Here is a 121896-nt window from a genome sequence, read left to right as displayed (position 1 = left end):
AAGCGATGAATGTCTAAAAATGATAGAAAAAAAAGTGGACAAAATTGTCCAGAAGCAATGAATGTCCAAAAATGATAGAAAAAAAAGTGGACAAAATTGTCCAGAAATATTACGAGTAAAAAGTGGATAAAATTGAATCAAAGAAGTCTTGGTATAACATGATATCATCATCAGACGATGTTGATTGTGATGAATAAATAGTATGTTTAATTCAGTATAATAACTTTGACAAAAAAAAAATTATAAAGATAACAGTTCTAATTTCAACAATTTTTAATATGTCGGGATGATGAATTCTTTATTTTGACTTGATGGTTTTTTACTTGATATTATTTTAAACATTGCGGATTTGTGATACAGTGCTTGGTTACGGATTTATTGCGGACTTGCGGATTCATTGCGGATTTGTGATACAGTATTGATTTGCGGATTCATTACAGATTTGTGATACAGTATTCATTTGCGGATTCGTTGCGGATTTGCAGATTTATTGTGGACTTGCGGATTCATTGCGGATTTGCGATACAGTATTGATTTGTGGATTCGTTGCGGACTTGCGGATTCATTGTGGACTTGCGGATTCATTGCGGATTTGTGGATTCGTTGCGGATTTGCGGACTCATATGCACAATTAAATTCTTAAATCCGCAATATTGCAGATTTGAAAAAGCAATTTCGGCGCCATCCTTATTGGTGCTATCCAGCAAGAATTACCAAACACCCATCATATACATTGTATATTTCATATTCATCAAAATTTACCTCGTAAATTAAAAGATATATTGGGAAAGGATTATTTAAAGTTTGTTAGTGAATTTTATAAAATACGAAATTCTTTATCTGAAGAAATATTTGAAGTTAATTGGAATAATTTAAAGAATACTTACTGTCAAGCTGAAAACTATCTTCAAAATACTCTTTATAAATGTAAAGAATCTTGGACATCTTGTTACACTCTTAGTAAATTTTTTACAGCAGGTATGCAATCCACCCAGCGTATAGAAGGTCTTAATGGAATATTACACAGAGAAATAGAAGTTAGCATGTCTCTTACAAATACATTTCATAAAATAATTGAAAGGCTTGAGACCAAAAATATGAATAAAAGGTAGTTAAAAGTGTATAGTTAGTTTGGTATATATTGTTTAATTTTAGTATAATAATTCTAATATTGCTTATTTAGATTTTTGATGTTTAAGCATTCAAAAACACATTATTTTCAACCTCTAATGGTTACAAGTGTATTTTGGAAAGTTAATATACTATTAAACGAATGGTTATTCTCTTCCTTATGTGCAGAACATCAAAAACAAATTTGTGAAGCTTCAACTTATCATGCAAAACTAATTGGAGACAATGATATTTTTGAATTATTACATTATCAAGAAGAATTAGATTTAGAGAATCAAATTAATCCAGAATTAATTAACAATAAAGATGAATCAACAATTGCCATATTTATTGAAGATAAGTATGAAGATAAAAAAAACTTCTTTTACAAGAATTTAATATTGATGATATACGTGAAATTTTGAAAGTTGAATCATTATTGGCTCGTTTACCAACTTCTTGTCAATATGTAGTAATCTTAAAAAATGGCTGGCATGCATGTACCTGTTTATTATTAGCTAATAGTGGAGTAATTTGCCGCCATTATTTTAAAGTAATGATGGAATCTAATTTTGCGAAATTTCATATTAATATGATTCCAAAAAGATGGTATAAGGAATATTTACAATCAAATTTGATGAAAATTAATAATTTACCAGTTGTTACACTTGGTAATGAATGTAATAATGTGCATAATATTAATAAATCAGATAGAGATCAGCTAATTGATATTGACTTTACATAAACAAATATTTTTAATCAATGCTATCAATCACCTACTATTCAAAAACAAGCTTTTAAAAAAATGAGTATGCTATTTTAACAGGACTTTCAAGAAAGGCTTCTCAATTAGCAATAGAAGATGTGAATGATGAATTAAAAGATTTTTTAAATAAATTTATTGGAAAAAAAAAAACTTCGTGAGATGCAAGAATCAAATAGGAGATTGAGAACAATTGATAATGTAGTAAATAAAAATGTAAGAAGTGCAGAAATTAATAGTAAAATTGTTTTTAAAGCTAATGGAAGAGTATATGCAACGGATGAGATTAATGAACCATTAAAACTTATTGCAAAAGGTCGTCCTGCTAACAAAAGATTAAAATCTAGTATAGAAATTTCTGGGAAAAGCAGTGGTAATATTTTAGGTAAAGAAAATGCCAATAAAAAGGAATATATATATAGTAAATGTAAAGAAATAGGACATAATGCAAGAACATGTAAAAAGTAAATAGAAGATTTATATATTCTTACATGCTAAAATTTAAAGTTACTTAATAGTTGTGTTAAATAATAATTGCGTTGAATGCAAGACTTAGGGTTAGTTTAGGGTTAGGTGGTTAAGATCTATAGTAATTTAATATATAATTTGCGTTAAGTATGAGACTTAAGGTTAGTTTAAAGTTAGGAGGTTAGGATTTATGTAGTAATTTAATATATATTTGCAATAAAAAAACAATAAAGCAATAAAAAACCTATTAAAATTTTAAAGTTGTTTGATAATTGACATTTAGTACAAGACTTAGGGTTAGTTTAGGGTTAGACGGTTATGATTTTATATACATTACAGACATAAAATTAAAATATATTTTATCACATAATTATCATGTAATATAAACGAGGGCTGTAAAATAACGGGAGGGGTAATTAGAGCTTCACAACCTGACCTGACAGATTGGGTGACCCAACGGGTTGACCTGAAATATTCAGGTCAGGTCATCAAATTTATGACCTGATACGAGTTGGGTTAGTGCTGATCGGTACCTGATCTGACCGGCTGACCCGTTGATCTGACATATATTTTGGTCAAATAAATTAAATAACACTGAAACTTATAATGATTCTAGCGTTTTTGGTACAGTAACAAATCTAGCGAAAAATGATGAAAGAACAAGAGAAGTATAAAAAGAGATTTACGAATAGCCTCAAAAATCATAAGAATAAATGGAATTACACTAATAATAGATTTGAGTCAAAGCCAGTAGTTTCCAAACATCAATTGAAACGAAGATGTGATATTCTTAAGAAACATTATATATCAAACAAGGAATTGGAGTTTCTGTTAGACCAAGTTACAAGTAGATTAGAATACAACATGTTGAAAGAAGATATTTTTATTAACCATTCCTTCAACAGTGAATATTTTCTTGAATTAAGAAAGAAAAAAGAAGCTGCTTTTGAACGTGAAGATATTAAGGTAGCAGAATAGTCGTCTAGTGCTGGTAAGAATACTATGGTCGACAATATTACTACAAATTTTCAAGAGCTAGAAATTAGAGAACAAGATAATGTATGTGCTTCCCTGGTAAGAAATACTACTTTACTAAAAATGGCCAATTTTTTGAAATATTTTTATAGACCTAGATACAATGGCTTTCAAAACAATTGTGCAATTATTTTGTAAAATTTTTAAAATATATCAAAATATATTTAAGGTATTTTTGAGATTAAAATATTAAAATAATATCAAAGTTAATTATATTATAATAATAAAATAATAACAAAAACATTAAAAAATTATTGTGATATTATTTTGAGTTATTTTTATAGACCTAAATACAATACAATTACAAAATAATAGCAAAAATATAATAAAAACATTTTGATGTATTAAATGTATTTTTGTAGTATTTTAAAATTATTACAAAATCATTTCAAAAAATTGGTCATTTTTAGTAAAGTACGTAGAGAAATACCGATTACAAGGCCTGAATTTCATAGGAAGTTGAATAGTGTCAGAGATCTTAAAACTCTGACGACATATTGTAATGGAGTTAGAAACAAAAGACTTGCTTATAAATTGTCTTATAATTATGTTATTGGTTAATGTGAAATAAGGGCTCGTAAGATAAAGAACATTTCGTGGTGTTAAGTAGGTATAAATAAGTAATTAGTTATTCTTGTTTTGTTTTTCTATTTTCTTTTGTGGGATGGCTAATTATTAAGAAACAAATTATCAAAAGGGAAAAAATGAATAATTATTTTAGGATTTTAAATCATTCCTTATCTGATAATATTTACATAAGGCTATTTGGTTAGAAAGAAAAATATATAGACAGATTGTCTATTGAATTTATTTTTTAGTTTCACATCATTTCATATTTGATTATATTTACATATGGCAAATTTTATTTGAAAGAAAAATATATAGACTTCTTTTAGTAGTTTTAAAGAATTAATTATAAATCGTTTCATCATTCTATATTCGATAGTATGTACATACAGCTTTTTTAATAAAGAAAGAATCATACATGCACGTTATTTATGATGTGTAGCGATTAAAAATTTTTTTAGCTAAAATTATACAGGAGTATTCAAGAGATGATATAGATACACAAGAATTAAAAGGTAAAATTAATGAGCTTGGTATGTGGGATATTGGATGTTTATATGATTTTACATTTTTAATGAAGAATCAAGTTAGTTGTCAGTTAATAGAATTATTAAGGTGCTATAAAATAACTGAAGAAAAATTGTTGTATAAGGTACTGAAACAAATAACTGGGAGAGTTTTATTAGAATTCAAAGTGCTTATTTGGGAACTAAGGAACAAGTTACAAATAAAGGAAGAAAAGCGGTGCGGTATTAGCGGTAAAAATAAAAAAGCTAAGTCACATAGTAAACGCACTGAAGTGGGTGTTAAAGATGTTGGCTGTAAGATATTAGAAAGTAATTGAATAAATGGAATGATTTGGCATTCCATCGAGACGGTCATTGAGCAAATTTTTAGGTAGATCATGACAGTCACCTTTGAATTTGAGGTCGCATCATGGTTTTTAACAATGATGTGATCGTTTAGGTGACAGGTCGACTTGTTCTTTATGAAAAGTAGTCTTGTTTTATAATGCTTAATTCTTATATGTATTTATTTATCTTATATTTTGTAAGTTTATATATGTAAGTAAGCGTGATTATAATAGGACATGATCGCATCTATAATAAAGTATTAAAAAAAAAAAAATGATTCTGGCGTTTTTTCATGTACAATCAAAAAAAAATTGCTGAAACTGATAGTTTGGCGTTTTTTCATGTAAAATCAAAAAAAAATGGCAGAACTAATTATTTCAGCATTTTTATATATAAAATCAAAAGAAAAATGCTGGAACTATTTATTCCAGCGTTTTTACATGTAAAATCAAAAAAAATGCCAAAACTATCTGTTTCAGTATTTTTAAATACCAGAACTAATGATTCTGGCATTTTTACATGTAAAATCAAAAAAAAAATGTTGAAACTATCAGTTTCAGCGTTTTTACATGTAAAATCAAAAGGAAAAACGCTGAAACAAATAGTTTCAGCGTTTTATATATAAAAACAAAAAGTAAAAAATGTTGCAAAACGTTTTTTTACAATATTTAATAATAAAACTTTAGGTAACCCGAGTTACCTGAAGTAACCCAAATACTTTTAGGTCAAATGGGTCAGGTCAGGTCAGAATGGTTTATCTGACCTGACTTAATTTGAAAAAAATTTTGGTTCAGGTTAACCAGGTAATCTGAACTGACCTGACCCATGCGGAGCTTTAGGGGTGATAAATAAATTTTTCCTTAATTAAAAAAATATTATAAACATTTTTCAAAGTAATTTTAATTAAAAATGTTTTTGCAATGTTATTTAAATTAACTTAATAAAAAAATATTGCAAACCATTTTTTCTAATTAAAAAATATTTTTGCAATATTTTTTATTATAGAATTGGGCCACACAAGTCAAAAAGTAAAAAATTAGGCATCAATCAGTCACCAATCGGTTATTAATCAGATAGCTAATTGGTGACCGATTGGTGACTAATTGGCATTTTCGTTAAATATCGTCACCAATTAGGCAGTTTGCTAACTTTTGATTTAATAATCAGAAAAGGATAAAATATAGCTCATTGGAATCGTCTCAATAAGACAAATCTAATGGTAGTAAAATCATATTTCTAGGATTAATAGTTAATAAGAAATTAAATAAAATATAAATGATATATTTTTATTTTTATATTTTACTTAATTTCTCATCAAGTATTAATCGTAGAAATGCAATTTTACTACCATTAGATTCATCTTGTTAAGACGATTCCAATAAACTATATTTCATCCTTTTCTGATCACTGGATCAAAAGTTAGTAAACTGCCTGATTGGTGATAATATTTAATGAAAATGCAAATCAGTCACCAATCAGTCACCAATCATTTACCAATCAGTTACCTAATTGGTGACTGATTAATGCTTGATTTTTCACTTTTCAACCTATGTCAAACTAGACCAAAATTACTGGTCTAGTCTGGTCTAGTTCTGGATTATCTTTTTAATATAAATTGGACTGAACTGAAATGAACTAATTTTTCAGTTTAGTTTTAGGTTACTCCACAACCTGAACCAATCTGGACCATTTAAAATTTTAATTATTATTTAAGAAAAAATGGTTAAAAATTACTACATTTGAAAAAAAAATCTATATAAAATTAATGACAAATTGTTTTTTATGATAAAATTTTATTTTACAAAATTCTTTATTATATAATAAAAAAAATTCACTGTAAAAAACTTTATTATAAAAAGATTCATTTTATATACATATTATTTTATTAAATAATATACAATATTTAATTAGTAAAATTCAGTATAAGGCAATTTTTTAATATATTAAAATTGGGGTAATAGTGAAGATTTATTATATTAAAAAATTTGTTAAATCAAACTTCATTATAAAGTGAATAAATTGTAATTAAATTATTTGTTGCTTTATAGGAAAAATTATAAAAGTATAGTATAATGAATTCCAGAATTACCTTATATAGTAAAAAATAGAGCTATTTAGCTAAAATAGCTCATTTTATATATGATTTATTTATTAAGCAAAAATAATTCTTTAATAGTATACATGTAAAATATTTTTATAATAGTTTATAAATTAATACTATTAAAGTTTTTTAAAATAATTTATATTTGTATAATTATTTATAATAAATTTATAAATATGTTGCAATTAAAAAAAAAATTGTTTATAATCTATATCTATATCTATATCTATATCTATATCTACAGTATATCTATATCTATATCTATATCTATATCTATATCTATATCTATATCTATATCTATATCTATACTATATAATAATTGTTTTTGTGTGTAACTATAACGTTTAGACTACCCTGTATAAATAAATTTGAATTGCGTAACATCGCTCCTATTGGGCACTTTATCACGTGACGTTACACCAACTTCCAAAAAAGGAAATTTTGCTTTCCACAAAAATAGGGAATTTTGGTTTCACAAATACTCCATAAAAGGATATTTCTGCGCTGATCACATAATTCCGGCCAGAATTAATTGTTACATGCAAGTCACGCTTTTTTTATATGTATGTATACCGTTGCAAAGCAACGGGTTAACGGCTAGTAGTTATTTAAGTTATTTTAATATTATTTAAAATTTTTATATAAAAATAAATTATTTATCGCTTATGTAATATATCATCACTTTCCTTTTTTATAAATTATTTATGTTTATTTAATAACTTGCTTATATATTACTATTATTTAAAAATAGCAATAATAAATATAAAAATTTGCATTATTAATATGATAAATAAATTATTTTTTTATATAATATTTAAAGTTTTATAAATTAGTAAGTCTTATAATTTATTAGATGTAGATAGTAAAGTAATTTTTCTAAAATTGCTTATTATAAATGTAACATACTTATTAAAAAGATCCATCTAAAATCCTAAAACTTAAAATCCTGAAGGTACATAATCCTGACATTCTAAATCCCAAAATGTCAAAATTCTGAATTGTCTAAATTTCAAATTGTCAAAATCCCAAATTGTCATAATTTCAAATTTTATAATTTTAACACTTTTATAAAATTGATTTCTTTTTTTTATTAATAAATTTCAAGATTTTTCTTTTTAGTATTTTTCTTTTTAGGATATTAGATAATTCAGATTATAGAAATAAATAAAAATAAAAATGCTTATTTATGTTTTATTATTATTTAATAATTTTTAATAAAATTGTTATTTTTTTTCAAATATATAGATTTTAATAAATATTTTTTTTAAAAAAAAAAACTAATTAATTGTAGTTTTTAAAAATGCAATTAAAAATGTTCTTTATTTGAAATTTTAAAAGTTATTTACATGCAAGTAAATATATAAAATAATTCTAAAAAGTTTAATTTACAATCAAATAAATTTTTTTTTATACTTTAAAGATATTTAAAATTTAAAAATAAAAAAAAATTGAATGATTTCATTAGACCAAGCAAATATCTTTAAAAAATCTGGCAATTTACTATATACAATAGTAAATTACAAATTTTGGGAGTACTTTTATAATCAAACAAAGCCATTTAAGATTTTTAAATGAAATGATTCTTAACTGAAATCAAGGATATTTTATTTTTTCAATTTAAGATATTAAGTTTAATATATAATCACCCAAAATGGGAAGCGATTTAAATTATTTAATAGCCTTAAATGATATAATTGCCTGGTTAAAGATAAATAGTGCTAAATAATATGAAATGTTTTTAAAGCAAATTAGCATTCTGAAAAAAAAATGGATGTTCTTTATTACCATATAGAGAAGAATAAAGGTATGGTACAAAGATGTTATTTAAAACTCAGCTTAAGCAAAAATGCAAAACTTGATTATTATTAAATAAATGTTATGATATTATCTTGATACATAATGGTTGTATAATTTTAAAAATCATGTTAAAGACTAAAGAGAAACAAATAAATTAATTATACAAGAACTAAATACATTGATATCCAAAAATTTTTAGCAGAAATAGCAAAAGTTTGTAAGTTAGATAAAATGAGATCTAATGCTAACTATGACAAATTAGGAGAAATAAGTTTATTTACAAGGGCTAACTCCAGAAAATTTATTACAATCTACTTCATCAAGATACCAAGTAGCTTCAGAACCACTCATCTCATAACAGACATCTTTTTCACCGTACATTTCCTTAGAAATCTTATACTCATGTATTTGAACTTCAAACCCCCCATCTGGTGGTGGGCTGTTATAATCAATTAATTGACAAGTGCCGGTGCAATCTTTATGACCAGTGTCATAATACACTTTATGTGAATTGGGGTCAATTATAAACCCCCAACAGTCGATACTACTAATCAAGGTAGAAAATACCTGTATATGATATGCTATGTGTGACCAAATAGATGAAATTGATTAGAACAGGGAAAGATAAGTACTTTGCTATAAATATTCAAGAGCTCTACCTTCAGCTATGTGAGTTGCTAAGAAAAAGATGATGGAGATGGTAAGGTTGAAAAAAAATTTGGAATACTTCATGGTGAGCGTGGCAAAGTGATTTACGAGTTTAAATCAATGAATGTAGCTTTTTGTTCTTTATTTCAATCACATAGGGTATATATAAGTGTTTTTTACATAGTTATCTGAATCTTATGTGAAATATGTGAAACATGTTCGCCATTTAGTTCTTTTTAAAAAGACACTGCTGATCCAGTGACCCTGAGACAATAACCGAAATAAAAAATAAAGTGTAATTCATGACGTTTCAAAAGGGGAAAGCAATCATGTCATTCTAAAACGTAAATAGATTTAGAAATGATCTTAGTTGTAATACAAGTAAAATGGTCTCTATGATATTAATATAAGAATATAAATATCAAATAAAAAAAATCAATTATCAAGATTTGCATTTTTTTTCCTTAATAATAACTAAAAAAAGTATATTTTGTTAGTAATACGAACGATTTCATGTGGATTCTTGTATTCTAGGAGGAACATTGCACTTAATTCGAAACAAGGACACTTGCCTGTGTCAACTGATTTTTTTGACAAAAACTTGTGCAATTGTTGAGGAGGAAAGATTTGGAAATAATGGAGTAAAATAAAAAATTTTTTTACTCTCATATCAACAAATTTATGTATTAACGCACTTAGAACATCTTCTAAGAGACTAGAAGACACATATATCATCTTGCGCATCAGCTACTGCTTTTGCACCTGCTTGTGTTTTTGCTCTGTCATCAATGCCGAGTTTTTCCTGAATTGCTATTATATCCTCCTCCAGACTTAAAAACAACTCATATAATTGAGCAAGTGTCTATTTCATTATTATCAGAAGTAGCCATCATAATTGTTATAATAGAGCATTATATTTAATACAGAAAAAAATATCGACCGGAGCAGTGATCATCAGCTCGGACTATCAAAAGATGACTGAGTACGTGATCATCGATCGGTGTCTCTTTTTTTAATTAGCAAAAATGTCAGATAACGAGATAGATGAAGGCTATAATAAATGTATTAAAGAATATAAATCGAGATTTGAATGGGATAACGAAGAAAATCTTAAATTTACACCGGTTTGCCTAATGTAAAAAATTCATCACCATTGTTTCATGCATTCATAGAATCAGATGTTTTTTATCTGCCACAAATTTTGAGCCAGATTGAATGAATTCTGGGAGAACTTCGGTGGAAAATATGGCCGGATGGTATTGATACGGATGAGATTAAGATAGTTACCTATGGTAACAATGCAGATGTGATAGAAAAGTTTCGATGTTGAACATTGCTTCAAGGCGATGATTCAATAACGAAATATTATTCAAAGCTAGGCATCTCAAAAGAGTATTCATTAGAGGATTGACACCAGAGGGTATTTTGTTTTAAACTTACGATATACCCCTCTCAATGAATTGGTAGAAATATCTATTCAGGAGGACTATATCAGAAACTATATCAATCAGAGTATCAGACAACCTGGTAACGTTATTAATTCGTTTGGATTCTCTTCCGAATTTAGATAGTTCAGTCTAAGTGATCGTCAATCAGCAAATTTCTGCGCAATTTGATCATGCGTCAAGGTCTGTGTGACACATTAATTTTCCCTGTGAGAAAAATGTGAATGTCTACAAAGTAAATACGACGAGGACTTTGCAATTTCGAGATCTTCAGGTGGTGTTATTCAACTTTGTTTTGCAAGGAAGATCTCCATGTGAAAAGGTATGAAAGTTTCATTTGTGCTTTCAAGCCTTCTTGACATCATACGACAATGTTAATAACGCTCCATGTCCCTTTTCCTCCTTCTCTCAACAAGATATAAAGTATGTAGGGGTGCATGGAAGTTCGATCAACTTTCTCGCAAAATTTTAAGGTATATATGCCAGAAATTATGCTTATGCGATTGAAGCAATTTAGTTTACGCTCTCACTATGGCCCTGTATTTAGGAAAATGAAAAATGTCCAATACCAATCCTAACAGGATAAAAAAATTTTCGTGGTCGCACCTTGTAAAGAAGCTATCTACTGTACAAGTAAAACTGAGTATCGTATCTCACTTACTGGAGATGCACTCGATGATCCAACCAAGTTGCGCAAGAATGTAAAAAGATTTTAGAGGTGATAGTGAGTTTAACTGTTGGCGATGAACCATCTTCTAAGAGGCGTCGTGTGCAAGAAAAAATAAAGAATAAATAGGCGGTATAATTCCGCAGACATTAGCATAGAAACCTTAAAGACTTAGTCATGTATCACGGCCCCGCACTTCGCTGTATTAATAAAAAATTTTTCTTGACAAAAGTGATCTGGTTACTGATCAATCGAAGGCACACGTGATTTTATTATTTATTTCGAATATTTAGTGTATAAACAGTTGCCGAACTTAGGAAGAAGTTTGCTGAGATTGAGAGCGAGAATGCTGAGATGAGAATGCAAATTGAGACAAATTATTGAGGAGAATGCCAAATGTGACGCTAGAGTTGAGGAACTAGAGCAAAAAGTACAGAACTTGAAGCCAGACTCGCAACATTGGCTGTTAATGATCCGATTCCGTAGTAGACCATTTCAATAATGAAGTTCAACGGTCAACCGTACGACCAAATAATTGCGTAACAGAATTCATAATTACTCATGATATAATGATATAAATACTTTCATACAAACAATATTAATCATTTCTTCGCACAAATTTTTTACTTTATCCTTTATATTATAATATTGTGTAGTTAAATCGGGTGTCCTTGTTATTAATGGTTATATGATACAATTTTCAGCACCGATTGTGATGCGGTCATTTATCTATCAAAATTATGGGAATGAAACAATTGCTGAAAACAACCCTACTTCATTATATGAATTTATTGTTAAAGTTTTTACGGCGATGTGTTTAGAAAGTAAAGAATTATTGCAAAAATCACTTGGATTTGGGTTTGAAGAGTGAAAAGAAAACATCCTTCTGGAGCAAATGTGGCAAAAGAGTTTTACAGAATTGGAAAACGGCAGCTGAATGGATACTTTATGTCTTGTGATGTGGGTGCAACTTTTGCGTCTAATGGATATGTAAACTTTTACATGGATGAACCATTGAACTGGGCCATTGAAATTTAAGAGAAGGGAGGGATATGGCTAAGCACGCAAAAAGTCTGATTAATCCACAGGAATATATAAAGAAATTACTTTGAACGCTAAGAGTATAGTTTCATTGATATTCATAATGAATCACTTAAAGTTTGAAAATTAAAGGAGACATTTGTTCATGTTTCTTAAAATAGTGTTTGGGATGAACATTAATTTTCAAGATTAGTTTTTAATATAAACTTTTCAATCAGATCATTATTTTTATTTTAGTTAATGTAACCCTTTTTTTTTATTCCAATTTGACAAATAAAATTTTGAATTTATAAATAATAAGTATGATTAATCATAAAAAGGATTTTAAAAAAGAATAATACATTTTTCCAAATATATAAAGTCTGTCAATTTTCAACAAATTGTAATAAATTTTTTTTATTTAAAAGCTAATCAATTGTAGTTTTTAAAAATGCAATTAAGAATGTTCTATATTTGAAATACTAAAGTTATTTATATGCAAGTAGATATATAAAATAATCTCAAAAAAATTGTCATAATTTATGATCTGACAATTTTATTTTATACTCAAAAATATTTTCCGTTTGTTTTAAATTTAAATCTATAATGAATTAGCTTTTAAATAAAATAATATTTGGGTAATTTTGTTGGAAATTTATAAACTTTTGTATATTGTAAAAAATTACAAACATTTTAAGAAATTTATTGTAAGACAGTGTATCTTGCCATGACAAGTAACCATTGGAATAAGAAATTTGGTAGCCAAAAAAATGGACAATCTCCGCCAAATGACTAACTGCCTTATATTTTTACATTAATAGCTTGATTTTATTTAAATATTTAATATATATTACATATGGTTAAATAATATAATAATAACATTATTCTATATTAATATCTTCAACAATAACTTTTCCTTTTTCATTTTCTTGTTCAATCTGTTTCTCCGCTTCATCCTTTTCGTTATCAATTGCACTTTGTTTAGCTTGTTCAACAAAATCAATATCTTTATATTCTCTACTAAATAAGGTTAACACAACTAATAAAAATATAACAATAAGAGTTAATACAGCAATAACTAATCCATAATCAGGTTTTCCATTTTTCGTAAATCTTTCTCCTAATTTTGCTTCAATTTGTGCTGATGATGATGATATTAAATTACCCAATTGATAAGTTAATCCTGGAAATGTACCTCGAAATTCTGATGGTGAAAGTTCATTCAAATGTGCTGGAACTACTCCCCATGCTCCCTAAAAAATTAAAATGATCATTGAGATAATTGACAATTTATACAGTAAATATAAAAAAAAAATAGCAGTTTCATCACCTGAACACCAAAGTATAAAGCAAAAGCTCCAAGAATCAATAATCCAAAATTCCTTGGTAATAAATATAGTGGTACAAAACATGCTGCTAAAATGGCCGAAACAATAATGATAAGTTTACGGCCATATAATTGTGACAAATATCCACAAAGCGAGCCTCCGATTATAGCACCTATATTTGCTACTACCGTAAGAATTGTAACTTGGGCTGGTGTATATCCAAGTTGTGCTTTTAAGAAAGTTGGATATAAATCCTGTGTACCTAGTTTTTTTTAAATATATTATCATTATCTTTTTTTAAAAAAATTTTAAAAAGATTATTATTTATTACTCACCATGACTCAAAAAGTTAAAACAAGCCATTAAAAGAACGCAGTAGACAAATCTTCTCCAATGATGTTTTAATACTAATTTAGTATTAAGTAACCAAGTTTTGCCAGTGGATTCTGAAACATTTTTTTGAGCTTTCCACGCAGGTGATTCAGGTACAAAGAAACGAAGTAATATAACCAATAAAGCGGGAAATGAGCCTATCCAAAACATTGCCCTCCATCCAATATTCTCTATTACAACATAATGTAAGATCGCTGCTAACAGATATCCTACTGCATAACCTTGTTGCAAAATACCAGAAAATAATCCGCGACTTTCGGGGGGTAAAATTTCCATAGCTAATGCTGCGCCTAACCCCCATTCACCTCCCATAGCAATTCCAAAAATTGCTCTTAAAATAATGAAAACTGTGAAATTTGGAGCAAACCCTGAAGCCAATTCCATACTACTATAAAGTATAATATCTATCATTAAAGGATATCTTCTCCCATAACGATCTGCTAACAGACCAAATATTGCTGCGCCCAATGGACGGAAACATAACGTGACCGTAATACTACAATATATAGAAAAAATCAGATAAATGTAGAGATAAAAAACTTTTTTTGTTTATTTATACCTTCCAGTGATTACAGATGGTTCCATTTGAAAATCGTTTGCTATATAAGGTATGGCGAATACCACAATAAAATAATCAAAAGCATCCAATGTCCATCCTAAAAATGCCGCAACAAAAGTAATTCTTTGTTGTCCATTAAGCGATGTTAATAATTTCCATGGATTTTGGGCTTTATTTTTTTCATTATCATCATTTTTTGTGTTTGATTCAGGATCAGTTAAAATATTTTGTGGAGGAGGTTGATTTGTTTCTTCCATAATCGATAGAATTCAAGTTTTTTAGAGAAAGAAATAAATAAAAACTATATAAATATAATATTTAAAAAAAAAGAGAGAGGGGGAGAATTTTTTAAACTTTATATATAAAAAAAAAGTAATAATGCAGATTCATTATAGTCAATATGAACAATATGAAGATTCAATTGGTAAATGATCATCATTGAATGCATTGAATGACAAACGGAAATTTTACGCGTATCTAAATTACAATTGCCAATACAATAAATAAATATGTATATCCCAGAAAAAGATATTTAATATTTTTTTAGCCTTGGGCGTTAAATTTTATTTATTTACAAAAAGAAATTTCTTTTATTTTTAAAAATTCGTGAGAATTAATATTATGCAATAACTGAAACCTTTTTCAAACGGGGAAATTTTTTTACCATCGAAACCGCGTAATATGAATGGTTTAATGGTCCTTCATTTATCCCATTTGTCCTTGGAAATTTTCTTATCATGTGATGATGACCTAGATTTTACGCGATTTTTATCTATCTTGATTATAAGTATTATTAACCTTAAGTAGAATGAACAACCTTTATTTATTCTTGATTTTCAAGGGTTTAAAGTATGATTTTACTATAAATAGAGACTCGAAGTGAATCGAATTGGTAATCATACTTCTAATCTTTCTAATCTTTTAAATCTTTCCCCTTTGAAAAGAAAATACAAGTAAATTTCCGGGACGATCAGACGATCAGAATTACAAGAAATTCTTGTAATACCTTACATAAATAATTCGAATCTTACAAACAAGAATTTAAAAAGTTTTTTTAAAAAATAATATCTGATATTTTAACCAGTTTATAACATTTATTAAATATCTTTTATGGTAACCGCTACTTTTTCATCCTGTTCAGTTTCCTTTTCTTTGCTCTTATCATTAACCGTAATTTGTTCGACGATTTCAACTTGTTCGATGAAATTTGCATCTTTATTTTCTTTTCCCAGTATAGTTAACAGTGCTAACAACGTCATAACAATAAGAGATAACATAACAATAACAAATCCATAATTATATGTTCCATTTTTTTTAAATATTTCTCCTAATTTTGCTTCAACTTGTGCTGATGATGACGCTACTAAAGTACCCAATTGATAAGTTAATCCTGGGAACGTGCCACGAAATTCTGGTGGTGAAAGTTCGTTTAAGTGCGCTGGAACGATTCCCAATGCCCCCTAATATTATAAGGTGGATATTTTAACTACTAAAATATATTTATTGAAAAAAGAAATAGATTAAATACCTGAACACAAAAGTACTCAGCAAAAGCTCCAACAATCAATAATCCAAAATTCTTTGGTAATATATATAATGGCATAAAACATGCTGCTAAAACAACCGAAGTGAAAATAGTTTTCCTACGACCAAATAATTGTGACAAATATCCACAAATAGAGCCTCCAATTATAGCTCCTATATTTGCTACTACTGTAAGAATTGTAACTTGAGCTGTTGTAAATCCAAGTTGTGTTTTTAAGAAAGTTGGATATAAATCCTGTGTACCTAATGAAAAAAAAAATAAATAAAATAAAAAATAAAAATAAATAAATCCAAAATACGATACCTTAAATTGGTATGAAAATTTTTTATTTACCATGACTCATAAAACTAAAACAAGACATTAATAGAACACAATATATGAACTTTTTCCAATGATGTTTTAACGCTAATTTAGTGCTAGACAGAAAAGTTTTGCCACCTGATTTTCTAGCATTACGATGAGCTTTCCAAACGGGTGATTCGGGTACAAAGAAACGAATTAAAACAACCAAAAGAGCCGGAAATGAACCTATCCAAAACATTGCCCTCCATCCAATATTTTCTATCACAGCATAATATAAAATTGATGCTAAAAGAAATCCTACAGCATAACCTTGTTGTAAAATACCGGAAAATAATCCGCGAGTTTCTGGTGGTAAGACTTCCATCGCCAATGCCGTGCCTAATCCCCATTCACCTCCCATAGCGATTCCAAAAATTGCTCTTAAGATAAAGAAGACCAAAAAATTTGGAGCAAACCCTGAAGCTAATTCCATAACACTATAAAGAATAATATCTGCCATTAAAGGGTATCTTCTACCATAACGATCTGCTAACAGACCAAATATTGCTGCTCCCAATGGACGTAAACACAACGTAATCGTTATACTACAATATAGTAAAGAACCATCAGATAAATTTAGGCATCAAAAATGGTTAAAAAAAAAATCATTACCTTCCAGTAATTACAGATGGTTCCGTTCGAAATTCTTTTGCAATATAAGGTACAGATAATACCACAGTAAAAAAATCAAAAGCATCTAATGTCCATCCTAAAAATGCTGCAGCAAAAGTAAGTCCTTGTTGTTTATTAATCGAAGTTAATAATTTCCACGGATTTTGAGCATTAACTACATTGTTTTTATTTCTTGAATTTGATTCCAGGTCAGCTGTTGCGGTACTTTTTGAAGCATTTTGCGAGGGAGGTTGATTAAGCTCCTCCATAATAAATAATTTAAATTTTGAGAGTACCTTTAGAACTAGATAATTTATTTTTTTAATTCATTTTTTTAAAGAAAGAAAAGTCTAAATTTATATAAAAAAAATAAGAGAAATAATAATAATGAATAATAATGGGAATATTTCCATTAAAAGCGAATTAATCGACATATGATCTGTTAAAAATCGATAAAAAGAAATATGAAGTTTCGATCATAAAAATGATTTTCTTGGGAGACTTAAAAGTTTTACGCGTTGCATGATTATCGAACACAGTACCAGCGCACTATAATGTTAAAAGTTCATTCATTCGGTCTTATCCCTTAAAAAGGGTAAGCAAATTTTAATTTTTCTTGTTCATCTATTTTAAGTTATATTAAATCGGAAATCCCCGTCGATGACCTCATTGAGGTAATCTTTTTATTATTTTAGCTTTGAAGTTCAACTTCTATTCTTAATTTTTCTTGGGGACAGTCTTATTGCAGTCTAGTCTCCAGGACTTAGATCGATCTGAGAATGATAGGCATTGGGAATTGCAGATTAATTAATATGTTTAAAAGCAGTAAAAGGCCAGCTTGTAAATTTTTAATACATAATTTTATAAGTGGTCTTAATCCCGATATGATCATTTCCTGAAAAAATTTGGCCCGAATAAATTTCCGGTATTATCTTTGAATAATTATCAAAAACGAAAAACGATTTTAACATTTTGAGGTTATAAATTCCGTAAATATGTATAATTACGAAATTTAAAATGTGGATTAACTTTTTTTATATAATTAAATGCAAATTATAGATAAATAATTTTGGTCTATCTGGTTCTCGCCTTTTTTTAATAAAAAATGTGTCTAGCTTTGGGAATTTTTGTTCATGGTTAATTCACTAATAACTCCTTTTACCTTTAGGAGTAGTATTAGATGAATTTTGAGACGTAATCGATATATTTACCTTAAGTTGGCCGAAAGATTTAAAGACATTGGGCCAATAGAACCACAAATTCCATATTAAGTTAGTGGGATACCACATGCGATATAATTATATCGCATGTGGTATCCCACTTGGCCTAGATTATAGTATCACATATAATCTGAAATCACATATGATCTAAATATCACATATAATCTGAATATCACATATGATCTAAATATCGCATATAATTTGAATACTATGGTGGCCGTAACAGGGCGGACATACCCTATATCACATGTTGATCATTTGCCGATCATAATAAATGTGTTATTGTGATATCACATTAACTTTGAAGCTTTATCTTAAGCTATAAGCCTATAAATGTTCTAAAAATTATATTTAACTGTCTTGTTTAATAATTAGGTTATTAATAATTAAATATAACAGTATTGTGGCAAAATAAAATGTGGTTCCAAATTTAGCCTTAGGCTGAAATTTTCAATAATTCATATATATGCTAATTCATCTGCTAATTTGACTTTGAAGCTTTAGGCCAAGCCGCTAAGGTTGCTTGTCTAAACCTCTTCAAAATCCTACGATTAGTTTCGTCAAAATTTTACTATAGATTTATTATAGTTTTGGCAGAGTTTTGGCAGTTTTGGCATTTATAATAAGTTTCGGCAGTTTCGCCTTTCTCCAAAGTTTCGCCAGTTTTTTAATATAACTTTAATATAGTTTCAGCAGAATTTCGCTTTTCGGTGAAATGCCATCTTGCCTAAACCCTAGGTTTCGGCAAGCAACCTTACAAGCCGCAGAACTTCAGGCCAAACTTGAAACTTTCATAGTATGCTATTTAGGTATTCAAGAATTAGTGGCTAAAATAAACCTGAATAATTTTTGATAATCCGAAAGTTATCATTAAATAAATGTTTACAATTATTGTAAAATTAATATATGTCTGATATTTGACAAAATCTTTATAAATCATTTTAAGAACTAATTTATTAACAATAAATAAAATAAAGTAAATAAAATTAAAATTTTATACATTATTATGTAGAATTTGTGAAAAAATTAATTCAATGGTATTTTTTTATGTGATAATATTGGACAAGTGATCGGCAAAATGATCAGCAATATCGTGATAATATAGAGATGTCTGCCCTGTTGGTGGCCGTCACCTATAAACTACACTAATATCATGTGACTTCAAATTTTTATAAATTGTAAATTGAATAGTAAAAGAAAAAACTAAACCGACAAAATGATAGAATAACATATACTGAACATTTCTATCAGGTTATTTTATAGAATTTAATAAGAATTTTAATTAATATTATGGGTTAAAGTTAGATAATTTTAATAAGTAGCCATAATAAAAACATAAAATTTCGGACTAGTTTTTATGTAATTTTTATGGATTTTACAAAAATTCCATGGAAATCCACAAGAATTTCATGTAATATAGCAAAAAAAAATTTTGCCGCTCACACAGCAATTATTATATTTTAGCAAAGTACTTTAAAAATAAGTTACATAATATAAATAAATAAAATTTTAAAATTTGGATTATTATTAATATTGTTGTTTATAGGTGACGACCACCATATATATAATCTAAATGATGTGATCTAACTACCATATATAATCTAAATGATATGGTCTAAATACCTTATATACTAATCTAGCATTTTATTATTTCTTATATCACTTTTACATTCTAGTTATGATGTCTTTAAGTCTTTTTTGATATTCGTATTTTTTATGCTAATATACTTTTTATTACCACATTATAATCTAATTATCACACACATATAATCTAAATACCACGTTTTCTTCTTATTTTCAAGTCGTTTACATACTAAATTCTATAATGTGGTTGTTAACCTTCTGTAGTTGTTTAGATACCTGATTTTATGTTGAGGTGCTAACCTCTTACGCCTGATTGGATGCTGGATTATATATTAAAGTACTTACCTTTTGCGTCTATTTGATTGCCTTTTTAGATCCCAAAATGTGGTAAAAAAATATCATGTCAGGTGGTGCAGTAATTCAATATAAATCTGCATCTAAATTTGGTTGGCACTATAGCATAATTTCTGGCCGATCTTTAGGACATGACAACTTGATGGCACTATAATAGTGTCATAGAACTGTTATGGAACTAGAGTAATTCTTTCAGACCACCTATATGCCAGCAGTTTGAATGCTGAATTATTATGTTCAAGGATCTGACTGAATTTATGTGCTGGCCAAAATTGTGGAATAATACTGGCCAATTTTATACTGTGCCTTACTGCGCCAGTCACGTGATCCTGTTACAGTACTGAACACCCTTTCATAGTTACGGGATAGTGACAGGAATGTTCTGGGAATGTTTCTAGAATCCAATATATATGCATATTTTTTGTATCCATATATTTCCAAAATCTTCCTAGCACTCTCGAGTTCCACACATTATTAGCGATAATGAGGCTACCTGTTGTAAATATATTTCCCATATCATTTATGGTATAATATCAATATATAGAGGTGAAATAAAGGTTTATCCTCAATATGAAATCTCAGGAAGTCATAGCAAAGGTCTTATTGATTGGGCTATAAAGATAAGAAATATCATTATCACAATCACCAAGGCAAAAAAAGAGGACATCAATCAAGGAATTGCATAGAATGTGATTCAACTGCAGACATCTATCCAGCGTAACCTAAAAAACATAGCTATGAAACAGCAGATTTACAAGAAAATGTAATGTATGGGATTGTATCAACTGCTGTAGATTGGGTAATAATCAAACTAGTTTCGTCTAACTCTAAGAATAATAGCGAAGGGAAGATAGAAGTAGGGATTGGAATCGATTAATCGAAAATTGACAAAACATAGTAAAATTGATTCTCGAGAATCGATTCTCAGCAATTTTTTACATGTAAGTTAACCTGACTTCAAAGTAATTTTTCATGCCGGCCAAGTGCTGATTATTTTTGCTGAAATTAGAAATTGATTCAAAGTCAGGTTGGTCGTCTATAAGAAAAATCTTGAAAAGATTTGATTTTTGATTCCAATTCCTAGGTGGAAATGTTATTAAGTTTATTGTCACCCTTCTCATTACCAATCAACAAGGCTGTATTGACCTATAATGACTTGGTGGAGCTTATTAAAGACTTGTTTGAGCAAATCAAGTGGGTATTTGATAGTCAGATAGAATCGCAAAAATCATTGAAGCAAGTAAAAACAGAAAATAAATAGTCATATGTATAGACATTAGCATAGAAAAAAAATTGGCATGTATTACGGGTAAAGTCCTGAACATTTGTATTTATTTTCACATGTATTGATAAAAAATTTTCTTGGTAAATTTCTATAATAGGAAGTGAGTTTCTCATCACGCAAATTAAAAAATAGCATATATATATACTAACGGACTTTTGAATATTTTATATCTTTTATAAGAATATTATTGATCATGTCATCTGAACTTGAATTATTGAGACAGCGTATCACTGAAATTAAGACCAAAAATACGAAGTTGAGACAGATTATTGAATAGAATTGCAAACGTGAAGCTGAAAGTGCTAAACACAAGGTTAGAATTGAGAAATTGGAGAAAAATAGTGCAGATATTTCAGCTGAAAATGCTGAGCTTAAAGCTGAATTAGCCAAATTGAGACATAATTTCGATTTCTCTAACCTCACTAGACCTCAACAGTCCCAACATGTTATTAATATGCAGAACTCATGCTCTGTTAGAGAAGAAGATATATCTTTGGTAACAGCTGTATCACAGCCAGATGCTAAGCCTGAGAATCACTTAGCTTCGAATGATATATCTGATCCTGTAATAGACCAGTGTGTTAGTATAATTAAACAGCACATAACTGATAACTCAGACATCAAGTCAATGAACTGAAGAAAAGGAAGACAGATGCTTTCTTAGGTGAAGTGTATAAGAAAAGTGTTAGCAATGATATTAGGCAGAGGAATAGGAAAAAGAAATTATTGCATAAATGAGCTATTTAGGACTCATCTTTTGTAACGAAAGACAAAAAATCTTAATCACATAAGAAGAGAAAAGCGAAGAATATTGTACAAGATGCATTTGATTTTGGTACCTGAGAAAAATCATATGACTGAAATTTCCATGATGGAAAATTCACTTCCCATTACTAAAAATACCAATGAGAAAAATTCTGTAGTTATACTATCTGTAGTGAAAAGCAAATCATTACTAAATTTAGCCTATTTATATTAGGAAGCTTGCGATGCAGAAAAGCAAAGAATTAAAGTCAATTAAGATGAAATTTTATATTAGTATCATTATGTTATAGAATTCGATAATCAAATAAAAAATGTTATGAAAACTAATCGAATTGGTAAGAAAAAAGTGAAAGGATAAATCTATGATTTTATTATTGCACAACTCAGTACTAAACATAATATATTATTAAAACAAATTCAAAGATAAGATTGCCTGTCAAAACTCATTTGACTCAATGCCAAAAGTCAAAACTCCTTATATAGTATCGAAACTGCTGAAACGCTAAAACTGTCAAAACTGCCAAAACTGCCAAAACTATTTCGGCATTTTGGCATAGTTTTGGTATAACTAATACTAATATTTTATTAGAGTTTCGGCATAGTTTCAGCATATATAGTATTAACTTTCTATAAAAAATAAAAGAAAGAAACAGTACATATCCACCCAATTTAAATTATTTACTTGTTACTAAGCTAAAGGTTTTTATTAATTTGTTTTAAGTTACTACTAACATGACAAAAAAAAAACAAAATTAAAAAAATTATTTCGTTTATATTATAATTTAATATATTAGTTTATTGCAATTTTTTATTTATATTAAAACAGATTAATTAAAAAAGTATATTATTTAGTCTGAAACTTTGTTTTCAGTTCAGCGTGATGATAAAAAAATAATGAATATTAGTAAAACATTCTGAAGCACCTCTTCACCATCTCTTATCTCCCACTACCACATATAATACCCACCCAATTCCAAGATTCTAGTTTGAAAATCTAAGTAAAAAGAATTTAAACCAAAAAAAAACTTCCAGTCACTTTAATTCTAAGGCTCCAGTTTGGAATCTACAAAAAAGAAAAAAAAAAACATTATTAAACGTTTTTATATCAAGAATATCATTCTCTCACTTTGAATTGCTATTCCTTTAAGTTCAGGAAATACGTCAAAAAGTCCATTTTTACAAAAAGAAAAAGAAAAGAGCATTATTAAACGTTCTTATATTAAGAATACCTCCCCTTCGAAATACTATACCTCTAAGTCCAGAAAATATGCTGAAAAAACGTTCCTAAGAGAAAAAAGAAAGAACGTTATTAAATGTTTTAATATTAATATATTAAAAAAACCTCCCTTCTAACTAAGTCAGTAATGCCAAGCAACTAAAACCTAAAAAGTAAAAAAAATAAAATTAAGTTAATAAAAGAAAAATACATAAAATAAGAATAAAAGAAAAAAAATAGACTTACCGTTATCATCCAAGAATTAGAAAAAAAAATACTGTACTTATTTGTCAATTCACAAGACTAAAGGTATTGAAAAAAATATTTTTTTATAAAAAAAAGAGATTATTAGCTGATTAGATCAGTAAAATTGGATCGGCTACTGCAGGTTGGATAATATTACATCAGAAATGCTGAAACTATATGTATATCATATGATATATTGCACCGAAATGCTGAAACAGTTTTAGCAGTTTCAGCAGTTTTGGCATTTCAGCGTTTTTAATTGCTTGCCAAAACCTAGTTTTGGCAGTTTCAGCATGCCGAAACTTCCTAGTTTTGGCAACCTTACTCAGAGAACAAGAAGCATATACAAATTATTTGAGAAAATAGGGATTGATAAAATCAGGTATATTACAACATATAGTGCAAATTCTATTGCAGAATTATTCGATAGTTAAATTCAAACTATTATTGATTATTTCTCTGAAAATCTCAACACTGAATTACCCGATGATCAAGAAGGCTTTATTATTGATTTTGAAGAGGAGATTTCAGATGACCAAAATAATGCATCAGAGGTAGGACCCCGCTTACTTATAAGATAGGTCACCTCCAGGTCTAAGGTAAAAATGATATATAAAATTATTTGCAGATCCTACTATAAAAGGAAATTTTATATTACATTGTTATGATTTTTTCCTTTTTAGCTAATTAACCAATAGAATTTAAGAAAAAAGTAAGGTAAAAACTATTAGTAAAGGGCCAATTTTCTACAGTGACTTTTATTATAAGTAAGTGAAGTCCTATCAGAACTTCAGAGGTACAAGTGAATCTCTTGGATTTAGCTAAGGTAAGCACATTTATTTTATTAACCCATGTCTCTAATTCTTCAGGTGAATCCCAAATCGAAATATGGCATGATGAAGGGGATTATTATAAAGATGATGATAACATGTATGATGAAGAATATTATTATCATGATAGGAGATAGATACAAAAGAAAAGTCTCACCAATGATAAGTCCAATCATTTCTTTAGTATATGCTTAGGGAATTAATTCAGAAACGGATAATATGATCTAGTCATGTAAGATCAATCACCAGAAAAGATATCAGGCTGAAGAATAGGAATGCATATATTCTCTAACAAAAATTCTTTTTATCGAAGCCACTCAAATATAAATACAAACATGCTCGCCTTCTCGAAGTCAGAATTTTTTTAGTAAAAATTGTTTTTACAAATGATCGAAGATCTTGATATTTTTATCATTTTTTTCTAAGCAATGTGAGGAAAAAAGGTGGGTTATGAATGAAGGGCTGTGGGTAAAATAAAATTGAATAGACTTTAATAATATGAACTACAGGTAAAGTCTCGAGCTTTGTATTTATTTTATCTCTATATTAATAAAGTGAGTTTTTTTACATTTGTCAATAACATGAATAATTTCTGTTGCATATAAAATATTATCAATTATGACATTCAAGCTTGAGAGTAGAATTGAGGAGTTAGAGAAGGGTAGGAGAGATACTGATGCTGAAAATATTAAGCGTGATATTGAGATTTATGAGCTTAAAGCTAAAATAGCAAAATTAAGGTATAATATTAATGAACTTAAAAAAGAATCAGAATCTAAGAAAATTGCAAATTTCAGACTAGATGTATCCAAATAGCTAAGGAAATTCTTAATGAGAAACCTATTATTGAATATCATCCTTCTTTCTTAGATGGATTAGAGCTTGATGCCTTCTTCCAAAAATATTGAATTGCATTGGAGATGCAAGGGGCTCAGCATTGGCTTTATAGTACTAGATGGTATAAGGATGTTAAAAAACTCAAAAACATCACTAATTATGATCGGCAAAAATGATGTATATGTCAAGATAATGGAATTTTCCTTCTTGAAGTATGGTATGATGAAAAACTGGAAATCGTTATTCCTAAAAGGATACAAAAAATTAAGGAGTTTGTTGATCAAACATCCAAAAGGTTTGATCTCCTATAATCAAACTCCATTTAAATTAAATTGATATTTGTGCAACCTAGCTGGTCATGTAAGATCAATAGGGCTGTGTAATTTTTTTTTTCACCAATTTCATAAAAAAATTAGTGTACATTACTCATTACTTATATAAACTAAAGCTATATATAAGAAAAACTTGTAAATATGTCAGAATCTCAAATTCCTCAGTCTTTATTTCCTCAGTTTACGAAACAACAATTAGCAAGAGCAAGTAAAAGTATTAAGTCTTCCGTAAATTGGACAGAATACAACAAATGGGTTAAGGCTGGAAAACCATTCGTAGAACATGATGAATTAATGTTTATAGATCAGAAACGCAAAAATGGATCTTACAGAAAACCAACTGGTAAATTTATTGATTTGTATTTATTCTACTACTTCATTTTCATGTACAGTAAAGTCAAACTTATAAAATTTTTTTAAGAAATTGAACTATATAACGTTGAAAGAAAAGAAAAACAAGAAACTGGAAATAGTTTTCAAAAGAGTGCCAGAAAGAAAATTGGAAATGCCGGGAAAAAAAGCAATAAAAACTCTTTCATAGAAAGAACCCAAACCACCACTTGTGAAAACAGTGAATATCATAGTGAAGCATCTAAATCCAATCAAATTTCTGACACTATTAAACTATACAAATCAAATGCTTCAAAACCTGCAGAGAGACAAGATTTTTGATGATGTTATTAGTATTAATAGAAAGGAAAAAGTTAGAGCATTCGATCATGGAAAAATGAAAGTAGTTGGGAAAAAAATTAGATCTTATAATGTTATACCTAAAGAATCGTATATATACATATTAATATTATCAGATTATTATTTTTTAATGTTACGATATTTAGGAGGAAAGTAGTTTAGAGCTTTGGCCTATCTCTCTGATCATGAATTTTATTTGAAATTTCTCAACATATTCTTTACAAATAAGACAAAATTATAACTGATATTTATTATATTGTATAAATTGCAATATGTATTTTTTTTTATAAATAATAAATCAAAGACATGTTTTTACATAGCTTATATGTTTTCGTGTGATGTAGTAAGTGTCAGATTGTGAAAAGCGTATATTCTATTATTTCTAAATCATTGACAGAACTTGAAATATGCCACTACAAAACATATACAGTAAAAAGGCGAGATTCTGGTTAATGATCCTTTTATCTGCTTTGTGCAAAATTTAGCAAAATTAATAAATCTAAGCAATATTATCTCTATATCGCAAGCTTTCAATAGAATGAAAATGCCTAATGCTATAAGTTAGCCCTAATGACTTATCAAAAATTTGGCCTCATGAAAAATTTATAGGGATAGCAAAAAAACTTAACAAGGATGTTAAAAGTATCTTCTTTAACGATTTTAGAACTCTGGGAAGGCAATTTTACTACTTATTTCTATATCCTTATGAGTCCCTATAAATTTCCAAATTCTTTACCTTTTTTATTTTTTTATTTTATTTTATTTTTTTTTGCAAGGTAGTGCAATTTGTGAGTTTATTAATTATATAAATATAGAAAGTTCTGTTACATGTATAATTAATTAGTTTAAAACTCCAAACCGATTCCCCATCCATAAGATTACTCCTATGCCCTATCATTACCTTATAAAATTCACCTATATCCTCCCATAGTAGCTATCAGATTATATAGGATCATCATAATTACATGGTTTTAGTAAATGCTTTCACTACTCTCTAAACAAAAGGAAGTATTATATTTATATTTATACAATTTGATATTATTATATACCTTTCAAATTACCCTATTTCTTTCTTTGACAAATTAATTTATATATTGTCTTGTTTTTTTTCAAAGCAACTGATCACTGTTCATTATGCTTAAGAATTTTTCTTCCTTTCAGGTCATATACATTACCTTTTATTTGCTGGGTTAGAATTCTCTCATATACAATACGTTGTTGTACTGATATTTTTTTCCTTAAATCTTGTTTTTTGATTCTTTTTGTATGTTTTTATTCTGCAACTAGGTTGCAACGTCAGTGGTTGCTAAATGACCTTGTAAAATTCATTAATAAATATTTCTAAAAAAGAAGAAGTAATTGTTAGTGTAGCTTTTTTTGACTTAACAATAGACCTGAGTTCTCTGTATTTTCCTTTTGGAAAAAAAATTTTTTAACATTAAATGTACAAATGGAATAGGCAACTTTTGATTAAAACCTGTAATCTGAACAAAGAAATTTCTATTCTATAAATATAATTGTTGTGTGTCCTCTTGGTTTAGTTGAAGATATTTTTTTGAGAGAAAGTCTTTCAGCATCTGTTCATATTTGTATGTGGTATTGTTGGCCACTATTAACCATTTATCTCTGAGTTGCTGACAATAAATTACATGGTCCTCATCTTCATTTTCTACAAGACATAGCCTGCACTTTACATTTCTGTATAGATCATATATCCTTTCTTTCATAATTTCCAAAGTTGGTAGTATATTATTTATAAGTTTCAAATGTTTAATAAAATTGTTATTTACTGATGTTGTTATGCAGTTGAATCCTATGTTTTTTTTAAATAATGCCCAAGTTACTTTCTCTTCAATTATGTGTGTTGAATCTTGGAAAACTGTTCTGTGTGTGCGATTGAGAGTAAGGTTGCTTGCCGAAACCTAGGGGTTTAGGCAAGATGGCGTTTCGCCGAAAAGCGAAATTCTGCCGAAACTATATTAAAGCTATATTAAAAAACTGGCGAAACTTTGGAGAAAGGCGAAACTGCCGAAACTTATTATAAATGCCGAAACTGCCGAAACTCTGCCGAAACTATAATAAATCTATAGTAAAATTTTGATGAAACTAATCGTAGGATTTTGAAGAGGTTTAGACAAGCAACCTTAATTGAGAGACCAAGATGCTTCTATTGCAGACTTACATAAATTATCTATAAATTTTCTGATATATTTGTCTACTCTTTTACCATCCCAATATAAATCAAATTTTAAGTCCTTTTGTTGTGAATCATTAATTGTGATGTAAGTTAATTTTCCTGTGTCATTCTTAGCCACTCTGTCTGCTTCTTGCCTTCTTCATTGCCTATGACTCCTGAGTGGCCTTTAACTTTTATTAGCTTTACTTCTAAATGTTTGTTATCAATAAGATTGATTATATTACTAATTATACTATAATTATTGCTTTTACACCATATTTGTATTTTATCTTTTCCATTTATTAATTTTAATCTTATGTGATTAATGCTATCTATCGTGGCCTGGGAATCTATAAAAATATTTGCTCTCTGGCCTATTTGTAAAACTAGTATGGCTGATAGAATAGCTCCCAATTCTGCACATGTGGATGATGGCCATTCTGTAATTGAACTGCTGTATTCTTGTATTACCTCATTTTTTTCATTCATTATTATCCAACCTGTGTCTATGTGTTTTGTGAAGGTGTTTAATTTTGTATTAAAGTAGTTCGTTAATGAGTCATCTGTATATATATCAATCATGTTAGATGTATTGAATATCGATCTCAAGTGATGCAGTATTGCTATATGTTGTATCATAGCTTCCTCATTTGATAATGTGTTTCTGATGAGGGCTGTATCATAATCATATGTCTGTATAAGTACGGGTATTTGTTCTAAGATATAAGATATGTTATTTCCCTAAGTGATTTCTTATCTCTATAATATCTTTAATATTTTTTTTATCCAGGCTATTTTGGCAATTAAAAATCCTGTTTATACAAGTTAAGTCTGAATAGTCCTTGTTGAAGTGGCAATTATAGTTTTCTTTATTGACCTTTCTATCGTTTAATCTGCAGCCGCTGCAATATTGTATGATTTTATGTATACCGCTATCCTCACTCTGGTTATTACTATTCATAATCCAATGTTGTATTGTACACTTTTCTGTCTTGTTCTTTCTAATAATTTGTCTCAATACTAATATACAGTCCTGGTATGTATACACAAACTCCTTTTTCTGCTATTTGTAGACGGCATTTTCTTTGTCATCTTAAATGCTTGCATGTTAATTAGGGCTTCTCTGTCAATTTCTGTTTTAGTACTTTCCGAATTTGAGGACTCTATGTTTTTAATTTTTTTTTTATATCATATATCAATCATATATCAATTATATTAACTATATATATGACAGCATAGCGAACATCCCGATTTTATCACAATTTTGCCGATCATCTGTAGATCATTTGTCGATCATTTAATCAATTTTATCACTTCACAATAATTAAGTTAATTAACTTCGATTGAAAAATTCTACATAATAATATATACTCAAATTTTGCATACAGTTTAATATTGGTTTGAAATTATTGTATATGAAATTTTATTTGGATCGCATTACTATTGGATAACTTTTACTAGTAGAAACTTTTAAATTTTAAGCATTTTTATTAAAATTAAAAGTTTCTATTAGTAAAAGTTATCCAATAGTAATGCGATCCAAATAAAATTTTATATACAGTAATTTCAAACAAATATTAAACTGTATGCAAAATTTGAGTATATATTATTATGTTGAATTTTCCAATCGAAGTTAATTAACTTAATATAATAGCATATTTACTGTTATATTAAGTTAATTAACTTAAATTGGAAAATTCTACATAATAATATATGCTCAAAATTTCCAAACAACTTATTATTGATTTGAATTTACTGTGTATCAAATTTTATTTGGATCACATTATTATTGGATAACTTTTACTAGTAGAAACTTTAACTTTTAATAAAATGCTGTCATATTAAGCTAATAAACTTTAATTAAACAATTCTGCATAATAATATGGCTCAAATGTCAGTTACAAAATACTTAATATTGATCTAACTTTACTGATTTATGAAACCTCATCATCATTGAATAAGATTTATTAGTAGCAACTTTTTAAATTTTAATAAAAATGTATTTTTATTATAAATTAAATAATATTACATATAAAAATCTCTAAGTTAAATAAATTATAAGCTATCATAATTTGACCATTCTTGATATAAAATTTCAAATTGATTATCTATATTTTGCTCTAATCTTTCTAAAATACTTTGTATATTTTCATCATTATTTTCATTTGAATTGTTATTTATTTTCTCTTCAACTAAAGGTATTTCATTATTTTTTAGTGGAGTAGTTAATCTTGCTGTTAAGGTATTAATATTTTTTTGAGCTTCAAATGATAAATAATTAAAACAATGATTACATTTATCATTATATAAAGTTAAACATTCTTTATGAAAACCATGCCCACAAATTAAAACAATACCATTAGATGAATCTATATTATTAGGTAATAAACATTTTTCTGCATCACAAAAATTATCATTAGCAGGTTTATATGCTGTATTTCATGCTAATGGAAGAACTTTTATATCTACATTAATTTCAAAGCTTGGAAGCATAAAACTTGGATATTTACTATTATTAATTTTGGTTGTATTTCCAATATTATGATAAATTTTATCAAAAAGAGAAAACAAAAATAAAGAAACTTTTCTTTCTAAATAATTTAATTTATCTTGAGAAATAGTTGGATTTCTTGAATTAATAAAAGATTCTTTAAATGAATTATTATTTCTTTCAGCATCAATAATTTTTGCTTTTTGAATAATTTGCAGTGCATTATTTGATTCAGCAGTTTGACTTTTAATAGAACAGTGAAAATTTTCAACAAAATAATCATTAAAAATAGGTAAATTTTTTTTCAAAACATTTGCCATTGGATGATTATTAAGCTCCCAATAAAACACATCACTTAAAAATACAAGTGGTGCTTTATTATAATTATGTCTCCTTAATCTTTGAAATAATACCCAAACTCTTACAACACTTTCTAAATATCCCTCAAAGTATCCACTTCTAAAAAGTACTGCACATATATCTAAAGTAAGTGGTATAGAATTATCCAACAAATCAATCATCATTCTATATTCTGCATCTTTAGAATTTTTAAAACGATTCATAATGACTTTTCTAATCTTTTTCCAACCATTAAATGTTAAATCTAAAATAAGATTAATTACAGTTTGTTTTGGCTTTTAAGACAATACTTTTTTATCTCCAAATAAATCATGATACAACATTTCAAAAAAAAAATGGTAAGTTTGAAACAAGGTTTCTCTACTATTTAAAGAAATATGAAGTGGTCCAATCATAGGAATTAAACTTAATATTTGTTTTGAAATTCCAGATATAATTCCTCTATTAATTCTTAATGTTATAGCTCTTCTTATATTTACTTGTCCTGGCCAATCAGCAATTATAGGAATAATGTAATGATCTAAATAATCAGTATTTTTTAACCTTTTAAATACTTTAAATAAAAGATTTGAACATTCAATATAATCTTTAGTACTATGTAATAGGTGCAAAATAAAATCTACTAATTTGCTATTATTTAATGATCTTAATTCCTGATGTTTTTGAATGCGACCATCATAATTATGAACATTAAGATTTTCAATTCTATTTTCATAAGAATCTTCAATTAACAAATTTTTCCATAATTCATTTTGCTCATAATAACTTTTGCCTATTTGGTTCATAAAATAATTCTCAAACTTTTTAATAATTAATTTAGAGTCAATTCCTTTAGGATTATGTATTAAAATATTATTTGAAAAACATGGTATTCTTGAAATATTAGGATTAGAATTTAATAATATTGTAACAAATGAAAGATATTATGTGTTTCCAATAATGATGGCATAGTACGTCGATGAATATTATGGTAATCATCAATATTCAAAACAAACATTTTTTCTATATTTTGTAAACAATAATTATCAACAGATTGTTTATGTTCATCTGAAACAATTTTTTTTTGTTGATTTACTGTCATTCTTGATACTGATAATCCAAGATTTGCAAGTGTATCAATAGAAGTAGCTGATGCTCCAGAAGTTTGTAAATATGATCCAATATCAGCCTTAATTCCATTAATGTATTTATTATTAATACTAGCTAAAAAATAGCATAAAGAAACTAATTTTTTCTTATTACTATTATTTGTTTATCAGATTTAGTTTTAGGATTAGTTCCTTGATATAATTCATCAAAAAAACCAATTAAATCTGCATCTTCTGTTTCTAACATATTATTAAATTCATCAGGATCATAAATTGTTTTTTGTTCTAATATTCTTTGATTTTTATAAAGAATATTAAACATTTTTTTAATTTTGTTACTTAAACTAATTTCATCTGTAATTGTTAATTGTGATATAATTTCTTGATAATCTGATTCAAATTGTTTTAATTCTTCACCATTATATAAAAATCTTTTCTAAATGAATAAGTATGATTTCCCATTGTTAAAATATTATCATCATCCTTTTTTTTGGAAATTGGTGCAGTATATTCTTCTAACATATTATAATCAGGATCATTATCTGTTTTTTTTCTGCACAAACTACAAATTTTAGCAGTTTCATCTAAATTTAAAATTGGTATTAATCTTTTTGGTATCTTTTCAAGATTAAGGTTTTTTGATCTCTTATTTGCATTTTTTGATTGGCTTTTATATTCATCATGCTTTAGATGAGAGCAAGTTTCATTATATTTTAGGCTATAAGCCTCATTAATAATAAATTTATTATAGTGAGTTTGACATAATTTCATGCCAACTAAAATAGTTTCTTTTTGTGTTATTAGAATTTTTGTATTATTAATCATTGTCCTAATTACTCCTTTGCAATCAGTTGAGTTAAAACTGCAGGACATTTTTTTTGAATAAAATTTCAGAAATTTAAAGTTAAAAAAGTGTTATTTTGTATTAAGTTAAAAAAAATAATATTTTTTATATTAAATTGAATAATAATATTTTATATTGAAAATGATGTTAATTTTATAAATATTTCTTGTGAATTTTTTAAAGGACTATTTATAAAAAAGTGAACCATATAAATTTTAATCATTTTACTTTATTTATTTATTTTATATTGTTAATAATGAATTAATTCTTAAAATAGTTCATAAGATGTGCCAAAAATTAACTTTATTAACCTTATAACAATTGCAAGTCTTTATTTAATAATAACTTCTTGGTTATTAAAAATTATTCTTAGTTATTTAAGCCATTAATTCTTGAATACCTAATTAATATATTGTAAAAGTTTCAAATTTCGCCCGAACATCTGTGGCTTCGCCCGAAGCTCCAAAGTCCGATTAGAAAATGATCAGCATATATATCAAATATTGAAAATTTTGGCCTAAAGCTAATTTTGGCGCCACATTTTATTTTGCTACAAAATTTTTATACTAAATTATTAATATATTATACTATTAAAAAAACAATTTAAAATAATTTTTTAGAATATTTATGGCCTGGAATAAAGTCTCAAAATTAGTGTGATATCACATATAATATGATCGGTAAATGATCGGCAAGGTGATATAAGCATGTTCGCTATGCTATATATGACTATATTTGCCCGATATACCATAGAAAAATTTTGATTTTTTTCTAGAACTTTTATATTTTATAGGAACTCATAGGAACATAAGGTCAAATAATAAAGAATTTAATAAATCAAGCTAAGAAGCCTAAAAATGATATCAAGATTATTCCTATAAGCATCCTCATAAATTTTTCTTATAGAGATAGAGAATTTTTATAAGGACGCTTAAAAAAATAGCATACTCATTGCCTCAACCTAGATTAAACTATAATTGAGCTTCAAAAGTGCTTATAACATCCCGCTAATATATCAGCAATGAATAGGCAATAGTTGGGTTGCGAAATAGTGCACTTCTGATAATCATATGGATCAGGCCAAGATAATACATATTGCACCTCCAATTCTCTAACCAACTGACCACCAGACTGGAGCTTGAGAGTGTTAGGAAGATTTTGGAAATATATAAATACAAAAAATATATAGCACAAATGCATATATATTGGATTTTAGAAATATTCCAGAACATTCTTGTCACTATTCTGTAACTATGAAAGGGTGTTCAGTACTGTTATTACTGTAACAGGATCATGTGACTGGCACAGTAAGGTGCAGTATAAAATTGGCCAGTATTATTCCACAATTTCGGCCAGCACATAAATTTGGCCAGATCCTTGAATATAATAACTCAGCATCCAAGCTGGCATATAGGTGGTTTGAAAGAACACTCTAGTTCTATAACAGTTCCATGACACTATCATAGTGCCATCGAGTTGTCATGTCCTAAAGATCAGCCAGAAATTATGCTATAGTGCCAACCAAATTTAGACGCAGATTTACATTAAATTATTGCGCTACCTAACATGATATTTTTTTACCACATTTTGGAATCTAGAAAGGCAACCAAATAGGTGTAAATAAAAGGTAAGCATTTCAATATATAATCTAGCACCCAATCAGGCGCAGGAAGTCAACACCTCAACATAAAATCAGGTATCTAAATAATTACAGAAGGTCAACAATAAGGTTGCTTGTCTAAACCTCTTCAAAATCCTACGATTAGTTTCATCAAAATTTTACCATAGATTTATTATAGTTTCGGCAGAGTTTCAGCAGTTTCGGCATTTATAATAGTTTCAGCAGTTTCGCCTTTCTTCAAAGTTTCGCCAGTTTTTTAATATAACTTTAATATAGTTTCGGCAGAATTTCACTTTTCGGTAAAACTCCATCTTGCTTAAACTCCTAGGTTTCGGCAAGCAACCTTAGTCAACAATTCCATTATAGAATTTAGTATATAAATGACTCAGAAATAAGAAGAAAAACGTGGTATTTAGATTATATGTGTGTAGTAATTAGATTATAATGTGGTAATAAAAAGTATATTAGCATAAAAAATACAAATATTAAGAAAGACTTAAAGACATAACTAGAATGTAAAAGTGATATACTAAGAAATAATAAAATGCTAGATTATATGAGGTATTTAGACCATATTATTTAGATTATATGTGGTAGTTAGACTACATCATTTAGATCATATGTAGTATTCAGATTATATGCGATATTTAGATCATATGTGATATTCAGATTATATGTGATATTTAGATCATATGTGTAAGGTTGCTTGCCAAAACCTAGGGGTTTAGGCAAGATGGCGTTTCGCCGAAAAGCGAAATTCTGCCGAAACTATATTAAAGTTATATTAAAAAACTGGCGAAACTTTGGAGAAAGGCGAAACTGCTGAAACTTATTATAAATGCCGAAACTGCTGAAACTCTGCCGAAACTATAATAAATCTATAGTAAAATTTTGACGAAACTAATCGTAGGATTTTGAGGAGGTTTAGACAAGCAACCTTACATATGTGATATTCAGATTATATGAACAGGGCAGACATCCCTATATTATTATGATATTACTGATTATTTTGCCGATCACTTGTCCAATATTATCACATAAAAAAATACCATTGAATTAATTTTTTCACAAATTCTACATAATAATGTATAAAATTTCAATTTTATTTACTTTATTTTATTTATTGTTAATAAATTAGTTCTTAAAATGATTCATAAAGATTTTGTCAAATATCAGACATATATTAATTTTACAATAATTGTAAACATTTATTTAAGTATAACTTTCGGGTTATCAAAAATTATTCAGGTTTATTTTAGCCACTAATTCTTAAATACCTAAATAGCATACTGTGAAAGTTTCAAGTTTGGCCTGAAGTTCTGTGGCTTGGCCTGAAGCTTCAAAGTCAAATTAGCAGATGATCAGCATATATATGAATTATTGAAAATTTCAGCCTAAAGCTAAATTTGGAACCACATTTTATTTTGCCACAATACTTTTATATTTAATTATTAATAACCTAATTATTAAACAAAACAGTTAAATATAATTTTTAGAACATTTATAGCTTGAGATAAGGCTTCAAAGTTAATGTGATATCACATTTATTATGATTGGCAAATGATCAACATGTGATATAGGGTATGTCCACCCTGTTTGATTATATGTGGTATTTAGATTATATGTGATATTCAGATTATATGTGATACTATAATCTAGGCCAAGTGGGATACCACATGCGATATAATTTATATCGCATGTGGTATCTCACTAGTTTGTTTGAGAAATGATCCATAATAATAACTTTGATATTTCGTTTGTCTGATATATAGTAATTGATTTTAATACAATGATTTCAGTCACATGATATGTGGATAGCACTAACAAAGTTTGAGATATCTCTTGTACAAAATCTTATCATTTAAAAATATCTTTTTTATCTTTTTACGTATTATTTAAAGATGCACATACCGATTGATCCTGCAATGGGAAAAAATTGATTAGAAAAAATTGATTATTATATACTTTATATATACATACTACTGTACACGCACTTTAATAACATGATTTATTTGACACATCATATGAAATTAAGAATGTGTACGAGGGCAAATCTGTTGATATAAAAAATATAAAATAAAATAAACCATTCAGCTTATAGTTAAATAATGTTTCACCGAGTTTATCATCGATGTTAATTTATGAGACTAGAACTCGGTATAAGGTAACATTAACCTTTAGTAATATTTATGTTATTTGCCTTATATAGAAAAAATAGATTAATTTGTTCAGAATATTTGTCCCAGGACTCATAACACAAAATCAGAAGATATGAAAAAAAAATAAAAAGAGGGATTATTCTGTCACATAATTTATATTTGCTGGATTGAGTGTGTAAACCTCAATTTCCTCTTAATAATATTATCATGCTAAGAAGACTATTTAGAAAATAGGTAAAGATTGTATGTAAAGATATTATTAAAGAGGGTACTGATCAAAGTTTTATTATGGTAATTCTCTAGGTTGGCAGAGATTGAGTCGTAAAAATAACCAATCGTATTTTATTTAATAAAATCGACTAACTTACCATTATGTCAAAATTCGAACTGCTAACAAAAATACATTTGATAACTTCGATTTTGCAAAGAAATCTCATAAAATGCTTGAGTCATTGACGTAAATGCAACGTGTGATAACGATTTTTCCTAACATAAACACTTTTATTAGTATCATATTTTCTAATCTTAAATCCCAAGAATACTAATCGAGTTTTATCACTTCTTTGATAAAATAGGGTTGATTATTAATTATTAATCCTACTTTTTTTATTATCTGTTACGACAAGAATGAGAGTTTTCGATTTATTTTAAGTATAAAGAAGTTTTTCAATTAATCTTTGATTAAAATGAAATGGGGTATTTTCTAAGATCTAGGGTATACGTCACGTGTCACTAGGAGAACATTAACGGGAGTATAAGTTATTTAACTATTCAATATGTAATAAAATAATGATCATTACGTTATGCATCTGGTGCATCTCCGACGTGACCAAAATCTTAATAGCGCCAGCTTGTTTTTTTGTCCGTTTCTTAAAAATAGAACTAAACTCATCTGTTCCGACAAGTGACCGTAGAATCCATTTTTTAGTTTCTTCAAACAACCGAAAAGAATATTCGAGAATAATTATAATTATTTTGATCATCAAATGAATATTATGCATGTACAGATGAATTTATTATGAACTATTTGCTTCTACAAAAAAAATGAATAACAAAGAAATTCCATCTACCAAAATTGAACCTATAATAAAACCAAAATGTAATCTTTTTGAATTGGTACAATATCAATGTATTATTAAGGATGATCGAGTTATTTGTTCACCATTTGTTAGGATTTTTAAGAGGTATTAATTTTAAAAATTTTTAAATTTTTACATTTCTAAATATGATTTTCAATATATTGTATAAGGTGTGCCGGTAAACCAACTGTTGAAATAACGCCTTATTACAATGATGAAGGATCTCCTATTGAGCCAAAGTAAGGCATATCATTGTTTCTATAATGACTATTTATTAACACAATTTATATTACATACCAAATTTAAAATCATAATTTTCGATTAGGATTTTCATCTAATAAATTTTATGTTTTTCATGACAAAGTATTAAAGAAATTGATCATGCTCTAGATGTTGATATTTATCTAAAAAAAAAAATGATTTTCTAATAGACAATACTACAAACTATTTAATTATGTATCTTAAACGAGTTTAAGTTGAGCAAGAATACCTTAAAGTTAATAGAGAAAAAGAATATTAGTGTTATCAAGACATTCATAAATAAAATTAGAAATTATCCCAAAATAATAATTACATTGTAACAAGCCGCTAATAGCAAGAACAACAATAATTATAAGGTTAACAAAATTCCCATATTTTTGCATACAAAATTTCTTTGCGTGGTGAAAAGTATTAAACCAAGAATAAATCTGTAAATTCGTCACAATTACTCTTTTTTAACAAACTAAATCTGAAACTTTAATTAAATGAAAAATGTACATATTTAATAATAATAATCCAACCGTTATTCCCTGAAAAATAAAATAAAAATTAAATTAATAGAAATGAAGGATTTATAGAATTATTAAATAAATAGACCTACAATTCTATTGTAGCCGGAGGCTTACTGGATATATCGTACACGACTCTATTTACGCCTATTTAAAAGGATTTATTGTTACGAAAGAACCCAATTAATAGATCTAATAAACACTAATTAACTTACCTTTAACTTCGTTAATAATTCGATTGCTAATTTTCTTCAATACATCATAAGGAAATGAATACCTATGCAGCGCGAAAAGAAAATATCTTAAACCTAACAAAATCAAGATAAATCTCTGACGAAAAGTACATAAATTTACCAATCTGCCGTCATAAAATCTACAGTTTCAACAGCTCTTAAAGTAATAACTTGTTCATAAGTTCTTTTATCACCCATAACGCCAACAGCTTTAACGGGTAATAAAGCAGCATAAGCTTGAGATATTTTACGATAAAGTCCTGCTTTCTTTATTTCATCAATGTAAATATGATCAGCTGCTCGGACTATTGCAACTTGACTAGGTGTAACTTCACCTAATATACGAATTGCAATACCGGGTCCAGGGAACGGATGACGCCAAATTAATTCATCATCTAATTTCAATGTTTTACCAAGTTCGCGTACTTCGTCTAAATGAATTTAAATGAATTTTTTTGGAAACTATAAGAAAATGTGAGATTAAGCTAAAATCAACAAGTTAATAACTAATTACCTTTGAATAATTCTCTTAAGGGCTCAATAAGTTTTAATTTCATATCCTCTAATAATCCACCAACATTCTAATTCAAGAAAATTTTAGTTATTTTTAAATCAAATCCTCTTTTTCATAAAAACACCTACTATAGCTTACTATAGCTTACATGATGAGTTTTAATAGTGGCACTTGGTCCTTTAAATGAAACACTTTCAATGACATCAGGATATAAAGTTCCTTGAAGAAGATATTCAATTCGACAATGTCCAGTCTCCTTTGTTTCTTGATCAATCTTCAAAGCTTCTGATTCAAACACTTCAATAAACGTGTTTCCAATAATCTTTCGTTTTTTTTCAGGATCAGTGACGCCTTTAAGGCGATCGAGAAATATTTCGGAAGCATCTACAACTTTTAAATTTATTCCGAGATGATCACCGAGATTTTTCTTAACAGTCTCACATTCGTTCAACCTCATCAAGCCATTATCAACAAGAATTGCATGAAACCTAACGAATTCACAAAAAAATTAGGTCTGAAGAAAAGAAAAAAAAAATTCTTAGACAACCTACCTATCCCCGATCGCTTCTTTCATCAATCGGGCGGCAACTGTGCTATCCACTCCACCACTTACGGCTCCAACAACTTGTCCATTAGGTCCTATAATCTGCTGAATTCGTGCTATCTCATTATCAATAAATGATTTCTAAAAAACAAATAAAATAAAATAGTGAATATTAAAAACTTTAGGAGATAAACACAATATTAGCATACTAACCATTGTCCAGTTCGTCTTGCACTCACAAATGTTTATAACAAAGTTTTTTAGAATCTCTTTTCCTAGAGGTGTATGTGTTACCTCAGGATGAAATTGAATACCAAATAAATGTTTCTCTTCATGAGCAATTGCTGAAAATGGCGCAGTTAATGTGTGTCCGATCACCTTAAAACCCTCGGGAGCTTTATCTAATTGATCACCATGGCTCATCCAAACCTATAATAATATATTTAACCATTCGACGCGAAGAAAAAAAGTTGAAATTATAAAATCATAAATTCATACTTGTATGGAATCTTCTATACCATCAAATAATCTGTCAACGAATGGATGACCTTGATGCTTATCAACCTTCATTAATGCGTGGCCATATTCTCTATTATTACAAGGTGCTACTGAACCACCATGATTCCATGCAATTTCCTAAATTTTAGAGTTAATTAGATGAGAGAGAATGATATTAAAGGCATTCAACATTACCTGAAGGCCATAGCAAATTCCTAATATGGGTATTCCTAAATTAAATATTTCAGGATCTACACGCGGTGCATCTTTGTCATAAACTGAATAAGGACTTCCCGAGAGAATAACACCTAGAAACAAAAAAAAGCTGTTAAATAATTCACGCATCATTTGGATACTTTTTATTTAATGCAAAATGAACGACACCTCTAGGTTCGAATTGTAACCCTTTGATTTTTTGGGTGCATGGTAGCATTTCACAATATACACCAAATTCTCTGATACGTCTTGCAATTAAATGCGAGTATTGGGAACCAAAATCCAGGATTAGAATTGTGTCGTAAAGAGAATGAACCTGTGTAACCTGTTCTTGTATCGACATTGCTTTTTACAAAAACTTAGAATTTGAAGTAATGAGGGTTTATTTGGGTTTTTTTGACGCGAAAATTATTGTTTTTAGTTTAAAAAGGAGAAAAAAAATTTCGAGATTTGATCAACACAATCTTTAAATGTCGATCAAATAGGGTCCGGATTATTTACTCGGTAACTCGGATCGGATCGTTTCATTGTATTTTTACAAAATTATGAATTTAAAATGTTCTTATTTGTACAACTTCCAATATCGATATTGGGGCGTTGGCCTAATGGATAAGGCATCAGACTTCGGATCTGGGGATTGTGGGTTCGAGTCCCATGCGCCTCGTTTCTAAAAAACAATTTATTTTTTAAAAAAAATTCATTATTTTTCAGTAAAAAATTTGTTCGATTTAAAAAAAATTTCATCCAATTTCCGACAAAAGTCCTCATCTTTTATATAACTTGTTTTGTCGATCATTATAACATACATTTTACTATTATGCTTAAAAAAAAAAAATCACATGACTCTAATAGTAATACTACATGATAACTATTGTAATATTTACAAAAGTTTTTTCAAAAAATCCGTCGTATTTTGGCTTAAGTCCTTTAATATTAATTACATTTTGATTAATATACTACATTTATTCGACTACTTTTTGTTTAAAAAAAATAAATAAATAATACTAATTATTATATAATAAGAATATTTTAATAAAATTAATTATATATGTGTTGTGTATATATCGCCCAACCAATCTATAAATTATTATTACCATTACCATTACCGCTAAAAAATTAGATTAATTAAGAAAAAAATATTATACATTATTTTGCATTGAATCGTTATTTGACATTTCTTGTAAAACATCTAAAAATAGAATTGAATATATTTCATTAATATTAAAGATATATTTGGTAAAATACTTTTAAATAAAGGACTTACCATGCCAATAGTTATTTTGTAAATTATTTAACAGTTGATTAGCAGTTTGATCATCCATTTCAGTATTAGCATCAATTAAATTCCAACTTTCTTCAAACGAATTTTCTCCTTCATTACTTACACTTGAAATAAACAAAAAGATTATGATTAACAATTATAGTAGAAACAAATTAAATTTTCTAATAACTTACATATCACTTGATATTCTTGAAGAATATTCTCCAGAAGAACGTCTGAATGAAGATCTCGAACTGAAATAGTCCAAGTAATCAGAAATATGATGATCGGAATTAACGGAATTAGGTGAACCAGGAGAAACAGGAGAAACAGGTGTTTGAGATGATATTGGTGTACCAGTCGAAGAAACCGGGCTTGGAGTGCCCCTTATATTACGTGTTTGCGAACCTCTACTTAAATTTGTATCGATTCTCAGAGTTTGTGCATCGGAATCATTAACCATAATGCGTGGAACTAAATTAAAAAAAAAATAATTAGTTTAAATGTATATAAAAATCAATGAATAGTTAATAATTAAACTTACCGCCAATACCATTTGCTGTTGTTTCACTATGTCTTTCAACTCTTAATCGTCGTTCTCTAATCATTTTGAATTTCTTACGCCAATAAATTGTTCGTAATAAAGATTTGACGAGGTCTTTATTAACATTGTCATTAACTCTTTCTAACTTTTCTTTACGTTTTATGTATTCGTGAATTCTATATATAATATGATGAGTAAAAACAATTTAGTAAACTTCTATTTTCTAAAGTAAAATTCACTTATACTTTAACTTACTCTAAACATTGGTCGTCGTTAATCAGTCTATAATGCGCAAACATTATGAGCATATTAGTAAACGAAATCCCCTTTTCATTTCCATCGGAATCCTTTTCAACTGATAGTAATGCTTCCTAAAAGATACGAATAAATAAACGAACATAAATAAAATAAATTTCCCAGATATAAACTATTTAAAATTCATACGTTCAATTTACCTGATATATTTGATTATAAATTTTTCTACGTTCATAAATTTGACTTGTATTAATTTTTGATAAATTTCGTTCTAATTTTCTGATGTCAAGATTTTCAACTTCGATTAAACTATTTTTTTGTTTATTAGTACCCCATATTTGTCCTAGTGGTCCTTCCTCATGTGTAACAATAACAGTGGAATTTTTTATAAGATATGGCACAAGAAATTCATCATCATAAATTCGAACTCGAAACGATCCATTAAGTTTCTGTTATAAAATACATCGACAATAAATACCAAATAATATTTCAAAAAAATATATAAATACAAATTAATAACCATGTAAAAAAAAAATTTTTTACCGAGAAAAATTTTGCGATTTCATTGCTTTTTATGTATCCAGTTCTGTCAACATCAACATCCTTCCAAGCTTTCTTGAACGTAAATAATAAACTTCGGTTAAGGAAATAAACCAAAAAAAAAAAAAAATTAAAAATAAAAAGCAATCCCATTGAAGAAAAGGATATCCTCTGATTTCATCACGAGTAACTAATGAAAAATCTGCAGCAATTTGATAACAATACGAGAAATTGTCCGAAACTACCACAATAAACATATTCGCAAAAATATACATCGACAATACATTCCAGCTTATGAATAATATATATGACCACACTTTACTTCCACAATCTGATCCAAATATGTTATTTTCATCATCTACACAATTTGGTGGTTCAACTGCAAAATCATGCATGATTGAATTCCAGCCCTCACTAAATAATTTTCAATAAAAAGTGGTAAGAATTATATGTCTCTCAAGTACATCAAATTTTTTACCTTTAGAAAATAGCTTACCCAGTTGACATTCTAACAAGGGTTGTAATTGCAGTTGGAAATTGCCTGAAATTTACATGTCTACCTTCATTAGTTCCAAATTTTGTTAATCCAAAAATTTCCATAAACATGATAGTGTACACGACAAATATAATAGACCAGACTGCAAATAAATTGAGAATTGAAGGTAAACTCCCGCTTAAAAATAGAACGTAAAATTATTAATACACATTAAACGATGCATTATTTGATAAAAATTTTCTTAATAAAACTTACATCATATTTTTAAATAATTGATTCATAACATCACTTTTTTGAAATAGTTTTAGACAAATCAACACTAAAAATATATTTTGAGCTTGAGTCATTATTCTACTATTTCTCAATGCTAGAACTGAAATTGTCGTAGCCGCTGCTCCAGTAATCACAATAAAATCAAATACATTCCACTTATTATGAAACACTTTCCATCCTAGACCAATAGCTTTAGCGGACAATTCGAGTACATAAATTACAATGAAAATTATAAATACGACATCTGTAAAAAATAAAAGAGTAAAATTGTTAAACAAAATTTTTATTCTCAAATTAATGAATAATAAATATAAATACCTCTAATATTATCCCAAAGATGTGAAGTACTTTTTATTTCAGTCATTAATAATAAAATATGCAAAATATAAATAATACTCATAATCTTTGAAAGGGTTCCACGCTTTTCTGTTGCATAATCAAAACATAAAGCTCTAAATCTATTACTAGGTCGTCTCTTTGGAATTTTTGAAGGCGTAATTTGTTTCAACAACTTCTTCAGATCGACCCATCGTTTTTGATCGGCAGTTAAATAAGCCATCCCAGATTTCAATTGATAATTGGAAATGATTACGCTTACAAATAATGTCAAAACAAATACAGATCCAGCTAAATTAAAAAAAATAAAAAATAACGCATTCCATTTGGAAACATTAGATTGTGGAGAAAAATCTCGTCCCACAATATTCATAGATGTTGCCATAACATCTATCCACCCTTCTCCAGAAATAATTTCAAATAATATAAGTAAAGCCGATTTAAAATCATCAAAATTATACCCAAAAGGGTTACTCCATACTCTTGGCATCAATACATTAAAATTATATATACTATTGTCAAATTCATCTATACATTGATCATTTGTTACTATGGAATCGTCATCGTCATTACAATAAAAGAATAACCCGGCAAAAATATTAACTCCATAAATCGCAAAAGGTATCACTAAGCTTATGGAAAGTAATGACGCATCAATAATACGGGGAGCTCCCGCAATCAAAATAGAATAAAATATATCTTTCATCGAACTGGAAAATTTGATCAATCTAAGCGCACGTAAAGCTTTAAATGCACGAACGGTTTTTGCAACACCTCCAGTGCTTGTTGCTGAGATTGAAATGTTGATATAAAGAGTGATAAGCACAAAGAAATCTAACTGATTCCAAACATCAAGTAAATATGCATTTGGAGTTAAAAGAAATCCGTCGGCAATAATTTTAATAATGAATTCTACAGTAAATATTCCTGTAAACATAGCATCCGTAATCCAAAACCATGGGTATTTTACATCACCATTTTTTTCAAAATACTCTTTTTGATATGACATATTTGCAAATGCAGCGAAAGCAACACTTGCAATAATGCATAAATAGATGAATGCATTAAATACAAAATTCCATGTTGGTGAAGGTGATGTGCCATATACACGGTCGCCATGACTAGGTTCAACAAGAAGTTGGCAAAATCTTCGAAATCGATTACGAGGAGATAAAAACCAAAGTGATGCATCGTAATTTGGGTGTGCTGCCAAGAAATCAGCTTTAATGGCTTGATGTTCTTGAAAATCATCCATAAATGCTTCTGTAGATCTATCAGTAATTGGTTCGCCAAAGTCAGTTGTTCTCTCAAGCAAAGGCACTTTATCTATTTCATCATGATATCCAAAATATTGTTTAAGACGAATCACAAAATTGGTTGAAGTCTTCTTATTCCCAGTGATATTCTTTTTTCCAGTAGAATTATCGTTATCAGTCAAAAAATCTCTTACTCGACTTTTTTGTGTATGCAAGATCAAATTATATGGAATATTTTCAACAGCCAAAGCTTTTGGTTTGGCTTGGAAGTATTTATAAAAATTCCATCTATAAATAACGTCATCTTTCTTTTCTTTTGGATCAACATCACGTTTAAATGTTTGTAGCTGTATTTTGTGTTTTTGTTCTTCCGCAATTTCAAAATTCTCTTGTAGAACAGCAATAAACATAGTCAACAGGATAACTATCAGGAACAAAAAAGTTATTATATATAAACATAAATCAAATAGCCTATTAAATTAAATAAATTTTATTTTTGACTTACAGTTTGATAGACTGACATATATTATTAAGAATATGACTGATATAATGGCTGTACCTTTACTCCCTTTTTCAGATTCAAACTGCATTGTATTATATAATACAACTGTCCAATCTTCACCCGAAAACAACTGATTATACCAAATAAATAACGAGAAATTAGTACACCAAAAAAAAAAGGAAAAGGAAAAGGAAAAAAAAAGAACAACCATAATAATTTAATGTTACCTGATACAGGGCCAAGAAACTGTTAAAAATATCACTAAATCTCATTGTGTTACCATCTGGAATAGATCCTCTCAACAATTGTACCCCCTACATATATTGACACCTATGTTAACCGAAAATTACCTGCTAAAACTTAATAAATCGTTCATATCATATACTTACGATTATAGCTGCAATGAAATTAACAATAAAAATGAATAAAACTAAATTTGCAAAACCTGCCACACTTCCTAAAACTCTAACCTAAAAATCAATTTATAAATAATCATTAGAAAAATGGGTTAAAATATATAATTTCATAAAATCAATTTTTTTAAAAGAATTTACCAATAAATCTCTCAATCTAGGAATTGCAACAATAACTCTATAAACTCTGAGAATTTGAAATAGAGTTAAGTAAGGATAGATTACAGATTCTTTAATAAAAGGTAATTGTATAATACATGTTACAATAGCCAATGTAAAATCAACAATATTTTTTGTGGACTGGAAAAATAAGTGGTATTTTGGCAAATATGAAAAAAATCTCAATATTATTTCTATTGCAAATACTATTGTAAATATTAATTCTACGCGATCTGAAAAAAATAAAAATATTTAAGTTTACGAATTAAAATAAAAAAAAGGGAAAATAAGCATAAATAATTACCTAAAATAAAACTCTTTTCAGCTGACATATTAGAAGTTCGAAATGCCATTATAAATAAATCAGCAAATATTAAAACGATCCAAACATAAACTGTCTCATCCATCCTACGAGCAAACCAACTAGTTTTAGTCATTTGTTTTCCATCTTGTAGTGTCCAACCTTCCGTATCGTCAGATAAAATCGGTGTTGATCTTAAAAAATACATTATATTTAATTATTAGTTTTTTTTATATAAAAAAAATAAAAACAAACTTCAAAAAAATTCTATATTACTTGGATAATGTAAAGGCAGAATGTGATGTATCTTCTCGAATTTTTGCAAACATTTTTGTAATCACAGCCACGAATAAATTAATTAACCAAAAATTTAAAATAACTACAGTTAAGATAAAGAATATGCTTGCAAAAGCAAAATCTGAATCCATCACACGATACATAAGTTCCGTCCAATTTTGAACTAAAAATGTTAAAATTTTTTGTGAGAAAAATTTGTTTAATATTAATAAATAAATAGATTATTAAATAGTACATACTTGTTGAAATTACAAAAACTAAAATCATGGAAAAAAACACATTATCAAAAGATGCCAATCCACCGGAAGGATTTCCCACTTCCTCGCAAATTTGACCAATAGGACAAATAAATCCTTTTCCGCCGAGAGAACCTGATACCCCAACTGATTTTATCGATCCATCTATATCCATCCATCCTCCACAATATTGGTCTTCATGAAGATAAACATTTGATGGATTATTTATATCTTTCCATACACATCTTCTAGAAAACGATCCTTTGAATGCCTGTACTCCAATTATACTTAACAATATAAAAAAAAATCCAATAAAAGATGTCACATTAACCAATAACGGGGCACTTTTTTTCAGTGATTGCAGGATAGTTGCACATCCACTTGTAATAGCCAATAATCTCAAACTTCTTAAAGTTGAAATTGCTTTAAATAAGAAGAAATGCTGCACTCCTACTAAAGTAATCAACAAATCAATCCAATAAGATACTACTGCAAGTAAATCAATTCTGTTAAAAGTATGCCTAAGGAACGCTGTATTCATTGCTGACTTATGTGCTATAACTCTTGAAACATATTGATTTGACATCTGCGAATATTGTGAATCCGTTGACGCTTCTCTAACATCATGTTTTGACATGATTTCATTTTGCACTGGACTTATTATTAAACCTGATACTATAATACGCGCAATAATTTCCAAACTAAAATATTATCATAAATAACATAAGTAAATAAAAGAAAAAAACCTAAAAAAAAGGGGGGGATCAAATTTCTCTTACGTGTATATTATAAAAATTACTAATAAAGCATAATCAATTCCTGATGATCCCCATTTAGTCCTACGTGGATTGCTATCCGTAACTGGAGTCCATGCATCGATAATTAATAACAAAATATGTGTTATTATAAGACCTAAGATAATTGATTCTGTCCATCTAAAAAAAAAAATTATTATGAAGATCAAATTTATCGTAGATAAAATAAAAAAAAATTTAAAAAGTATAATTAAGCATCTTACATAATCACAAAAATTATACTTACGGATGATTTATAACTTCATATAATAAGAGCCTAATTGGATTTGTTGGTCCGAATATATATAACGAACGTCCTTCCAAAGGAGACTGTGACTGTAAATTATAAATTGTCTGAGGGCTCCTATCGTTAAATTGACCCGATGGGAACCTTTTTGACTTATGTTGTGAAGAATTAAAATTGTTATTGAGGGTAGGGCTATTTTTATCAGAAAAACGATTACTTTTCCAACTTTTATGACTTGAAGTTCTGGAATGAACATTAGAATCCAACTCTTCTTTTTCAAGCTGTTCTTGTGAAGCATTAGCCATATTTACAACACGAGTGGAAGCTCTTGCAAGCATTTGACTCATTCTACCGAGACTTTTGGTATGTCTTAGAACATTTTTTTTATTATTCTTTCCGTTCGAAGGAGCGAATTCTTGACTTTCATTTGAGACTGGTAAATTTGTAGAGGAGCCTAATGAATGATCCACACGATTTTTTGTTAGTTTTGCCGTATCGCTCTCGTCAATATGATCGAATCCTTCATCATCATCATTATATCTAAAGCCTAACTCACTAGAAAAACTTTCACGTCTTGGTACATCTGACATCTCGACAATATCATCATCGGGTAACATGTTATTTCTTCTCATATTCAAAAATGATGGCATTCGAATTGGTTGGAAGGTTATCGAAGATTCATGAGCATGTAAATCAACGTCTTGATCTGACGAATCTATGAATGTCCTTGAAGTTGTCATCGAAGGCCTTGTTGTAGGTGAATTATAAGAATGACCTAATGTACGGCTCCGATATAAATTAATTTCTCTATTATTATTATTAAAATCATGTGAAGGTGATATTGATCTGGACCTTCTACGAAATCCGGGATCGAGTATTGTTACAGGATTTTGTGAAGTTGTATTTGAACGCCCACGCATGCGTATTTGCTCGCCATTGTTATTATTATTTGCGGTAAGGAACGTCGTTTGAGTGTTATTGGGTTCGTCAAAAGTAACTAATGGTACATCAGTTGGTGGGTCATTTCCCTCCATGTGAATAAATTAAACTTTTTTTTTCTTTGCTCTAAAAAAAAAGAAAAATATTTCGTATTCAATAATGTTTGGTGTAAAAAATGTGAAAATCTCCATATAAAAAAAAATCGAAAAAAAAAAAATTTTGCGGGTATTACTTTAAATTGTAGTAAGTTATTTTTGTTATAAAAACTTTTTTAATACTTACCTTAGAACAAAATTGGTTTCGACGAATCTAAAAATATCCAAGTAAGAATTGTTGGCATTTGGCAAGTACAATATGTTTATATATGAGAACTTGAACCACTAATGTGATATTATAAAAATTAAAGATTTTTTTTTACCCAGAATTAGATAAGAATCAAAATTTTATATTACACAAAATATAAACAGTATAAAAAAAGGTCTGATCGTTTTTTGACTGTGCCAAGATTTTTCCAGTTTCAAAATGCTTGGCAGGTTTAAATTTATTATGGATAAAATCGTATGTAACAAATAAAGTATATAAAATTAAATAATCATCTACAGTACATTTTAGCAGAGATTCTTATTTTATCACCTCAATCAATTAAGTATTTGACGATCCCTTCTTGAATTATCACATAATATATAACATAATACAATAATAATGAGAACAATCTCGTTTCAAATTTAAATTAATGGCAAAACAATTTAATAGTCGTTTAATTCAGATACAAAATAGTAATCTTGTGTACCATAAAATAATTAGGTCTATAGTGTTTGAATACCTAATCAAAAACGTGATTGAAATCAATTACTTTCCCCAAACTTTTTCACGCGAAGCTCCTAACAAAAAAAGGGGATGTTTACGATCATTTAGACAAATATATATATATATATTTTTATTTTTAGGACAACGACAGATACAAAGACAAAAAAATATATATAATTTATCGGTAATTTGACTCGAATAAAAAGCGAACATATAAACACGTGATCAAATTTTATGTCGGGAATTACATTTTATCATTCAATCAAAGAAAATTATAATTTATAGGATTTTTGTTTAAATTAGTCACACTAATCAACAATTTTTTGACTAACGAACTTTAATATTACTACATTAAAATATCGTGTCCCACAGTTATTATTCGCGAGTTTAATTAAAACTTGCATATATGCATAACTTTTTGTGGTTTATTCGTAGTAACGTCATTACCATCCGAGTGTTTTCATATGCCAAAGTGCAACAGTAATTCTAATATAAATGGTAATAAATAGTTTATATAATTATAAAAGATAAATAATATTTACTTTTTGTTTCAAATTATAAATTTGTTAGATTAATAGATCACAAATCTGATAATGGTTACAAATGTCAGAATATAAATAGGATTATAAATCCCCCAAACTCGAAAAGATCAACATATAGTACAATGTCTTTGTGAATAAATAATAGGATAAGTTTCAATTTATTCAAAAATTTCTAACGAAACCTGGTTATATCAGATATAATTAATTAATTAATTATTACTAGAATTATAGAGACTACCAAATATATCAAACACCACTCAAAAAAAAGGCACAATACCGTCATAAATACGTTATTCATTATTTGGTTACACAATGCTGTTAAAAAGTGATATAAAAATTTTCAAAATCATCATAATTTATTTTTTAACAAAATAATGGTTTCGTCAAAAATGAAAAGGTGGTTTCCATTAGTAAAGTTACCAAACAGATATTATGATCCAAAACTTTTAAAATCACGTAAATGGTCACCATGGAATTTCCCATCAAGAAGAAAACACATTTATATCGGAATTTCTTTGGATTGGGCTCTCATCATTATTATATATGCTTTGACAGATTGGTAATTTTTTTATTAATTTTATTTTTTTAATCAAAAAAATTATTTATTTTCATTATTATTTTAGGCTCTTTAAAAATCCTCAACCACCTATTGCTTACTTTTCAGTAAATGATAATTCGTTGAAAGGTCCAGTTGTAGAAGAAATTGTTTCTTCAACATTAGCTACATTAATAAATACAGTTTTACCTGGTGTTATTATGATTTTGTTGGAATTGATTTTCTTTTATGATTTTTGGGATTTTTATCATATGATAATAGGTCATATCACAAGTTTTGGTAAAATCAAAACCATTTCTAACAAACTTTATTACTGCGCCACCGTATAATCTTAATGACAATTTTTTATTATTAGGACTAGGATTATTTACAACTGCGCTTGGATGGGTAACTGTTGGAAGTAAGTTTTTAGTATCTTTTTTATCTTTCAAATCAAATTAAAGTATCGTGTCTATTTTAGGCCATTTGGGACTTCGTCCGACATTCTTAACAAAGTGTCAACCAGACATGTCAAAAGTAGTAGCAATGAATATAACTCAAACTTACTTTACAAATGAAATTTGTACAAGTAAATTAAGTAAAGTAGAATATCAAGGGTGAGAATACATTTAAAAAATTAATTCTTTTATTTATTTTTATTTATTTATTTTTAATAACAATTTTTAGATTTCCAAGTGGACATTCATCTACAGCATTTGCTGGTTGGGTATTTTTTGTATTATATATTAATGGAAAATCAAAACCATGGACAGGGGGAGCTCATTTATGGAAAATTTTAGTACTTTTATTACCTTTATATTTTGCAACATGGATATCTTTAACAAGAATAATGGATTACAGACATTTTCCATTTCAAATAATAGTAGGAGCCTTAATAGGAATTGGTACAGCATTAATTTCATATAGATTACATTTTGGTAATAATGATTGGTTTCTTGGAGCAGGAGATGGAACTGATAATATACCTGGTCATTATAAGTATTTAGAAGATTGGGATGCTATTGATGATCAAGATGAAGTTCCAAATGTTAGTGATAATAATAGAGATTTAGAAATGGGATTAAATGAAGTAGGTAATAGAAATAATACTCATGAAAACAATGAAAGTAGTGAAGTGAATAATGGAAATACTGAAGAAGAAATGAATAATAGAAATAAATGAGAGTATAATAATCAATCTGAAGATAGATTATAATGTAAAGATTATTATTAATGTTTAATTTCAAATCCATGAAATTCAACTTTTTCAATTTCTTCTTCTTGTAAAGTGGTTTTATCAATTCTGGATGAAGGTGATCCTTCATATTGTAACCATTTTTTACTATATAATAATTAAATTTAATATTAAAATAATCCCCTTTTATTTATTTTTTTTTAAAAAAATAGTAGTATGTTTATATTAATTATCTTACAAAATTTCGATTTTTTCTCTTTCACCTTGTGCGATTCCGCTTACTGTACCTCTTTCTAAAAATAATAATTAAGCTAAATGAGTATTTTTTGTAAACATAATTAAAGAAACATATTATAAGATTATAATGAACCCGTATTTTTTACGTATCCAACAAGTTTTAATTCATTCACTTTGTCTTTTGTGTATTTTCGAAACCATACTCCTATTTAAAAAAGAAATTGATGAAAAGTCAATTTTAAAAAAAGAACAAATGACAAAATGGATGAATGGATTTACCTTGTACTTTACCGAATACTTCGTAATATAAACTAACAAATCTAGTCATTGCTAAAGAATTAAAGCAAAATTGTAAAACAATAAAGTTAACCCGATCTCTAATATTCAATAGTGCTACAAAAAGAATTTATTTATTTAGATGCAAATTTCATATGGGAATTTGCACCAATCAATAAAACTACTCCAACCGATTATAGTTAAGCAAAATTTCGATCTGCGATAATGCAGGAAGGGAAATTTCTAATTTCTGCCTATGAAGAATAAACACAAATTATTTTCTTTAAAAAGATTAACTATTATTACGACTTATTTACAAATATTGGGATTAATTTAATCTCACAAGAAACTCGCATAAATGTTCTTCCGTTTAAACTTTTCTTGATTTTCACGCTATGATATATGAATATTGACATTGTGACACCTTATTATTATATAATTATCATGAAAGGGTAACCATAAGTTAAATACGTCATTACCGATCTTTGAACATAATTAATCTCAAATATTTAAATTGAAAAAGTTCTTTAATCAATATAAATAAATATTATATAATTCTCCTAATGATTATGTTGTGCATGATGCATGTTTTTACACAAAAAAAAAAAGTGATTTGCATCGGCTTTCGAATGTCAATATACATTGTATTCATTAGTATTTAAACCACCTATTTAAATAATAAATTTTTATTCTTTTCTCTCCCTATCATTTAGGTTTCTTTTTAATTTTCATTCTTTTTCCTTACCACGAAAAAAAATCCCTTCATGGCACTTCCATCGGTTCAAAGAGTTTTTCTTGAATCAATAGCATCTTCATCAGACCCAGAAGGACGTTTTATTGAAGTCAATGGAATTCAAACATATTATAAAAAAGTAATCCCACAAAGTCATAAACATTTATTACAAAATCAACATTTTATTCCGAATGAAACAAATAAACCCGTAATTCTTTTACTACATCATATTCTTGGAAATCTATATACCTGGAGACATCATATGCAACCTTTAGCTGATGCTACGGGATGTCATGTTATAGCTTATGATAGACCAACTTTTGGTTTTACTGAGAGACCCACTAAATGGGAAGAAGGACAAAATCCTTATACTCAAGAAGCATCTGTAGATTTTGCGGTACAACTTGTGGCTAATTTGGGCTATAAAAATAGGAAAATCGCATTCGCTGGAGTATCTGGTGGTGGCGGAATAATTTGTGCCATCGCCATAAAATATCCAGATTTAGTCCATTCTTTAATTTTAATAGCTCCTTCCATAAGACCCGAAGACCAAGGTAAAAATATTATATATAATTTATATGTGTAAAAAATTTTTTTTTAAAAAAAAAGAAATTGAAATCTTTTTTTCTTTCTTTCTTAGGCCCACCGCCAATCGGTCGACATATATTAGGTTCAGCTCCGGGACGACTTTTCATAAAAATTGCATTATATCAATACCTACCACTCACATTATTTTATCACAATACAAACTCAATTCCTGATTGGGAAACTGTAGTAAAACCAACTTATCGAGTTCCATTAACTTTACCAAATTTTTATGAATCATTTTCATGGTTAATGAAGTATTTTGTACCATTAAATATTCTTCCTAACAAAGATATTTTAACGCAAAAACCAATATTATATATATCAGGTGATGATGATAGATATTTACATGTTGATAAACACAGGGAGGTATTTGATGAAATTGCTTCAACTCCGACTTCTTCAACTTCTCATCCAAATTTTAAAATGGAATTCAAAGTAATAAATGAATGTGGTCATTTACCTCAAGATGAAAAACCTCAAGAAGTTTTAAATTCTATTATTGACTTTTTGATTTCATTGCAAATTTAATTATTCTTGCTATTAATTTCAAATGTTTTTAAATTAATTTTTTTTTATTTATGATTTTTTTTATTAATAATATTTTTAAGTTTTTAATGTATTTATACGAAAAATTTTAATTATTAAAAATGCCACTACATGACATTTTTATACGTATGATATGTAGTAAAAAATATTTCATGCCGGTTAAAAATTGTTGCAAGTTTATGTTACGAGTAAACTTAATTAAAGTAATTAAAGTCAACTTCTTAAATAGCAGCAAAACAATCACCTATTGTTCTAAAGTTAGAAAACATCTACCTAAAAGTGATACCGTAATCGGATCACATGAATATCGCGTCCACAATACATAAATACACCAGTTACGCGTTTTTGGTGTATCCGTTTTCCGAAGGGTGGGATGTGCATTACTGATCATTTGATGAGCATTTTTAACCTTTGTACTTGTGTTTCTGTTATGACAGTTTGCCTGCCTTTCTTCCTTTCTTGAAATAATATTTTTGACGCGTTTTTTTATTACGCGTATTGTTATTTCGCATTCCTCTAAAAAAGAATTTTGTGATGAATGGAATATTATACATTTAGTAGGTACAATATATATTTTGTTCAAATAATTCATAATAATGCTTAAATTTGTCAATAAAATTATTCTAGTTTAAATATTATCTTTAATTAATTGAATTAATTAATATTATTATATCATACTGTATATTGTATTTTACTATTAATATAACATTAAAAAGAGAAAAAATATTAATATTATGTATATACGTAAATTTTACTACTAAATATAATATATAAATATACAAACTATACAATATGTATGCTAATTTATGATAAGAAGAAAGAGTTTGATATAATATACAAACTATACGATATAAAATGTATGCTAATTTTATGATAAGAAGAAAGAGGTTGTTTATAATTCTATTAATTCAAACTTAATATACACAGTATATCAGAACATATTAAATTAAAAATTTTCTCTCTTCTTACTAATTCTCCTTTTCATAATCTTCTTTTAATCCTTTTTATTTTCGGATTTCTTACTAAAACTACAAGAAATTTTGTGACTTTTCCAATCTCCCTTTTGACAACTCTTACCACAATATCTTGCATTCTTACAAGGACATTGCATTGTGGTGGATATTTGTCCACAATAATCACATTTATTACCAATAACTTGATTTTCTCCTTCACCACCCCTTGAAGCATTTGTTTTTGATTTATTATTTACATATCCTTTATATCCTTTCAGATTCTCAGGATCTAGTGTCATTATACGTGCATTATTAATCGGGGACACTTCTAATCTAGCTGTCTTTGATAACCCTTCCTGAGGAAGATCTCTAGTTAGATCTTGCACCTACAAAAAATAAAAAATTTGAATATTTAAATTTTTTTTAACAAAATAAGTAAAAATAAAAATAAAAATAAAAATATTTACCGGTTTTTTGACATTTTCAATCTCTGCGATTTGTACCCATATTCCTTGTTCTTCTAATTCTTCATTAAATTCATTTGCTTCACTAGCAGCTTCTCGGAATAAACTTATATCAAATTTATTTGGATGCATATCACTATCAGATCCAAATACAATACATGTTGCAGCTTTATATAAAGAACGAGCTGCCATTGGTCGGTTTGTTTCTCGATATTCTTTACCAACTTTTAAAAACAATTGTTTCGCTTGCTTGAATTTTCTTAAATCTAACATAACAGTAGCAAGATTGAATTGATATCTAAAAAGAATCAAATAATAATAATTTATTAAGTTAATTCAAAAAATATATATAAATGTTTATTTGTACTTACTTTGGATAATAAAGTTGATAGAATGGAAAAGTAAAGTGAAAAGGAATGTTGGGAGTTGACGAATCATCATCTTCAAGCGGTATATCTATAGGAAATGTTGGATTACTTTTGCTACATTCTAAAATATCTATAGCCCATTGAACGATATTACGAATAGATTCAGTATTTGTATTTGGAGATTGCACAAGAGTTTGAGCAAATCTAAAATAATATAGGGACAACATTTCTAAACTTAATAAAAAAGCCCATTTTGGAGAAGTTATGATCTTTGAATAAATTCTTGTTCTTGCATCTGATGTCAAAACAGTTTCTGCTGTCATTGAAGAATTATAACGTAAAGGTTTTACTTCCATTACTGAAGAAATTGGGATTCCATTTAAAGCTTGAATAGCGAAACCTTCAATAAAATCCAATAAATATAAACCCAATAATTTTCTCATACATGCGATATAAATTATACATCTTGTAAATAAGACAGTTTGAGCTTGATCTGGTACAAATTTTAACCAAACAAATGAGGACATTATTCCTTGTTGAAAAGAATCCAATGCTTTATCAATATCATTATGATCTTCACTTTGTAATTGATTTCTTAAAGATCTCATCATTGAAGTAAATTTTTTTTCAGAATATACTCCAAGAAAAGAACCTGAAGTTGTAACAGTTTTAACTATATTCCTAACTTCTGTTACAAAATCTTTTTGTCTAAATAATTCATGTAGTATATCCCTTGCTGCTGATATATAAGACCCAGCTTCATTTATTGCAAGAGCGTTAAAAAAATATGTAAGCGCTTCAGTGTAAGCCTCTCTGTCTTTTTGAGTTGTTATTATTCTTTTACCTCTATGTTGTGAATTTCTATGGTAAACTCTTAAACCTTCTAACCAAAGTTCACCACCTTGATAAACACACCATTCTGCAGAACCATATTCTGGTCTATAACCATGTCTAGAAACACGTTTATATATTCTTAAAAATGGTTGAACCAAACGAATTGGTTTTTGGTGTGTAGCACGATATTTATTCATAACGTAAAAGTTGTTTTATTTTTTAAATCGCAAAGTGAAAAAGTAAAATTTTAAGAGTAAATGATACTTAATTTTAAGTCAATACGCGAAGTTCCAATCGGAAAAATAATTTTTTAAATAACCAAGTATAATGCTGCTGTATTATGGTAAAAAAAAATGTGAACAGAAAATCTTCAAATCATGTGAATTTTGAACAACATTAATTTATTTATACATATGGAATTTGTGAATTTGTGAATTTTTAATAAATAATACTTAATAATACTTTTTTTTTCATTATTATTCGTTTTACATTTGTGAATTAATTGTAATTATATTTGGTAATCATATTAAAAGGTTCCCTTTGTTGTTTTTTTTCCTTTCATTTTGATATAAAAAGAATTTTTTTTAAAAAATTTCTTTTTTTTATTTTAAGAACAGAGCACAAAAATAATTTATAATTCTGACATAAAAAAAAAAGCTAATTATATATATATAATAAGTATTGTGTAAAAAAAAGAAAACAGCTTATTAAATTATTTATATAAATTATGTCAAATTCAAGGTATAGTTTGATAAGTAATTGTATATTCGGTATTATATCTTTTACGTTCAGAGAAGAAGCTAAATAATAAATAATTAAATGATTAATAATTGTATTTTTGTAATTAGAAATAGATAACTAAATTAAATTACTTACTAATAAAAAATCAATCCAAAGACTGGGAAAAAGAAGATAAGTAAAGTCCAGAGAAGTTTTCCTGCTGAAGTGCGTTCACTTTTGAAAACTTCATAGATGGCAAAAATATCGAGAATAAACTAAAAAAAACAAAAAATAAAAATAAAAATAAAAAATAAATGATCGAATATAAATAAAAATATATTTTTTTATTATTATAAATATAAATATTTATTTTTATTATTATTAATAATATAAATTACATACGATGAGGAAACCAAAAAATCCTCCACTGTAATGAAGTAAGTTTGCCATTATTATTGAAACTGAAATATTATTTTCTTATCGTTTAAAAAAAAAATGGTCGTAAAGAAAACAAAAGTACAGTTACCGGTTAAGGTCCGCTTAAAAAGCCTGCTCTTATATAATTAGTAAATTATGTAACAAGGTAACGTTAGTGATGTGATAGATAATCAACGATCGGGTTAACGGCTTATCAGTTATTCAGTTATTGAATGTAATTAATAATAACAGATACTGAATACATAATAATAATACTGAATACTATAGTAAGACATGGGCGTTTTTTTTTACGCCTTTGTTTTTATTATTATCACGTGGTAATTTCGATTAATCGAAATATGTTAATCAAAAGTTTAACCGAGGTACAAACTTTAACTTTATCGATAGGATAGCAAAAAGAAAAGTCGAGAACAAGCCAAATCAATAAAATTAAAAATAAAATTAAAAATATCTACAAATGATCAAATGATCTCGCATGAAAACTAAACCGCCAAAAAAAAAAAATTCTCGAAAATTTGGAAAAAAAAAAGAAAAATTTGATTGACTGTTGTTTCGAACTAAAAATTTTATACTTTACATTAATAAACCAGATAAATAATAAATACTAAAGAAGTGTATTAAATACTTACTAATAAGTAAATAAGTAAATACACGCGTTTGGTTAAAGGATCACATGATAAATGATTTATGGTTCAATTAGACTCTTACTAACATTGAATAATAATCTTCAAAAATTTTTTTATCCCCCAAATTTTTACTTTTATAACGAAGCGAAATTATCAAAACTTCATCTCCTATATTAATTCTCACGGAAAAAACTTTTTTCTTCTTAAAACGAGGAGGGGGAGATTTTATAGATGAATAAACATCTTTTAACATTACATGAAACGTTTCAAAATTATGTAAAGGTTCTTGTGCGATGAACATAAGTCGTTTATCCGTAAGAAATATTTTACCAGTCGCCGAATACTCTTTTATGGTGGTTCCTTCAATAACCACTTTAAACTTTACTGGTTGATGACGATGAAAATAGGATTCACCTGCCAATGGAACAGGTATTTTGGTATTTTCATGAAATTTTGTTTCGAGAGAATTTATATACGTACTCATATTTACATGTAAAATTACAATAAATAATTATAAAGAAATTATTTGTGAAAGAAGAGAAAGAGAAAAAAAAAAAGATTTAAAATGAAAAAGATTTATACAAATGTAAATAAAATATTCAATTCATTTCCATTTATATCTTTTCTATGTATGCTAGATAAATCTAAAATCTAAAAATTTAATATAAATCATAGGAACGTGGGTACATATTTTTATTCGTATTACTAAAAAGGTTTTCATCAGTCGAGTGTAGTAAAAAAATGTAAAAGTATATATCATCCGTTTTACGAAAATGATTGATTACGCGTTTTGTTTTCGTTTCCATAATCTACAATCACTTAACAATTACGAATCATTATAATTTAACATACAGCCTTTATTTATTGACTAATTTGATCATTTTAATCATCGTTTATTACTTTATTTGCAATACGAGGTATAAAATCGGTCTCTGTTTTCTTTATATAGAACTTTAGAATTCTAGAAAAAACATGGCAAATCTGTTCTTTAATAGACAGTGTAACAAGTACTTGCATTATACATAGCAAACTGCAAAAAAGTTGCCTATCGTGTTCTGTATCACCTTACTTTCTTTGAACCCGTATGTATACAGTAACACGAAAAGAGTCCAGCTGAATTCTTTTGCCTTTATACTAATGTTAGTTATGGCGTAGCCAAGTATAGAAATCTGATGTATAACGCTATATACAACTTCAGAGGTTTGGTTTGACCTGTTTGATCCCTGCATTACTTATATTAGAATTTTAGTAATTTAATATCAGGTCGTAATGAGATACTACCAAGTACCTAAATGATTCCGTGCAAAGGATTTATATAATATAAAAGGGAACGTTAACATTGGTTCATTTCATCATGTGATTTGACAATTAATACATCATTGAATTTGTACTCCTGGTACTAATGTGTTCTGATTGGTATAAATATGGCACTAATCAAAATCAACTATAATTTTTGGATTTTTTTTTTGATTCATTACTAATTTTAGGATTAGTGGTAATTATTTATGTCGGGTATTATTTTTTAAAGCAGCAGTGACAACAAGTTTTGGAATATATTAAAATTTTAAAATGTCCCAAAATCTGTCCAAAACTTGTACGAGACTTGACCAAATTTATTCATTTGATTCTTAAAAGTTATAATAGAATGGACCGAAAATATATTCCGATTGTTGATCGATGAATTGGCTTTGCTTAATGGCTTAGCAAGCTTACCTGTAACGATCATTTTATAAAATAGTTACACTTGTATGATTGACAATAACTTCTTTATCTGTCAAATCATCTTTTTGCATTAAAATATCTTGTCCCATCTAAAAAAAAAAAAATTTAAATTTTTTTTCTCTCTCTCTCTTTTTCAAATAAAAAAAAAGAAATGGATATAATAAATCAACTTCCGGATCGTTTATTATTCGCAATACCAAAAAAAGGACGACTTCATGAACAGTGTATATCTTTACTTAAAGGAGCTGATATAAATTTTCATCGTCATAATAGGTTAGATATCGCCTTAGTAAAAAATTTACCTCTCGCACTTATATTCCTTCCAGCAGCTGATATCGCAAAATTTGTTGGAGATGGAAATGTTGATCTGGGTATAACAGGTCAAGATATGGTAGAAGAATGTGAAGTTAGTGATAAAATTGATGAAATTATGGAATTAGGTTTTGGTCATTGTAAATTACAAGTACAAGTACCTATTAAAAGTGGTATAAATAAAGTTGAAGAATTAGTTGGTAAAAAAGTTGTAACTAGTTTTGATGTTTTATCTTCAAAATATTTTTCTCAATTAGATAAAGATAATTTAACTGATAAAGAAAAAGATGAAGGTAAAAAAACTAAAATTGAATATGTTAGTGGTAGCGTTGAAGCTGCTTGCGCTCTTGGATTGGCTGATGGTATCGGTAAGTTGATTTGATTAAATATAATTAAAAAGTATAGTATTATTATAAAAGAAATTTTATAATTTTAATTTTATTAATTTTATTAAAAAAAAAAAAATTTTTTTAAATTTTTAATTTAATTATTTAGTCGATTTAGTTGGTAAGTGTTGATTAGTTATTTAAAAACTTTTTCTCTACATATTTAAACTAAAAAATTAACATTCTCCTACTCATAGAAACCGGAGAAACAATGAAAGTAGCAGGTTTACATGCAATTTCAACAGTACTTGAAACACAAGCCATTTTAATTCGAAACAAAAACCCTGCCAATCCATATTTAGTTTCTAAAATAACTTCTCGACTTAAGGGTGTAATAGCAGCAAAAAAATATGTTTTATTAAATTATAATATTATAAGAGATAATCTTAGAGAAGCAACAAAAATTACACCAGGTCGTCAAGCTCCTACGATTAGTCCTTTAGATGATGGTAATTGGGTTGAAGTTCAAAGTATGGTAGTAAAAGAAGAAGTAGCTGAAATTATGGATAAATTGGAAGAAATTGGTGCAAGAGATATTATGTTGTTTAAGATTGATAATTGTAGAGTTTAAAAAAATTAATTTAATTTTTAATTTTCTTTTTTTTTGCTGTATTTTTCTGTATTCAAGTTCAGAATGTTTTTAAAGTTAGAGAAGGTGATGTTCTTAAAAAGTGTATATATTATAATAAATTCCAGTATCTATAAATATTTAATTTAATTCAATCTTTATCTTAATTAAAGTTTTCCTTTCGGTGATAAATCACCACATTCATCCATAATTTCTAATCCACGAATCATCGTGGGTTTAAACATTTTTGCGTAAGCTTTAGCTTGAGCGGAACTAGCTTGATTCCTAGCAATTCTAGCTGCAATGCCTTGAGTGATAACTGCCAACTTTATAAATTTCAATTAATCAGATTGAATAATAAATGAAAATTTATATAATTGAACTTACCCTAAAAAATGAAGATACAATACAAAATTCAAATTTATGTATAGGATAATCTCTTTTCGACTTATCACAATATAATTTAATTAATTCATTAGCCGAAGGAATTGGTAAATCAGGAATATCAAATAAACCTATCATTTTTTCTGAATAATTTTCTTTTGTATAAAAATTCATTAATAAATTTGCCAAATCTGATAAAGGATGTCCAATTGTTGATAATTCCCAATCTAAAACTCCAATAACTTTTGGTTCTGTTGGATGGAATATCAGATTATCTAACTAATAAAAAAAAAATTATTATTAATTATATGTGTGTGTATATATGTATGTTTATTATTATTATTATATAATTTTATCCAGTGTTGGCTAATTGGACTAAATTGGATTATAAAACTGGACTTGTAAATCGGATTTGTAAATTGGACTTGTAAAACTGGACTTGTAAAACTGGACATTCAAATCCAATCAAAAAATAACTGGACTTATAAAGTGACCAACATTGATTTTACCTTAAAATCTCCATGTACAATGGTAGTTTCATCATCAATTTCATTCTTTTTAAACCATCTAATCATATCATCAAGTCTAGGTAATGGACCAACTTCACTACCATTTTCATCTTTAATATTAGCTTGAATCGTTGATACTTTAACTAAAGAACGAAATTGACGTGAATAAAATCCCGAAGATTTTCCATAATTCTCTAATCCAATTGCTTTATAATCAACAGAATGAAGTTTAGCTAATGTATCAATAGCTGAATACCAGCTAAAAAAAAAATCCGAGTTAAAGAAAAATTATGATCTTATTTTTTATAAAATAAAATAAAATAAAATAAAAATACCATTTATATCGATCTTCTTGAGAAAGTGATAATAATCGAACATCTTCAAAAATTCTTCCTTCTAAAAATTCCATCACCTAAGGAAAAAAAAAATCTTTAATTAAATAATTATATATAAAAGAAAAACAATATGTTAAAAGGAATAATTACATAGAAAGGAGTTCCTAAGATTGAATTATCTTCACATAATAGATAAACTTTGGGAACAGGAACGTTGGTATTTTTGCCTAATGCATCCAAAACACGAAATTCTCGTTCAACAGCATGAGCAGTACTTGAAAGTAATGAACCTGGTGGTTTTTTTCGAAGTACATATCGTGTCTTACTGATATAAATTAAGGTAAGTAATTAGGAATAATTAGAGCAATTAAGTAATTTAGAGTAATTAAAGTATTTTCAGAATTATTAAAGTAATTAAGTAATAAGGGTAATTAAAGTATTTCAGAATAATTAAAGTAATTAAGAATCATTTAGTTATTAAAGTTCATCTTACTTTGAATCAAACAAGAGATAAGTTGGATTACTTTGTCCAAATTTAAATTGGCGAACTATTAAAGGAGGTTTGAAATTTGAAATTTTTGTTAACAAATATTTCTCAAGGGTTGAAACATTTATTTGCGATCTATAAAATTGTAATGAATATATATGTATATTAAAAAAAACAGTTCTAACAAAGCTCTCAAAAAATGAAGTTTATTCACCGAACTTCGGTCGTGCCTTGAGCGTTCGTCATTTTTTTTTTCTTTCCCAGAATAATCATCTGATTATCAATTTTTTTTTAAAAAAAAAATTTGTACGTATCACGATTGTGTTACACCGGGAATGCTACGAGCAGAAGATCAGAAGGTTCGGTTTTTAAACCCGAATTAATTAGACATTGAAAAGACAAAGACTTATTAGACTTATTTAAGATCTACTTGTCACACCAATGCAATATTAACATAATTTGTTAAAATTAATATTGTGTTTAATTAAGAAGGTGTGATCGTTAATGCAGTGATAAATTTTTTAAGTTAAAATTACTTTATTAAGGTTGATATTTTTATTTTATTTTTTTTTTCCATTCACACTATGAACTTGATCATAATTTTATAAATAAAATTTCCTATTTCAAATGATGGAAAATTTATCGGTTTACAATTGAAATCAGGTTCTACTTTGTTAGTTAAAATGGAAAATCTCGCCAAGACTTAATTCCTCGGACCGATTGAAACCGTAATTGTTTTTCTTTTAGAAAGTTATACGATTCAAATATATCCCGATCCAATCAACATTTCGAATTTGGGTTTATACAAATTCAAATATTCAAAATAAAAAAAAATAAAAAATTTTTCCTTAATAATCTCATCTCTCAAGAAACATTAGCGAAAAAAAAAACAATTAATAATAATAATAAATACGTCATGGATTCATTATGTAATTGTCGGATTTCTTGGCAGTCTACTTGACTGCTAATTAGTATACCCGGTCTCCAAAGTTGTCTAAAGTCTAAACTTTATTATTTACCATTATGACAATGATATACTAGACTTTTTTTGGAAGGGACCATTATATGTGTCAAATCTTATTTTCATGAAATATTATTTAAATATTTCAAAAGATTTCATAAGGATAAAGGAATGATGGGAGGGGTTTATTAAATTTAAATATTTTTTAAATATAACATATGAAAACGAAAGAAAAAAAAAAGATTTTTTTTTTATTATAAATCATTATCAAAATATCGGAATATCGGTATAAAATTTTATCAAATGAAACTAAACTAAAAAATTTTTAAGTTTTTTATATATATATATACAGTATATCTATGCGGAAAATCATGGTTACCAGTTTATTTCGTTTATTTCGGTTATTTCTTTTAAAATCCCCATATTTATATTAAACCCTTTTTCGAGAATTCTTTTTTTCTTTTTTAAATTAACGAATGAACTTATTAAAGAAAAATCCGCGGAAGAATTCAATGAAAAGACATTTTCGTGTAACAAAAATGAATATTTTTATCTATATTTCGGTATTTCCACGGAAAAGTCTTTTAAAGTAGAATTTACCAAGTTTGGTCTTTATGTTAAAAAATGGTAAGATATGGTTACTAATAATAGATACAAAAAAAAAGGGACGATTGGTGATCTACCCTAATTAATATTAAAAGGTGCATATAGATAAGTGCATATTGTACTCTTTAAATAGATTATGTTCGTCTAAAGTAAATAATAATATAAACAAATGTTTTTGGTTAAAAAAAAAAAAATTATATATAATCCAATTAATGTAAAAAAAAAGGGTTTTATTTTTTTCTTCAACCTTTTGTTTTTTTAAAAAAAAATTTTATTATTATTTTATTATTATTAATTTTTTTTGTTAATAGAGGATGATTGAATTTAAATTTAAATATTTGATTCTATCATGTATTCTTTTACATTATTTCATCGATATTTCTATTCAACAATCAGCATATGATGATGGTACTAGTGGATTAGACGAACCTCCTCCAATATGGACATGTAATGGAACAGATTTAACAGTTCGTTCATACGATGGTACCTGTAATAATATTTTACATAATAATTGGGGAGCACCAAATCGTGTATACGATCGTGGATTCTTCCCTGCATATTATCAAGATAATTTCTCTGGCGCTCCAAAATTAACTATTGATTGTAGACAACTAAGTAATGTGTTAGGTGATAATGGTTTACCTCCAACATTTACTGGTAATCCATTAGGTGATGATGTTCTTAGCACTACAAGAAAGAATATATTTGAAATTGTAAGTTAATTTCTTATTACCCTTTTTTTTAAAAAAAAAAACTTGAAAATTAACCTGAAATTAATTTGAAAATCATATAGTTCTTTGGACAATTAATTAATCATGACCTTGAAGATGCTGCTCTTCAAAGTTCAACACCTGGAATTTCTATTGCTGATGTAACCAATGATATTGTATATAATACTCAACCTGGTAATATATGGAATCCTAATGCAACTCAATGTAAGTAAAAAAAAAAAATTTTTTTTTTATGGCGCAGTATAATGTAAATTACGCAAATTGTAATAACAATCAATTTATTTTCTTCTAGATATGACAGCAACTCTTTCACTTGGAAGAGTATTAAATTCAACACTTTATCCTGCAAATAAGGCAAATTCATATCTTGATCTTTCTGCAGTTTACGGAAATAATCCTGATGATGGTGATGGTTTACGTGATAAGAAAGATGGAACATTGACTTTATCAAAATTTGTAGCAAATGGTGGTGTATATAATGCAAAAATATTAAATATTACCGTAGAAAATGTTGCTCCAAGTCCACAAGATACAAATGTATTCCCAAGTTTAAATGCTCCTCCAATTCCTGTTGAACAAGCAATGGTTAGTGGTGATTCTAGAGCTTCCGAAAATGTTCAATTGGCCATTATGCATACTATTTGGATAAGAGAACATAATTTTCAAGCAAAACAAGTTGTTGCAAAAAATCCGAAATTAGTTGGAAATGATGAAGCAATTTATCAACAAGCACGTAGAATGACAATTGCAGAATATCAACATATCGTATATGAAGAATTTTTACCAGCTGCACTTGGATTTAAAATGCCTCCTTATGGTGGTTACGATCAAAATATTTATGTTGATACTTCAGTTGTATTCGCCGCTGCTGCTTTCCGTTATGGTCACTCTCAAGTTCGTCCTTATAATATTGTTGACGGATGTACAGAAGAACTTATTCCTTTACATCCAGATTATCAAACTGCAGATTCTCATCCAAATAGATTCTTTTATATCGGTAGATCTATTTCTGTTGACCCACCACCAAATTCTCCGTTAACTCATGATCAACTTGATTATACTCCCGCTCGTATGATTGCTTTAGCTGGTGGAACTTCAAATGGTGTTGATAATATTGTTGTTAGTATGTTGAGAGAATTAGCCGCCGAATTTGATTTATTAATTACAACTCCTATAAGACATATGCCTGCTCTTATTGATTTATTCGCCGTAGACATTGCAAGAGGTAATAAAATAAAATTTTCAGATTTTTTTTTAAAAAAAAAAATTGTACGTGTTATTAAAATCAACTTTTTTTTAAATTAATTAGGTCGATTGTCTGGACTTCAACCTTATAATCAATATCGAGCAGTTTATCATCCAGCAGGAGATTTATACAGTAATCCAGTATGTGATATAAATGCAGCAGAAGATTCCATAGAATGTTTCTCATTAATAACCAGTAACTTAACGGTAGCAACAAATCTTAAAAGCTTTTATACAAAAGTTAATCTTATCGATGCTATAATTGGAATGTTTGCAGAAGATAAACAATCACCAACAGCTCCACTTCCACCAACAATTGCAAATATAATTAAAGAAGAATTTGAAAAGAAACGTTACGGTGATAGATTTTGGTATGAAGGAGATACTTTTACCGCAGAAGAAAAAGCTTTAATTAAAACTGTAACCATGAAAACAATTATTGAAAGAAATACAAATGTTATTAATGTACAAGCTAATGCTTTCAAAAATCCTGGTGTAAATGATCCAATGCGTAAGTAAAAATTATTTATTTATAGAAATTTTTATTTTATTTTATTTAAAAAAAAATATTAAAATTTTTTTTTTTTTTTTCGTTTATAGCCGTTGTAGGAAAATGTCCAAAAGGACCCGCCAAGGGCGCGAAAGCAAAAGGAACAGCCACTGATGATGGAGTACCAGCTAAAGCGGCAGCACCAGCACCAGCCAAAGGAGCACCTGCCAAAGGAGCACCTGCCAAAGCCAAAGCAGCACCTGCCAAAGCAGCACCAAAAGCTAAGGGAGCATAAATAATATTAATTTTGTAAATCTATAATGGCATAAAAAAAAAGGGTGTCAGTTATTTAGTTATAAAATAACAGATGAAATATGTATATATATCTTTTTAAATTGTATTTCTTTTCGAAATTTTTTCTTTTTTCTTTCTTTTTTTTCCTGGCGAATTTGGAGTTTTTTTTTTAATAATTAACTTATTATACATAGATTAATTCATATATATATAAATATATAAAAAGTATCGAAAAAACATTATAACAGATAATAATATTTTTTATATAGTCTGTGATTTATTTAAATGATGTTTTATATTGAACACGTCAATTTAATTAATAAAGTTTAAAATTAAATGATAGTCACATACAGTAGTGTATTTTTTTATTTTTTTATTTTTTATTTTTGTTTTTTGCGTCGTATTTTGCGTCGAATTTTACGTCGAATTTTACGTCAAAAAAAAAAAGTTTTTGACATTAAGTTTGGATTTGTCATTATCCGAAAAAAAACATTTATTTCATTTTGTTACAAAAAATTATCATAATGATGAATATGACATTTAAAAAAGTGTTTTTGACATTAAAGTTTGGATTTGTCCTTTATCTGAAAAAAAAAAACATTTGAATATGAAGTTTTCGACATTAAGTTTGGATTTGTCATTAACTATGGTGAATATGACATATTCATATGAAATAATCAAATAATCGATAATTAAAACAAATTTCTATAATCATAAAAAATTTTTCTATGACAAATTTTACGTGTGGTGGCGTCAACGAAACGAATCGCAGTTAACATATGATTACACTTTATGAAAAGCTTATCAAAAATACAAACATTTTTTTTTTTTTTTGTACACTGTATTGTGTATTGTAGGGTTGTTAGACTTGTGTAGGGTTTGTACGCAGATTATCTTTTTTTTTTATCATCTTTTTCTCATTTTTTTCATTGTAATAATAATGAAACGGGTTTATTGATACTCCGACCTACCCCCCCCTTTTTTTTATCATTGTAATGTTTTTTTTAAGTTCAATTTTAATATGACGGTATTGATATATATAGTATTCTCATTGCTTGTATGAGTTGCAGCTTGTTTCAGATTTTTTTTTGGATAATTTTGTTTCCTTTTACCGAACTTTCGGCCATTATAAAAATGATAGCGTAAAATGATTGCATAAAAATGATTGCATAAAAATGATTGCATAAAAATGATTGCATAAAAATGATTGGATTATAAATTTATAAACTTAAAAATAAATCAAAAGTATCCAAAAATAAATATAATTGATTCAAAAATTTTATTAATAATAAATATTTTATTATTATAATAATATTTTATTCATCCCAATTGTTACTATATTTATTATTATTGTTACTATATTTATTATTATTAAGTTAAAATCGAATCTAAAATATTATCATCACTATCATCTAATAAATCCTTATTATTATTATTATTATTATTATTATTATCATTTAAAATAGTATCTGAAGTTAAAGAAATCATACTTTTAATTTTTTCTACATAATCTTTAACAACATTTAAAGCTTCAACCCCTTTAATTTTTTCTTTAATAATTTCTTGTTGATAAATTGGTAAATTTTCAAATTTTTCTTTTAATTCATCATCTTTATAAAGATCAATTAAAGCATCTTCAAATAATAATAAAGTAACTTGATTAATCCTTTCATTTAATTTATTTTCAATATTCTCTTCTTGATTTTGTTTTATAATAGGACCAAATTTTGATACTACACTACAAACTCTATTTTCATTAATAAATGTTAAAAATTCATCATACATTTCATTCATTGGTTGAATTGATTTTTTTCTTGATTCTTCTTTATATTCGCGTTTTTTAGTTCGAACGCGTTCTACGAAATCTGTAGTTTTAATCTTTAAAATTACGCGTCTATCCTTATCTTTCGCACGAATTGTTAATACCGGTTTTATGATTACGCCTTCAGCTCTATTTTGGAATGGCAATGGCGGTAATCCCATTAAGTCCTATTATGGTAGTCGGATAAATTAAATAATTGGAAATAGGATAAAATTGGATAAATAGGATAATTGGATAAATAGGGTAAGTAGGATAAATAGGATTAAATGGGGTAAGTAGGATAAATAATAGGATTAAATAGGATAAATAGGGTAAGTAGATTAAAATTGGATTAAATAGAATTAAGCAGGATAAGATTAAGTAGGATTAAATAGGATAATAGAATTATTAGGATTAAATAGGATAGGATAAATAGAATAACGTTTAGAGTAAAAGTAAAAAAAAATAAATTAATTAAACTCTTTTTTCTTTATATGAAAATTGAAATAACATAACATTAATAATAAAAAATTTATAATTACCGGAATTGTAGTAATAAAATCAGGATTATAATTAAAAGCATCATTAAAAGAACCTCTAAATAAAGGTTTAAGATATGGTAATTCAGATTCTTTAAATAAATCAATCATAATATCATAATTTAAAAAATCTTTTCCATCATAAATATCAAAAGCCAAGAAATCATTTTGTGGACAATAATCTATACCAAATTGACACATTATAGCATTTTTTATAGGTTTTACATCAGGATGAGAATATCTACCACCAAATAATTCACCAAATATTATAATAACTTTTTCATCATCATCATTTAAATTATCATCATCATTATTATTTGATTTTGATTTTGATTTTGATTTAATTAAATTTTTTGTTAACATTATATCCCATAATTTTATAATATTTTTATAATATCTTTCTTTAACATTTTGAAATCCATAATATTCAGTTGAATCTGTTAAAAGTCCTAATCTACTAGCACATTTGATTTCTTTACCATTGGTAATAAAAGAGAAATTACTACCATGAACTTTTTCTGTTACGACCCACCTTTAAAAAATTTTTTTAAAAAAAAGAATGGATTAATAAAAAAAAGTTACAGTGTTACAATGTTATAGAGTTAATACGTGTTATACAATAATTCTTGTGATGTATAAGTATATACTTACTCGCATTTGTCTAAAAGATTTTCTTTTTTAAATATTTCTACCCTTTTAGAATTTGAAGTGGTTTCGATTGCATGATATTTAACATGTTTGTTAATATTCCACCATTCATTTGATGTTGATGAATCAATTGTAGTCATCTTTTAATGATTGAATGATTTATTGAATGATTTTGTTCGTAGTTAGAACGAAATCTCTCCCTAGTCTCTCCTCGACTTTATATAATTATTTTAACATTGCTGCGAATTGCTGCGAATTGCTGCGTGTGGCAAAGTAAAAATAAAATACGGAGTAAAATCACCGGAAATGTAAACTAACTATATTAAGTATTCCATTTATTTAGCCAGGAATATCAATAAAATGTTAATTAGAGTTAGTCACTTTTTCTAAAAAAGGAAATATTGTATCACATTGTAATGATTTCTCTTCGGGCTTATACCCTTGTGTTACGCTACGGTCAATCACGAAAAGTATTAAGTTACTTTGAAACAAGTTTAAAAGAAGACAAACAAAGAAAAAATACCTTTTTTCTTAAAAGAATTGAATGAAAAGGTTTTAAAGTTTTTAATTCATTATAATTTTTCTAATTTAATATTAGACCAATCTTTTTTATTACGACCCAACGGGAAAAACAACAAATAAATCTTTGACAATACGTAACGAATAATTCTAAAAAACTTTTTTTTTTTTGAAACTAATTACGAAAAAACTACGTATTTTAAAAAAAAATATTAACTATTATCCAAGTCGGGCAAAAAAAAAATAGTGTTAAATGTGTTAAATGTATAGTTGTTATAGTTGTTAAATGTATTGTGTTAAGATATACATATATATATATATATATATATTGTATATATACATATATACATATACGTATATTTATTTTCCGCCAAGTCGCCAATAAGTTGCCAATATGGCCTGATTTCATCACATTTTCAATTAAAAAAAGGAAACTTCCTTATAAATTACAAAATATTGCATATATATTTTGCATATATTTAAATTAAATACTACACACGTTGAAATACACAAATTCACCTTGTGATCTTTTATGAAATAAAGGGTTTTATTATTTATTGATCACATTAATCACATCCCTCGTGATCCATGAATATAATAACCTTCTAGCACGTACTTCCTTGTATTACACTCGTTTAATCCAATTAAAGTTAATGTTTATTACTTATTAGTGAAACATCCTACCAAAATTGCCTTTTAAACGTTTAAAAATTCGTTAAATAAACTTGAATTAAAATAAAAAAATAAAATAATTATAGTTCGACCAACCGTCAATCCTTTTTTTTTTCTCTTTCATATAATAATAAATAATAATAATAATAATAATAATGTATATATATGTGTGTGTTCTATTTCGGGGTTTTGCTTTTTTGTAAAAATAAAAAAAAAAAATCAATTTTTTTTTTTACTCATTTCTTTTCCTTTTTTTTATTTCATATAACCGAGATAATCTATAAATAATATTAACAAAATAATTATCTATCATTCTCCCCAAGTTCGGAAAATATTCATAGAGTTCATAGTATATTTAATAGTTAGTACACATAGTACACTTTTTTTTTTTTTTTTCAATAGTACAATATTATTTTTTTTTCTCCGATACAAATTATTTAATCAGAATCATTCACAAACACTCTTACAACTCCTAATAACTAACACAAAACTCTCATAAAACCCATTTTCGAAAATCGAAAAAAAGATTAAAACTTTCTTTTTAAAACCTTTTTCATTGTCCCTTTTTTAAAAAAAAAAAATTTTTTTTTTTTTTTTGTTTATATTTATTATTATTTATTATTATTTTATCATTTTCCTTTTTATATATTTATTATATACTTTCCTTTTTTTCTTTTGAATACGTTTCTATTAAACATTAAATTAATTAAAATTAAAAATCAATAACCATATATATTAATATATAATATATATATGCTTTCATAATTTTCAAACAAATTTAAATACTAACCGATTTTTCAAACCTTTTTTTTTCATTTCATTTTATTTATTTATTCTTTTTTTTTTTTAAAAAAAAAAACCTTTTTTTTTTTAAATCCTTCTTCAATAATAACAAACATGCGTCTCTTTCCAAAACGGTTGAGTCTTCATATTCAAACAGAATCAAGAAAACTTAAAAAATCCATAAGTAAAAGATATCATGAAGTTTCATCCGATTCTGAACATGAACCTGATTCAGAAGAAGCAATTACAAGTGATGATTATGAAGAAGCTATTACACCTAGAGAATCACCATCAACAGCAAAAGTTGAATTACCTTTGGATTTCGCTGATAATTCAGGAAATTTTGTTAAAACCATGAATATTATTAAACGAGAATCCAAACGTTTAAGTACCATGATGATTAATGATGGAAATACCAACGATATTAATTCTTACCTTGATGATTCGAATAATAATAATGAAAGTTTAAGTCCAACTTTTGATCATCAACAATTTCCTTCATCAAATTCATCATTAGAATATTCAACTGAAGATTTTTATTCAGAATATTTCTCTGAAAAGAATGCAAAAGATCGAGCTATTTATTTCGCTTGTAGAATAAAAAAACAATTACCAACAATTTTTTCTGGTATACAATTAAATATATCAAAAGAATGTCCTGAATCAATTCCTGAAATATCTCCTTTTGATATAACGAAAATGGTTGCGGATCGTTTATTTACTTTAACTTATATAAATGAAATGATGCCTTCATTTTCTCGTGAACGTACAAAAATTTTAGAAAAACTTGATATGAAATTATCAAAACAAGGAGATTCTAAATTATCTCAAAAAATTGGTGGACGAGAAGCTTTTTTTGCTTTTCGGTATACTTTGGATCATTATTTTAAACATAATATTTTACCTTCACAAAAAACATTAATGGTTGAAAGAGCAAGAAAGATTATACAACAATGTATTGAAAGTGAAGAAAAATTAAGTGATAGAGAACGTGAATGTATGTATTGTTTTCATCGTTTGATGAGTGGAATGAATTGGGATAATGATGATATGGATCCAAGTGTATGTGGTTTAAATGATTAAACGTAAACGTAATTTATTATTATTTATAAAGTATATATAAAGTTTATATAAAGTGTGTTGATAGTTTATTTTTTACTGTTTTATTTTTAGTGTTTAGTATTTTTTGTAGATAGTTAAATCATTTTCTTTCTTTTTTTAATAAATAATTATATAAAGTTTTTTACTTCAAATCACCGGGGGTGAGTATCACCGTTAGCCAGAATTATCAAATTTTACTGGCATTCTATTTTTTTAATGCTGGTCGATCATCATAATTTCAGTCATCGGTGATCATCACCCCCGGTGATAGTTAGAAAAATTCTTATATAAATATATAATTTGAATAATATATATATTGAACTTTTTCTTTTTTTTTCCTTTTCTTTTTCCTCCTCCCCTTCTTTTTTTCTTCTTTTTTCTTCTTCTTCTTCTTTTTCTCTTCTTTTAGATCTAAAAAAAAATTTTTTTTTTGATAAAAATCATAAATTCATGTATTATGACGACTTATTGACTATTTTGGTAATCAATAATATATAATTGTTCAAAAATCATCGGGACTATAAACCGAAAATAGAAAGAAAGAAAGTGTATCAAAACCAAAATTATTTAAAAAAATTTCATTTATGAATAAAATTGAAAAAAATAACTTATTTTCTCGGAAGATGATTATCATTAAAATTATTAATGTAATTTACCAAATTAAGGAGTGATTTGTAAAAACAACCTTTTTTATTATTACAATGAGAAGGAAAATTATTATTACCTAAATCAAATAATTCATTAACACAATGAAATTTTTTTTTTTTCTACGCAAAATAAATAAAATAAATAAAATAATTATACCGTATTGCCGAGACCTTACCTTAAAGTAAAGTGAGGTAACTGACCATGTGGAAATGGTAGTTACTTTCATTACATAAGCTTAAAAAAAAAAAAAAGTTTGTGACGCAGCAATTTCATACAAATAACTTAACATACAATTAACTTAACATACAAATAACATACAACATTTATCATAACATTTATCATAACTGACATTTATCATAAACATTTATCATAAACATTTATTATAACATTTATTATTATCATATCCTATATCAAGTTAGTAAACTTGAAAAAACGGGTAAAAAAATACTGATTTTAGGAATTTCATGTTTAGCCAAAATTGGTTAATAATGTATGTATAACATCGATGTATCGATTGATGTATGTATAAACAACCAAGATTTTTTCAGAACTACAAATTTCAAACGATCAACATTTCAAAGCAATGACTAAAAGAATACCGAAACAAGAAAAATCCCGACAACGTGTAATTGATTAACATATTGTGGCTTTTTCTTTTCTTTTCTTTTTTTTTTATCACTTTTTATCACTTTTTATCACTTTTACCTTTTTTATTATTTTAATGAGAGGAGGGACTTCAAATATCATTGACAATGAAAAAGTATGCTATCTGACTATGAAATTACTTGAATGAAAATATTCCAAACCAATCATGATCTATAAACTCTGATTCAACACGAAATAGGTGAAATATTCTCCCCTAGAATATGTTAAAAGGGGAAATTTACGTAATAATCATGTATGTTGTTGGTCTGTTTGGTCTTTGAAATATAGTTATACTCTTTTCAACTATTGGTTAAAATTATTGGCTGTAAAAAAAATGTAATGTCGATTATAAGGGGAGTGATTACTCAGTGATTACTCATTACGTAATGTATCCTTATTATAAATACTCTTTTTGGTTATTGGCTAAAAAATAATGATTGTAAATTTCCCCAGTTTTTTTACATTTTTCGATTTTGTAATTTTTTTGGCGTGAATCTATTTAGATAGAAACATAAACAAAAACTTTATTTATTTTTTATAGAAAAAAGTATTATTTTAAATGATGTCCAAATTTGGTAATAAAAACTTATCTATTATAATGAATTCTTTATAGAAAACCTTTCAATCATTTTTTAAATCATTTAGATTCATAGAAAGGAAACTACCGAAAGATTCTTGTACAGTTTATCGGAACCGTCGCCTCTTTTGGTTTTTCAAGTTAAGGTTCTTGTTTTTTTTTAAATAAAAGAGAAATGATTATCTTTACTTGAAATAATATCAATAATATCCTGAAACATATTTCACATGTAATTTATAAAACTTAAATAAATGAGAATATATTTAGTTTATCAAATAGTTATATAATTTGGTCGTTTCATTTGTCTTACAAGATGTTATATCTCAAAAGAATTTTCCCCCAAAAAAAGTGTTCAAAATAAACAAAAACTTATTTTTAATCTTTTTTAAGCCACTTTTATTGGTTTAAAACAGCCTGTATTGAAAAATTCAAATTTTGAAGTATCGATGCCTTTTTTTTCTATTAAAAACACTATATTAAGAAACATTACATGGAAACATGAAACATTACATGGCGGAAACATTACATGGTGGGAACATTACATGAGAACATTACAGTATTACAAGGTGAAAAGACTGTCATCATTTTTGAACACAATTTTGACAGTTCAAAGTACACATTACCGCACAAACCTTACAGTTACTATATGATTATATGATTTTACCTTATTTGCATCACAACATCACAAAGGTCAAAGCACATAGATTTTTTATTTGTTTAGCAAATATTTATTATTATTACAATATCCGATATATTCGGATGATCAGGTAAATTTTCAGGTAAATATTATATAAAAAATTGAAGTACCAATTGCTTTTTGATAATATAATTATTATTTACGAAATAAGTATACGTATATATACATAATTAAAATAGTAAATACCTTATAATAAAATATATTAGAATATTATTAGAATATTATTATAATATAAAACCTAATTAAAACATAATATAAAAGCTAGTTCTTAATTATTAAACCTAGTCCTTAATTTTTAAAATCTTAATTAATTAATAAAATCAAATGATTCTTCAGGATATAATCTTAAAAAAATTTCCGTATTTAACTTAAGAAAATTCGGATTATCCGAATAATTTGCTAATATATCTTTATAACCTTTTGAATTTCTAACATATTGAATATTTTCTACTATAAATCTTATAATATGTTCTTTTAAATCTGTCCATTTCCAAGCATATTTAAATAACATTTCTGCTGCATTGTTTATATTTAATCTATCAAAGATATGATATTTTACTACTCTTTTCAAATCATCTAAAAGATATTTATCAGATAATCTAAATAAATTCCATAAATTATTAAAATATTTAATAAAACTTTCTTTCTCATTAATAACAAGTTCTTCAGTATAAAAAAATAATATCATTGAAAGTACAGTATCATAATTAAAATCTGTAATTTCAATCACATATTTAATATTTGATTCTTTATCTTCTTCTTCTTGATCTTTTGTTTCTTTCCAATTACCATTAAACATCAATTTAAAATGATCCGATTTTAATATAAGAATTGAACTTTTTACGTATAACCTTTTACCTTGAATTATAAACATGACATCCGCTTGATTTTGATTAGGATTTTTTAATTCATTAATTAAATCAGAAATCAAATTCTTTGGAACATTTTTTGATCGAATAGATCTTTCAATATTTGTTGCACCAAGGTGAAAAGGATATAACTTTACACCAAAAATCATGTTATCAACTAAGGTTTTTCTTGGAGCTTTCATACTATAACCTCTATAACCTCTACCATCTAAGAGAAAATAAATTAGATTAGATATACTGTATAATATTTGTGCGACTGGACTGACTATACCCAGTATATAAAACACGAAAACACGTACAGACGGTACAGTAATAAAAGTGTAATCAATATTTACCTTCAATGATTTTAATATTTTTTGCGCCAAATCTAAGAATTTCATTACTATAAAGAGATTTTGTATACATAACAATGGAAGAAATATCGTAACAAAATAAGATATTTTCGTTATTTTCGTTACTATCGTTACTTCCAGATTTTGCAAGCAAATTCAAAACGAAAACGTTTTTATCATTATCATCATACTGTATTTAGAAATAATTATTAAAAAATTTAATAAGATTTTAAATATTATAATGGGACTTTCTTTTTTTAACTTACCGGGTGAAAAGTTAAATGCCATTCTATCGATGTTAAATAAGGTGGAAAATTAACAGGTTGCTTGATATGTAAAACATTATTCAAAGCAAAACCAAAAGAATGAAGGTTTTGATGATTTTGAAAATGATTTTGAAAATTCATTTTTTATGAAGTAGCTGGTGATTTTTTATGAAGTAGCTGGTGAATTTTTATGAAGTAGTTGGTGAATTTTTATGAAATAGCTGGTGATTTTTTATGAAGTAGCTGGTGAATTTTTATGAAGTAGTTGGTGAATTTTTATGAAATAGCTGGTGAAACGAGAGAGAGAGCAAGTAATTATATTAAAAAGAATGTGTAATTATATTAAAGAGAGAGAAGTAAAGAACGTAAAGATATAAAGAATATGTATATATGAGAAGATTTTTTAAAAAGATTTTCCTAATAATTTTTTATAAAATAGCTGGTGAAAAGAGAGAGAGAAAAGTAATTATATTAAAAAAGAACGTAAAAGTACAGTATTAGAACGTAAAGAACGTAAAGTGTAAAGATTAAAAGAATGTAAAGATATTATATGAGAAGATTTTTATGAGATACTTTTTTTGAAAAAGTCAAAATTTCAAAGGTATATATATACTTTTTGATTTTAGACTTTTTGTTATGATGACTATTACGAATTTTGAGTCAAATCTTCAAATAACAAAATATGAGTCAGAATCATTCAAATCATAAAGTTCAATAAATGTTCATAATTATATTTTATTAAAAATAATAATATAATGACAAAAAAAAAATAAAACCCCCCCAAATTATTAATTAGATAAAATTATTTTATGTAATAATATATATACGTAATTTTTTTTTTAAAAAAGAAATAAAAAGATAAAAGAAAATATAATATGATATATATATATATATATAAGATTATTAATATAGATTATATAGATTATAAAATTTTAACCCAACAATAATTCTTCAAGTAATTCATGATACATTGGATAATCCGATTTTGATGCAACTATTTGTCTAAAACCTTTTGTTTTTCTAATCTTTACAAAATGTTGAATATTATAATTTTTAATCAATTCTTTTAAATCGGGCCATTTCCAAGCATATTTAAATAACATTTCAGCTGCATTCCTTTCATTTAATAAATTATTAATAATATGAATTTTAATCCTATGTCTCAAATCATCCACAAAATATTTATCAGAAATACTAAATAAATTCCATATATTATCCAAACTATAATTTTTAAAATCCGCTTCATCAGTATATAAAAAATGTAACATTGCAATTACTGTCTCATAATTAAAATCCGTAATTTCAATCTCATATTTATATCGATTCTCATTAATTTCGTTTTTCGTGTTTGTTGTTGAAGATCTTTGAGATCTTTGTTTATTATTACATTCCATCCATTCACCTTCAAACATTGCCTCAAAATAATCTGATCTCATTGCAAGAATCGAACTATTTGCATAAATAGCTCGACCTTGAACTTTAAATTTAACATCTCCTCGATCAGGTTTATTCAATTCATTAGACCAAGCATTAACTAAATTTTCTGCTACTTGTTTGGTTCCAAAAGTAGTTTTTGGAGGAATTTTTGTGAATCTAACTTCACTAAATTGTACATTAATAATTATATTATTAAGTAGCGTGGATCTTGGACGGTTGTAAACAAGAACTATTACCAATAATAAGATAATATTAAAAGATCAAAAAAAAAATAAAAAAAAAATGTAAAAAAAAAATGAAAAAATAAAGAGTGAAAAATAATATAAAAAGGGTTCAATATAATTGATATTTAGGTTAAATTTATAATTTTAAATTACTTTTTTTTTTTTACTACTTACAGAGTCCGGATTTAACAAATATCTTATCATTTGTAGAGACTTCATGAATAATATCACCTGAAGGAGTTTTCAAAATAACTTTTAAAGGCAAGAAAGTGTCCGTAAAATGTTTTGATTCTTCGTCTTTGTTAAGTATTGTGCAAAGAAGAATTTGATAATTTTTTGGATCGCTCGTATACTATGATTAATTATTATCATGATATAAATATATATTTTTTTTTAAAAAAAAAAGAAAAAAAAGAAAAAAAAAGAAAAAAATTTTTTTCGTAAATTTTACAAATAATCTCTCAAGAAAATAAATCAAAAATAAAATAATTATCGATAGCATACTGGGTCAAAGATCAACATCCAATTTCTACAAGTTGATGTAGCAAAAGGTGGAGAGTATACTCTTTCTGTTAATTTTGATACATTCTCAAGTTTATATTCAAAAGAACAATAACCTGCTCGATAACTCATATTTAAAACCGAATTGTTAAAAAGGATTTAATTTATTTAATTTGTAAAAAAAAAATAATAATGAAAAAAAATAATGAAAAAAATAAAAAGTGAATTTAAAGGGACAATTAAAAAAAAAATTTTTTTTTTTCAACTTTTTTTCCTTTTTATTGATAAATTATTCTTGTTTATTATGTTTACAAATTATTTTTAAGAAAAACAGGTTAATTATAGAAAAAAATATAACAAAAGGTGGGTATTATTTATAAGAATTCTCACAATCCTCCGAGTTACACGGGGACAGAACCAATCTCAACTCCGGAACTTTATAAATTCAGGTATTTTTTAACAAAATATTATAAATTATACAATGTGATAAATAAATATTGTTTAAATTGTCTAAGCATTTTAATTTTTTATCTCGTGATAAAATCCTGAATGTAAACTTGATTGAATAATAATAATATTATTCAGGCACGAGTTTCAGGCACGATTTTGCGTGTCTTTTAAGGATCTTTCAATGAAATATTAACTAGGAAGTTGATTTAATAAAGCTAAAAAATCTTATCAATCAATCTAACTTTTTTTTTAATGACACGTACCTCAAAACATTTTTTGAAGTAAAATGTATCGATCTTATGAATCGGGTACAAACTTTACAAATGCAGCTTCGGTTTTGTTTATATTTTGAAAGTAATAAAAATAATAATTCATAATAACCTTTTATTTAAAATACCCAAAAGGTGAATTACCCAAAAAGTAAAATTATTCAAAAGGAATTGTTTAATTGACAAAGTTTGAGTGTTTTGACTCGTTTGACTGATTGACTCCCCCAAAATAATTTTTAAGTTTATTATGAAGTATTATTTATTTATATTTTTTATATATATAGTAAATCACATTAATCACATTGATCGAAATGACGATAAACAGGACTGACTCCTGATGACTCAGTCAAAGTTATTACTATATATATATTATGTATGATGTATTATATTATTATTTTTAAATCAAACTGAAATTTCTGAAATTCCTGAAAATCCTTTTTTTTATTATTTATATCATTTATTATTTATATCATTTATATAATTTTATATATATTTTAAAATATAATTAAAAAGTTTTTTTTTTTGTAATTAATAAATACGATACTATACTTATTATTAATTTACTTTCTACTATAATTAATTTTTTTTTTTTAAAAAAAAGATAATAATAATAATAACAATGTTCTAATTATTAATGTTTCACGATAAAAATGTATACACTTAATTTAATTTTGAAATTTCTTGTTCAATATGATCTTGATTTTCCTCAATATTTACTCTACAATAAATCAAAAGTTAATTATATTTATGACAAAAATGATAATTAATTAAAAAAAAAATTTTACCTTTGGGAAGTTACTTCATGACTTGATTGAGAACTATCCCCATGACTTGCTCTTACGGTAGATTCATCATCCCATTTGTTATTAAATTCATCATCATCATCATCATGTTCATCCCCAATATCGAATATAGCAGATCCACTATCATTATGTAACCTGTCGCTCTCAGATCTGAATTTCACATTATCATACCCCATATTTTCAGCTGCTCGGAGTGTGTTTTCTAATTCATAAGGATCTTCTTGTGTTAATTCCTCACTCATCGCAAATGTAAAAAAATGACGTTAAGGGATATTTTTTTTAAAAAAAAAAATTGTAAAAAACAACAATTATTAAACCATTGTTCAAATTTTAAAGGATATCTCTTATTATTTCGTGTGGGTCTCCAAATAATAAGTATTACGCAAAATACAATTAAATATAAAATATTTAACCATCCATCTAAAAGAAACCATCTCCAACGCCAATATGTCGGTATCCAATCAGGATCTTCTCGACGAAGGTAATTAATCATGTTTATGAAAAAGAAAACCCCAAGAACAGCGACTGAAAATACAAGTAATCTATATAATCGTTTATACATTAAAGATTTCACGGTTTGTTTACGGATTTCAAGCGTTTGAAGTGTGTTGGTTATTGATTGAAGTGTCCAAATATAGAATGCTGTCATTGTGAGGGCAAGAGGAAAAATGACTAGAAAAATAAGAGGGTTCGCATTTTCTGGATCTAAAAGCATTGTACCAGCTGAATAAATTATGCCAAATAAGAAATGTGTAGCTGCTAATGCACGACATTTATTCATCGTGCTTCCAAGTGTAGGTCTAAAAATTGTGTTTTGTTAGAAATATAAATAAAGAGATTTTAACCGATTTAAAGTTAAAATTCGCCTACTTTACAACTCCATAGCCCATGCATACAATCAATAGCATAAAAAATGAAATGGAATTTCTTCCAGCATTGAGAATAGCGACCACAATAATAAGGAATGTTGCTAGAAGAAATAAATCCATCATAATTAAAATATATATATATATATTTTTTAAAAATATCTTTCATTATATAAACCTACAAGAATGTCCATATGAATTATAATTTTCCCAATATCCCCAATTGAAAGCCATCTCCAACATGAGAAACAGGATGACTCCGGATATATAATTCTAATATAAAATCAAAACTTTAAAATAAACTTAAATATCAAATTTGTACTTTTGATTATATTAAATTCATTTAATACCTGAACAGGTAAAATATCATGCCGGTGAATTATACTCAAAGTCATCCATACGATACCGATTACCAAATATATTAATGATAAAGCTCCATAAAACTTGAATTTAAAAATAAAAAAAAAACTTTAAATTAGAAAACAAAAAAAAAACATTTCTTTGAATGATTTTGAAAATCGAAGACACTTGCTGGTAATTTTGGATATTCTGAAGCAGGTAATTCTCCATAAGGATTTTGCCAATCAATCGTAACAAAATATTGGGTATCATCATTATTAACAGGACTAGTAGCAACACAATAAAACGCTGTCTTGTTAATTGGATAATTAAATGTATATGTATCCTTTGATTTAAGGTTAAAGAAATGAGTAACAATGGATGTTGTTTCATTAATGGGGACAATAAAATTATTTTCCTGTGACTTTGAACAAAAATTCAAATCAATAGCAGCTTGATCACAAATGAGAATTTCCTGTATAATGTTATTGATATTTTTTGGATTAATAAATTATTATAAAAAAATTAAAATAATTTGAATGCGATACTAACCTTCCCATCTTCCAATTTATGACCTATTTTATAATAATCTTTCCATTCAGCTACAACTGCTGCGACATTTCCAGTTGTTACTTTATTATCTGGATTCAATTTTACTATGAAATTTTTTTTAAAATAAAATTTATATGTAAGTTATTATGACAGAATAATTTTGATTAATAGTATACATTACTCACGTGAAATAACGGAATTTTTCCCTCCAACAATTGCCGATTTTTCAAACATCAACGAGCATTTTTGATCTAAAGGATTAGTCTAATAAAGACATGGATAAAATATCTTATGAGAAAAAAAAATTCCGTCGTAAAAGGATAAAGATCATGATAAATATATCTAACCAAAGAATCTTCATTGGCACTTATACAAGTTATCCAGACCACAAAAAGGGTCAACAGTGACCACGATGTTAACCGGACCATTGAAAATTATTTTATTTGGTAAGGAAAAAAAAATTTTTTTTTTTTAAGTTAAAATAAGAATGTGCGTTTGAGAAATCAAACTACAAATTAATACTTCATTTTATATCTAATTCCGGATGTTCCGGTAAACATATCCGAAGATAGAAATCTGATACTCAGCCTGCATATTTATCACGTGATTCCTGGAACTTATTAGCTTATAAGTGGACTGGCAATAAATTTAAACACATAAATATTTACAATATACAGTGGCAATAATTGATTGGATCGCATAGTATAGTTTATCAATTATATATTATCAAATGAAGAATAATTAAGAATCAAAAAATTCACCAAATGTTAAATTCTGATTTACGTATAAAAAAAACATCAGCTGTAATAATAACCACAACAACAAATATTGCTATTTCAAATTTAGATTTTCTTCCAGTCCATTTTGCAATTTTCAATTTTTTCTTTTTCTTCCTCGTTTTATGACGATATTGTCGAGATATCAACAAATGTTTATCCTTAAGTCGTTTCAATGCTGCACGCAAATCTTTCAGGTCAGATGTGTAAACAATTCCAGTAATAGTAACCGTCACTTCTTTGTAAAAATTCATTTTAATCATCAATAATAAGATTCCATTATTATTATTATTATTATAGAATAACTTACCAGCAGATATAGGAAACTAATTATGATAAAGAAAATGAATATTAGTTAAATTATTTTTTAATTCGAAAATATATTATTTTAAAAAGAATTTACATTCACTGTTGGGTAGAGAATTATTTTGTATTTGTGATCTAAAAATTTTATTAATGATCTTTGACACTTTAATTTCCATATTCTCGGCTTTAAAACAATTCTAATAGGAATTGTAATTCGTTCAAATATAATCATTTTCAAATCTCAAAAAAAAAAGTGAATAATGGATAAAGGGAGAAATTGTACCCTTTTTACTTTTTATACTGTCGGTCTGCACAATATCAGAGACTAAAGAACTGCGTAGATTATGCAGATTGTAGATCAGAGAAGTAAAATGGAGGATTGATCAAAAAACTAGTCCCTTAAATTAATTATGATAAAAATACCCAGAGTTGTACCTTGGACATCTCTTGAAGAATTTCAACAAGTTCATCAATGGCTTTATGCAGAGTCTCCGAACCAACGTGAAATTGGAGTTAAAAGGGTACCATTATGTTTAGTATTTCTTAAATAAAGTAAATTTTTCTAAAATTATTATTTACAGGTTAAAGCTTGGTCAAGTCGCGGAAAAGTTCCTCATGCTGTTGTTAGCACAGCTGCATTTGTTGAAGTATCGTTAAGAGATGAATTTAGTTACGGAAATATTTCAAATCATGAATTGAGATTATTATATTCCATGGTATTTATCAGGTATGTATTAGTATTTTCGGTTTTTCGAATATTTTTCTTTTTTTGATCAAAATTTCATTTATTTTTTAGATTTGTGAACGGAATGGTCGATCCATTTCAACAAGGAACATTCGCCTTATCAATATCTTCCATCGCAGTTAAACTAAATATGCCATTATGGTTTGTTGAAATGCGTCATGCGGGAACTCACGAACATCTTCCAAGTCTACAAATTTTACGAAACGGATGTAAACAGGTATCATAAAATATAGTTATTGGATGGATAAAATATCGGTCACTCCGTAGGTGACTGATAGGTTACCCGCCCATTCAATAACTGAATTATTATTTGATTATATTATTTATAAGAGAACTAATTTATCATTTTATTTAGGCGTTGCAATGGTTAAACGAAAGTTATTGGTCAACTCAAAAGCCGTTACCATCAGCACAAGTTAATAAAATACGTTCTTTGATATTACAATACAAAGAACTTCGTAAGGAAGATATAAATGGAAATAATAATCGCGATTCTTCTAGAAAGATTATAGGGAAAATCATGGAATTAGTTAGCGAAGAATACATAAGTGAATCGATTATTCCTATTTTGTTGGAACCGGGATTATTGGTTCCCATGGCAAAAAAAAAACGTGCATTGGCTCAAGATTTAAGTTTGCTTCCAGAATCAAAAAAAATATGGGATGTGATGTTACAAACATTTGATAAAGAATGGCATACTTTTGGTAATGAATTAATATTGAAGATATTAGAAATCTTGAATAAAGATGATGTTAGTATTAAATCAGATATGAATAACCAAGAAGTACAATCAACACATACAAGTTCTAGCTATCTTATAACTTTATCCGCATGGGTTAAACATATTCTCTATATCTATTATAATGGAAAGTCATTTACTAATTTAGATGTTAATAATATATTGGAATTCTGTTTAAGGAAACCAAGTACAAATACTCAATTGATATTACAAACGATGATGGAATGTGATGAAGAATTAAAAACAAGTGTTAGTCCATTTGTAAATTATATAAACAAAAAGCTTCATTCTGAGGATATTATACATAATATTGATGAAATACCTAAAATTACTGATGATGATATGAATGTTGAAATAAATAAACTAAAATATGAATTGGATAAAATTAATAAATTGATTAAGGTAATTAATATTTTTCATCTGACTTTTACATATATATATATACATTTTTTAATAATTAAAACTCGCCTTCAAAGGAAGAAGTATCAGTAGTATCAGAAAATAATCGCGTATCATCTTCAAATGAGGATTCAGCTTGGAAAATGTATGATTATAATGAATGGAAACCTTGTGCTTTAGGTTGTTTACCTAATGGTCAAGTACCTTGTTTAGATTTACCATTGGAATTAGATGGTCCTAGCACCGTTATTAAAAGTTCTACGTGATTATAATACATGTCCTTATTTAAGAAAAACAATGCGGATATAATATTTGTGGGGGAACACTATATTGTGTGATATTATTATTATTTTATTGCCAATTAGAAGATATGTAGACCTTCCAAATAAATGAAAAAGTTTTTAAGTTTTAATATCATTTTAATAATAATGTTATTAGCAGATATAATTCGGAGGAGTACTTTAACTCTTAGTATTTATCATGGTGATTTATCTCTGTAAAATAAAAAAGAAACTCTGAACATAGAATTAAAGAAAACTTTATTTATATATAATGTAAATACAGATATTTTTATCTATGAAAAAGCTAATATCAAATTTCTATTTATTCTAATAATTTGAATACATTTTTTTTTTTACAAATGCGAAATTAATTAGATTCTATAAATGAATTTTTTTTTTAAATTCTTCTTCCTGCATGGTTATATACAGCAATAACATTTATTAATTTTTCAGCATTTTTTATTTCTTCAAGACTTATAACTTCACACCAACGTAATTCTAGGAAACTTAACGATTTCCTTTCATTGGCATATTCTGTAATAACTTTAAGATGTTCATCAGTTGCACTTCTATAAAAACCTAAACAACTTAGGTTATTTTTACAATTCTTAAGGAATTCACTTAAAGATTCTGCCGTAAATTTCCAATATGCAAAGATATTTAATTGATACAAAGGTTCAGGAATAATATTTCCCATTGAAGGAAAGAAATCATCAACATCATAATCATCATCACTTGCAGAATTAATAGTCAGACTTTCGAGTTTCTTACATGACTTCAACACATAATGTAAATTCGACACATCTTTTCTCACAATTGGAACATCAAGATATTCCAAATTTGGACAATTACTTGCTATAGTTCTAATAACACTATATTGATCAGATTGATTAATCTCCCAAGATAATGTAAGTTCTTGTAGACTAGAACCATTTATCAGGATCATCGGAATAATCATACCAACTGTTGGTTTACAATGTGTAAAGCTTAACTTTCGAAGTCTTGGAAAATAACAAGATGTCAATCCTTCAATATCATTTTCCGGAAATGATGCCCAATTATGAAATCTCAATATCTCCAAATTTGTAAATGACTTGAGCACACTTAAAGTACCTCCATTTTGCCTATGACAGTTATCTTTTAATACAACACATCTTAGTGATATACTCAAATTATCAATGCTAATCGCATCATTTAAATGTGGCCATCTTTTTGTGACTGTTAATTGTTTTAAATTCTTTTGAGCTTTTAGAAATTTTGATACTTCTCTATCATTAATCCAAGAACAATCAATATCTAATCGATTTAAATTAATACAAAATTCCGAAGCAAATAATAAATTTTTTGGTACACAATTATCACAAATTAAATATCTTAACTTTGGTAAACATTTTTTAGCAGCTGAACTATGTTTTATTAAACATACATAATCTCCTTTTCGATGTGTTACTGTTGGAATAGAAAGTTCTGAAAGACGTTTTGCTTTACTCATAATTCTTTCAATAAGCATATCCAAAATAGTAGATGTTGGATTTAAGTAAATTTCTTTTTCTTTATCAATATATACGATTAAATAATTTTCATCACACCAAGTTTTAACCGAATCATATAATGTTGGATATTGAAGTTCATGAATATAATGCATGTAATTAAAGGTTGGTTTCTTTAAAGCTTCCAAAGGAAAACCATCAAACAATCTTAACTTTCCTTTAGATGTTCTATCAAGACACCTAATAAAAGTAGTAATTAAACTTGATCTACTCTCTTTAAATGGTGCACGCCACAGGATTGGGGTTGTAAGACTACACCATGTTCGATTTACGAACATACAAGAATATAATGATTTTCTATCGTATCGAATATAATCAAGAATTGGACACATAGTTTCCGGTAACATGAAAATTAATGAAGTCATTTTTTTACTGATATGTTAAAAAATAGAAAAGGTAAAAAGTTGAAATAAAATAATATATATGTGTGTATATATATATATATTTTTTACTCGAAAATTTTGCAAAGAGACGAAAGAAGTTTAAAAAAGAGAGGAAAGTTTAAGAAAGTTTTAAAAAAGATAGGAAAGTAAAAAAAAAGACGGAAGCTTAGAAAAGAAACGGAAAGCTTACTCCTTACATTTTTATATATGTAAAATAACAAGCCTAGTGTCAAACTAAGTCACGAAACATACGAATTTATCAGGCTATGTTATTGCGATTGTACACCTAAAATGGTAATACCGATCGATAATCAAGAAAAAATTTTTTTTTTTATGATGATTTTTACAATTCCTATAAAGGGAATAAAAGCACGTTAAAAAAAAAAAATGGATACTTCAAAATCTAAACCAAATAGATCAAAAAATAAATCAAAATCCAAAAAAAAGCAGTCAACTATTGATAAAATTAATTCAATAACAACATCATCTAATTCTTCAAATAAATCATTAATTGATAAGAAAAAATCATCTCAAAATAAAAATATTCCTTCAAAAGAATTTATAACACAAACTTCCACCTCAATTTTATTAGGATTTCCTGATGGTAATATATCAACAAAAGAAGATAATGATCCTTATATAACAAAAATTGGTGGAAAACCGAATTGGTTAATCGAATCATATCCTTTATCACACGATTTTATTATTTGTAAAAATTGTGATAAAGATATGTTTTTATTGTTTCAAGGTTATGTACCTTTGGATGATTCCATTTATGATAGGGTGATATATATCTTTGGATGTAATCAGCAAAAATGCGTTAATAAAAGTGGAAGGTAAAGAAATTTTTATAAAATTTTGTCTTTTTTTTTTCTTTGAAAATTTTTAATATTTAAATTTATTTGAATCGATAAGTTTTCGTGTATTTCGAGCACATCGAAAAGATGAAGAATATGAAAGATATCAACAAGAACGGGCAAATAAACATCAATCAAGAGACAACAGTAATAATTCTTCAATCCGATCATCGAATGTTTGTTAATTTATTTTTATTTTATAATTTGTTTTATTATTTATTATAAAAAAAAATCCTAATTTATTACTTTAATCAGGTTATAAATGGAGGATTGGGTAACATGTTATTCGGAGTTGCAGATTTTGATAATATAGATGAAATGGATGATATGCAGGTTATTATTTAATGTGAAAAGGGGATAAATTAATTAATTTATTAAAGTCGAGAGAGATATATTATTATATTTAAATAATGTTTTGTCTTTTAATAACAAAGATTTCGGAGAATGATATTATATCAAGTAAAGAGGAACAAGTTGACGAAGACGAAGATGATCATGATGATGATCATGATGACGATGAATGGCCTGAACTAGGTATTAATAATAAAATGTCAAGTACTACAACGTGGCAATCTTCATGGAGTCAGATTATTTCTGATGCAGAAAAAGCACGAAATGAAAAGGATCAAATTAAAGATCAAGTTTCAAGTAAACATGATAATGATGATAATATGTCACAAATAAGTGTTGATATGTCTACGTTAACATTGAATAGTAAGTTATAATATATTCCAACGTAATTGATCATAGTTTAATTATAATATTAATTTTATTTATACACGGAATTTCAGCATGTTGGCCCGAGAATATTAAATCATTTCCAGCACAATACTTATATATTACTGAAGAAGTATTGAAAGAAAAAAATGATGATATTCCTGCAAATTATTTGTCATATGAAGAAGTCGAAGACAATTTTGATTGGATTGGAGAGAAATATGAAAAGCCAATCTTACCAAAAGGTTATGACAAAACCTTTAAAAAATTTTCTGATCGTGTAGCAGAATGGCCTGATCAGTGTGTGAGGTAAAAAATTTGGTGACTTTTTTTTTTAATCTATTTTTACTCTCGAATCTCATTACTCCCTATATCAATATTATTTAGGTATCAATTTGATGGACAACCGTTATTATATACACATAATGATGTAACTGCAAAACTCCTACTTGATAATTGTAATGATGAAATCACATCATCAAAATTACCAGTTTGTCATTGGTGTAAGTCAAGTCGAGTTTTTGAGTTACAATTAATGCCGAGTATGTTAACTACATTATCTACTAGTTCTTTTATTGAAGAAAATGAAATTAATTCTGATAAGAAAAATAAGAAAAATAAGAAAAATGATAATTCAATATTTAATCTTGGTATGGAATGGGGAACTATTATGGTATTTACTTGTAAGAATGATTGTGAGATGAATGATGTTGGATTTAATGAAGTTTCTTATTATGAAGAAGTTGTTTTGGTTCAAAATGAACAATAATTTCAAAGAGATTTTATGCAGTTAATTTTAAAGCATTACATTTATTATAAAAAAAATATATATATATAAGTTAAAACAAAAAAGTAACTTATAAATAAAATAATATTTATCACAAATTCGCAAATTTAGAAATTAACTCTTTTATTCAAAAAGCTAAAACTAATATATAAAGAAAATAAATATTATAATTTAGTCTAAATTATTACTATCTAGTATCAGAATTTGTAATACTACTTGTCTATTAAATTATAAATATTCCTTTAGTAAGAAAAAAAGAATCTATTAAGCTTTTATTTAAATGTTTATCAGAAATTTTTTAAAAAATAAATAAATAAATAAAATAAATAAATAAAATAAATAAATAAATAAAATAAATAAATAAATAAATAAATAAATATTAATATCTAATTTCTTGATTAATATTTCTTCTTTTTTCTTCCTCTCTAATTTCAAACATTACTTGTACAGCACAATATATACTGATAAAACTTAAGGAAAATTGGATAAGACCTTAAAGTATAAGAAAAATAAAATATTAGCAAAAAAAAAATAAAAATAAAAAAATATACATATATATAAAAAAATTTATTTATAAATAAATATATATATATATGTATATATAAATATTTATTTATACTAACCATGTAATGTTCCAAATAAATTACTTAATACTACTTTCATACCATCTAATCCGATAGCAAATCCAACTAAATTTGCAGCCCACATAAAAACTAAATTTAATGCGCCACCAATTGCACATACATGCCTATAATATGGTCTATCTCCAAACTGTTTTTATATCAAAAATATATATATATTAATAAAAGAATCTTTTTGAAAATAAATAAATATAAAAAGAAATTTTTATACTTACTTTCTTTTCAGTAAATATTTTAGTAGCTATAGTTTCGGGTAAAATAAATATCCAAATTAACCAGCCCCATGCTAATAATTTTAATGATATATCATGCCATAATGCAACAAATGTAAATACTATTAACATATTATATATTAAATATTTTGATCCTCCAAGTGGAATATAAATATATCTATAAAAATTGAAAAAGGTATTTAAAATAAATTTTAAACAAAAGATGAATTAAGTAATGTAAACTTACCTAATAATCCATCTATAAAAACTTCTGTGCCAACTTCTCCAAAATCCTGTTGTGGAGTAATTATTTAACATACATCTTAACATATTTTCTTGTACTTCAAATCCATCAGCCATTGCCCAAAATCTAAAAAATCTCCATATAATTAACAACTAGAAAGAAAAAAATAATAATTTAATATTTGGTTTATTATTAATTTCAATACTTAATATTTATTTTGCCTTACTTTTAACCAGATATATTCTAGATTGAAAACTCCAATCATCCCTAATTCCAAAGGTGACAAATCATCCCATGCTCTTGATTTACTCATAGCTACAACATAAATAAAATGTAACATTACTTCCATTAAAAGCATTACTCCTAATAATCTAACTCCATAAATAAATGTTGACTTTATATCAAATTCCTTCGGATACCTTAACTTCAATATGAAAATAAATATTGTTAATAAAATTTGTTTATGATGTATGGTTTTTTTTGTTGACCTCAAATGGTGGAATTATCAATAGTAAAAATATCTGATTGAGTATTTACCTGAGAGATAAAATTATTAAAAGTAATGATTGGTCCTGCAAGATATAACGGTGTATATAACACATAACTTAAATAATTAATATAATTATAATCTTCTTTAAAACACGGAGTTATGATTCTATCTTTTTCTGTTAATGGTGCTTGATCTCTATCATTTTTCTAAATGAAGAAATATATATATATATATTCAATATTTATAATTTTGTAATAAACCGAAAGGAGTTGCAATGTCTCCTCGAAAAGAAAGAAATAAATAAAATAAAATAAAATAAATAATAAAATTTTTTAAACATTATTACATATGATTCTCCCAAGATTACCTCAGTCGAATCTGGTGAAGGGTGAAATAACCAATAATAATCCATATTAAACGATATTATTCGTAACGTACATATGTTGAATGTAATAGTCCATCGAGTTAATAATCCTACATTTGAATCCTAAAATTATAACAAAGAGAATAATGAGTAAGAGAATTTTTTTCTTAATAATATAATCAAATCTCCAAAAATTAACTTACTAAAAATGCAAGGTTTTCGTTAAACCATTCAAATTTATATCCATCATAATTTTCATTAATAAATAAAACTGCCAAATTAAACAGCCAAGTAACAATAGGATTCAATTTTGATCCTTTTAATGTTATTGGAATTAAAAAATTGAAACTTAAAATAATCAATATTTTAATTAATCCATTTCCAAAAAGAACATAAAGGAATATTAATGAAAATGTTAAGAAAAAATAAGTTCTACGAAGTGGTTGGGATGGTAATTTTGCCGGAGGATTTGGTACAAGAAAAATTCGATATAAATGTGAAAGGATTAAATAAGCTATTGAAGCCATAAACAAGGCTCCGTAATGATCTCGAAAAGAAGCGAATTGTGCATCACTGTTATCCTACGAAATAAATTAAAGAAACATTTCATTAGAGAGATCGTTTATTAAATAAAGTATAAAAATTAACTTACCACTTTACGTCCAAATAACCAACCTGGCTCCAATCTTCTAGAATATCTCATATAATTTGGGTTTGTTTCTAAAAAATTAGATCAATTAGATCATGATTTCCACTTAGCATAAACTTTTCACAAATACATACCTTTACTAATATCATATGCCATGTAAAAAGCGTATGCAAGAGAAAATGATATAATTACATAATAAATATAAAATTCCAATGTATTCCATAATGGAGGTTTTAATTTTGTAGGCTCCTTAACTTTCGTCGTTAATATATCAGAAGACGAAGATTGTTCTGAAGTTCCTAATGCTGTATAAATATGGTCACCATCATCTTCCTTTCCTTTTCCTTTTAGATTATTTAACGCGTACATAAATAATAAAGATATGGTTTTTATATTGTGAGAAATTAGATTATTCGAAACCAACTTGTTGAAAAGAAAAGAAAAAAAAAGGTTTCAAAAAAAGATTTACAGATAATTGTACAAAATTGCGTAATAAGAAAATTTTTTTAATATCATCCCAAATTAGGAAAATTCGATATTATACATGGGGCAACGTGGCAAAACCAAAATAAAGATCTTCAATTAATCATATAATAGTTTAGTTCATTTACTAGATGAATGAGAGGATTCGAAGAATTTGAATATTAAAAAGATTCATATTTGATCATTTTATTATATAAATATTATTACAATACAAGTCAATAAGTAAGTAAAGTATCTTATGAAAGTAAATACAATTGTAAAACAAATCAAAAATATAATAATATAATATATTATGAGTTATGACTACTATGTATAAAATAAGAAAAAAAAAATTTGTGATTAAAATATTTACATTTTTGAGGATAAAAAATTTGAAATTTAAAATTTTTTGATTTGAAAAAAATACAGCATGTGGATGATAAATTGGGCTTCTAGTAAAGAAAAATAGGGATAAAAAAAAAAATAGTGTTCTTTTTTAATAAATATATATAATATATATATATACGCTGTATATATATATATGTGTGTGTGTGTACCAGAAACCCCAAAATTAACGAATATTCTTGCACTCCATTTCAATTAATTTATAACACTATTTCTGTAAGAAATGATGAGATAACAAAATACAAAACTAATAATGATCGCATTATAAATGCATCTTTGTCCCCATCGTCTAGTTTCCCGATCTTTCCCAAAGAAACAAAAAGGAATACCAATATACCATAAAGGCCATATTAAAAAACCAATAATATAAAGTTTTTTAGAGATAGGCCAAGGATTTTGAGGTTCAATTGGAACCAAATCATAAGGAGAGTCAAAAGTATCTAATTTTAAATTATCAATTGGATATGAAGGAGGCATATCAATGTTTACTTTATCGTAAGATGGAAGAGATTCTGATGATATATTAGCTGATAGATTTGGAAGCGGAGGAGAATTTGGGGAAAGGTATGCCGATGTTGGTAAAGAAATGTTTACTGAGGCTGTAGGATTATTATTATTATTATCTTCAGAATAAACTGGAGGTTCACCTCTAGTTGAATTAGTTGATTGATTATTAAGAGAAATTTGTTGGATTTGATCTTCAGGATTATTTATTGAATTAATTGTAATAGTAGTTGACATAATATTAAAATGTGCAGTGCGTAAAATAAATTTTTTAGAATAATATTTAAAATATTAAAATATTAAAATATTTCTTTCTTTTTTTTTTTTTTAAAAAAAAAAACTAAACAGAAACGAAAGATAAAATAAAATAAAAAAAAAGTTAAAAGATAGTGAGTTTATCTGTTTGTTTTTTTTTTAAAAATAATTTTTTAATTTTTGTTCTTCTCTTTTTTCGTAAATTAAAAAAAAAAAGAGTATTTAGGTAAAAAAGTAAATCACATTTTTATATATTTATAAGTGAACAATATTTTTTTATTAATAAAAACAATGTGGAAGAAATAAATTCCATAATATTATTCTTTTATAAATAATAATCTATCCAAGTAAGTAGATAAAATAATACCTACGGGTATTGTTAATAGTATTGTTCTCATTTAAACTGCCGATTAATGCTTTTTTTATACAGATAAACTAATAAAAATTATTAAAATTATAATGTTTATCCCATATTGTTCCAAGTTGATTGAAGATCTTTAGTTGTTACACAGAGCAATATTTCCTTTTTATTTGTTGATGGAAAAAAGAGAACAATGTAAAGAAATAAAATTTTCAATTATTCTTTTTAACTTATTAGATGCGTATTTAGTTGTAACTCATGAAATCATTACTTTTATATGGTTTACTTTTGTTTTACAAAAACATATAATGGTTTTGTGTTTTATTTATATAGTTCCATTGATTTATGATAATTTCATTCATTATAACATTAACATTCGCGTCATTCAGCATTGCTGCGTTTAGTGGTTAAATATTTTCCCAAATAAAACCAAATATTATGTACTTATATTTAGTTATTATTTATTACCAATCCGTATCATAATTTACTTCTCTTACGAGTTACGTCTCATATAATTTAAAACTTTCGCAGTTTATATTTCTCGCAATATTTGTTATTCATTTATGCAAAATTTGAGATGTAAGGAGGTTCTCTCTTTTTAAATACGAATAGAACTCAATCATACATACAGTAAATAAGCAGTGAACATTCACCTGCATGGTAAGATAATGGTTTGAAAGTCCATTGTATTCTCGGATATTTTTTTTTAATTAATTTTCCTTTTTTAAACATATTTGAATTATTATAAGGAATCATGAACTGCGTGGTTTTACGATGTTGAAATCACACAAACCTCCATTCTTGAATATATTTATTGAAACTAGACAAAAGTGGAAACCTACAAAATTAACTCGAAAAGAAGGTTCAAGTCTAAATGAGTGGTGTATAGTAGTACATTGTACTTATATACTGGCTTCTATTTTTAACTATTTTAACACGTGAAAGAAAACCTCAAAAACGAACGTCACTCTAAGTTGCGTAACAGTTATTATGATAATCTTTTGTTTTTTTGTTTTTTTTTCCATATTTTTTTCAATTCTATAATCCACCGATCAAGACAGAAAGACCTTTAAAGTATATATATATATATATCTCTCATTCTTTTAAACTTTCTGAGCTTTTTTAGTTTTTGTGAAGCTCAAAAACTAAAAAAAAAAGCTATTCTCTTTCACAGCAAAAAAATCCAAAAATTAACCGTGAGAAAAATGCACGAATCTTTATCATTATCAATCGCCCTAATTAAAAAATACCTAGTGTTGAAATTTTAAGAAACTTCTCCTTCTTAAAGAGCAACTTAAAGGAATAACTAATATGTATATTTGGCAAAGCCTTGAAGACAAAGCTTATAACTGACATTAAAAATCGTAGCACCATGTGTTTAGACTTAATGAATGTTTAATAGTGATGTCTTCACGTCATGTGAAAAGCTCATATGTTTTAGCGAAATTTGTGAACATTAAAACATCAATCTTACATCATTTGCGTGATAGTAGTAGTAATTACTTTTTCAAATGTTAACGATGGGATTCCTTTATGAGTTGAACGATCATCTTTCTTTGAATTCATGTAATAATTAATATGAATTAAATCGTGAAATCAAGAGGGAATATGGAAAGGTGCAGATTATGAATTTAATCAATGAATTTGGCTGATAATTATTTGCAAAGTTGTAAATATTTATGTTCTATTTGTTTATTTGTTTATACTCTATTTATTTATGCTGGCAGTCACTGTACTTGAAAATGTAACTCACAAACTAAACATAAAGAATATCACATTATATCCCACCATCACCATTAAATTCAGCCAAAATAATTCAGGCATCAGATTTTACTAGAAGTCAGCACTCGTTATTATTCAGTGATATTCAAAATATTAGTTTTTTAAACAGAAAAGGATGCAGTTATGGAATAGGGAATAGAACAGTTTATGAAAGAGTGAATAGCAAAAGGTGAAGAAATGATCTCTTAAATTAGTTAAATATAATTAATTATGTTATAATCGAATAGCTGAAAAGTGAATCCACCTTATCGGATTATAAAAACTTATGAGATGATATTTTTGACATCACTCGTAAAGCTTAATCATTCGGTAGTTGGTTCTAGGAAACCATATCATCAATGGATAAAGATTCTACGCGCACGATGTCCTGCCAATGAGATAACCGAATATGCGCTTTACAGAATCCAGGCGTAATCTAAAAGACCAAAGCAGTGAAAGGGCTTAACAAGCAAGAGAATTTTTCGATATATGGCAAAGAAAACTGATTCTGAGCGATTTATTTCATGGTGAATATGAGCATATTATTAGAAGAATCATAGTATCATAATAAAAAAATAATTCATAGTTTACTAATTTAACTTTCTCCTCTTCAATGTTCTTGTTATCCATATCTAATGATTCCCTTCATAACAATTATATCAAAGATGCAAGGAAACTTTGGAGCTTTTCTTACGATATGAGATTCTGTATTCATTAGCTATTGCTGAAGAAGATTCAAATGACATTATGCACTTGCGTCATAAAGGATATAGATAGCAATGGTAAAAAATATGGGTTCACATCTGATAATAAGGTGTCTGTCTACATACATAATATGTCTTTCGTGAAACTAGAATTTTTAATTTTGGAAAAATTGAGTTCTCTGGGTGATTAGTATGGACTGAACGCAAAATTAACAAAATTTATGCGTCAGATTGTCAAGGATGCGGCTGATCGGGTTATTGGGTGATTTTCTTAGAGAACTTATATATAATACATATAAATAATATAAATTATTTTTAAATTATAGCTTTATCAATAAGACTACTGTATAATAATATTTCACTCTGTTTTTTATTAAAATCTTATTTTAAGCATAATTTGAACTGATTATTAAACGTTAAAATGTAAATTAATAAACGAACTAAAAATTTAAATTATTTAAATTAAGGTATTTTATTTTCACGTGATTAACAAACTAAGATAAATTTACTTTGAAAAACGGTTCATATATATATTATGTTCTAAAATGCACAAATCTTTGCGTCATCTAATTAATCCATAAACAGAAAGGTTTCATATGAAAACAATAGTAAGTAAGAATTCTACAGAAAAGGACAAGACCGCATACCTTGGCTGGAATGATTACTTTTTTATGTAAACGCAAACAAACGAACTTACAATGTATAGTCTTTTAGTCTTTCTTTGAAGTACAAAAATGGAATAAAAATAATATTGCGCTATGTACTATATTTTCGATCATTTTATTTTTAGATGAATAATCAATACTATTACGGCATAAACATATAGATAATTTAAGCAAAACTTTTTCTTTATTATAAAAAATATTATTGGATGCTTTATTCTAGGCCATTAAATGCGAGTACCACAATTAAGTAAAATAACCAATAATTCATACTCTACCTTTTCTATGCTATTAAATTTCAAAACATGCAGACAGCATTAAAGATTTTAACAAATTTTCGAGGAGAAGTAATTTCGGATCACATATGGGAGGTGGTCAGTAGAAAAGGGGGAAATCCAAATTTTGGTCAAAATTTTTTTTATCAGTTTACTTTGCCAATCATGGTCATGGGAACAAAATTAGCTTAATAACCAAAAATCTTAAAATTTTTAAATTTCCCCCTTTTCTACTGACCGCCTCCCATATATTCACTCTTATTACAAAGGTCCAACGGTTAATGCTTGTGAAATTATGTAAGAGAATATCTAAAAGAGCAATTCAGCAAAATAGATATCCGGGAAACGAGGAGTTCGATAAAGAAATCAAAGTAGCAGCCACCATAGATTAGCCCAATTATACGTAATGAGAATACAAGTGTGTACTGACATTATGATTTCGCCACAGTACACAAATCTTGATCTACTGTGCACGTGGTTACTTTATGACATCAAAAATATGATCAGTCTCAAAAAATCATCATCATGACAAAATAGTTGAAATTGTTGCATCATCATCTAACGGGAAATCCAAGGAAAAAAATCTATAAATTGGAACAAAAAATTCTGTATCATTTAACTTAAAAAATTCTTTCTGAACTCTTAAATAATCTTCAATTGCATCATTTAACTTAAAAAATCCCTTCTGAACTCTTAAATAATCTTAAATTAAAAATTAAAAATGGTTAATGCCAGAACTTCTTATAAGACTTATAGAATGACTTCCTTACCACGTCGCTTATATTATAAGACAAAACGCGTTATTATGAAACCTGTAAGAAAAGCTAAAGGTCATCATACTACTGGTACTACCGCTACAGGCCCTACGAATACTCGCAAACATCCAAAGGTTCGTCATTCAAAATAATCAATATTTTTAATAAAAATTATTAATCTAATAATATTATATTTTTTAGTTATTCGGTGGATTTAAACGAGGTCGTACCAAACAAACCCAACCTGCTCATAACACAAAAACTCGTCGTTTTTTCGGATATACCCTAAGAAAAGATCCTAATCGCAACTACAATAATAATAATAATAATAATAATCGTAATAATCATGGTAATAATAATCATCATCATCGTACCATTAAGTCTAAACTTCGTTCTCTTTTACACTAAATTAAATTTTAATTAAATTATCAATAGCATCGACATCTCTTATTTTATTCATATAATTATGTAATATTACAATGTATTATATTTATCAATTATTTATAAATAAAAAAGATATTTTATATTTATTTATTATTCCAAAAAGGAAAACATGTACAGATGTACTGCTATTTATGGATTAGATCGATTTTTTTAAAAAATGTCAAAAACGTCACAATGATCATATTAATAATAACGTCAATATTAGATCATAATGATCCTAAGAAATTAATAAATAAGCGACAACTTCGTCTCCAAAAAAAAATTCATTTGAAAAATTCTGAAAAAACGAGAAAAAAAAACTTATTTATTCAGTAAAAAAATTATAATACAATTTAAAACATGGATCGTACTATTACCAAAGATAATAAAATAATTCCACATGATACAAAATATGAAAAACCATCACTTGAAAAAGTTGAAAAAAGAGAAGAGGAACGATTAAAAAATAAAAATGAAGAGGGGAAACCTAAAGAAGGTTTGTATGTTTGTAACTAATATATTTAGAAATTATCTTTTACTTACATTAAGAATTTTAACGTAGGTGGATCTGCTGGTAGAGCACAAGTTAATATCTCACATGTAACGGACCTTAATCCTAAACCACGTAGATCTAATACTTCATAAAATCATCATATCTCCTATTTTTCGTCAATAAATTATCTTAATATTTACAGTAGAATTAATCACTTTTATAACATTTTGCCATTAGTTAATTAAATAATATGCTAAATAATTCTCATTGTAGCAAATTATAAAATGAAATATGAACTATTTTCGAATAAAGTTACTGAAACATTAGGTAATATTAATACTATTGCTTTTAATAAATGAAATATAAATACATTTTATAATGGTAATAAGTGGTTTTTTTTACTTCAGATCTGAACAATTGCAATAAGTTAGAATTTTAAAGTTCCTTTATTTACTACTTTACTACTTAACTACTACTGTCTTAAAAGGATTTAACTGTCAGGTATAAAATGGTTTACATATTTACATACTTGGGATGTAAACCCAGGTAAAAACTTTTTCGATCTTTTATAATAAACATAAAATTGGCCTAATAAATAATAATTCTATACACTATTTTTTGAAATATAATATATATACATATTAAAGTGCTTTAAGAATGGCATCGGTAACTTGTTGAGTTGTTGAACTACCTCCCAAATCAGGGGTAAGAATATTACCTTTTCTCATTACACTATCTACCGCGTTATAAATTTTAGAAGCTTGTTCGGAATATCCCATATGTTCTAATAATAATCCTGCGCTACGAATTGCTGCGATTGGATTTGCTTTATTTTGGCCCGCGATATCTGGCGCTGATCCATGAACTATAAAAAGAACATTTGTTTAATATTAAATTCGAAAGTTTATAATGCATTTGATAGGTACCTGGTTCGCCAATTACGAAATTGTCACCGACATTTGCCCCCGGAACGACACCTAAACTTCCAACCAAAGCTGCCGCACCATCGCTATTTTTTAAAATTGAAACTGAATATACATGATATTCCATGTATTATTAAGAAATTAATGAAAGGATAGAAACCTGATAATATCACCATATAAATTTGGAGCAACAACGACGTCAAAAGCCTGGGGTTCCCGGAAAAGTCGATACCTATTGGGAAGTTTCTCATAAATACATTAATTATCTTCAATCTAAATCTCCGGATTATACATACACCATTGAATCAACAATCTGTTCATCCATATCTACGCCATCATATTTATGTTCGTTTTCTTTAACACTTCTGACACTTTCTCTCCATAATCCATCTGTAATACTTAATACATTAGATTTATGTATAATGGTAACTTTTGGTTTTGACTTCCAAATTCTTTGTTCCAATGGTACACTTTGACGAAGTTTGTCTCTTCCTAATGCCATTTCAAATGCCATTTTACCACATCGTTTGGATGCGTATTCAGATATTTTTCGATCTGCCCATGCTACTTTTAATCCAGTGGATTCATCAATTAGTTGTCTTTCTTGTTTAACATACTAACAGCAAATAATTGTGTTAAGAAAGTAAGTACAAAAATAAATAAATTATTTAATTTAAAGACAATTCCTACCAGACATTCAGTATTTTCTCTAACAATTAAAATATCTACGGGTTTTTGACTAGGATCTTTATCAGATATGACAGATTTTACGGGTCTCACATTCGCATATAGATCTAAATGTTTTCTCAAAGCCACGATAGGCGAAGAATAGCCGGCAACTTTATGAGATGGGGAACTGTAAATCTTTGTAAAATCAGATCGACAAAACCGCAACAAGCACGTGATTTGCATTTAAAATTTTTTTTTTTATTTTACCTAACGGCACCAAATAATGCACCATTACATTCATTTTTTAAAATATCCAAAGTTTTTTCAGGTAAAGCAGTTCCATGTTTTTGAAAATATTCGAAGCCTGCATCAATATATATAAAATTAAAACTTGGATTATCAGCTCCAGTTGGTAATGCCTCAAGAATTTGTTGTGCAGCCTATATTTTTTTTTGTATAGAAAATTTCAAATATTGAAAAATTTTATGTTTTAAAATTTTTTTAGTAAATATTTACGGGAATAACTTCTCTACCGATGCCATCTGCTGGTATTAGACCTATCGTTAATTTTTTTAAAGATTTCGTCGTTAATGACCGTCTTATTACATGAGTCATTTTTCAAGAATTTATTTTTCTCAAAAAAAAAAAAAGAAAAAAAAAACCAAAACATAAACAAAAAGCCAAAAAAATAAAAAAATTATCGCAAATTATCAATATCTTAAAAATCATGTGACTGCTATTACAGTATTTTGATTGTTAATTGGTCAAAAAATTCAATAATGAATCAATATAATGCTTGAAATTATCACTAGTATAAATTTACCACGTTTTCGAAACGAAAGATTCTTCCTTTTTTTTTTAAAAAAAAAATGGTTACTCCGGAATCGACAACCTCCTCAGAAACTGAAGAAAAACCTGCGATCCATACTTCACGCACACCAGTACTAACCATATACACAACATCAGAACAAAAATCATGGCCGAATTTTTCTTCACCTACAGAAAACACGAAAACTCCTTTACCATTTCCTTTGCCATTAAATAGAGAAATGTTCTCCACACCCGAATTTAATGCTGATAACTTTTTAGCTAGAAGACGTCATTTACCTTTAGATGAATTGAAGAAAGAGTTGATTATACATTTGAAAAGTTTGAAGAGCGACTTAGTAGAAATGATTAATAGGGATTATAGTAGTTTTGTTGATTTATCAACAAATTTAAAGGGGGTTGATAAAGTCATTGAAGAAGTTGCTAGGCCTTTGGGTAAAATGAGAGAAGAAGTTGAGGTATGATACGAAATTGGAAATTGTGAAGGATTCGAAGATGATTCACAATTTATTAACTTTATTTGTAGGGGGTTCGAATAACATTTCAAGGGGTTGTCGATTCATTGGAAAATCAACTGGCTCATCGAACATCTATACGTGAAAAGAAGGCTTCTTTGCAACTTCTTATTAATATTCATGAATCTGTGCGAAAAGTTGAAAGTTTATTGTTAATTAGTAGTGAGACTAGTTCTTCACTAGTATCAAAAGATGATAGGTATTTTTTTCTAATTCATTATTTCACATGTATTGTATTTAATTTTTTAATTCATTCTTATCGATAACAGTTATTTTTCTGTTTATTTGATTTATTAGTGGAAATAACGCGAAACAAATTGAACGTGTTGCCATCGAATATAATCAGATGCAATATTTGGTTAATAAAGGAAAAGGTTTACCCTTTGTAGAAAATATTGATTGGGTATGTAAGGAATTTATATTTATCATTTTTTTTTTAAATTTTATTAAAAAAAAAAAATTATTTTAGAGGATTACAAGGATCAAAAATACTCTTCGTACAAATCTTTCTTCAGCGCTTCGATCAGCTTTGCAGACTATAAAGGATCAATCAAATGCGTCCAAGGAGACATTAACTCAAATTCTTAGAACTTATGCTTTGATTGACCAAACAATGTCCGCAGAGGAAGTGATTAGAGAAGAGTTGGTTGCCCCTTTTATTCAAGAGGTATATATTATTTTTAATTCCTTTTTTTTACTATAAGCTATAATATTATTATTTATTCTTTTTATCGACTTAGACAGTTAAGCAGTCTGTACTTGAAAATCCACAACAAATTGCACCCTCTATTGTAATTGCATCACGTTCATCTGCTGGAAAATCAATGAAACCTCGTATGATGGCATCTTATTCAAAAGATTCTTTAGCTCTTATGTATACTAAGATATTGCAATTTATTAATAATGATTGTAACATTCTGCTTGAAATCACAAGAAAGGTTTTAAGGGGAACTAGTTTTGAAATTTTGGTGAATTCTATATGGACTGAAGTTGTAGATGCAGTGAATAAAAGGATATCATTTATATTTAATCTTGGAAATCCAAATATGTTTCATAAGGTAATTTTTCTAGCAAAAAAATTTATTTTCTTATAATACTAAATTTATTCATTATTCAAATATAGAATTATTCAATATCAATGAATTTTGTTTCAAGTATTGAAAATATATGTTATTCTAAGAAATCTTTATTATATTTGAGAAATCATTCTACGTACATGGAATTTATGAAAAGATGGCAGTTATCAGTATATTTTCAATTACGGTGAGTTTTTTGAGGTTTGTGGATGAAAAATTTGGTTTATTTTGATGTTTCATTTTTTTCCCCCTAATTTGAGTTTACTAAATAGTTATCTCCTTTAATCCAAAGGTTCAAGGAGATTTCAAATCAAATCGAGGGAACTCTAGCACTAAATGTATTGTCAATAGATAACAGCAATAATGACACACAATGTAAATAAGCAATATATTACTTTTCATTTATATTTTTAAATTTTATAATATATTTAATAAATTATGATGATAATATTAGATCCAACGTCCTTAAAATTACCGGCTAGTAAATCCACTATATTGGCAATAGAAAGATGTTGGTCTGAAGAAGTATTCATATATGGACTTTCACATAGGTTCTGGAAATTAACCTTACAGGTAAACATTGTATTTAGAATGATTTAAGGAATTTACTATTATAATATATAATACTCATTTTTTGCACAGTTAATAGAAAGATATAAGAAGTGGCTTACATCAACGTTAACGGAGTTAGTTGAAACAAATAATCATGTTCATGATAAATTAGTAAGTATTTAACTTATTTCTAATATTATGACTTTTTTATTTTAATTCATTATTTATCAAATATAGATGAATTCACCAGCATTAAGACCATCTAGCGGATCTGGAAATAGAAGATCTGGGAGCCCAGTGCAAAGCTCACCAAATAATGATGCATCAGATGAACAAGTATTAAGAAATTTGGTTATAGTGTCACATGATGTTGAGAATATAACTACTAAGGTAAACATGGTCTTATGAAGAGTTAAATGTATTTAGAAATTAGAAGTTTGAAATTATTAATAATTATTTTATGGTAAAGATTAAAGAGATATATCGTGAACATATTATAATCAAATTGCCCGAGTCCATGATAAATCAACCCATAATTGAAGGTAAATTATAATTTGATTCCCTTTCTTATCTATTACAACAAAACTAAATAGTATTTTTTTATAATAGAGAGTATTTCAAATTCACTTTCTTCTTTGCAATCTGATTTACCGGATTTAAGTCAAAAGATCTCAACAATTCTTACAAAGAGGTGTACAGAAGCATTACGACATGTTCGTAGTATTATAACACAATATCGACAACCTAATACAAAACCACCTACGGAATCTTCTTACTTTGTTCCGCATATTATGAAACCATTAGCTGCATTTTATGATTCTAATAAACTATACTTAAGTGATAAAAGACGAAAAGAGTGGAGCTCTATAGTGGGGGATGCTGTTGCAGTAAGGTAAATAATTTGATTTTTTTCTTTTACACAATATTTTACTTTATAAACTAATAAATTATTGTACATTAGATATTATACAATATTATATGAGTATCTTACAAATTTGAAAAAAACTGAGGAGAGTTCAAAAATTATGAAAATGAAAAGATTAAAAAAAGGACAAACAACGAGAGGAGGTCTTGTTTCTTTGTTTTCTGATTCAGGCGATAATGGAGTAGAAGATTCTACTGTTATGAGTGATGAAGATAAAATTCGATTACAATACTTATTGGATGTAAAGAAATTTGGAAAAGAGGTTTATACAATAATAAAATTTTGACAATATATTGTTAAGTTGATTTAATTAACGTAGTTATTATTTTTTTCTAGTTAACTAATATTGGAATTGATATTAAAGAGCTAAAAGGATATATTGACTTGTATAAAGTTGTTGAACCATATGGTAAGCTTGTTTTTCTAAATATTGTAAGAAATTTTTTTTCTTTTTGATTTATATTAATTAAAACTATAACTTTGTTACAGAATCAATTCAAAAATCATAACCATTTTCATAGATATATAATTATTATTTATTATAAAGTGATTTGTATAAAGTTGTTAAACTGTAAGTACGTTTTTAATATTGGTAAAAAAAATTTTGTTTTTTTAATTCATATTAATTTATAATTTTTAATTTAAAAATATAGAATCAAATTCAAAACATTATAAATAATTTATAGTTATAATTATTGTTTTATTAATCTTTTTATTTTTTTTTTATTAGGTATATTTAATTTATAAATATTTGGGTGGTAATAATGAAAATAATAATAATAATATAAAAATAATAATCAAAAAAAAAATAGAATTAAAAATTAAAGTAGTAGAAGTTTAAATAAAATAAAATAAAAATATTTTTTATTTTAATTTGTAATAATTAGTTTAATAATTCTGATCCAATAAAGTATATATTAAATTATATTAAATATTTTTAATTAGTTTTTAGTTACTAATTAAACATCTAATAAATTGAAAAAAAATATAGGTATAAAATGCTTTTATTATAATTAATAATTCATTATTGTTTTATTGCATTTTTTTTTTGGAAAAATCAGAATTAAAAAGTAAATAAGCTAAAAATAAGCTAAAAAATTATTTATTATATATAGTAAATGTAATTTAAAAAATATCACTTTTTCAAATTTTCATATAATGTAAATTAAAATCTCAAAGAAAATTAAGAAAATTATTATTATACAGTTAAATCTTCACTAAAAAAAATTTTTGACATAAAAGCTTCAAAGGTGCTACAATTATTATTTTTATATTTACTCATAATCATTTGAATATCAGCAGCCCTTTCCATATAAGAATGTTGATAAATAGTTGAATTAATACTATTAATATTATGCAAACTGTTTCTAAATGCTTGTATTGCTGTCATTCTAACCAATGGCCCTAATACATTACGTGATATTACCATACCATGCAATAAAGGTCCAAACGGTGGTATTTTTGAATCTCTATATATATCCACGCTATATAATTCATTGGGTAATGGTGATATTACTATTTGTACATTACCAAAATCTCCTCCTATTGTACTTTTACGATAATCTCTACGATTTTCATTCCATACGATATGTACATGATCATTTCCAATATGTCGTTTCTAAAAGAAATGAGAAAGGAAACATATTAAATTAAAGAACTAGCTACTTTTATAATAAAGGAATTGAAATACTTACTTTTCTTAATTGTTTTGGATCATTTGGATCAGTTGGCATTTTGGTTGCATCATGAAATATTACTTCGATGGTTGAAGTGCAATAATAAACGGCAGTTAACCCATTTGAACAATTTCTTTCTAATCCGCCAAGATATCCAGGATGTGTAGTTAAATCAATTTCCCACCCAAGACTCTGTACAAACTCATTATATTTTTCACTTCCACTTGTATTGTGTAAAATACTTTGTTCATCATCTTGTCCAGGCGCAACATATAATAAAGCAAATTTAAATACTTCTCTTGCATGTTTTTTGTCTAATAATCTTATATCTCTAAATAATGTACTTCCTTTATTTAATACACATATTGTACCATCATTTAATGATTCTGGTGTTAACCACCCAAAATGACTTAAAAATAATCTACATTGTTGATATGTTTCTGAAGGTTTTTCAGCTACTGGTGGTAAAACTGGTAAAAATGACTTTGATAATGAAAAATCTGCCCCAAGTGATGAATGTGATGTTGATCGCGAATATAATGGACTTCTCGATAGACTATTAAAACTTTTGTTATCGTCTCGTAATGTATTATTTCTTACTGAAACAACAGTGTCGTACCAAGATTGTCTAGATAAAAATGAAAGTTATTAGAATTTTAAAGCAATTGAAGAAATATTGTTTGGCTGAACTTACGCTTGAGTGTTTATAGCCTTATCATAAAGAATTTCTTCTTGAACATGACGATCTAATTCTTTTTCAAGCAACAATAAATCACCTGATGTTGAACTTGGCGGGTATGTTTGATTCAATGTTGCAGATGACGTTTGTTCATCAATACTTTTTCATAACAGAACCAGAAATTAATACTTTTTTTTTAAAAAAAAAGGGGGCAAATATAAATAAGAGTTTTCTTACTGTTGAAGTAAATTATCCAACATATTAACTTGGTCAGATCGACAATTTTGGGGCAATCCGTTTTCATCTTCGAACGAATCACTAGATTTTTTTCGAAACAATTATTTATCAATTCGACATGATAAAGAAGATTAAATATAAGTTTTAATATACTTACAAGGAAGAATTAGATTCCACTTTAATGTCTGATCTAAACATCATATTTTCACATATCATGTTATTAGATTTTATTAAATTATTTTCGGTGGAGTGCATATTTTCATAAAATAATTTAGAATCCCAAGAATATTTTCCTGTAAAATCTCGAATTATCATTCGTGATACTAAAACAATAAAATTTTTATTTATTATTTAATAATTATTAATTAATTAAGAGAAAATTTTTATTATTTTATTACCTGATGAATCTTTTCCTGGCATTTCAACTAATGTTATTATTGTTGTATCGTTAAATGAAAAATAATGATAATTATTTGAAGCCTCATCATCTTTTGTATCAGCTCCCATAGGTCCCACCAATGTGCTAAATTAAAGGATAAATAAATTTAGACTTACGGTAAGAATACTATAACATTTTGTTTAATATACCTATGCATCATAGCAGGCCCATGAATTGGTGAAAAATTGTCTAAGTGATGCGTTAAATGTAATAAAACAAATTCTGCAATTTCCTATTAAAAGAAATTTAATAAGTGGAGTGTTTCCGTGTTATAATCATAAATTGAAACTTCAAACGTTACATGTGTTTAAGAGATATGAATAGTAGTTACCTTGACGAAATTTACATCTTCAGCAGAGTTATCAAATCCAACATTAATACTATGATCATGTTCAAATACATTATCCAATGATACCTTTCTCTCTGCTTTTTTAAATTTTACCGGAAATTCATTATTTAAATGTTTTCCCTTATTCTTATAAAACGACATTGGATATTTTTTTTTCGGAATTTTATTTAATTCTAGCTATTGTATTAAATTAATACTATCAGTACTTATGTTTATAAACAAATAATGTTATAGTTACTTACATTTGAAAGTTCAAAAGCCATCTCGATCGCATCAAATACTAGTTGGCATAATTCTGTGTCTGTAAAGAGATTCGAAGGAATTATCATAAGCCAATCGAGTAGACAATAAAATATTTTGGCTATTATAAATCCTAAGTCAAGTAAGAATCGAAAGTTAATATAATTTTTTTTTAAAAAAAAAAAAGATACAAACCAAAAATTAAATTTCCTCACCTCTTCCGTTTTTATGTGATGCTTTTTGTAATGCAAGATGTTCATTCAATGATCCAATTAAATGTCCAAATACATCTTGTATAATCATGAAAAATACCTTGAAAACAAATAAAAAATATTTATTAATACAAAGTATTTAATTAATTGTATTATTATAAATAAATGACATACACTATCATTATCACTCCATAACGAAGAATTATGAGCAAAAGTTATTAAGCAATCTGCAGCAACAGTAACAACTGGTAAATGACTCCAATATAACTGTTCCAATAAAGCCTGGAGACAACTTTTAATAATTGTTTTGTCTGGCCTTATATACATGTATTCATAAAAAAAGTTAAGTTATAAATAATTTCATCATAAATGCTATAAATTTATACATTATTATATACCTACCAAGGAGTTGCCGTAAGTTCATCAAATGCGAGAGTACACAATCCATATAACAGCATATTATGTGTTTCATAATTGCTAATCGTCTCTTCATTTGAAAGTGCACTCAATAAAGTTTCTTGCAACATTAACCTTAACTATAAAGAAATTATAAGTTTCGGATCTATGTTTGTCATCTCTTTAGAGATCAACTTACCTCTGAATACTTTATACTATCTAATTTACTAAATTTTAATTCATTTAAATCTTCCACATTCATCTGGGCTAAATTCTTATAAGGTATGTCTGGAACCTGAAGAGAAGGCAACTGATTCACAATACAAATTAATGAACATAGTATAGTAATAGAATTATGTATTGTAATCTCCGAAGTATTACTATTATAATCATGTTTGGATAACAAATTCCGAATTGTCTCAATAAAGCTATAATAAAGAATATTACAACCAGGAAGGTTTTGAGAAAAGAGCTTTGTTGAATTATTAATAATTGCAAGGATTATTGAAGAATCTTGATCTGATAGCCCTTTTAACAGAGCACGATAAAAATGAGGATAATATTCCTCATCAAATTTTTCATGAGGACATGACATTATTTTGCATAATCCAGCATATGCTAATGCACGTCCTGGTGCGAATGCTCTGTTAGATAGTTACAATAATTAATAGCCTTGTTTGTAAATTCGTAACAACATATTAATAATTATAATTCTCTTACAAAGGTAAATTGCAAGCTTCAAATAGCCAGGGTGAAAAATCGAAGAGAAAAGGCGATGAAAATCTTCCATATTGGTGATTCCGAACCTATTATAAATAAATTAATCTTTAAATTTACTTAGATTCAAATTTTAACAGTAAAAGACTTACCAAACTAAGCATATCCACGATATCAACAATACATTTTATTGCTTCGGCGTGATTAGGTGAGATCTAATGAAAATTAAATTAATCTTTTTTTTCTTAAAATGTATAAATATGTATAACTTCATTTTTTACCTGAATGTAATTTAAATTGCCTAATGCAGTAAGTAAATTCTTCCATACTAACAGAGCATTTTCTGTACTCCATGATAACGCCTCAATGTGAATAAAATCTGGGCACCTAAAGTTAGCCAATGATACTGAAAGCTTATCCCCGCTAAAATTAGGTTGAGCAAAAAACACTGATGATGATGATGTTCGATTCGACTAACGTAAGAAAATATACATTGATTAATCAAAGTTCAACAATGAAAAATTCAATTTAGAATGATTACCTTCACTTCTGCTGCGTCGTCCGCAGCAACCTCACTACTGGCATCAAAGTAATCATCATCGTCGCCTTGGTCTTCATCATCAGATGCAATGCTTTCAGAATGTATGGATGATCCACCACTGAACACTGTTGTCCCAATATTTAATAATAGTGTTTGCGATTTTGATTCAAATGAGCCAATGTCTTGATGGATACTCATTGGTCTGCGACCTGATTTTCGGCTCTCATTTACATTCTTAATAGAAACTGAGAAATCAGTTCCCATTATTTCCTCACGCGATGAATTACTGCCTGAGGATTTATGTCGATATGCACCGCGTAAAGACAAATGTCGGGTGCGATTTTTTGAAGGACGTCGTCTATGGAAATGTCTCTCTGGAGTTGTCGAAATACGACGATTTAATTCAACAGCATCGAGGTCTACATGATAAATATTCTTGGATAGTACCTTTGTCATTCTTAACATAATTTTCTGAAAAATAAAATTTAGGATTTAGCGATAAAATTCACATACATAAATATAATTGAAATTATCAGCAACTAACCGCCCATTGTGAAACAGTTTGCGACCATCTCAAACTAATGCTCATTCGGTTTGTTAATGAACGCCATAATTCTGGTTGTTGAACTTTTGATCGAGCAAATGCATATAATACTGTCTATTAAAATAAATAGTTCCGACATAAATTTTGGATTCTTAATATGAATTCTAAAACACTTAAAATCACATACTTCAACTAAATAATCTGCAAGATCATCAGCCAACGTAACTGAAGATATTAGTACATATTTGTTAGATTGATTCATAATCCTCTCTTGTATGTCCAGAAGAGAAGAAAGCAACGTTTCCCTTAATTTTAAGATCAAATTAGCTAAATATTTTTACATTATATTAAAAAGAGAGAGAGAAAGAATCATTAATCTTATAGTTTACCATGTAGCTGGTTCTAATTCGATAGGGCCCTCCGCCATTATTGAGCGATACAATGCTAGCACATCTCGGTAAATAGAAACTTGTGCTTCTACCTCAACATTTACCATTCCACCATCATTTGTTAATAAAGAATGATCTTCAAAAACGAGTGTTAATAATACAATATATCTGCGAAGGTAAACATTCGCATTAGCATACGTTGAGTTGAAAGAAACAGTTGACGGAGTAGTAGCTGGTGAAAATGATGGCTCGCTTTGATATTCTGGTGATGGCAACGACGTGTAAGATGAAGATGCAAAGATAGAAGAAGAGAACGAAGAATATGCAGAATGTGACGGTTGAGGAGAAGACGGTGATTTACGAAGAAAAACCGGTCTCTCTTCTTCCTATGATATCAATTCACAAACAATATAACAACTAAAACTGAATTCTAATCACAAATTCTAAAATTTACGAAGAGCAAATTTGGAAAAATATGTTTTTTAAGTCGAAAATGTCACAATACTAACCCCACTTAATATCCAAATTCCCACAATATGAACAGCACCTCTAACTATATCTTTATACAGCGGACTGCCAGCTGGTAGCATAAGAGCTTGTCTTACAATTTCATGAGCGAATTCTCGATTTTCTGCACCTAATACAATCGACTTTAATATCGGTGTAGCGGGTGAGGGATGCGAGGATATTGCATCGGAAATAGCCTCATTGTTATCAAGACAATGATGTATCAAGAACGTAATAAATGCACGCAGTATTGAGGGCGGACATTTTTGAAATCCAATTTCTTTATGAAATATAAACATGTCAGTAAAAATAAATAATAAATAATTAATTCAACATTTTAAAAGAGACTCATAATATTGCCTTGATTTTCAGGTATTAAGTAAAGTTTCTTTGCACATTGAGGAAATAATTTTACTAAATATTGTTTTTTTGTAAGTTCAAAATGAAATTTTGCTGCAGCGAACGCGGCATCAATTCCCATTCCAATAGCTATTCCATTATCTGGTTCAATATTTTCATTAACAGGAAATTCATAATTTTCTGGAGGAGGAGTTGAACCTGCTGCAACATGAGCTAGTTTAACAAGACTACCAAGATCCATCTGAATCAATTGTAATATATCATGAAATGTTGGTGGATGAGGATTTGGGAACAAAGGACCTCTATCATCAGCTGTAAGTTAGTAGGTTTAGTTACTTAATCTTAGAACGAAAGCAAACATAATATATTAACGTTCTCCTATTATACTTGCCTTTAATTGATATTTGTCCAAACGAAATAGGCCTATTAAATTTCCTCCACGTACTTTCTTTCACTTGATAATCATCACTACCAATTCTTATTTGATCATGAAGGAATAAATCCAAAGAAATAGCATTTGCATATAAATTCACACATTCTGTAAGTTCTATTGTTTGATCGTTGATCCATAATAGCAAAAGTTGAAATCCTTGTATTCGAACTCGATGATGGTTTCCATGATCGAGAAGATGCTTTAACATTTCAGCTTTTAAAATTCATTAAAATAAATTAATATTTTGCAAACTTTCAGATAATTATAAAATTGATAAAATCGCTAAAATACCTATTTTTCCACGCTGCCATCCACTCCTTATTCGATCTGGTAAAAATAAGAAGACTTTTCGTAATAAAAGTAGCGTCTTATTTATATTTAAAAATTCTTTTGATGAAAATGACATTGGACGTTCCGATTTTTCTGTAAATACAATTTTCTAAAATAAATTTCTTAAAGCCTTTTTATAATTCAAACAATAAATTTTTTCTCACGTTTTATTTTATCGACTTGGCCCATAAATGACTTGTAAAGTACATCGAAAACATCTTCAGCATGTTGTTGAAAGAATTGAGCTTGATCCAATTCATTCGTAACATCTTAATTTACATTATTTAAAAAAGAAGTTACAAAAAAAATTATTAAATAATTAGAATTAAATAAAAGTAACTGTTGAAATAGAAGTCTAACAATTAGTATATATTAAAACAATAAATAAAAATAAAGTCCATCTTAAGATGTACTCACCGATAAAATTCCATAAAGAAGTAATTCTTGCTTTTGACCTTTGTTTATGATCTAGAAAGTTTTTTGCTTTCTTAAGCAATTTTTCCATTCGATCATCTTTAGGTACATTCTTATTATCTCTTGTAAATAACGATGAATTCATTTTCCTTTGTGAAGGAGGCTTATCACTATTATTAGTTGATTCACTAATAACATCAATAGACTTAACTACAGAAGAGTCTTCTTCATTAGTAACAGATAACGGAAAAGAAGGATGTGTAGGTGATACTGATATATTATGGGTACTATGCGAACTAAGTGGGCGAGGTGGTTTATTTCTTATTATATTAATAATTCCTTGTGACTGTCGTTGTTCTTGATCTTGTTGTTGAACCTGTTGTTGCTGTATTTGTTGTGACTTGTGTACTTGTGTTTGTAAATGCTGTGAAGTACTAGGGCTTGCTTGTGGTGTGTTTCGGGTTAATATTTCAGGACGGGGTATACTTATTCCAGCCAAATCTTTTGGTTGACTCGGAGTTGAAACTGAAGCACGTCTTTTTACTATCTGGTTGATAGCAGTTGCAATTTTTTTGGTAGTACTTGAAGTACCATCGCCACCACTTAATGTACCTCTCCTAGGTTTTCTAATGGATACACTACGCAGTATCGACGTTGAACTATCTTTGCTTTTTGTTGACGAATTCTCGTCAGCGTCCATTATCTTTTAATATGTGGAGGTGAAAGTTATGCTTGTGCTGCTTATACACGTTTAAATAGAAATCATTTATGCATGCTGATGTCAAAAAAAATCTTTTGCATATTTAGTTACAGTAACATGGTACACGATTTGTTGTGTCACGGATTCGATCAAGGCAAAATTTATGAACAAAAGTTTTTGAAGAAATTAATTGCTATTATAAGTTAAATTCAGATTTTTCTCCACGCCGCCATTTTTAGTCTGAAATCAGAGATAATAGTATATTAAATTAAATTTATTTATTTTTTATTTATTTATCTTTTTATCCGATCTTCAAATGATTTTAATTCCAACTTCTTAAATAATACAACAAATGATTTTATCACGACTGACCATGTTATACAAACTTTACGAATATATTAAATAAGATCAACTCTTTTTTTTTCTTAATTTGTCCATTCTCGTTACAGTTAATATTTTAATTTTAAATCCTGCTGCATTATGAACGATTAGAACAAAATGTTTATTTCTCATTATAAAACGGTTCGTTATTTCATTTAAAATTTTTGTTATTTATTAATATACGATCTTCTAATAAGTTTCAACTTATTTTATAATTTATACATATAATACATATATTAATTTTATGTCATTAAATTCAATATTTTCTTTAAAGGATGGGTAAATCAGACTAAAATCTAAACCTGCACTATTCCTTTTTTAGGAACAATGCAATTCCTAGCGCTTCTGGAAAAAAATTTATAACGTTTCTACGATATTCTGCAGTAAATCATATGATCTTATAACAAAACACAAAAAACGTTTATATTTAATGGTGAAAAAGAGGTCTACCACCTTTTATTTACTTGTACTGTATGACCTCGTGCAGAGAGATGAATTTGTGACGATCGACGATCAATTTCTTTTAAATAATAAATTGCGTTTGTACCCTATGACTGAAATATTCAGCACATTGATTTTCAATAACCAAACTTTATTTCTTATTGGTAAATTCATAGATCTGCTAACAAATTCTATGTACAAATCGTTAAAGGGTTATAATTATATAAATAACATTAAAAATTAGCAATATATTTGATTATTAAATAGTTAAAAAGTACTTTAATCAATAAGTTTTTTTAAAAAAAGTTAATATAAAGTCAAGTTTATTTTAACAATTTTAAAAGTTTCATTTTTCCATTCTTAACTAAAAATTTTTGATATATATTATCGGTAAATAATATTAAAATTAAACAAATTATACAATATTTACTTACAAATCATTATAAGTTTGCTCAAGTATTTATTGCATAAAACATGATTTCTTATTTATATAAATTAATTTTCGTTTAGAAAACGTATAAACGGAGTAACCACGTGATAATATGCCCATTTTATCTGTCACGCAATTATTTGTCGCCGATTAATTTCTTAATGTTATAATGTGGACCAAAAATCACCAATTCGGATTAGCTGAAATTAAAACTGGTAAATCTGTGGCCAAAAACGAATCTAAAACGTATTTCATAATTAAATTACATAATTATTTATGTATAACTGTAATGTTGTCAGTTATTTCTTGATTTAGTAATTACTCATTGGAATCACCTTATCAAGATGAAAATAATGGTAGTCAACAAAATGTTAAAATTTGGTATTTTAATTGCACCACTTAATGATTTGCTAAATAATTTGGTAAACAGTAGTTATAGAAAAATAAAATAAAGCTTATTCGAATAGTTTTATAAGATGAATTGAATAATAGTTACTTTATAAAAAAATAAACAACTAGAATTTATATTATATATATTATATAATAGAACTTTATTTAAAACTAAGAAATTATATTTAAAATAAGATTCAATTAAGTTTTTATTTATATTTAAAATTCAAATATTCATTTTAATTTATTTTATAATAAAGCCATTCTAATAAATAGTTTTATTTAACATCAATCCTCTTTCATTTTGCCAAAAATTGAATTTAAATAAATATTTTATATTAAATATTATTGGTTAATTAACTTTATTAGTTATATAATTTTATATATTTAAATTTTATTATAATTCTTTTTTTTTTACTATATAATATTAAATAAAACTATTTTGTGCTTGACTGTTGAAATAGTGCTTTGCCTTCTCACCCTTATCTTTAGTTGACTTGCAGTTTTATTCCTGCTACTTTGATTCCTTCTTAGCCAAATTTTCTCTTAGCAAGTGGTCTTTACAACTCTGACTTCTCTATTACATAAATTCCATTTCCATCTTTATGTGAATATTTGGATTTGCTGTTCAATTTTCTTTCATCACTAAGAACTTTCTCAAAGGATTACTCCTACTATCATAAAATCTTGTCCTGCTTCTTTACCATCTTTTCAAATCTTCTCTACTTTAATTGATCACTCTTCTTAGGTAACAGTCTTCTCAGATTTCTGGGTTTCTTAGGTTTTCTCTTCTATAATTCAGGATGGATTTTAAATCTTGCACTTGGATTCTGCACCACTTAACAGTTCAACCTTTTTGTCTTAAGATTTCTCTCTGACAGGTGGATTTGTGATATATATACTAGATAGTTGACTTATACTGGCCTTTAGGTAAAATTAGGGTATGTGATTCTGTAATAATTTAGTTTTTCTTTTCTTTAATTTTATTTTAGTTTAAATTTCTTTACTTGTATGAATCGTAAAGCTACTCTTTATTTTATTTTTTGTTTTATTTTCTTATTTTATAATATTGTTTAATCTTGCAAAATTTTTCAAAGTTAAAGTATAAATAAAAGTCATATAACTATTTGCAAAATTAAATAAAACTATTTGTTAGAATAACTGCAGATACTAATACTAATAATGTAAAAGTACAGGAATTAATATAAATTGAATTGCATCATAGTGAATTAGTATGTATAGTTAAGCAGAACCCCAAAAAATACATATGGAGGTCATAAATAATCGGCAAGATTTTGGCCTAAAATAAGCAACTTTTCAGGGTCGGAATTATGATAATGCTGGCCAGTATCAAAACAGACAATAAAATTTAGGCCAGCATTATCTAAAAAAGACAAGATTTTCATGAAAATTTAGGTTCTTTTTAAGCAAACTCAAATGTGACCTTTTTATGTATTTTTCGGGATCCTAGTTAAGCTGCATACTATTTCAATATTAGAAGTTTTAGTGCCTTATCCTTAAAGTTGCCTGCATATTTTAAATGGATGGTTTTGTTTTAATAATCACTTTATAATATCATTAAAATATGATATGTTTTATCGAAAAAGCATAACATACTAAATAATTTGAAAAGAATCAGAATAAAATGGATAAGTCTTTATTAATATTTGATATATAATAAATGGCAATATTAAGCAAAATGGAAATTAATCGTAAGAAAGGATTCAAGGATAACATAAAATCATGAATGGTAAATCTATTTCTATCTCTCTTTTTATATATAAGGTTTAGTATAACATTTTTACTATTAAGTATCAGTTAATTACTGAAGGAAATAAAACAACTAAATCAATAAAGAATTAATTATTATAAATAGTAGTGAAAATGAAAATGAATTTAATATAAATAAAATTATAACTAATATATCTTTTAAATTTTAATTAATTATTATAATTTACAAATAAAGTTATTAATAAAGAAATTTTATTAGCTTATTAATACTTCATTTTAAAATTATAAATTAATATTTATTATAATAATATGATATATTAATTTAAAATTTTTTTTTATTAATTTAATTAGTTTTACTAATTTTAGATTAATTTACCAGTTTCAAATTAGTTTTACCAATTTTGGATTAGTTTTATCAGTTTTGTAGTTTTGGAAAATAAAAAAATTTCAGAAAATAGTTTTACTAAGTTTTAGTTTTAATAGTTTTGGAAACTACTAAGTTTTGGGCAGTATTTTATCCATTGATATAAAGTATATTTTGTTAAAGTAGTTAATAAAAGTTTATTAATAAAAATATTATCATTTTAAACCTTTTCATATTATTGAACTTGTATTTTGCTTATTATTATTGACTTAAGCAAGGTATTTCACATTTTGTTTATACTGCTTATTCTAGGTAAAATATCTCTCCAGATTGTTTTTAATCTAGAAGATAAAAAATTACAAAAAAAAATAAGAATGAAAAAAATAAAATAAAACTATACTAATAACTGCATTAAGTTTTTTTATCAAGTTTAATTTGAAGTATAAGTATATATTTAAATAAAAAATAAAAGTTTTAAAGGTTTTAAAGAAAAGATTTTTTTAATACATAAAAAAAATATATTAACTTTTTTTTTTCTTTAGATTGCCAGATTTTTTAGACAAATCTAAACTTAAAATACATGCAAGATTTCCAGTAAATTAATAAAAGGTGAAGTTTTTTTAATATATAGAAAAAATATAATTAATGTATTAATGTTTCTTCTTTTTTTTTAAAAAGATTACTAAACTTTTTAAACAAACTTGAACTTAAAATATACAGTTAACTCTCCTATATAGTCAGTCACCTTCTGTATAATTACATTATATATATTTTGACTCAATATATTAATAAATATATTAGAAAAATCTTCTCTATAGTCACAATATATGGCTTTTTTTTATAATTACACCTTTTTTTTCAGTTTCGAGAGGTATGACTATAAAGAAAGTCAACTATATATAAGTTTAATAAAAGTAAAAAAAAAGTTTTTTTTTATATTTAAAGATTTAATATCTTTATTAATAAAAATTATTCTATTACAATAAAATAATTTAATATAATAAAATAATATTATAATAAACCATGTTGTAAAAAAATAATCTAAGTCAAAAAATTTTTCAGTATTACCAAATTGACCAAATTGTACCTAACTACTTTAATTATAATAAAGTTTTTACTACTCACATATTATTGACCAAATAATCAAATGTAAAAATTCTCTTATAAATCTTTTTATCAATAGTATGAAAATTGAAAAAAAATTTTGTATAATTGCAGTGCAGTAGATTTTATAGTTTACCAAACAAAAATGTTAAGGCAGTGTTAAGGCTATATATTAAGATAATGCATTTCATATGTTATCTATCTGATTAATCACTATAACACCTAATAGTATACATATAAGATTCCATAAAAGAATAAATTAATAATATAACATAATTTATAATTTTTTTATTTTTATATAATTACTAATATTATACTAATAAATTTGTGAAAAAAAAAATTACAATATTATAAATTATAATAAATTAATAATAAAAAAAACTGAAATTTTATTTCAACTTTTATAATTTATTTTGATTCTTGTAATTTATTTCAATTCTATAATTTATTTAATTTTTATAATTAAACAACTATTAAAATTCATTTCAATTTTATATTTTGACCTATAAAATTTTTGCTAACTATTTTAATTTTATTATTTTCATTTTAATTTCATCTATAGTGAGAAATATTATTCTATTTTTAGCAATATAATAGATCGACTGATAGGATTTCAAACAGATGCAAAAATAGAGTGCCAAGTATTTTAAGATAGAACTGAATTAATAGCAAATTGAATCTTATTTACTGAGCCTAAATTTATCTAATAGTATATATA

At 26.8% G+C, this 121896-nt stretch overlaps 39 protein-coding genes across 39 annotated transcripts; 16 read left to right on the top strand and 23 right to left on the bottom strand.

The window, feature by feature from the left end:
- Positions 1–980: 980 nt before the first annotated feature.
- OCT59_028335 (uncharacterized protein) lies at positions 981–1855 on the top strand (the record flags this gene model as incomplete). Its single annotated transcript, XM_025311496.2, has 3 exons — positions 981–1108; positions 1184–1471; positions 1717–1855. 3 exons carry the CDS (start codon positions 981–983, stop codon positions 1853–1855), a joined length of 555 nt encoding a protein of 184 aa, XP_025171140.2.
- Positions 1856–2035: 180 nt separating this feature from the next.
- Positions 2036–2341, top strand: OCT59_028334 (uncharacterized protein; the record flags this gene model as incomplete). Its single annotated transcript, XM_066147213.1, has 1 exon — positions 2036–2341. One exon carries the CDS (start codon positions 2036–2038, stop codon positions 2339–2341), a length of 306 nt encoding a protein of 101 aa, XP_065993944.1.
- A 651-nt stretch (positions 2342–2992) lies between these two features.
- OCT59_028333 (uncharacterized protein) lies at positions 2993–3319 on the top strand (the record flags this gene model as incomplete). The annotated part of the gene is made up of 1 exon (XM_066147212.1): positions 2993–3319. The coding sequence occupies one exon, from the start codon at positions 2993–2995 to the stop codon at positions 3317–3319; it is 327 nt and encodes a 108-aa protein (XP_065993943.1).
- A 5649-nt stretch (positions 3320–8968) lies between these two features.
- On the bottom strand, positions 8969–9427 carry OCT59_028332 (uncharacterized protein; the record flags this gene model as incomplete). The annotated part of the gene is made up of 2 exons (XM_025330668.2): positions 8969–9276; positions 9355–9427. The coding sequence occupies 2 exons, from the start codon at positions 9425–9427 to the stop codon at positions 8969–8971; spliced, it is 381 nt and encodes a 126-aa protein (XP_025171138.1).
- Positions 9428–10368: 941 nt separating this feature from the next.
- On the top strand, positions 10369–11366 carry OCT59_028331 (uncharacterized protein; the record flags this gene model as incomplete). Its single annotated transcript, XM_066147211.1, has 4 exons — positions 10369–10467; positions 11091–11110; positions 11205–11261; positions 11336–11366. The coding sequence occupies 4 exons, from the start codon at positions 10369–10371 to the stop codon at positions 11364–11366; spliced, it is 207 nt and encodes a 68-aa protein (XP_065993942.1).
- Positions 11367–13356: 1990 nt separating this feature from the next.
- Positions 13357–15012, bottom strand: OCT59_028330 (uncharacterized protein; the record flags this gene model as incomplete). Its single annotated transcript, XM_025320536.2, has 4 exons — positions 13357–13728; positions 13806–14065; positions 14139–14692; positions 14756–15012. The coding sequence occupies 4 exons, from the start codon at positions 15010–15012 to the stop codon at positions 13357–13359; spliced, it is 1443 nt and encodes a 480-aa protein (XP_025171137.1).
- An 818-nt stretch (positions 15013–15830) lies between these two features.
- On the bottom strand, positions 15831–17524 carry OCT59_028329 (uncharacterized protein; the record flags this gene model as incomplete). The annotated part of the gene is made up of 4 exons (XM_025327478.2): positions 15831–16215; positions 16284–16543; positions 16635–17188; positions 17256–17524. The coding sequence occupies 4 exons, from the start codon at positions 17522–17524 to the stop codon at positions 15853–15855; spliced, it is 1446 nt and encodes a 481-aa protein (XP_025171136.1). The 3' UTR covers positions 15831–15852.
- Positions 17525–26065: 8541 nt separating this feature from the next.
- On the top strand, positions 26066–26596 carry OCT59_028328 (uncharacterized protein; the record flags this gene model as incomplete). Its single annotated transcript, XM_025311495.2, has 2 exons — positions 26066–26267; positions 26346–26596. The coding sequence occupies 2 exons, from the start codon at positions 26066–26068 to the stop codon at positions 26594–26596; spliced, it is 453 nt and encodes a 150-aa protein (XP_025171134.2).
- Positions 26597–30845: 4249 nt separating this feature from the next.
- On the bottom strand, positions 30846–31844 carry OCT59_028327 (uncharacterized protein; the record flags this gene model as incomplete). Its single annotated transcript, XM_066147210.1, has 2 exons — positions 30846–31222; positions 31301–31844. 2 exons carry the CDS (start codon positions 31842–31844, stop codon positions 30846–30848), a joined length of 921 nt encoding a protein of 306 aa, XP_065993941.1.
- Positions 31845–32536: 692 nt separating this feature from the next.
- On the bottom strand, positions 32537–33051 carry OCT59_028326 (uncharacterized protein; the record flags this gene model as incomplete). Its single annotated transcript, XM_066147208.1, has 2 exons — positions 32537–32809; positions 32884–33051. 2 exons carry the CDS (start codon positions 33049–33051, stop codon positions 32537–32539), a joined length of 441 nt encoding a protein of 146 aa, XP_065993940.1.
- An 83-nt stretch (positions 33052–33134) lies between these two features.
- OCT59_028325 (uncharacterized protein) lies at positions 33135–33602 on the bottom strand (the record flags this gene model as incomplete). Its single annotated transcript, XM_066147207.1, has 1 exon — positions 33135–33602. One exon carries the CDS (start codon positions 33600–33602, stop codon positions 33135–33137), a length of 468 nt encoding a protein of 155 aa, XP_065993939.1.
- Positions 33603–38353: 4751 nt separating this feature from the next.
- Positions 38354–38992, top strand: OCT59_028324 (uncharacterized protein). Its single transcript, XM_025320535.2, has 3 exons — positions 38354–38537; positions 38603–38671; positions 38758–38992. The coding sequence occupies exons 1-3, from the start codon at positions 38398–38400 to the stop codon at positions 38768–38770; spliced, it is 222 nt and encodes a 73-aa protein (XP_025171132.1). The 5' UTR covers positions 38354–38397; the 3' UTR covers positions 38771–38992.
- Positions 38993–39216: 224 nt separating this feature from the next.
- OCT59_028323 (GMP synthase (glutamine-hydrolyzing)) lies at positions 39217–41550 on the bottom strand (the record flags this gene model as incomplete). The annotated part of the gene is made up of 11 exons (XM_025327475.2): positions 39217–39223; positions 39295–39349; positions 39418–39479; positions 39557–39866; positions 39950–40016; positions 40098–40437; positions 40501–40634; positions 40707–40922; positions 40992–41129; positions 41187–41299; positions 41376–41550. 11 exons carry the CDS (start codon positions 41548–41550, stop codon positions 39217–39219), a joined length of 1617 nt encoding a protein of 538 aa, XP_025171131.2.
- A 550-nt stretch (positions 41551–42100) lies between these two features.
- On the bottom strand, positions 42101–50151 carry OCT59_028322 (uncharacterized protein; the record flags this gene model as incomplete). Its single annotated transcript, XM_066147206.1, has 20 exons — positions 42101–42396; positions 42472–42593; positions 42663–42942; positions 43013–43188; positions 43268–43383; positions 43468–43716; positions 43811–43889; positions 43976–44221; positions 44304–44480; positions 44559–44820; positions 44895–46592; positions 46674–46800; positions 46898–46984; positions 47060–47140; positions 47225–47475; positions 47547–47737; positions 47820–48003; positions 48080–48777; positions 48856–49011; positions 49118–50151. 20 exons carry the CDS (start codon positions 50149–50151, stop codon positions 42347–42349), a joined length of 6264 nt encoding a protein of 2087 aa, XP_065993938.1. The 3' UTR covers positions 42101–42346.
- A 1628-nt stretch (positions 50152–51779) lies between these two features.
- On the top strand, positions 51780–53162 carry OCT59_028321 (uncharacterized protein; the record flags this gene model as incomplete). The annotated part of the gene is made up of 5 exons (XM_025333577.2): positions 51780–51964; positions 52029–52240; positions 52317–52361; positions 52422–52557; positions 52628–53162. The coding sequence occupies 5 exons, from the start codon at positions 51780–51782 to the stop codon at positions 53121–53123; spliced, it is 1074 nt and encodes a 357-aa protein (XP_025171129.1). The 3' UTR covers positions 53124–53162.
- Positions 53122–53723, bottom strand: OCT59_028320 (uncharacterized protein). The gene is made up of 4 exons (XM_025327474.2): positions 53652–53723; positions 53506–53577; positions 53374–53428; positions 53122–53282 (listed from the first exon to the last, which is right to left on the bottom strand). The coding sequence occupies exons 1-4, from the start codon at positions 53698–53700 to the stop codon at positions 53171–53173; spliced, it is 288 nt and encodes a 95-aa protein (XP_025171128.1). The 5' UTR covers positions 53701–53723; the 3' UTR covers positions 53122–53170.
- A 630-nt stretch (positions 53724–54353) lies between these two features.
- Positions 54354–55655, top strand: OCT59_028319 (uncharacterized protein). The gene is made up of 2 exons (XM_025320533.2): positions 54354–54935; positions 55022–55655. The coding sequence occupies exons 1-2, from the start codon at positions 54413–54415 to the stop codon at positions 55495–55497; spliced, it is 999 nt and encodes a 332-aa protein (XP_025171127.1). The 5' UTR covers positions 54354–54412; the 3' UTR covers positions 55498–55655.
- Positions 55656–56250: 595 nt separating this feature from the next.
- Positions 56251–58331, bottom strand: OCT59_028318 (uncharacterized protein; the record flags this gene model as incomplete). The annotated part of the gene is made up of 3 exons (XM_025320532.2): positions 56251–56854; positions 56936–57230; positions 57304–58331. The coding sequence occupies 3 exons, from the start codon at positions 58329–58331 to the stop codon at positions 56510–56512; spliced, it is 1668 nt and encodes a 555-aa protein (XP_025171126.1). The 3' UTR covers positions 56251–56509.
- A 209-nt stretch (positions 58332–58540) lies between these two features.
- OCT59_028317 (uncharacterized protein) lies at positions 58541–59381 on the bottom strand. The gene is made up of 3 exons (XM_025320531.2): positions 59257–59381; positions 59011–59129; positions 58541–58934 (listed from the first exon to the last, which is right to left on the bottom strand). The coding sequence occupies exons 1-3, from the start codon at positions 59302–59304 to the stop codon at positions 58871–58873; spliced, it is 231 nt and encodes a 76-aa protein (XP_025171125.1). The 5' UTR covers positions 59305–59381; the 3' UTR covers positions 58541–58870.
- A 176-nt stretch (positions 59382–59557) lies between these two features.
- OCT59_028316 (uncharacterized protein) lies at positions 59558–60455 on the bottom strand. Its single transcript, XM_025327473.2, has one exon. The coding sequence runs from the start codon at positions 60400–60402 to the stop codon at positions 59989–59991; it is 414 nt and encodes a 137-aa protein (XP_025171124.1). The 5' UTR covers positions 60403–60455; the 3' UTR covers positions 59558–59988.
- A 1336-nt stretch (positions 60456–61791) lies between these two features.
- On the top strand, positions 61792–62909 carry OCT59_028315 (uncharacterized protein; the record flags this gene model as incomplete). Its single annotated transcript, XM_066147204.1, has 3 exons — positions 61792–62320; positions 62448–62459; positions 62536–62909. 3 exons carry the CDS (start codon positions 61792–61794, stop codon positions 62907–62909), a joined length of 915 nt encoding a protein of 304 aa, XP_065993937.1.
- OCT59_028314 (uncharacterized protein) lies at positions 62672–64867 on the bottom strand (the record flags this gene model as incomplete). Its single annotated transcript, XM_025323315.2, has 7 exons — positions 62672–63232; positions 63294–63569; positions 63800–64058; positions 64135–64211; positions 64285–64459; positions 64628–64756; positions 64836–64867. 7 exons carry the CDS (start codon positions 64865–64867, stop codon positions 63074–63076), a joined length of 1107 nt encoding a protein of 368 aa, XP_025171122.1. The 3' UTR covers positions 62672–63073.
- Positions 64868–66414: 1547 nt separating this feature from the next.
- OCT59_028313 (uncharacterized protein) lies at positions 66415–69295 on the top strand. The gene is made up of 5 exons (XM_025320530.2): positions 66415–66901; positions 66982–67123; positions 67212–68144; positions 68229–68675; positions 68765–69295. The coding sequence occupies exons 1-5, from the start codon at positions 66503–66505 to the stop codon at positions 68947–68949; spliced, it is 2106 nt and encodes a 701-aa protein (XP_025171121.1). The 5' UTR covers positions 66415–66502; the 3' UTR covers positions 68950–69295.
- Positions 69296–70319: 1024 nt separating this feature from the next.
- On the bottom strand, positions 70320–72076 carry OCT59_028312 (uncharacterized protein; the record flags this gene model as incomplete). Its single annotated transcript, XM_025332502.2, has 3 exons — positions 70320–70937; positions 71292–71820; positions 71940–72076. 3 exons carry the CDS (start codon positions 72074–72076, stop codon positions 70320–70322), a joined length of 1284 nt encoding a protein of 427 aa, XP_025171120.1.
- Positions 72077–73726: 1650 nt separating this feature from the next.
- Positions 73727–74993, top strand: OCT59_028311 (uncharacterized protein; the record flags this gene model as incomplete). Its single annotated transcript, XM_066147203.1, has 1 exon — positions 73727–74993. Exon 1 carries the CDS (start codon positions 74025–74027, stop codon positions 74991–74993), a length of 969 nt encoding a protein of 322 aa, XP_065993936.1. The 5' UTR covers positions 73727–74024.
- A 2710-nt stretch (positions 74994–77703) lies between these two features.
- On the bottom strand, positions 77704–79186 carry OCT59_028310 (uncharacterized protein; the record flags this gene model as incomplete). The annotated part of the gene is made up of 3 exons (XM_066147202.1): positions 77704–78655; positions 78783–78969; positions 79046–79186. The coding sequence occupies 3 exons, from the start codon at positions 79184–79186 to the stop codon at positions 77886–77888; spliced, it is 1098 nt and encodes a 365-aa protein (XP_065993935.1). The 3' UTR covers positions 77704–77885.
- A 791-nt stretch (positions 79187–79977) lies between these two features.
- On the bottom strand, positions 79978–81339 carry OCT59_028309 (uncharacterized protein; the record flags this gene model as incomplete). The annotated part of the gene is made up of 3 exons (XM_066147201.1): positions 79978–80711; positions 80881–81058; positions 81211–81339. 3 exons carry the CDS (start codon positions 81337–81339, stop codon positions 79978–79980), a joined length of 1041 nt encoding a protein of 346 aa, XP_065993934.1.
- A 1005-nt stretch (positions 81340–82344) lies between these two features.
- Positions 82345–84914, bottom strand: OCT59_028308 (uncharacterized protein; the record flags this gene model as incomplete). The annotated part of the gene is made up of 10 exons (XM_025320527.2): positions 82345–82644; positions 82712–82978; positions 83071–83529; positions 83600–83699; positions 83778–83868; positions 83946–84038; positions 84128–84409; positions 84487–84590; positions 84672–84750; positions 84834–84914. The coding sequence occupies 10 exons, from the start codon at positions 84912–84914 to the stop codon at positions 82587–82589; spliced, it is 1614 nt and encodes a 537-aa protein (XP_025171116.1). The 3' UTR covers positions 82345–82586.
- Positions 84915–84994: 80 nt separating this feature from the next.
- Positions 84995–85800, bottom strand: OCT59_028307 (uncharacterized protein; the record flags this gene model as incomplete). Its single annotated transcript, XM_066147200.1, has 3 exons — positions 84995–85500; positions 85573–85588; positions 85666–85800. The coding sequence occupies 3 exons, from the start codon at positions 85798–85800 to the stop codon at positions 85244–85246; spliced, it is 408 nt and encodes a 135-aa protein (XP_065993933.1). The 3' UTR covers positions 84995–85243.
- A 178-nt stretch (positions 85801–85978) lies between these two features.
- Positions 85979–87717, top strand: OCT59_028306 (uncharacterized protein; the record flags this gene model as incomplete). Its single annotated transcript, XM_025320525.2, has 5 exons — positions 85979–86089; positions 86150–86295; positions 86365–86530; positions 86669–87454; positions 87529–87717. The coding sequence occupies 5 exons, from the start codon at positions 85979–85981 to the stop codon at positions 87715–87717; spliced, it is 1398 nt and encodes a 465-aa protein (XP_025171114.1).
- A 256-nt stretch (positions 87718–87973) lies between these two features.
- Positions 87974–89647, bottom strand: OCT59_028305 (uncharacterized protein; the record flags this gene model as incomplete). The annotated part of the gene is made up of 1 exon (XM_025320524.2): positions 87974–89647. One exon carries the CDS (start codon positions 89645–89647, stop codon positions 88130–88132), a length of 1518 nt encoding a protein of 505 aa, XP_025171113.1. The 3' UTR covers positions 87974–88129.
- Positions 89648–90052: 405 nt separating this feature from the next.
- On the top strand, positions 90053–92008 carry OCT59_028304 (uncharacterized protein; the record flags this gene model as incomplete). Its single annotated transcript, XM_025320523.2, has 6 exons — positions 90053–90501; positions 90581–90698; positions 90778–90855; positions 90957–91236; positions 91314–91548; positions 91627–92008. 6 exons carry the CDS (start codon positions 90053–90055, stop codon positions 92006–92008), a joined length of 1542 nt encoding a protein of 513 aa, XP_025171112.1.
- Positions 92009–92270: 262 nt separating this feature from the next.
- On the bottom strand, positions 92271–95052 carry OCT59_028303 (uncharacterized protein). The gene is made up of 10 exons (XM_066147198.1): positions 94761–95052; positions 94630–94697; positions 94181–94558; positions 93960–94100; positions 93661–93819; positions 93350–93547; positions 93127–93275; positions 92883–93057; positions 92650–92797; positions 92271–92518 (listed from the first exon to the last, which is right to left on the bottom strand). Exons 1-10 carry the CDS (start codon positions 94993–94995, stop codon positions 92406–92408), a joined length of 1764 nt encoding a protein of 587 aa, XP_065993932.1. The 5' UTR covers positions 94996–95052; the 3' UTR covers positions 92271–92405.
- Positions 95053–95265: 213 nt separating this feature from the next.
- OCT59_028302 (uncharacterized protein) lies at positions 95266–96440 on the bottom strand. The gene has a single exon (XM_025320521.2). The coding sequence runs from the start codon at positions 96232–96234 to the stop codon at positions 95689–95691; it is 546 nt and encodes a 181-aa protein (XP_025171110.1). The 5' UTR covers positions 96235–96440; the 3' UTR covers positions 95266–95688.
- A 4192-nt stretch (positions 96441–100632) lies between these two features.
- On the top strand, positions 100633–101313 carry OCT59_028301 (uncharacterized protein). The gene is made up of 2 exons (XM_025311494.2): positions 100633–100904; positions 100972–101313. The coding sequence occupies exons 1-2, from the start codon at positions 100737–100739 to the stop codon at positions 101176–101178; spliced, it is 375 nt and encodes a 124-aa protein (XP_025171109.1). The 5' UTR covers positions 100633–100736; the 3' UTR covers positions 101179–101313.
- A 120-nt stretch (positions 101314–101433) lies between these two features.
- Positions 101434–102279, top strand: OCT59_028300 (uncharacterized protein). The gene is made up of 3 exons (XM_066147197.1): positions 101434–101689; positions 101756–102013; positions 102094–102279. The coding sequence occupies exons 1-2, from the start codon at positions 101554–101556 to the stop codon at positions 101836–101838; spliced, it is 219 nt and encodes a 72-aa protein (XP_065993931.1). The 5' UTR covers positions 101434–101553; the 3' UTR covers positions 101839–102013; positions 102094–102279.
- OCT59_028299 (homoisocitrate dehydrogenase) lies at positions 102098–103915 on the bottom strand. Its single transcript, XM_025320520.2, has 7 exons — positions 103795–103915; positions 103546–103718; positions 103300–103465; positions 102906–103225; positions 102770–102841; positions 102613–102695; positions 102098–102551 (listed from the first exon to the last, which is right to left on the bottom strand). Exons 1-7 carry the CDS (start codon positions 103891–103893, stop codon positions 102328–102330), a joined length of 1137 nt encoding a protein of 378 aa, XP_025171108.1. The 5' UTR covers positions 103894–103915; the 3' UTR covers positions 102098–102327.
- Positions 103916–104147: 232 nt separating this feature from the next.
- Positions 104148–108103, top strand: OCT59_028298 (uncharacterized protein; the record flags this gene model as incomplete). Its single annotated transcript, XM_066147196.1, has 16 exons — positions 104148–104564; positions 104633–104820; positions 104919–105024; positions 105091–105288; positions 105362–105679; positions 105745–105884; positions 105990–106072; positions 106152–106270; positions 106340–106420; positions 106487–106639; positions 106719–106791; positions 106859–107141; positions 107211–107436; positions 107511–107583; positions 107664–107745; positions 107828–108103. 15 exons carry the CDS (start codon positions 104148–104150, stop codon positions 107681–107683), a joined length of 2478 nt encoding a protein of 825 aa, XP_065993930.1. The 3' UTR covers positions 107684–107745; positions 107828–108103.
- A 136-nt stretch (positions 108104–108239) lies between these two features.
- Positions 108240–116337, bottom strand: OCT59_028297 (uncharacterized protein; the record flags this gene model as incomplete). The annotated part of the gene is made up of 26 exons (XM_066147195.1): positions 108240–108792; positions 108869–109478; positions 109545–109688; positions 109767–109847; positions 109924–110089; positions 110165–110289; positions 110355–110437; positions 110537–110731; positions 110797–110927; positions 111010–111106; positions 111181–111322; positions 111409–111542; positions 111602–112046; positions 112123–112208; positions 112272–112334; positions 112401–112592; positions 112661–113131; positions 113205–113318; positions 113392–113509; positions 113594–113979; positions 114103–114380; positions 114461–114772; positions 114852–115106; positions 115185–115316; positions 115388–115492; positions 115641–116337. The coding sequence occupies 26 exons, from the start codon at positions 116335–116337 to the stop codon at positions 108373–108375; spliced, it is 5982 nt and encodes a 1993-aa protein (XP_065993929.1). The 3' UTR covers positions 108240–108372.
- Between the last annotated feature and the right edge of the window lie 5559 nt (positions 116338–121896).

The sequence above is a fragment of the Rhizophagus irregularis genome, chromosome 8, assembly GCF_026210795.1.
Source record: "Rhizophagus irregularis chromosome 8, complete sequence".
Lineage (NCBI taxonomy): Eukaryota > Fungi > Glomeromycota > Glomeromycetes > Glomerales > Glomeraceae > Rhizophagus > Rhizophagus irregularis.
This window is presented reverse-complemented; position numbering and strand designations above follow the sequence as displayed.

Excerpts from the sequence above, each read along its gene's own strand:
- OCT59_028320 (XM_025327474.2), bottom strand. The coding sequence starts at position 53,700 with ATGACTAGATTTGTTAGTTTATATTACGAAGTATTCGGTAAAGTACAA. Across the intron at positions 53,429-53,505 it reads TGGATACGTAAAAAATACGG|AAAGAGGTACAGTAAGCGGA; the intron begins GTTCATTATAAT and ends TATTATTTTTAG. Across the intron at positions 53,283-53,373 it reads AGAGAAAAAATCGAAATTTT|TAAAAAATGGTTACAATATG; the intron begins GTAAGATAATTA and ends ATTATTATATAG.
- OCT59_028302 (XM_025320521.2), bottom strand. The coding sequence starts at position 96,234 with ATGTCAACTACTATTACAATTAATTCAATAAATAATCCTGAAGATCAA.
- OCT59_028300 (XM_066147197.1), top strand. The coding sequence starts at position 101,554 with ATGGATCGTACTATTACCAAAGATAATAAAATAATTCCACATGATACA. Across the intron at positions 101,690-101,755 it reads AGAGGGGAAACCTAAAGAAG|GTGGATCTGCTGGTAGAGCA; the intron begins GTTTGTATGTTT and ends ATTTTAACGTAG.
- OCT59_028319 (XM_025320533.2), top strand. The coding sequence starts at position 54,413 with ATGGCACTTCCATCGGTTCAAAGAGTTTTTCTTGAATCAATAGCATCT. Across the intron at positions 54,936-55,021 it reads CATAAGACCCGAAGACCAAG|GCCCACCGCCAATCGGTCGA; the intron begins GTAAAAATATTA and ends TTTCTTTCTTAG.
- OCT59_028324 (XM_025320535.2), top strand. The coding sequence starts at position 38,398 with ATGAATAACAAAGAAATTCCATCTACCAAAATTGAACCTATAATAAAA. Across the intron at positions 38,538-38,602 it reads TTTGTTAGGATTTTTAAGAG|GTGTGCCGGTAAACCAACTG; the intron begins GTATTAATTTTA and ends ATATTGTATAAG.
- OCT59_028303 (XM_066147198.1), bottom strand. The coding sequence starts at position 94,995 with ATGTACGCGTTAAATAATCTAAAAGGAAAAGGAAAGGAAGATGATGGT. Across the intron at positions 92,798-92,882 it reads AAATATTTACTGAAAAGAAA|TTTGGAGATAGACCATATTA; the intron begins GTAAGTATAAAA and ends ATATAAAAACAG. Across the intron at positions 92,519-92,649 it reads TTTATTTGGAACATTACATG|GTCTTATCCAATTTTCCTTA; the intron begins GTTAGTATAAAT and ends TTATACTTTAAG.
- OCT59_028301 (XM_025311494.2), top strand. The coding sequence starts at position 100,737 with ATGGTTAATGCCAGAACTTCTTATAAGACTTATAGAATGACTTCCTTA. Across the intron at positions 100,905-100,971 it reads ATACTCGCAAACATCCAAAG|TTATTCGGTGGATTTAAACG; the intron begins GTTCGTCATTCA and ends TATATTTTTTAG.
- OCT59_028299 (XM_025320520.2), bottom strand. The coding sequence starts at position 103,893 with ATGACTCATGTAATAAGACGGTCATTAACGACGAAATCTTTAAAAAAA. Across the intron at positions 102,696-102,769 it reads TTATATGGTGATATTATCAG|CGATGGTGCGGCAGCTTTGG; the intron begins GTTTCTATCCTT and ends TTTAAAAAATAG. Across the intron at positions 102,552-102,612 it reads TTTCGTAATTGGCGAACCAG|TTCATGGATCAGCGCCAGAT; the intron begins GTACCTATCAAA and ends TTCTTTTTATAG.
- OCT59_028313 (XM_025320530.2), top strand. The coding sequence starts at position 66,503 with ATGATTGAATTTAAATTTAAATATTTGATTCTATCATGTATTCTTTTA. Across the intron at positions 67,124-67,211 it reads GAATCCTAATGCAACTCAAT|ATATGACAGCAACTCTTTCA; the intron begins GTAAGTAAAAAA and ends ATTTTCTTCTAG. Across the intron at positions 68,145-68,228 it reads CGCCGTAGACATTGCAAGAG|GTCGATTGTCTGGACTTCAA; the intron begins GTAATAAAATAA and ends TAAATTAATTAG.
- OCT59_028316 (XM_025327473.2), bottom strand. The coding sequence starts at position 60,402 with ATGAGTACGTATATAAATTCTCTCGAAACAAAATTTCATGAAAATACC.
- OCT59_028317 (XM_025320531.2), bottom strand. The coding sequence starts at position 59,304 with ATGGCAAACTTACTTCATTACAGTGGAGGATTTTTTGGTTTCCTCATC. Across the intron at positions 59,130-59,256 it reads GATTTTTTGGTTTCCTCATC|TTTATTCTCGATATTTTTGC; the intron begins GTATGTAATTTA and ends TGTTTTTTTTAG. Across the intron at positions 58,935-59,010 it reads TTTGGATTGATTTTTTATTA|CTTCTTCTCTGAACGTAAAA; the intron begins GTAAGTAATTTA and ends TTTATTATTTAG.